This window comes from Boleophthalmus pectinirostris, unplaced genomic scaffold (assembly GCF_026225935.1).
Source record: "Boleophthalmus pectinirostris isolate CB_2022bp ecotype Guang Dong unplaced genomic scaffold, ASM2622593v1 HiC_scaffold_5, whole genome shotgun sequence".
In the NCBI taxonomy this organism is placed as follows: Eukaryota; Metazoa; Chordata; class Actinopteri; order Gobiiformes; family Gobiidae; genus Boleophthalmus; species Boleophthalmus pectinirostris.
In genome coordinates, this window is record NW_026571404.1 from 23,096,242 (window position 1) to 23,235,500 (window position 139,259).

Here is a 139,259-nt window from a genome sequence, read left to right on the forward strand (position 1 = left end):
CCAGGCACATTATAATGTCTTGGCAGTGACAGGTCTACAATCACCTTTAAAGAAATGCAGGAGCTGGAACAAAATGTCTGCAGGAGAATAGTATGTGGATGAGGGGTTTGACAGAGTAAGTATAGCTCTGTGGAGTGAGCCCAGTGCAGCCAGAGGTGTGTGAAATCATGGTATTTGATGGTAAGGGCTGTGAAGTGAGATTAGTCTGTTCTTATCACAATGTACAAGACAGACGAGGTTCTGAAGAGGCCATAAGCCATCTGTACACCAGATAACATACACAGCAAATTCGAGAGTGTTAATTCAACTCGTATATTGTTAATTTTTACTGTTACTTTTACCATGTCATTTGGGGTCCATAATAAAATGCGAAAAAGAAACTACACATTCTAGTGTAGAAGGCTCAACACTGGTAAAGTGATATAACCACACTTAATTTTTTTTACACTAGTGTATAGTGAAAAACTAATAACTCTATATTGCTGCTTTAACACTTTATGAAGTAGAAATAGTGTAGTGTGTTCTTCATGTTACACTATTCAATAATAACTCTTTCTTCACTAAATACAATGTAAATGCTGTGGTCTTTCTAGAAAAAATTAAAAACATACATGCACCTCACAACCTAATATGTGTAGCATTCTCAGTTGAGTTCTAAACATGATCACGCTGAGACGTCTCTCAGTGGGCACACTCACAAATATCAGGAGAATCCATCTTGCTTGCTGTGCAAGGTTACTCACAATTCCCCTACCGAGATAGTCTGTCCTTACTATTCGAATGCACAAGGATCTGGAGACAGACTATAGTGCACATCCATTTTTTATTTCAGTTTTTGGGCATTACCATCACAGTCGCTTATTTGTGGCAGACATGTGTCATATGCTGAGGAAATTTCTTTCTTGAATATCCTTGTAAAAGTTTCTTCACCTCTGACTGATTATTCATGCCCGTCAGAAATTTTGTAAACAGGATATGGCTTCATATGTCTTTTAAAGTGTACACACTGGTGTCCATAGATTTTAATTTGATAAAAATATTCCCTTGAATTCATATCTAATTTATCTTTTGAAATTTGAATGGCTATGTATCCGCAAAATGGGTCAAGATATTAACAGACAAATTTCCTCTGACTGAAAACCCATGTAAAACAACGTACAGATTTAATCAAATACACACCTTAAAATCAATCTTCGGTGCGTTCCTGCTTTGTCCACTGCACCATTTCACAGCTTGTTGTTATTTCTGCAGTAACAGATACAAATCAATACTTCTCAAATCCTTCGTTTTTCTGTGTGCTGAATTACTGCTACATTTTAAGCCTCGTCCATTGAGACCACACTGAAAAATTGCATTCTTGGGATTCTGCTTCTTTTTCGGGACAGTGTGCTTTGTGAACAATAAAAAATAGCTGTTTTGAAAGCAGATGTTGATAGCTATATGAAATATTCTCCACTGTAAAGCCCGGTGGCCATTTCCTGTTGGACTTAAGCCAGGCCTCACAGAGCAGTTCTTAAGGAGACTGCAGGATTGTGCTGCATGAGTCACTCTGGATGAAGAGGGGAAGAAAATATCAGCATCTAATATTGATTTGTTTCAGTCATGACCAGATCAAAAATATCACCCAAATACAGATTGTGTTATTGCAAAGTTTAATTCAGTCTTTGCATCTTTCTGTCAGTGAGTTTATGGATGTTTCTACCAAAGTATTAAAACATCAAACTTCAATCTAATGAGACATGTTTCAGATAGTCACAATAAAATGGAAACAACTTGTGAAGTAAATTCTCACATCTTTATAGGTCCTACGAATATTACTGGGTTGATATTACACAATTGTCTCTTCTAAACTTTAAGCCTTATTAGAATGTTGTTTCATTATCAAAAACATACCCGGAAATGCTCTGTTCCACCTTGTGATGTCAAATGGTTTTCAGGTTAACAGCTTCTTTTTACCTTTTGTTCAGTAGAGATTAGCAGTTCCAGGGTTGAAATGATCCAAATGATTCTAGTGAAGGAGTGTGGAGTTTAAAAACACAGCTGAGCACTTACAGTATTACCACATGACATCACAAGGTGGAACACAGTGTTTTCCCTTTGAGAGAAGAATTCAGCCTAAATATGCAGGATTTGTGTGCTAAACATGTGTGAATGAAACAAAACACAACTCCAGGTCTGTTTGTGATGAGGAAACAACATTATAGCAGATCAGAAAATAGTGTCATATGGACCCTTCAAACTTTTGTGTTTCTCGATTTCCTAGACTTGTCTTACAACATTAATATGGCTCCACATGCTCTTGTTCAACATATTCTTGACCTCTGCTAACAATTTTTACAGAACTAAATGTTTAATGTTTGTGCATAATTCAGTGAGTGTTTTAAGTGCAGTAAGTCATTTCAATTAATAATACTGAATCTAGTCTAGTCTGCTTCCCAAGACCTAGACTGGAGCATCATCATACAGTAGTTGTGAGTTGATTTGTGATACATATTAAAGGGCCCATATTATTGTTATTTTCTGATCATTTTATAATGTTGTTTCTTATAATTCTAATAATTTCTAATAATAATAAAGGGTTATAAAGGGTTACTCAAACATGTGTGAATGAAACAAAACACAACTCCAGGTATGTTTTTGATGTGATAACAATGGCATGGCTTAAAGAAAATAATATAGGACCTTTATTGAATCAGAATGATAATATACGGTCTTTTTTAAAATTAAGATCCATAGACAGAAAAATCAAAAAATCTATATTTTGCAAAATTTTTACATATTTACAGTTTTTTACTGTGACAAGGATTGAATTTTCATTGTTAGAAGTGATATTATTGACAACTATTTTGATTGTCTTAGACCTTTCTAACATTCATAGACAGCAAAACCCTGCATCTTTTATTCTTCAAAGATTTGTATCCATATTTATATGAATTTCCCAAAATATACCAAAGCCATGATGTTGCCATGTTCACACACAGCTTGTCAGTGTCTTAGATCAGAGCAGTCAGATCAGCAGGCTTCAAAAACACACCATAACAAGCCAGTGGGAAATGTTCCTTCAAAGTACATGATTGCTGAAAGAAAATTATAAGAGAGATGCAAGATGACAGCTCAGTGAATTGAACTAAATTAATATGTGTGTAATTTAGATCAATTGTAATCTTCTCTATGGACTTTAAACACACTTACTGCATGTGTTATGGCGTCATTATCTCTTCATGCATTTTGGTCATGTTTTTCAGTTCTATTCTTTCTTATTGTGGTTATTTCTGACTGGTGCTTTGCTCACAGTGGGGGCCTTATGTGTTTCTCTTCATGTCTCATTAGGCCCTCATCGTTTAGGCTGCCACACATTCACTTTTTCTGTATTGCCCTGGTTCTCCACCGCTTCGTTTGTCATCAATAGCATAGCAACTTGAGGGTCTGTCAAATTTTCTTCATGGAGATTTTTTTGCATTGTTTGGAACATTCACAGTATACATTTTTATCATGGAGACCAAATCAGTCAGAGGTCAGATATGTGGAGAGGCAATCCGCTTTTCTAGGTGTTTTTGAGCTATAAAACCAGCTGGAATTTAATACATTTAAGGTCAAGCTGCTAATGTCACAGTGTGGAACATTCTATGAAGAAGAGTTGCATATCCACAAAAACTAGCAGGGGGTGAACCACTGAGCATTTACCATTTTATTTATTTCAAAATTAGTTTTCAAACCTTTTTGCCTTTTGACTCCTCCTTTTAAAGCTAATTTTGCTTAAGCAGAATAACTAACAAGATGTGTGTTTTAGCTGTAGAACTGTGTGCTTCTGAAGGGCAAATCCCAAAAGTAAAAAACACAAAAGATGGTAGAATTAATTTCTCTAAGGCATTCACTGAAGTGCTGGCACAAGTTGGAACTGAGGCAGATAAAAAGTCACTTTGGTGGTTTCAAATTATGAAAATGGCTACATACAATTTTCTGTTCAGGCCGATATAATAACAGCAACAGAACCATTTCATTGTCAAAAAGATTGTATGTCTATATTTTTCTGCTAAGTCATGTGATGATGCTGTCCAGTGGTGTACAGGACCATTATTTAGGCCTGATTTTTTACAGGATTGTTATTTTTAATGGGTTTTAATGGGTCTTTAAATTGTAGATTATATTAAAAGTGCTATATTCCACAGATGACACGTATTGAATGAAATTGCAGATATTTTTTATTATAATAAATAAACCTTGATACACATTGTAAACCTGCATTGTATGAAATCTTTTGTCACTTTTTTCTACCCATCTCGTTACATGAATTAAGGCATAACTATCGTTGCATCTCTAACCTGTGTTTCTGTGTTAAACCCAACATTATGCAAAGCTGTACTCAAATACAACAGCTGAGCAGGAGGTCGGTGATGAAGACTGCCATTTCTCAATAAGCCAAACAAATGGTCCACTCCCTTAAGCAAACGTTCGGGATTCAGTTCAAATGACTGTCTTCTGCCACAGGAGCTCAATAACATGACTGACAGCTCACCAACGGCAGACAATTTCAGAACAGAAAAATTAGTGTAGAACATCAGTAAAAAAAAATTAATTTCAGAATACTCTATTTCTTTCCCTTTATTGTATATAAATATTATAACTTTTTAAAACTGCCTTGCACAACTTTCCTGGGGGAGCTTTCTCCATGGAAACAAGCAAAGTTACAGGTCAGACCCATGATCCTGGTGTTATTATTTCTCTATTTTGTCCCTAAATCCAGATTTGAACATTAATAACAGACAAACTGGGAGCCATTTTCCCAAAGATCACTCCCACAGCTTTAGCAGCAGGTTTGATTGCCAGCGTTTAGCCCCAAGCTAAACCAGTCGTTGGGGCAAGTTTTACAAGTACTAAGTTTCTTTTCCATACAAGATAGACAAGCTTAATGCCATAGTGTGGAACATTTCAGGTAAAGCAATAAACTCTTCATAGTGAATGACAAGCATTTGACAAACCTCTTTCAGAGAAGGTTACCTAGTACATCTTTAAATTTGAATGTCTTTTTCCCTTTAGGTGGTACTTTGCTGTCATCTCCATGTCTGGTGTATTCGCAGTCACTTTCTCTGTCATTTTCACCGATGTGGCCAACATCACACAGGCACATGAGCGAAGCACATCATATGGGCTGGTGAGTCAAACTTTTCAAATGTCATGATTTGTGAAATATCTACATTTGTTACTTAGGTTTTATTAATCTGTTCAGGATTCTCGGTTAGCAGTTTGTGTGCAGAATAAGACTTAGTTTAGTATTTAGTTGTTTATGGATTGTTCAGTTGTTTGTTTTATTTAATTTGAAGAGGCCATCATTGTATACTGCCCGTTGCTGTGGAGTTAGTTTAGGTGCACAGACGTTGTCCTGAGGAAAATAGTTGTCGATCCAAAACTCAGCATCTGTCATGAAGAAGAGTCTTCCCTGTCCTGCTAAAAATGTATTTCTAAATGTGACTAATAATGTCTTAACTTATTATCATGATGTCAAATATTACCTTAATGCTGGTCAGGTAGGGCTACCATACCAAAACTACTTATTTCATTGTATGTGACTGATGTGCCAGGCTGAACAGTGTAAAACAGAGGTCTCAAACTCAATTGAAGCAGGGGTCATCATCTTCTTATCTGCATTTTACTTCTGCTTTGCTTTTGGTAATATAACAAGTTATGTATGATCTGAGTCATTCTTCAACCAGGTTCATTTCAGGTTTACTGAAATGAAGCATCCTTGCATCAGCCTATTGCCTGAGAAAATCAGTTTAAGCAGCCCGGCGGTGAATACAACTGTATCTTCATTTTCTCAGCTCCACACTCTCTCCTGTAAACTGCAGCAGCTTGGACTTGAGTGACAGTGAACTCTGCTGCAGTATGTTTACCCCAAGTTACATTATCCTTCTCCTTCCTCCCACACGCAGACACACACACACATACTGAAAAACTCACTCTCTCCCGGAGCTGCCATTACGGTGCTATTATTGTAGACAAGTTATGAGAAATGCACTGATTCTGGCGTGTCTCCTGTCGCCGCACAGCTGGGCAGCCCTCCTTCAGCTCTGCTTTGATTACAGCTCTCAGTGAAGAGGAAAACACAGACACATACAGTAAGAAGGTGTTCTGGGAATGTCTCAAGTACATAATGAGAGCAAAGAGGGCCCTGGTAGAATATTTTATGCAAATAAGCATGACCTCAAATTTATAATCAAGAATCAGGAATTTTTTGCTTGATCAAAAAGCAAATAAATGAATAAACTAGTTCTCTAGGCTACACACTGTGCTTTTTGAAATGGGGTTTTGGAGAGGATTGCCATTGTGTTTGTTTACAGTAGCCAGAACCAATCAGAAGCTCCTGTTCTGAAGATTATACTTTTTAGCCCAAAAAGACAAAACTAAAAGCATGTTTGTTTGTTCTGTTTTGGTTACTTTGTTGCTTTGTGTTCACTGCAATTAATACACATTCATAAACACATATACATGCATACTAACTGCGAGCGGGCTTGCATCTCCACAAACATGTCTCATGGCCTGGAGAAGGGACTCTTCCTGCTTGTTTCTTATAATCTTACATGGTACCTAAGATACCTGCACGATGGTTACAAGTTTAAAAGTACAGCACAAATCTAATAAAATAGCAAAAAATACACCATACAATCTAATAAAATAACAAAAAATACACCATACAATACACCATACAATACACTGCTATCAAGTTGGATTAGATTTTTGTACAGGCACAGTTTGGCATCCTATGCGTGTGTGTGTTGGGGTCCTCATTTCAACACCAACATGTCGGCGTCCGTACGAGTGTGCTGTGCCCTCCGCATTACACTTGGAGGTGAGTTATTTTATCGTTTATTCCTGGCGTTTTCGATCGTGAGCAGATTTATTCCGTTTCTATCACTATACGACATCCCTCGTTTAAAATGATAATGAGTGAATGAGCGATATTTACTGCCGTAGCACTCCCTCTTACTCCTGCTTAGGACGCTAACACCGTCCACATTTGCAGACGTGCTGTGCCGTGTGATGTTTTGTGGTGATTATTCGCTTACCAGATGTTAATTTGTTTGTGTGATTGTTTCAGGAGCACTGCCCCTTCGTCCGCTCGCAGGGGCACTTATCCAGAGCGCCCCACGGTCCAGCCGAGCATCGGGGTTGTGTCTGCAGAGACTCCCTGCGCTGCTGAGCCCGGCCCCGACATGGCAACAGAGTCGACACGGCAGCTTTTTCAACAAGTGTACGTCTTATTCATTCTATTTTGTATTATATTTGTCAAACTGAACGCGTTATTCTGACCAACCACAACTAAGTTGAATTAAAGGGGTGGACAGTGTCTAATATGAAATATAGTGAAAATACTATGGCTGTCCTAACTAGAAAAGCTTTAAAGGACAGGATTAGCCCATTGTGGCACAGCAGCTGTAAATCTTTATTTATCCACATCTTATTTTCTAACATTTGTAATACCTTTTGCTATTTTGGTGTCTGTGGTCTGGGTCTTGGGTCTTGACGTGTTTATTTTGTGATGTTCTTGGGGGATTCATGTGATCTCTCATTTCTCCTCTACTCTCTACAAGTACAAGTACTTAAGTAATAGCTCACTTAATTTTTGCACAGCTTTTTTACAAGCATAAAACACCAACACCCTGAAATTGCCCATAATTCTGTTGCCTTGATAACAGAGAGTTTCACTATAAGCACTTTGGTCACCTTGAGTGTTGTAAAGGGCACTATAAATACAGACTGATTGATCGATTGATTGATAAGACTACTAACTGACACTATCTGCTTAATCCTGCAGTGACAGCAGACGAGTTGTGGAGAGGTGTGCTGGCCGAGACTGGGGCCGGAGCGAGGAAAGGCCGAGGGAAAAGGACCAAACGTAAACTGAAGAGGGACCTAAACCGAGGACAGAGCCTTGGAGAAGGTAACACCCTTGGCTTTTGCTGCTGTGTAAATTCCAAATCTGAAGGTGACAATAAATTCTCTCTTTTCATTCAGGTCGTGGGGGTTTCCTGTGGCCGGGCTTGAATGCTCCTATCCTAAAGGAAGGCTCCATTCAGCATATGGCCCGGAGAGGTGAAGCTGAGCAGCAGGTTGTTCAAGCAGAACTAGGTACATAGTTCATAATGAAGTGATTCTAATTAAACACATTACCATTCATTGCAAACTTCTGTGTTCAAAGTATTTGCGTCTTTTTCAAACAGTACGCCAGAGAGATGAATGGGAGAAGAAGAAGAGGTTAAAAGTGAAGAGAGAGCGAGGATGGACTGGTAACTCATGGGGAGGCATCAGTCTGGGACCTCCTGATCCTGGTCCAAATGGAGGTATAATACAATACAATCAGCATGTGGGGATTTTTAAAGGTGCACTATGTAACATTTCTGGTGAATGGTCAGACACCTGAATACACTAATACTGGAGATGTATGTTTGGTGTAATGCACAAGATGAGGTCTCAGTTATACATTTACTATATAGTTTTTCCCATTTTATGTATATTTAATATCTAATATGATATTGGGTATCTCCTAACTATGGTTTCATGTTTTTACTTCAGGCATTTTTGAATGTGTCATATGCTCATATATTGAGATAAATGACTAAGTGGGAGCTTCATTTGCCTTTAGGAATAACGATATTTCTCCTCTGTGCGCTCCATTTCCGTGGACTGGTGCCCTGGAACATCTAAAAAATTAAATGTCTTTGCCTTTATTAAAACTCTGACCTGAAAGTGACAAGTGAAAATTACACTGGGCCAAAAGCTGAACTATAATAAAACTGTCCAGCCAATTTGATCTCACCTTCATCTCACACCATTACTCTACAATTCACCGTATGCGTTTTTATCATCTACTGTTCTTGTGCCAGTTTTCATTCAATTGATGTATGGCATTTGGTCATTTGTTGTTTTTATTTAAATATTAATTAATCCCGATGGACAATTGGTATAATTTCTGCTTGGCTACAAAAACTGTATTTAAAAATCAGACAGTACATTTTATTGCATTTTTACCTTATTGCATAGCTTCTTTCATGATTTTGTCTGTAGCTTTAATTTTAAGAAAGATAGTCCAGAAGCTTGCTGTTTTATGGTCTGGTTTGCTACCTATCAATCTCTTAAAGTCCAATCTTCTTTTACTTTGTTCAGTACCATTTCTGTAAAATGATCAAATCTGATTTTCAACAAAAACTTAGATGCAGCTGCTTGCCCCACTTATTCAGTATTGAGTTTTATAGATTTATTCAGCATTTCTCTGCAGACAGACTGTATGGGCGCTGTGGACCTGTTAAAGTGTTCTCCTTCCTTCTTATTCCCTCCTTGTACAGTTCCTATATCCGACTGTCATATACAAGTTCAACACGCACACACGCACACAGAGCCAGGGGAGCAGAATGTGTGAACTCTGCTTTTGCTATGTTGCTTGTCTCTGATCAGATTTGCCCCTTTTACAGCTGCCTGGTGGGTTCTATTCTCCTCAGAGTATTGAAGACTGAGCTTGTTGTAGTTGATTGGTTAGATGTAAACAGAATTCTGTTGGTAGGGCAACATCTCTGAGAGGTCACCAACTATGAAAAGAGTTCACTTACTGTTTTGCAGCATGGCCATTGGGGTATATTTAGCCAGAATATGTTTTAATTGGTTTGTTTAGTTCCTAACTTTAAAGGCCCTATATTACACAAAATGGACTGTTGTGAATGTTGAGAAGAATGTTGTTTCCTCATGAAAAACATGCCTGAAGTTGTGTTTTGTTTCATCTACACGTTTGAATAATCCTTTATTATTAGGCAATTCCAGGGCTGAAATTATCCAAATGATTCTAGTGAAGGTGTTTAAAAACACATTGGAGCATTTTCTGTATTACTACATGACCTCACAATGTGGAACATAGTATTCCTGTTTGAGAGAAGATCTCAAAGCCTAAATATCCAAGGTTGGTGTATTAAACATATGTGAATGAAACCAAACGCATCTCCAGATATGTTTTTGTTGAAGAAAAACAAAACATAGTTCAGAACACATTGTAATAAGAGCCCTTTAATTTGATCAACTAAACTGATGTCTTTATTGTATGTTTTTTTTTTTTTTTTTCCAGAAACCTATGAAGACTTTGATTCACGTGTCATTGAGGTGAGCCTTTTATTATTTCATAAGAAAGTTTATATTGCCTAAGTTTGTTCAATCAAGTAGAAACACGTTATGAAGTCTGCCCCTGTAAAATCTAGACCTTTACTTTAAAATAACTGTTCAAATGTCAGCCTTGATTGGATTCAAGTAATGTTCTTGAAGATGTACACTGATTGTGCATAATATTCTGACTTGCATAAGAGGCAGTTCTGGCATAAAATCCAAAGTGTTCAGTATGTTTTGATACTATATACTTTATGATACTATATATTAGAACTTTGCATTTTGGAGCATTACTAGCTCATGTTATGAATACCTGTATCATCCCTTACCTGGCCACAACCAGAACCACACACTTTGACACAACTTTACAAAGATGAGTGGATCTGGAGCAGTATCCCGTCTCCCATATTTTAGAAAGTGTGAGTAACAGGCATGATTGGCTGGGAGATTAATGAAATAGAGAGCTGCATCAAAAACAGACATGGCTGCTCTGACATAAAAAAAAATGAGGAAAAAACCTACATAAAGGCCCCCAAAACAGCACTGATTTTTACAAACTCAATAACAGAAGCACCAAACTATCTCAGGTTAAAAAAAAAAATATATATATATAGTATATATATAGTATGTATATATATGTATATATATATGTATATATATGTATGTATGTATGTATATGTATATATATATATATATATATATATATATATATATATATATATATATATATATATATATATATATATATATATATACACTAGATAAATATTGGTCATGCACCTCGCATGAACTTCACTTATGGAAATGCTCCAACACAATACTCATTAATATTATGCTGATGTGTGTATTATTCAAACTCACTGGTGCCATTAGGAAAATATAATCCTGAGTTCTTTACTTGTCAACTGACATAATGTTATGCCTTATCAGTGGATTCCCCCTGCACTTAAGCAGATTTATTCCAATAATCACAGTTTATTAATAAAATCAAGAAATGGCGTGTAAAAGCATTTGCATTCATAAGTCATGTCATTAATACTTCAAAAGGTTTTCTTAGGTCATCCCATTTCACTTGCAATGCAATTTATTATCTCTAATTTAATGATGAACCATTGATGAAGCCAGTACAAAACTGCTGTGCATGTAAGATGGGATAGCTGTGGCTCATTTAGATTCCTAGCATGTCGCACAGTATTTTACCTTGATTAAATTACAGCTAATGGAGCCTTTAAACTAATGGTGAGAATGCTACAGGGGTCTGCCTATACATAACATGCCTCACACTGTACACTGACATGACATAGGACTTGCATATATTTACTGTATGTTCGGCTTTGTGTGTCACATTGATAGTCTTCCCCATCCCTTAAACTGCGGCGAATCCAGAGCTGTCCGCCAGACATTAGACTCCCCCTGGAAAACTGATGGCTGCTTTTATGGTGCAGTCCCACTCTATAAATATCCACTGTGTGCGCTGGAGTTTGTGTGTACCACTATAAATTCGGGCCTAATGAAATGAAAAGAGCTTACTGGAATAAAAAGCTTGTCTCTCAAGGACAATGATGTTGGCATGCCATTAGTGAACACATCCAACAAGCGGAAAGGGCGAGAGAGAGGCGGGGGAGGGGGTAGAGAAAGTTTGGGGAAACTTTAGTCTGTAACAGTGGAGAAGTAGTTCAGCCAATGAAGCACCAGACCAAAACTAATACAAGACTTCATGTGGCATCATTAGGACTGGGAGATCGTTCATTGTACTATGACACTATATTAATCATAGTTAATGATATTTAGAAAAAGACTATTAAATATGAGGCATAACAACATGAACCATTACTCACATGTAGAAGTGGAGATAAATTATGATTGAAGGTAATTTGGCTGTACAATGTGTCAAAATGTGCGTATGGGAAAATTAAGCAAAAATGTTAGCGAGAATGAGGAATAAATTTGAGAGATTTAAACACCTACTTCCTCCTTTAGCAGTTTGCAACATATTTCAACTTCACTACAAATTCCTATGCTATATCTACGAGCATTTATTTTCTATTGAAACATTCCCTGGGGGTGTAAAGCTAACTGAAAGCACTATTCTTTTAGAAGCTCTGTTAATAAAGTTAGACTTAATCTGAGCTTTATTTTAACACAATTTAACCAGAAAGAGCTGGCTTGGTTGGAGCTATAACAGGTGAGATGATTCTTACTGTTAAACAAGTCTCTCACACTTAAAATTACAGTTACATAGCTAGCAGTTTTTCAGTCAGACTCTCACCTTTTTTGTTAAATCAAACTCCTAAACAGAACCGCAAATGCTCATATTGATCACAGTTTTCTGAAAATGTGTTTAAATCCATTTTGTATTTTTTCTTGTTTTCAGACTATATTCAAAGTAACATTTTTGTCAGTTTTTGTGAATATGTGCATTGTGCCACCATGGAAACTGTTGAACATTCCACCAATAGAGATACATATAGAACACACCCAGCATGATGATGATGATGTCCCTGCAAAGTATCAATAGGGCTGAGCTGCAACTTGCATATGTTAATTAAATAAATGTCAAAATATGATGACTGAAAACTTCTAGAGAAACAGTATATACTGTATCATTGATTTGAAAATGTTTATTATTTTGGCAGTTTGATACAATAATACTGCTGTCTTTGTTATGAAAGGTCTTTTGGCATATGTTTGAGAGTCTGTATTGTAAAAATAAGTAACACATATTAAAACACAGTTACATTATCATTGGCCACTTTACTTCTCCCAGTTTGTTAGCAGGCCAACTAATGGACTCTTGTGCACTCACACTGTTGTCATCTATTGAAGCTTTGTGGACTGTAATCATCTAAATGAGAGGAGCTACATAAGCGCGCCTTGGTGCTTTCAGACTGACGCATAAAGGAGAGAAACAGTTAAGTGATGTCCATGGCCTTCCTCCAGGAACCACAGCACTTGGACACGACTCGGCTTTTCATTAATGGAGATGAAACCTCCTCAGTGTCACGGCTGCGTCGCTCGGTCTTTTACTTTCCAAAGAACTCTGTAACCTTGAAAGTTTTGTCAGAGGTAACCAAGGATGCAGTTAAAGATAGTTTCAGCATTCAAACTTGAGAAGTTAGGCATATACGTGCAAATAGTTGTGTTTTGTTGCATTCTAGAGCATTTTAGGACATTTCAGTATTAGACTTTGACACACTTTATTGATCCACAAGGGAAATTATTTGGCTGAGGTTTCATTCAGTAGCACTGTTGAGTGTGATGTCACCTCTGGGCCCAAGGTGCATTAGCTGATTTGAAATATTATAAAATATAATATAATAAAAGCATTGCAGTTGGCCTAGGCAAACAAGGTTTCAAATGTGACAGAAAGTGTATAAGATTGAGCTAGGCTCGGCTAAGATAGTGTTCGCAGTGGCTAGCTGTTAGTGAGATACACATTGATAATTCCATATTATGCTAGATTATTACTACATTATCTACATATTTGATGCAATTTGTGGCTAAACATATGCTTTTGAAAGGTAATTGTCTCTTGTTTGAATAAGGAGCAAAATCGTAGCTAGAAATGAATTGTGAAGTTGCTGGTTTGACCTGGAATTTAAAGGTGCATTGTGTAACTTGTCTGCTGGAGGGTCCATCACTTGTCTTTCTACTGTAGAATGTGGCCATAAATAGAGACTTGCAAGACAAATTACGGTTTAGATTTGCAGAGAAGCGACCACACTCACTGTAACAATTGATGTTTTTGAGCAATAAATGACACCTGTAGTTTAAACCAAAGCATTAACATCTCCATGGAGACAAACAGGTTGCAGACCCCCTCATAGTGCAGACCCCTTCTCTTTTTAAAATCCATATAATTTGCATATTGCCTAGACAAAATAATTAACCCACAAAGCCTATTATGAAGACTGTGTAAGCCTGAGTGATTATTATTGGATGTTGGAGGAGTCAATGATTGGCAGCCTTGTTTCTGTCAGTCCACTCAAGGGCAGTTGTGGCTACTGAAGCTTACTACCACCGAGCAAGGAGTGAATGAATAATGCAGTACACAGAGTCTCTTGTAGGTGCTATATAAATCCAAGACATTATTAATACTGGAAACACAAAGCGAAGGTGTCCAAGGTATTTTAAAATGCCTAAATAATGCACATAATATGACTTTTTTAAAAGACTAGTGACTTAAATACGATGTACAATGAGTCAGACATTTTGCATTGGCGTAGGATGGTGAGCTCTGACAGTTCCTTCTGCTCTCTTGTCTCAAAGCTCATCCCCTCAGCTACCTCCTGGGTACACATACACACATACACGCATGCACACACACAACCCAAGATGTACAGAAACAGACTGAGAATAAGACATGAACTGGAGGTGCGAAAAGCCTTGGCAGGCCCTCCTACTAGCCTGCTGTCTCTCATCCGCTACAGATCAATTCGGCCCATCTGCTCCCAGGGCAAAAGCAAAATACAAAACAGCTACTTTCCCCCAAAAATGTCAAAAGGGAATGCAAACTGTTATCTTGAAGCCATCCTACAGACTCCTATTTGTATTAATGGGTTTGTGATTGCACTGATCTAATCCATGTTGGTTTTATATCAGCAGAAATTGTCTCCCGAAGCCTTGTATTTTCCATGTTTTGGTGTTTGCTGCAGCGCTGACCCCAATCCAACCGCTTCAGCCCTGCAGTCAAATGATAAACCCTTAACTGGAATATAGTCCCTGTGCATTGGTGGATGTGTGTGCGTGTGTTACATAATAACTAGGGATGCTAATGGCAGATCTGCACTTTGAAGTTTTCTCTGCTTCAAATTGGTGTTTCATTCATCTTTTTCAGCCTGTTTACATTGCTGTATGCTTAAATTAATTAAAGGGCCTGTATTAGAAAAAAATGACTATTGTGAGCTTTAAGCGATGTTATAATGTTGTTACCTCCTCAAAAACATGCCTAAAGTTGTTTCGTTTCATTCACATGTTTGAGTAACCCTTTATTAGTCTATCTACATGTCCAAAGCTCAAAATGCTCTGTTTCACCTTGTGATGTCATGAAGCGGTAGTTTTCAAGTTAACTAACTTTTACCTTTAGTTTAGTAGAGATTGGCAAATCCAGGTGTATGGAGTTAAAAAACAAAGTGGAGGACTTTCTGTATTACCTCATGACATCACAAGGTGGAACCAAGTGTTTTCTGTTTCAAAGAAGAACGGGTTTGTGTGTTAAACATGTGTTAATGAGACAAAACACATGTATGTTTGTGATGTAGAAACAACATTATAATATAGATCAGAAAATATGAGCCCTTGAAACAAAAATGTCTGATAACCAACACTTTTAGCATGCATTACGATTTTTTTTTTTCCTTTGGAATTTATTACAACATTTTAGCACATTTTACTGCTTTATCAAACATATGCCCACAAATATGAGCTAATGAATAGGAACAGTACTCTATGGAGTCATCAACTTTTTTAAAGTAATCAAGAGAGTAATTGCAGAGCAGTCCGTAACAGAGGTTTGTGTACCATTATTTATGTGGAGTGCTTGGATGTAATTAGCACACAAATAGAAAACAATTTAGAACAACAAAGCTGCTTGCCACAAATGCACTCTGCAATGCATGTTCTTACTTCAAATTACAGCAATTGAATAATTAATAAACATATTAGGGATGCACTATCAAATGATTAAACTTCACAATTTAACATTTACTCAAGATAATTGACACCATATGCAGCACTAGAATCCTTAATTTTGTTTCATTAATGTCAAAACATTATCATTCTTTGAGTAGGTGACCAGCTTTATAACGTTAAACTTTCTGAATAATGAAAAGGGTGATAATATGCCTGTAAAGTAAATGTGAGAAAAACAATCAAAACTCATTACATTTAGCTTGTGACTTGGTTTGAATAGTTATGATCGATTTAAACCAAATAATCTTGACATCTGTGTATTCTGTAAAAAATTGTTGAAGGTTCAGTGTGTGTTTAGAGAGTCTTATCTATTTTAAATTTCATATGCACAACTAGTTTCTTTCCAAAGTATGTTGTAAGAGTCAGCAGTTTTGGTTAGCCACAGAAGTGCTCATATATATCTCCACTCTGGCATTCACTGTCATCACTTTTTATTTTATCACACACTTCCAGCAGCCTCACATATTCACACACAACATGCACATACACACAGAACACACACACAACACGCACAACATAAGTGCGCACACACATAACACACGTTCACAATATACTCACGTAGACACACACAACACAAAACAGACTCTCACATGCGGACACACACACAGACACTTTGATTGCATCACGTATTGGTGTGGATCAGACATGATTGAATTGACCTCTGACAGGACTCCTCTCTCCTCAGATACAAGCATAAATCTCTTTCCATCCATCAGTGCAGTGCAACGTCTGTACAGTCCTTTATTTATGACCTGTCAATTTTATTGTATTTACATTTTAGTATTTTTCTGTTTCTTTCTGTGTCATTCCTGAATCCTGACTCTCTTCTTCCCACATTTGTAAATAAACTTTTATCATCCCTTATCTTAGCTGTTCTTGTATACTGTTTCGTGTCTCCATACTGCCCCCTGGTGGCACATCTAACATTTTTACTGATGTGTGTATGTGACAGAAAAGGATGTGTGCTTAACAATGAATCAATAAGCTGCTCAAATCCAGATAGACTCTCTTGTGAATTGGCACACGCACCCCGACATTGAGTGGATTGTTGTCTTGCGATTGTCATAGAGTCTGCTGTTGAAAAAAAATCAACAAACATGGCATCGCATATTGATTTTCCCACATGAAGAGCATTTCTTGAAGGTCACTGTGATGTGATTAACCTGTGCTGTTTCTGTAGGTGAAAAGTGTCTTCAACATGACAGCCAAAGAGGGCAGGAAGAGGTCTATTAGCTGTTTGGTTGCTGTTGGAAATGGCAATGGAGCTGCAGGTAGTGCACTTTATGTGTTTATATTATTATACAGCACAATCATCAGTATAAGGTCTGTTTATAACTCTAATACTGCTTTATTAAGATTAACAACTACATAGACCATGATGCTTTGCGCTGTTTCAGTCCAATTTACATACTGAAATAACAGTTATTAAGCACTTATAAATCTTCGTTATTTGGAATACGATGAGAGAAAAAGTAGCATATTCACAGTTTTGTTAGCTTACATAAAATATCGTGATAAAAATCGTATCGTGAGATGCATATCGTGAAAATATAGTTTTGAGAGAATTGGATATTACAACCCTATTAACATAACATTACTAAAATGTTATGAATTAACATTGTGGTACCACTTGTGCTAAAGAGCCCATATTACTCTATTTTCTGATTTATGTTATAATGTTGTTTCCTCATCACAAACAGACCTGGAGTTGTGTCTTGTGTCCTTTACACGTTTAACGTACAAACTCTGCATATTTAGGTTGAATTTTATTCTCAAACTAAAAGCACTCTGTTCCACCTTATGATGTCATCTAGTAATACAGGAAGAGCTCAACTGTGTTTAAGCTTCACATACCTTCACTAATATCATTTGGAAGATTTCGGCCCTGGAATTGCTAATCTCTACTGAACTAAAGTTAAAAGGTAGGTGTTAACTTGAAAATTACAACTCCATGATATCACAAGATGGAACAGAGAATCTTGAGCTTTGGAAATGTGAACTGATTAATAAACCAGGATTACGCAGACATGTGTAAATGAAACAAAACACAACTCCAGGTATGTTTTTGATGAAGTAACATTATAACATGGCTTAAAGCTCACAAGAGTCAATTTTGTGTAATGTAGGACCTTTAATAATGTTGCATGATCATATGGCTGAATCTTAAAAGTGTTTTTCTATTTGTCTGTTTTTCAGGTTTTGCTGTGGGTAAAGCAGCAGATAGAAACACAGCTCTCAGAAAAGTATGGCATAAAAACTACAACACAGTCTGCAAATTTAAAGTTTGTTTAAATTAACAATGTTGTTTTGTTTTTGTCTTAATCAGGCTAAAAATCGAGCCATCCACTTCTTGTACTTTATTGAACGATTCAATAACCACACAAGTAAGTTTGCTCTGTAATGTGTTAAATAATGTGCTAAAAGTTACACAATGCACCTTTAAGTTTCTGTCGATACCTTGTATCATTCAATACCAGTGAAGAGACTGAAAACAGCGTTTATTTCCTTAAAACAATCATAAAATAAGACATAACTGATCCAAATGGGTCATGTAGCTGTTATTTTTTTCCTTAAGTATCTACAGACGAGTTTTGTATAAATACATTTTCAAACATTTTGACACTCTCTGATCTGACTATGAGCAGTAAATAGTACTATAACATTGATTTATGTGTTTAACCAAGATAGAGACAAACCAGTATTTGAAAGCCAATATCTGATCCCTGCATCCTTAGTTTTATGTTTGCTGACCTCACTGCTTCTCTCTGCACATCACCTCACCTGTCATAACCTGTCTTCACCTGTCAGCACCTGTCTTGGTTCACAAATCCTATTTCAAGAACATGCCAACAAAGCCAATAAGGTTTAGATGCATGGCCCCCACTTTGATACAGTAAAAGTTGACTTGGCTGAATATTGCAGCAGAGCAGACATAAAGATTAATGTGAGTGAGTCATCTACCACCACGGCGCCCCCCGGAGGAGGTTTTGACTTCACACCAGACCCAGCTTCTGACTTTCACTGGGTCTGATAACACGGCCATAGTGAATATTTCAGTATTTCAGTATCTCAGTGAAGAAAGACCAGAATAAACTGAGCTCATGCCAACGTCTGCTGTGGAGCCATCTGCTGCTTGTCTGGGATAGAAAATAGGTGACACAGAAATATTATATGTATATCCTGGTATATCATAAAATTTATTGAAAAGACTTTTACAATTTTAATAAAAATGACTTTGTTCATAGGCTCTATTCTTGCAAAAAATACAAATATTAAGTTAGACCATGCAAATGTCATGAGTTTTTTATTTTATTTTTTTTAAGCAGTGACTCACAGTCTGTCCCAAGCAAACCTGTACCTCCTACAGCGACAACAAATGTGCACTTCACCTTAAAAAAAATCTTTCAAGATGACATTTATAAAGGAAGTTTTGAATTTTAACTTTTTCTCCCCTTTGGGCTATTTCTTAGGTATTAGTACATATTATTTCTTTATTTTCACACATTACAACATCAGTTTTCTGTATGTTCTTTCATTTTCTAGTATATGTCTAAGCAAAGTAAAGACAGTCTGTTGCACCAAATGAAGATTATCAAACTGTCTGATTAGTGTGGACAGCATTATAAGCCACCTTCAGCATCCTCCCCTCACATACGATGACACACTCAATACTTCATTATTCACCTTTCTCTCTTGTCTCTTTGTTTCTCTCTCTTTCACTGTCTCTGTTTCTCTTTGTTTCTCTCTCACTCTGTCTCGCTCTCTCTGTCTCTCTCTCTCTCTGCTGTTACTCGACAGGCATTAACTGCTTGCTTTTATCTGTCTGACAGTTTATCACGATATTGATTCCAAGTTCAAAAGGACGAAGCTGCGCATGAAGAAGCAAAACAAAGGTATGCCCCCCTCCATCAGACTTGAGGTGCAGGTTTGGAGCGGTCCAAAAGCATGTCATTTTGAGACAATAAAAGCAGTATTTCAGCTCCCTCAGTATACATTTAGAAGGGAATAGAATAAATCACGTTCTGGAAAAATATGTTAGCTCAGTAAAAGTAAAAAGTAAAAGTTTGAACACTTAAGCTATTACCAGCTCAGTACCATGACTCAGTGTTTTAGAAAATTACATTTTATCAGCTTAAGTTGTTTCTGACTTAAACAGCTGTTTGATCCTTAAATCCTTGAAACTAGGAAATGTATTTTTATGGAGGCAGTTCACCACAAGTTTTTTTTTCTTTCATTCATGTAAAATCGCTTTTTTGCTTTATTCATAAAGTTTTGTCTGTATGGATGAAAGTATAGAATATATTTTCTTTTGTGTAGGCTACGGTTTGCACTGCCACCGGGCTGTCATCACACTCTGTAAACTCATTGGCATTGAGGACATGTACTGCAAAGTCGAAGGATCTGTCAATCTTCTCAACATCACTCGGGCACTTTTCAAGGGTTTAGCCGATCAGGTAAAGCACATTTTGTATCTGCAGTAAAACCATGCTGTTATATCACCCTGGACTGCATCCACAATGGATCTAGTTTGTTGCAATGAAGATGTTATTGCTATGCCTGGAATGTTCCACAGTAAGGCATTAAAAACATTTCTTGTATTTATTTTCATTGTGGGTGTTTTTATTGCTAAAGAAATATGTTGTACTGACGCCTAATGACGTACTATAGAACATTCTTGGTTAAGCAATAACATCTTCATGAAAACAAGCGGCTATAAATGTTCCGTAGTGTGCCTTTAGTATTTGTTAATTATTCTAAATTGCTTTTAGTTATTTTTTCTGCCTCTTTTATAGGAAACTCACCAGACTCTAGCAGATAAGAAACAGCTGCATGTGGTGGAGTTCAAGTCAGAGCGTGGAGCACTGCCCCTAGTGGTGGCCAGTCCCAGGACAGGGGTGAGACAGGAGCCCCAACCTGAGGACGAGATCCCCAACACCAAACTGCACTGGGATGATGTGAGGGCAGCACAGGGCATGAAGAGGTCCAACTGGGCCACGGTCAAACGCACCATCTGGTAGTGGGACTATAGGGACTCTCACATGCTTGTGATCAAGATGGAACATGAGGAAACTGGAACAGCTTAAATCTGTGCTTGGACTGCCTTAAAAAATCATTAATGTACAGTTGATAATTATGGTAACAGTGTATTGAGCTACTTTGCCAACTAGAGCCGCTGCTGTACAAAATATGTTCAAACATTATTACAAATCATAAAATAAATGTACTTTTGGTTAAAGACACTGTTTGGGAGGGTGATTTACTTTTAATCCATGTAGGTGCATACTGCTTTCAGATGTGGGATTAGTTTAGGCAAGTTTACTGTCAGTCAATATTTTAGATTTTAATTCTATTCTTGTACTATGTCAGTATAAATGTGTATCTGATTTTTACTTGTTTTTGCTGCACTTTTGCACATTTGCTTTTGGGCCACTCCTTCCCAATTAATCCCTGTGCCCTTATCCTGTTTGCTAAGGTTACATATAGGTGAAAGTAAACATTTGCTCAGGGTTGCATGAGATCTAGATCATAAACACACAAAAAGACAAAACTGGGTTAAAATAAACAGTATTTTATTAATAGAATACAAAATTCTGCCATGGGGCCCTTTTATCTATTAACACAGTCATTATAGGAGACTGGCTATACAAAATGGTATGTAATGGGGTACATTTAAATCATTTACTCTTCTACAGGCTAATGCATACATTTTCACTTATATAATATATTTATCTTTATATCAGATTCCAAATAAACTGATTACAGAGATCAGACGTAGTCAAATGTGGTAGAATGTGGTCTTGGTGCAAAGTGGAAAAATGATAAACTGTAACAATTATTATTGTTATTACTAACTGGTGACATTCACACATAATACAAGTGCTGCATACATTCTAGTTTAGGTGTTTGGGAAATTAGAAGTTCTTCCACCGGATTGCAGACAGAATGGCATGGATGAAGTACACAAGAGTGGATGCAAAGGCAAAGACCTGAGACATAGAGAGGAGATTTGTGACATGTTCAAAACTCAGAATACACTCATGAATGTTTTTGTGAGTTTTTTTTTTCTTGTTAAAATGTTAGACTTACCACAGCTGAAATTTCGATCTGGTAGATTCTAAATACTGGGTTGTCTTTACTTAGAATTGTCATGTAGGCCAGAGCCACTCCTGCACTGAGGTAGAAGATCACTGCCAGCAAGTGATAGATAAAGTCCTGCAAAAACAACCAGAATGTGTTGTTTTGTTTTGTTTTTTTATTTTACCTTCTTGTGTGTTGTACTACTTGATAATGATATTATTAAATGATGATTATGATTCAGTAAGTCTAATAAACATGCAATATCTTACAGCTGTCGCCCAACCATAGCTGTTCTTGTGTCCCCCACATGCGAAGATGACGAGCCAGAGGAACGTCATTACAAAACAGAAGATGGACACAAACATGACCCAGCCCAGAGGGTTCGCTGGGACCACACGAACGGAGGCCACCAGGATCCATGTCAGACCCCCAAAGACCTGCACAGCACAGACAAAACAGTCAAAACATCTGTGAGTCTTTTTAGATTTTAAAGTCCATACTAAAAATCTTGTTGCTTATGACTCTGCACATTATCAGCTTTATCATGGGTTTGGGTGGTTATGTAAGGTCTGTTTATTTTACTAATACAACCAATCATTAACAGTGATAATGGGGCATATCTGAGTAATAAATAAAAGTGATGCTTAACTTCAGTACCACAATAGTGTTATAATCTACCCAGAATGATCTATTGCAGACTGAATAAGTCATTGAATATACACCCTGAACTACTCCCTGAACTACTCCCTGTCAAACTTTACTGGACCTTCTGTTTACACAATAAAACGGACTCAACCTTGCATTCAGCCATGTAAAATGTGATCACATTTTTAGTCATTCATTTTTTTACAATGCTTTATTGAATACTGTTTATTGGTCAATTTACAGCTTGTTCGGGATTTAATATTTTACTTTATTTTATTTCCTGTACACATAATGAACATGAATCACAGTCTGTGATTTAGTTTTATAGCATAAGTACAAACATGCTTTATCATTCCATGAATCAAATAAAATTACATATTTAAATGTTCTGACTCAAGTTTAATCAAGGCATGACACTTGCTGTCTATGAAATGGTTTCTGTGGATACACATAACTTTTCTGCAGAATTACAGGTGCGGTGCAGTTATAGCTCTCAAATGATGAGTTATATGAAGCTAAAAGTTTTGTTTTTTCAGCATGTTATTTGTGCATTATTTTTCAGCATGTTATTTGAGCACTTTGTATGTTCTGTGAGTTCTATAGAAAAAAGCTCTGGCCGCATTTCTTGTTAGATTAGAAGCACAGATACAATATGAGTGAAATATGAGATGAAGACCCAGTTAGCTCCCACCTGAGACCAAGGCAACAAGATTTCATCATTTGCACCAAAAAAGTAAATTTATTGTTCAAGTTGACTTGTTATTCTCTTGGACTTAAATAATTTTATTGTAGAGTTGTGATAGTCATGGGGATGGTTAACTACACTTTATGTAGTTTCCTGTAGGGAAATTTGTCCTCTGCATTTGACCCATCCTTCAGTGCCACTGAGGAAACCTGTCTATGGGATCTATGGGTGCCTCAGTGCTGCTGTGAGGAACTCATCTCCAGATCTTGGGCTAGGCTTGCTCAGGACCACCTTACCTATGGGGCGTGTTTTGTTTTAGAATGAGCATCCTGCATGCACTACAATATACATCTTCTGCAGGTGTAGCTCTATATAATTTAGAAATGGTTTAGTCTTTCAGTTAATCGGTCCATATTAAGAGCTACTTAATTCTAGGTTTCATCCCATTTTAGTCCTGCACTAGCACTAGTTCAGACCTGGTATTTGGTCTATATTTGGTGGTACTTGTCACACACATCTTCTGTGGTACTTAATTTGAAGAGTCTGGTACTATTGAAAATAACATACTAATAGACTAATATACTATATACAATACTCATTTTAATTGTCAAATTTCTCACTTAAGGTGAGAAAAAATTTAAAAATAATGAACGCTTATTATGCGAAGAAAAAAAATCTAGAATTCTAGAATTTTTAAAAAATATATTTTAGAATTAAAAAAACAAAAAAGAATATTAGCAATTTACCCTCAAACTCAGATTTGTCAATGAAATAAAGGTCCCAAATCACAAAATCATTAATAATATGAATACTGTCTCCTCTCTGTGTTCAGGGCACTCACCAGTTCAGGTAGGTAGAAGATGTCTGGTGCAGTGGTGCAAATGCCCAATCCGCTGGGTAGGCTAGCCATGGGCTGAGCTGTGGTGGCAGCCATCTGCAGTACTGCTCCCTCTGCCCTCCTGCTTCACTCTGGACTCATGGAGCTGCCGCAGGTGAGGCTGACCCTTATAGGAGGGATAAGTTAGCAGACAAACCCGTTCTGCCTTTGTTCCCACAGCAGGAACTTGGTCCAAACCAGGCACACCCTTCAGATGTCTGTGTATGTGTCTGCGTGTTTGTGTGTGCACCTGTGCCAAGGCTAAACTGTGGAGAAACTATGAGAGAAATATGTGGCCAGAGGCTACAGTGCAGCCTGAGCAGATAAGGTGTCACTATTGTTGGGATACAGCTCACTGAGTTTTGGGCTCTGCAATATTCACAAGCTTCCCTGGCTTACTGCCTACTACACACTGTTTTTCATAGTAATTGAAGCAGAAATATATCAGCATCCAATACAAAAAGCATATAATGGGACTTGGGCCTTCATCTTGGTGTAGCAACAATGAACATCAATCCTGTCAGAATTTACAAAGCAGTTTGTTGATGAAAATTGAGGCAATTAGTGGTGGTGGTTTTTACTTACTCTGACGAAATGCATCCACGTTTCTACTTCCTCTAACCATTTTACCCATATTTACGAAATGGGAGCGGTGTTTTTCAGTAGTCATTCAAATCAAACCAGACATGATTTAGGTGTGTCATAATGACCTGTGATTTGACTATTACACCTCAAACTGGATTTGGCATTTTGAGTGTCACATATATAAATACCAGACATTGTATTTCGTGTATGAGTAATGTGCACTACTAGTACTCTGTTAAAACTATTTGCTACTGTCTACTATTGATATTATGCAATTGTCATCAACATCAACACCTGGAAGCACTACTCTAGGAACTACTAGCTCTGTTACTCAAGTTAGACTTTAATCTGATCTTTATTTGAACACAATCTGATCAGAAAGAGTATGAGGTGAGATGATTTGTGCTGTTTAAACAAGTCTCCCACACATAAAATTATATTACAAGCTAGCATTAGTTTTTAGTTAGTCACTCTCACCTTTTTGTTGAAAATCAAACACTTAAACAGGACCAGGAATGCTTGTGTTGATCACAAGCTCTTGAAAATGTGCTGTTTTTTCCTGAGTTTTCAGACAATCTTAAAACTTCTGTCTGTGTTTGCTAATGTGTCCATTGTGTCTCTATGGTAACAGATATATGTATCTCTAATAGTGGATTGTGTAGAACACTCCCAGCATGATGTCACTGTCTTATATTGAATAGTTTTAGCACAGGTGCTTACACTCCTCAATTTTACATCTCAAGAGCGATTAAACAGGGCGATCCAGTAGCTCTATTTGCAAACCATGGCAGTACATTTACAAAAGAACTCATTAAAGTACCGAAATCTCAGACTAAGAAATCAAATGTTGTCAGTAAGATGATGACACAGCTATCTGCTTAAAAGATGAAACTCTGCTTAAAAGATCATTAACTGTCTGAAGGCATTCTCTGAAGTCTCCTGTCTGTCTTTAAATATAAGAAAATGTTCCCTTCTTCAATTGAAACATTGTACATCAATAAAATTAGAAAGTCTTCAAGTAAAAACTGAAGTTACCTATGTGGGAATTAGTTTTTGCAAAATTCAGATGAATAGAACGCAATTTAATTTTCAGCCCCTTATACCAAAAAGAAATAGATATAATATTTTGCTCATGAGAGACTTATCCCTCAAAGGACGTGTTCTTTTATGAAAAACTGAAGGTCAATCACATCTAGCTGATCCTGCTAAAGTATTGGATGTTCCACAAGAAGTTATAAAAGTATTTGATTCTTCCCTATTTAGTTTTATATGGAAAGGAAAGCCACATTATTTAAAAAGAGACATTCTGTTAAAATTGAAAAAAGAGGCTTAAATGTTATTCATTTGCAATCATCAACTATAGTTTTTAAAGTAAATTGGATAAAACATTTCATTAAAAACAAAATATGGTATTTGATTCCAAAATTGATTTTTCAGAAGGTTTGGGGTACAGAATTTTTCCTCAAGTGTGATTTTAATGTAGACAAAATTCCTATTTATCTCTCAAATTGCCACAAACAAGCCCTTTCGTACTACCTCTAATGTGCAATTATAGCTTATGCAAATATATAAGAATAAAAATTTCAAAAATAATATTAATTTAAATAAAATAACCAAACCAAATAACCAGCTGGAGTCCAATTCAGTCATCTAATTAGGATGGAATTAATATCAAATGTAACAGCAAACTTCTAAGACAAATAGTAACACATTTTTGGTGTAAAACTGAAAACTTAAAATATATATATATATATATATATATATGTGGTGTGGGAATTAAGCTTTGGAAAAGGGATATTTAGTTTTATTATTTTTCTAACAATATATATTTTTTTAAGTAACATCTTCATGGAGACAATTAGGTGGCGGATCCTCTGAAAAGTTGTACATTGCAGCTTTAATGGAAAAAAAAAAAGCTTAGGCGCTTACATAGATCAAATGTGCTTAATTTCTAAAGTTACAAAAATATTACTCTAGTGCAAATAAAAGTAAGTGCAAATACTGTGCTTGAAAATACGGTTAGTGTTACGGGTGATATCCTGAGGCTGTGTGTAATACCAGCAGAGCGCTCATCAGATAAAGAGCCACAGATCAGCCTGTTCTCCTTCTTGTTCGTCACTAAAGCTCTGACTCACTTTTCGCAGCTGTATCACTGTTCAGTTTCACATCCAAATCTTCAATCTCAATTCCCCTTACATTGGTGCAGGTGTGGACTGTTATGATATTTTAAAGGTGCACTATGTAACATTTCTAGTAGAGGGTCCGCCACCTGCTTGTCTCTATGGAAATATTTTTGCTTTGTCTAGAATATTCCCCAGTATAGAGCACTACTCTACATTACATTTCAGATCTGTGGAGAGTCATCCCTATTCACAGAAGGATTTATTGTGTTTTTGAGCAACAGAAACACACATAATGAATAAATGCTAGATGTGTATGTTTAATGTCATCAAAACAAATAAAATATTCCAGGAAAGGCAATGACATCCTCATGGACACAAGCAGTTAGCCGAGCCTCCACCAGAAAAGTTGTACAGTGCACGGTTAAGTACAAAGCAGAGAGACAGACAGCTCAGTGACTTTGAAAAACAAATTGGTTTTATTTCCTTAAAGTGGTAAAATTTGTCAAACCATATTTACACAAGCGTAGTTTTACATAGAAATGAAATTGTAGAAGTGTCTGCAAAGTTGTGTTTATGTTCTACGTTTACAGTAAACAGTGAAAGTCACATGATCAATTCTCAGTATACTGAAGCTACTCTCTCACAGATTAACTCTTTGTAGTTTGAAAGTTTGATTCCAGGCTCTGTACAAAAGTCTTTAAAACACACGCATGAGTTCTGAAATGTTATTGACGTGCTTTATAAAATGAGTGCCTTTTATTAGTGAAAGTGTTTTATATAATATTCAAGATTTAAATCACTGTGTAACTTTTTGGTTAAAGGTCCGACACCTGTTTGTTCTTGTGGATATGTAACTGCTCTACCTGGAATGTTCCACAGCATGACATTAAACAGCTCTAGCTTACATTTATACAATTGAAAATGGTTTTATAGCTGAAAAAATCTAGAAAAAAAGGCATTCTCACTGTGAGCGGGGTTGCCTCTCCACAGATCTGACCTGTAACTTGGACTGGTTTGGTCTTTTTGAAGATGAACATCTCCATGAAGAAAAGCTTTTGACAGACCCTCCACCAGAAAAGGTACACAATGCACCTTTAACATTAAGAGGCTCATATGACTTTGAACGCTGAAGTTGCTATTACCTATCATATCATTGCACATATAAATCACACAATATAAACTCCATGTGAGCAGAAGCCCATCAGTGCCCTTTTACTAGTTGTACATCCTAATAATAGATTAATCAATTTATTTTTGGTGTAGAAATACAAATTTGATATTTTGTTTTATTTGATTAACACAGAAAAAAATATATTCCAGAGAAAAAAATTTTTACTGAATAATATTAATATTTAAACGAGAAATTCTATCATTTCTAACAAGAAGATTGCATTGTATTTCTAGGACCTCCTCCATCGCAGGGCAGAGAAAATTGCGTGGATGAAATAGAGGAGAGTGGCCACATAAGACATCACCTGCAAACGTAAACACACACACACTAAACAGTGATCCTAAAAATATAAAAATGAGAAAATTACCAGAAAGAAGTAGTTACCACAGCGGAGATGTCCAGTCTGTAGTTTTTGAGTAACAAGTCAGTGGGAAATCCGGCTGCACTAGCCAGTTTGTAGGCGTCTCCTGCAGCTAAAGTGATAAAGGCCAGGATCACAGACGCACTCAGATAGAACACTATCGCCACAAAATGATAGCCTGTATCCTAAGGGTAAAAACACTGGTATTATTACTTATTACTCAATTAAATTCTACTGTCTGTGTATGAACATGGTAAATGGTAAATGGTCACATTTTTCTATTTTTTTCCACCTTCAAGGCACTCAAAGCGCTTTACAACAAGGAACCACTCACCCATTCACACACCAGTGTACGCAGACACTGTGGGCAAGGTGGGTGAAGTGTCTTGCCCAAGGACACAACAGCAGCATTCATCTGTGGGAGCTGGAATCACACCAGCCAACCTGTGGGTCAGGGGATCTGACCACTCAACCTGTGATGTTTGTTTTGTTTTTTTATGTCAAGAGCTGGATTCGAACCTTCAGATCAGTGGGCGAATGCTCTACCAACTGAGCTACTGCCGCCCATCAACATATACTAACCAGACATTTTCACATCTGGGAAATAATTCTGATTAATTATAATTTAGTAATATGACTGTCCTATTTATCAGTGGTACAGTCTGGAAAATGATCCATGTACATATCCTGTCTGTGATCCAAAACTGCATGAATCACAGCATGAGCAATGTACAGTAGATCTCATTTGTGTTTTGGCATCTGAACATTTCTGAACTCTTCTACAAAGTTAACTGTTCTTTTATAGATTTAACTAGTTTTGATATTGAGAACGCTGTCATATTTCTCATGTATGGTCTCACCAGTCCTGGCCACACGCTGCTCTGATTGGCTCCACACAAAAAGATGAAGAACCAGAGAGTTGTGATGACAAAGCAGAAAACGGACACAAACATGACCCAGCCCAGAGGGTTTCGGGGGTCCACATGAGTGCAGGCCACCAGGATCCACACCAGACCCCCAAACACCTGCACAACACACACATTCACTGGGTTATCATAAAATAATACAAATCATAAAACTTATTAATGAATAAGCAATACTGACTAAGCACTGGATTAAAATGTTAGATATCTTACTGAATCATAATTAGTTGCATATGGAGTTAAAGCTCTAAAGCAGACTGGTATGTGGTTCTAAAAGTAATGTAACTGAATGAATAGATCAAAACGTAGAAACTAGGCACGGCCTTCAAACAAAGGTTTACGCCTTTGTTAAACAGTCTGCTTAAGTGGGTGCATGTTACACAGCATAAAGCTTTAGTATGAGATAGCCAATAGTACTTTGTATTAACTAAACTTTACAGGCAGGTCTGCGCTGTTTTATATGTGTGAGTGACAAAACAGATGGAATATTAAGTTGTAAATGAGTTAGTCTATCTGCCTCAATTAGTTGGAGTGAATTAGCTGAGGCTTTTTAGTTAAAAGATGCCTATCTTCAAAACAAAAAAGGGTAAAGGTTAAGCTACCTAATAGCTACCTAATACCAGACAGTTATGCACCATCACATTCCTTACGGTTCACTGCTGACAGACAATGCATTTGATTAAGTACAGAAAAAATGATGGTCACACCCTTTCACTTAATGTCTGAAATGCAGTGTGTGTCCTTATATGACCTTACTTAGAAAGCATTATTACGTATTCTGCAGTTTCAACAATGTGATTGAAAGTGACTCCCCTTTTTTATTATATTTTGAACAAGTCATGCCTTTCTGTTTGATAAGGGTAAAGACGGTGTTTTAAAGTATATTGGCCACTCCTCCCTTCCTCTTCACTTTTATGCTCACATGCAAGATGAGTGCGTGCACCTGCACAGTGTAAAAACTTCCATGTTTGACCAGTGCAGGAAGTGAACCAAGGCCCAGAGCTTCACCTCCAACCACAAAGGCCCACTTCCTCAAACATGTTCTGTTTGACTCTAATATTTAATTCTAATGTTAGGCCTGTGCGGGGAAGTGGGACACACAGGCCTAACATTAGAATTAAATATTAGAGTCAAACCGAACATGTTTGAAGTGGTTTCTTTAAAGGTGCACTGTGCACATTTCTGGTGGAGGGTCTGTCAAATGCCTTTCTCCATGGAGATGGCATTGCTCTGCCAGAAATGTTCCACACTGTGACATTAAACAGCTTTATCTTACATTTCTTAAATTATAGATGGTGTTATAGCTCAAAAACACCTAGAAAAACAGGCATTCTGAAAAAAAACATTCTGATTTCGAGCAGGGTTGCCTCTCCACAGATCTGACAGGCCACTTAGTCTCCATGAAGAAAGAAAGATTTAATACAAAACTGTGAAACATTTCAGCCAAAGCAATAAATCTCCATGAAGAAAAGCATTTGACGGACCCTCCACCAGAAAAGTTACACAATACACTTTTAAGGATTTGATTTAGCCTGTGGGGAGGGTTGAGATCTGAGTCTATGTGATCTCTGTCGTCAAGATAGGATCCATAGCCAAAGACAATAAAGAGTGCATACGTTTCGCAATCAAGGGCCTTCATCTGGTTTATACAGGTTACAAGTGGGACACTGCCTTGTATCTGTCTGTTTGTCTATTTTGTAGTGAATAAATTGTTAATAGAAAAATTTAACAGAAACTTTCTGTTATTAGGCATGTATGGTGAACATAAAACTTTTGGGTCAAGAATTGTAATGTGTAATATTACACATTACAATTTGATGGTTTTCACATTTTAGAATGTGATGATGTTACAGATGGCAAGAGCCAGTTTTCCCTGCTGATTACATTGCCATGAAATATCTGAAAGGCAAATTCCCAAATATAGAACATGATCATTTGTATTACTGACTAGACTCAAAGCCATGCTATATTACAACAAAAATCAGTATTTGAACTAGTATTTTACTTTTAGCTGCCCCCATCTGTATTAAAATAATATTGACGTAGATTGTTGTGATGTCATCTGAACTACCACAGTAACTATTTGTAATGGGAGACTCGGAAAGATTATAAGAAATGATAAAGCATTATGTCTTATCTAGTGCTTTTCAAGTGCCCTGTCACAGTGATAGGGGCAAAACCATTTCTATAACCACAGATGGGGCAGACTGTGTGGCTGCCAATCTTCTGATGGATCAAACCAAATCTGTGCAAATAAATTGGCTCAAAACAAAATGTGCAAATTAGTCATGGGATTAAAATAACTGCCTGACATTTGGGAGTGATGTGAATGAAGGGTGTGCTTTGTTTTCCTCTAGTAACTCATCACTCATCTCACATCAGATCACCGTGCCACACCTACAGTATGTTAATACACTGTTGCCCTATGAAACCTTGGGACTAAATCTGCAACATTTTATGTTATAAACTGAACAAGAATATTTCACTTGTGTGCTCTTTGTAGACATGCAGATCTGTCTTTCCTCATATAGCCTTTTATCACCATTGCTTTTCAAATGCAAATCATTTGTACTTTGGCTCTGCAGAGTGTATTTTTAAATATTTTCTTGAATACCTCCAATATTTGTTTCTTTATAAGCATGGAGCTACATTATACCATGAACCAGAGACCCATGTGTAAATTAATTAAGTTTAGTTACAGCAAGAAAATAAAGCTATTCAGCGTTTACTGCAATTATCAGAGGAGATTCATATCTAACATTTTAAATTATTCCTTCAAAGAAAGATGAGCAGTTTAAAATGTATAGTATTATTTATGGTAAATGTTAATGTCAATAGTACATTTAAATCTCATTTGCTCCTATGTTGCTCTTTAAGGTGGTCCTGTTTTGGGACCATTATTCAGCGATGCAGACATAAAGACTCACAAACTCTGGGAGGAAGAGGACATCTGGGAAGGTGGTGAAGATCCGTCCACCTGTGGGCATCACATCTCCGGACGTGCTGGAGGCCATAGTCCAAAAGGCTGAGTGTCTCTATGGAGTGAGTGTATGAGGTGTCTAACCTGTTTTAGTACCCTCCTGCCCCTCCCTGTGACTCTGTTCCTCCTCCTGTCTCCCACACAACAAGGCTTTTGGTTTGTTTGTGCAAGGACCTGTCCTGGATCCAGATCGTTTAAGGGGTTAAACGATCTGGATCCATCTTAAAACACCTCAACTCAAATACCCCGGGAGGTCTATGTACGAATCCAAAAAGTGCTGTTTGTGTGTTTGCCGTGTGGTCGAAGGGGGGTCTGTAACACTAAGAAAGAATGAACAGCGTGGAGATGGATTGGATAACTAAAAGAATATATTTAGTTTGTTTGAAAATGACTGATCCTTTTTATTTAAAATTCTACCTACAAAGGGAAAAAAGGTAAAGGTGAACCTACCTAATGTCACATGGTCATACACCATAACAGTCCTCATGCTACATTGCATACACACAATACACTTGACAATACAAGTATTTTTGAAATGATACTGGCAATGCTAGCTATTATAAAAGTTGCAGTAGTGTTTTAGATTAATGTAGGCAAAGTAATTTTGTCGTAGTGTAGAAAAAGTATGCTATTATTCAGATCATAAATGGAAAGATGGTGGTACTAAGTTACAACGCTGCATAAATACTCAAATACTCAATAGTAGATGTAGTTGCAAAAAGTAACATGTTGCAACTCGCCACACCTGCCATTGAGCACGTATTATTAATACTTTAATACTAACGATAATTTTGCATGGGTGTAGATTTAAAGTTTTCACTGCAGCACAAAAGAAGAAGGGATGGTGTGTTTTTCCAACTGAAGCTAATTCTTCTTAGTGTGAATCATGGAGGCCGTCACCTTTGTTAGTTTCTGTGTTTTGTCTCCCAGATAAGCAAAACAACAGTATCTACGCTGCAGGATTAAGAGTGAACAATGCCAACAGCTCATATATTTAATGCCACATTCACAGTTTAGTCAGAAGTATTCCATAAAATATACATCAAAATGTCTTCCTGTTGAAATATTTCCTTTGGTGTTTCTTTCAACAAATACTGGCGATAATAAAGCTGTTGCTAAATTTAAATATTCAAATGATGCTATTCTTAGACGTTAGGGAAAATAAGGGTTAAGTCCAAGACCTGGTGAACTTGAATACTCAACACTGCACGTTAGTATTTGTATATTCAAGCCTGACTATGCTTCCACGCAAGGAGATTTAAATAGGAACTAGGATGGACTGTTAGGAGACAAGATGACCAAGATAAAATGAGACGAGCAGAGTGTATGTCTTCTAAGTTAACCAAGGAAACTGATAATGCTAAAGGGCTCATATTACTCTATTTTCTGATCTGTCATAAAGTTGTTTGCTCATCACAAACATACCTGGAGTTGTGTTTTGTTTCATTCACACACACATGTTTAACACACAAACCCTACATAGATTCTTATCTGAAACAGAAAACACCTAGTTATTACCAGTTCCACCTTGTGATGTCATGCAGTAATACAGGAAGTGCTCCACTGTGTTTTTAAACTCCATACACCTTCACTAGAATCATTTGTATGATTTCAGCCCTGGAAATGCCAATCTCAACAGAATTAAAGGTAAAACGTAGCTGTTGTAAACTATCACTTCATGACATCACAAGGTCGAACAGAGCAATTGGAGCTTTGAAGATGTAGACAGACTAAATAAAGACAGAAAGAATAAAGGATTACTCAGACATGTGTGAATGAAACAAAACACAACTCCAGGTATGTTTTTGAGGAGGTGGCAAGATTATAACATAACAAAGTTTTGCATAATAAAGGATCATTAAAGAAGGACAATTCTGTAAGAGTTGGATGACAGAGAAATGTCAACAATGAAATGGAAGTGTCCTTGTTAATACTATGTTGAGGATGCTTTTATGGTCTTATTGTTGACTTGTTTTTTGTAGAGTTTACCAAAAAGTGTAATGTTAGTAAATGTTAGAAAATATTGTTCAGATGCTGATGATTCCACATCTATTATTGGAAAAAGAATTGGTGGCAAAGCACTGACACCAGGCCTTCATTTCTATGGTAGTATACTGTATACTATGTGTATGGTGGTTTACTGGGGACACGTTTGGACTGGTGTTATGAATGGGGGAACAGAACAAAACAGTTGCCTGAACACTCCCATAATGCCGTCTTTTCTGAATCCTTCTCTTATGTCTGCTAATTTGAGTGCAAATTTCTAATCTAAAGAGTACAGTTTGTTTATTATGTTACATGTGAGGCTGCCAAGCTGATTGAAGTGATCATTGTTTCAATAAATTTGCAGCAATGTTATCAGGTTTTTATGATCTGACTCTAAATTATGATGTTTCCTGTCTGACAGAAGTGGTCCTGATTATTTTTTCTGTAATCTTATTCACCAGTTGTTAATAGCTAACACTAAGTGATGATAATGATGATGCCATATTTGTTTGTTGCTCAGCCCTACCCTGAGTCAAACTGTCCTGTGAGCTTAGGCCAATGTCACCCAGGTGGCACCCATTCCTCTTCAGGTTAACCTTAATGCTAACTCTGCATACAATGTGGGCCATATTCAAATACAGGCATGTGGCGGAAAGATGGATTAGCACAGTAACTGGTGTAACAAATGCTTAAAAACAACGTTCTGCTAAATATAGACTACTGTAATCTAAGGGGAAGGACACGGGACTGTGTGGGTGTGGCCTACAGGTCATAAAATGTTGTAACACAATGATTTTACATGTATAGCAGGATATAATAAAAACATAGGGTTCATTGAATCTCAGAAAATGTCTCCACTGATTTCCTACTGTGAGCCAAGCCTCATCATTCAGTTGCTGCCATATAGTTAAAAAAAAATGCTGTAGTGTCAATAAAATGATCACACATCAGACAATCAGACATAAACACTAGCATTCTAATGCTCATATGGAGACGATTCAGTCATGGCTTATAAACTTGAGCTCTGGTTCTACTATAATGGTGTAATGCCAGATCAGTTTTATTTGGCCTTATTGCGTATATCAGTACTAACTCTGAGGTTGCATTCTGTGGGCAGCAAACAAATGTGTTTGACCTGTGTCAAGAGGGACACACCTTGGACAGCTTATCCATTATGGGTCTGGTTTCAGCACTACAGACACATACACACTTACACATATACACAAACTCACACATATATACACACACAAACACACACAAATACCATGCCATGGGAACTACTCTCAGCAGGGCGCCAAACAATACAGGATTGTGACGTGTTCAGATGAAGATGAAGGAGCATGTTGCTGGGCACTTGCAAATATTTTGGGTCCAAAGTCTGATTTTTCTAAAATGAAAATGGCACACGGTTGCCCTTGTTGATCTTTGAGTTAAAAAGAACAAAGAACTTGGTTCTCAATCTACCGATATATTTAAGTCCATGTTTAGATGTATGTTTTTGTATAACGTTGTATAAGTTGAATAAAACTCCATATACCTCCAGCTTGTTTTGCAGTAGAAAAACATCTTGTATTTCTGGGATCATCTTTCCCGACTCACTGCGTGACCCCCTCAGGAAACTTCCAACACAGACCCCCCTCATGCTTGGTTTCTCTTTGCCAGGGGCACCTTGATGTGTACTATATTCTTATTTTTACTACTGCATAGTATTATTGATTGTGATCTTAATGCCTTTCTTAATCTGTTAAGCTCTTTGAATTACTTTGTGTACGGATTGCGCTATAAAAATAAATTTGGCAAGCCTTGCTAAAGATTTCTTGTATCATGTTCTAAAGCTCATTTGCAATAAACAACTTGAACCACATAAAGTTGTTAATAATGACCATAATGCATTTGTCTTTGTGAACACTGTTGAAATACTATGTTTGTGAGGGGCTTAATGGTTAGAAATAAAGCATCCAGACCCTTGAAGGTAACCCAGTTAACTGAACACAAAACAATACTGACCAAACAAAAGCTGTGCTGGAATGAGGAAATACAGGTCCAGCATCAGCTCCATCAGAGCGTCAGGGAGAGACAAGGTTCAGGCAGTTTAGGAGGGATGTTAAAGAGCTTTCTGGACCACAACTCTGTGTGTTTTCTTCCGGACATCAAAGAAGGATGTAAAAACCTGTCTCCGGAACGACCTCTGTCTTGATTAAAAAGAAAACAAACCAAAAAACTCAAAAACTTAATTTTACACAAACTCAAACCAGTCTTTAGGTATAGTTAGTTAGTTCTATATATAATATATATTTTATAGTTATAATAATGCACTAGACTTTTCTCTCCAACATATTACCTGACATGGGACATTATGAGCTAAGTTTAAAATAGCACAACAGTTGGTTAGGCTACAGGTTTGTTCTTCACATAACCATTCATTATTAGATGTTAATAAGATGTAATTAAAATGATATGATTCCTTTTCCAGTTATACTTTTGTGTTACTTGAATGAATAAAGAAATCTGCCACCTTGTCACCAGAATAGACTGATATGGCCCAAGTCCTAATTAAGCATTTTGATATTTTAACTTATCTTTTTTGTACCTAACAAGTAACCAGTCTCCAATATTATTTTCGAAACAACAAGTGCTTACGGATTAGTAAAGCATATTTTCTTACAATGCTTTGTAGTACAACTTCCTTACATTACTTAATATCTCTTACAATTGTTTTATGTCATCTGAGTCATCTGAGTTAGGAACAAGAGGCCGTTCTCCTGGTAAATTGATGCCTTGTTGTAACTTGAAAACATGATTGTGCTGGTTGTCATAAGTGAAATAGTAACCGTCTGATGACCTGAGCTCCTCTGCTCTAGTCTGCCCACTCTCCACTACAGCTTCTTTTATAGCCATCTATAAAAAGGACAGGACACGCCCCTTCACCTGTAACACTACACTAACTCACTCTCGTGTTGACCTAAAGGGTGGGAGCCACTTGATGCTCATTCAATGTAAAAGACCAGCTCTGTGAGCAAGAATATTTATCACAAAATAAATTTACACAAGGGATAGGATCACAGTATAAAATCTCTCATGCCATTATTATAAACTGCATTCTTTGGATTCCTTAGCAATCAGAGTATTTGGCATCTAAACAAGTACCATGCACATATATGGCTTTCTGAGTTCTAAGCAAAGGTCTGAAGCACTGTGGGTGAAACATGTTTTTATAGATGTTATATGGCCCTTTAATCGTGCATTGTGTGACTTTTTTTCGTGGAGGGTCTGTAAAATGCTTTTCTCTGTGTAAAAGTTATTTCTTTGTCTGGAATGTTTTACAGTATGGTACTAAACCTTTCTATCTTCACAGGGACCAAACCCTGCCAAGTTACAGGTCAGATCTGTAAGAATGTCTGTTTTTCTAAGTATTTTGAGCTATAAATCCACCTGTAATTGAATAAATGCAATGTTGAGCTGATTAATGTCATACTGTGCAATGACTTATCCATAAAAACAAGCTGGTGACAGACCCCCAACCAAAAAGTTACATAGTGCGCTTTTAAATATGTTGTAATAGTTCACAAAGGTCAAACACAAACTAATTGCAGAAAGGTTTTGGATCTAGACCAGTAGTTGGTAATAGATCTAATTTAGTGCAGTCAGGTCTTCTTTTCTCTGATAGATCTGGAATCTATAAATTTTTCTTATTTTATTTTTTATTTATTATTGATAGTGGGCATACTTCTTAGTTCAGAACCTTTGTTGAAGCTTGATTAAAACTAGAACATTTGTGATAATGAGTTTCCTTTGATAATGTTACCTGGCCACACTGAGGAGGTCAAAGGTACACTCTGAGATATCAAAGGCCAGGTGCTCATGGTCTGAGGTGAGGTAGACTTCAGCGCCCCCTAGTGTCTCACTATTTAGTTGTTTGTGTTTGAGTGAGTCCAGTGTGGTGTAGATGATGCGCGCTCTCTGCTCCTCTGTGGAGGGGTCAGCCCAGTGATAGCTCGGTAACGCAGGGCTGTGAAGGAGGAAGTAGACAGAAGACATGTACACTCTGTAAAACTCCTGCTTCACGTGGGACAGGTTTCTCTACAAAAAAAAATCAAAAAAGAAATTACAAATGTGGTCATATTTAAGATGTAAACTCTTTTAAATAGCACACAAACCCTCTGTGATCTGCTCATGCTGGCGTCAACATCTGTCCAGGCACTCTAGAGAACAAAGAATAAAAATTAAAAAAATAAAAATTGATAGATTAAAAATCCACTGCTTTTTTTTTTGTCCATTCATTTTTGAATGTCTATAAAATATAATCAAATTGCTATTAGTTTTACTTTTAATTAAATCAAACTTTTCCAAAATGTAATTCTATCCGGGGTAATAAGCAGTAGTCAACTAGTTAGTGAATACTTCAGTTGATGATAGAAAATTATTTCTATTGTATATTGCTTATTTAAATAATCAAGTAAAGGTTGCAATATGCTGACTGAAGGCTTCTAGACAGAGAATATTTATTAAGAAAAAAAGTATATTAGTGATTACAATTTTTGACATGTTGATTTAATAATTTTGCTGTGTTGTCTTTGTTATAATAAACAATTTATGATTATGCCAATTAATCATTGCAGCTTTATAAATAATAATTGTTTTAATATTTCCGTTTTTTTTTTTGTTTGTTTGTTTTTTTTAAGTCAAGAACAAAATCAGTTGAATTTACTTACAGAACCTATAGAAATTTGTATTGCCATGAAATAATGAAATACTTCCTCTACCCTGAGAGCATCCAGCAGGTCCGGTTGATCCAAAAGCAGAGGAAATGTGGCAAGAACTGGACTGCAGATCAGATCTACAAAGTGACACAGGTTATTGTAGGTCCAGTGATGTGAAAGGGCTCATATTACTCTGATCTATGCTATAATGTTGTTTCCTTATGAAAAACAGACCTGGAGTTCTGTTCTGTTTCACTGACATATTTTTAACACACAAATCCTGCATATTTAGGCTGAGGTCTTCTTTCAAACAGAAAACACCACCTTGTGATATCATGTGGTAATATTAAACTCCACACACCTTCACTAGAATCATTTGAATAATTTCAGACCTGGAATTGTCAATTGCACAAAAAAATAGAAGGTAGCTGTTAACTTGAAAACTATCACAACCTGACATCACAAGGTGGACCAGAGCATTTTGAGCTATGGCGATGTGGACAGACTAATAATGCAGGATTACTCAAACGTGTGAATGAAGCAAAACGTAACTCCAGGTATTTTTTTTTTTTTTTGAATGTAACACCATTATAACATGGCTTAAAGCACGCAAGAGGCCATGTGGCATAATATAGAACCATTAAATGTACCATAGTGGCTGTGTGTAGCTCTGGCTGTACCTGCGCTCTGCATAGTGGGCCTGTCCATCAGCAGAGTGTCACACAGCAGCTGTCGGTGCAGAGTCAGGACACGGACACAGCTCAGACTGTGAAGCAGAGTGTCTGGGAGCAGGCTGACCGCAAACACAAAGGACAAAACTAAAATTATAACACAAATAATATAATCTAAATTGCAATTACCAAATTTCAAAGGCTGCAAATGTTATCTTGCTAACAACAGTAGTCAAGAATTCTACAAACAAGAAACTAAATATGTGGGATTCTTAACAGATTCATTTAACAGTTCATATTTCAAATCTAAAATTTCAATGTCAGTAACTTTTCTAGTGGAGAGTACTTGGTTTTCTCCATGGAAATGTTTGTGCTTTCCCTAGAATGTTCCAAGGTAAGGCATTAGATATTCTCTCTAACATTTTCTTGGTTGTTTATATGTAAATCCCTTAAAAAAAACTCGCATCTCCAGACTTGACTGTGTAACATGGCCTGATGGTGCCATCTGCGTGTCTCCATGGAGATAGGTACATTTAATGCCATACTGTGGAACATTTTAAGCAAAGCAATAACATCTGTATGGAGAGAGAAATGATACTCCTGATCTGAAAAATAAAATTGCAAATATAACCTAAAATTGCAATTAAAATCACAATCCAGATTTCCCTCAAATTGAGATGCCATTCGAACACTCCTATCGTCACCTCAGCAGTGCCCTGGTGCGGCTATCGGGAGATTTCAGTTTAATAATGAGTTTGGGCTGCCGTCTGGACTGGAGCATCTGCTGGAACACACTGGTTGGGGCTGAAAGGAGGAAATAAATCAAGTATTAAGCATTCCTTTGTGCTGTGTATGAGAAAAATATAAGACAATAAATAACTGATACAATTCACAGTCTTACATCCTCTGGTGGCTGAAGCTTCCACTGCCACATCTTTTTCATAAGGTGTTCCACCGTTAACTGGCAACTCATAGGTCCTACACGTGAAACATAACATTCAAAGAACTACTGTAACTTTTGGTGATTTCTAAAGAATCATAGGCTGTGTAAAAGAATATATACAACTATATATAATATATCATTATATAATAAGAAAAAAAAGACAGTCTAATATGTAATAATAATAATAATAATAATAATAATACCTATTGGGAAGCAGGTTTCCACTATCATCTGTCAGCTTGAGGAAGGCCCAGCCACAACTTAGGTCTCCTCTTTCACCAGTTGACTACAATTTAGATCAAATTATGTTTTTATAAATTACATAATTATTCAAATTAGTAAGCAAAGCAAAATCTTCTTAATGGTAATGATTCTGTAATAATTATCAGTATGAAATTTTTTTTTTGTGTTTTCTTACATTTCTAATGAAAGTGACTCCCAGTTCAAAGAGGATGCCCAAGTCTGGAGATGATGAGTTGCAACGTAGAAAACAATCTCCATCAAGCAGAGTGGGTAATATACCACTCATCTAACACAAACATACATCATTATTGTACAATTGAAACATTATTTTCATCATGATGAGTCTTACTTTGGTATGAATAAAATTTTACAGTCATACTATGTCTTTATTATACCCTTGGTGAGAAGGTCCAGGTCTTTGGGCTCTTGGGGTTGTACGTCACTCTGACTGTGTTGATGTTACTTAACACCTGAAATACTGATTCCGTTAATTTTTTCAAAACAAACATAGTTTAATATATTTTTCAATCATTTGACACAAAAACAAATAAACTGCCAAATTAACTACAAAGAAAAAATGTTTTATTCCTATTGGAAACATTTTGAGTCATTTAAATTTAGTTCTACTCTTTTTGTATCTCATTTAAATATTTTACTGTAGATGGTATTCTCTTGATATTCTTTGGCATATCATTAAAATATGTTGGTCTTTTTTTTCTTAATTTCATCATCAGAAATGAACTCTACATTTGCATCTGTTGAAGCTATATATGATAGACCATTTGAAATGACCAAAATACTACTAACTGATTTGGACATAGAACACAGATGTGACACAGGTAGAGGTAATTCTGTAATTGGAAACAAGGGCCAAAAACTAGTCTAAAATATTAAATAGAATTGAAATAAATGCATTGAATGATCCTAACCTGATTTCCGTCAAAGGCACAGAGGTGGATGTGTCTGCTGAGGACCTGGACTCCCACCCCAGGCGTAGGAATCTGCTTACAGCTCCACAGAGTGAAACAAACATTCACTTTAACTTGTCGAGGGCGGACCTATGCACCAAATCAGACCATCATTTGAATAAATACATTTTACAAATTACTTTCAGACATCAAATGTACTATGCATTTGTGCTGCTCTCACTCTGCCTGAGTCTGGGTCAAAGAAGAGGTCTTTAAAGGAGAGTTGTGATTGGCTAAGTTCAGGCTGGAGGTAATGACTTCCTTTGTATTTTATCCCTGTCAAATATTAACATAATTATAGATTTGATAACATCAAAGTCAAGCAACAAATTGTGTTCAAATCACCTTCCTCTGTGTGCAATTTGTTTAAAGTTGATGGTCTGAATCCTGAAGGTATTGCACCCATGGCAGAAAGGACATCTGTTGCATCAATCTGTAACACACTAAATATGTGAGTGTGTTCATTATTTCAGTACAAAATACCTGAATACACACCTCTGTAAGGGCTTTTCTCACTGTAGACCAGTTGGAATGAGGAGTGCTGTCAGGAAATGTAGAACAAGTGAAAGGGTGGTCAAATTGTTAGGTGATTTTTGTGTGATTTGGGTTTTAATCAGATGGAGTTGTAATTGATTAAATGAAACCTCTGTCTGTTCTCGGCATCTCCATATTTTTCTTCATCAGATTTTTCTGGGATATCCTCCATTTCATCACTGCCATCTTCATCATTGTCTTCATCACTCTCTTCCTCTTCACTCACACCAACACCAAACTGAAATATAATTTGGATTCAATAAGCATTCAGTTGCCCATTGATTACATTAAATTAATATCATATTTTAAATATGGAACTTACTTTTAAATAGTTTTTTGGGACTAATCCTCTATTTCCTCCAGCATTTTGGGCAAGCCACCATCCATCAGCTGTTTTTCTGATGATGGTCAAAACCTCTCCTTTCTGTAGCCAAGAAGGCAAGGCAAGGCAAGGCAAGTTTATTTGTATAGCACAATTCGTACACAAAGTAATTCAAAGTGCTTTACAGAATAAGAAATACATTAAAATCATAATAAAAACAAATCAAAACATAAATAATCATGAAGATTAAAATTAAAAAAGAGAGACATAAATTGGAGAGAAGAGTGCGGAATGAAAACCTTTCAGTTATATGCACAGTTAAACAGAAATGTTTTGAGTCTGGATTTAAACAGCGTCACAGAAGAGGCCTGTCTCACATGTTCAGGAAGACTGTTCCAGGTTTTAGCTGCATGAACCTGAAACGCTGACTCCCCTTGTTTAGTCCTGACTCTGGGCACCAGCAGGAGGCCGGTCCCTGAGGTCCTCAGAGTGCGAGATGGTTCATATGACACTAACATGTCACAGATGTACTTTGGTGCTCGGCCATGGAGAGACTTGTACACAAGCAGAGCTGCTTTAAAGAACAAGTGCTTATAGCCATTGAGTGTGATCATGTATAATGTGACTGACTTAAATTATCAGTATTATTAATTTACATCCTTTTGTCAAAAATAGATGTTTTTGTTTGTTTGTTTGGTTGGTTGTTTTGTTTTTTTATTGTAGTACTTCAAGATATTATCCTTTTCGCACATAGTTGAAATATATCTTATATAAGTATATAGGCAAATATATCAGTGATCTTAAATTCACGTATTAAAACATATCTAAGTACACAGAAATCCTACTACTGTAATAAATAAATAGAACTTTAAAAAAATATAGGCATTATAGGACAGCTGTAGAATGAGATGGACTGAGAGAGGGTAGAGGCATTCTGCAAATGGTCGAGGGCAGGACACAAACCCATGATGCCAAGGTGATAACCAACTGTGCAAGGCCACCAAAAACATAGTAAACTGAAAACCTTTACCTTTACAGTTAGATCTCCTTCTTGTTCTCCACTGAAGTCACAGAGGACAGTGTAACTCCCGAAGCCTGACTGAAGGGGGCTCACATGCTCGGTCTCTTCATCATCATCATCATCATCATCATCATTATTATCATCATCATCATCCTCATTACTGACACCATTACTGTCATCGGCCTCATCCTCCTCTTTCTCTCCATCCTCAGTTGTTATTTCACTAAACACAGATTTATATAGATTAGACAGGTATTACCACAGTCATTGAGCATATCAGATGTGCACTCAGGGCTGACTCTTTAGTAGAGCTGGGTCCTGGTGGTGACAGCTCCAAAAACAATGTCTCCAAATGCTTCAGTATGTTCTGCAGTTTTGTCACTTCCTCTTGTTTCCTCTGCTCATAGTTCCCAACAGGGGCTGGTTCATCAGCCTTTTCCAACACAAAAAGCAAATTCATCAAAATCTTATCTTGATTTTATAAAATGAAGCCACATTACACCAACCTTTGTCAGACCATTAAGTGCTTTTAAGGTCTTTTTTCCATCGATTTGCAGTTTTTGGCACCTGTTTCAATAATTGACTATGGTTAAGGTTAAGGTAAAACCACAATGTAAAGAATAATAATGATGGCAATTAATGCAATGAAAAAAATACCTCTGTATTAAATCTGATGTGGATTCACTCCTTTTGTGCACATCAGTCGCTAGAAAATCCACCTAACAGCATAAAAATCTATATCTTAATACCAGGTATAACAAACAATTGCTAATAAAATGCAACATTACTCATATACAATGGAGAAAGGAAAACACACATGTTCCCGTTTTTCTTGAAATTAAGTGTCAAACGAACCTTCTTTTTAAATGTCTCCGCATCTTTGTGAATACGCTGCAAATGTCCCCTTCTTTTTGGTGCCATTTGTTTGTCTCAAAAAGCCCAGTCCATCAATTAGCAGCTCGTTTAGCAGCTAGCTCCACCAGCTTCCACTGGTCGCTAAGCAACCGCGTTTAGCTTTCTCTTCTTCGGACAATGCTTTGTCTAGTTCGAAAAGTACACGGCTGCCATCTAGTGGACAGATATAAAATAATAGCAACCCAACCGCAAAAAACATACGCGAAATATTATGATGTTGAATTGACGTACATATTCAGGTAGTACAGCTGCAAAAGAAAATTAATAAAGTAACATATCAAATTGGAGACAACAAAGGTTCCTTAGTTGAAATTAACGCGGTTGTGTAAGTGTCCCCCATAAATGCCTACAGAGGGCGTCGTACCTTTGTTGTGCAATTTGCTGCTTTTCTGGGCGACTCGTAAAATATTATTTTCCGCACTGGGATTTAGTTAAAATAATATTTTAGAGTACTTTACTGATCTATAGTTGGTTATTTGTGCTAATACTACAACTTTATTGAATGTATGCACATGTATATGTATACAACAAAATGTATCTGTTTAGATTAGGTTGAATAGTTTACTGAATAGTAAATGCATTGGTCTTTGCAGCTGGAACATGAACGCAGCTTGAACTCACTCTTATGTATTTGGCGTCATGGCTGCCCCCGTAGCACTCATTCAAGGGGCCAGCAGAGGATTGGGGCTTGCTTTCTGCAAACACATTTTAAAAAATAAAAGTCCAGCTGTTGTCATTGCCACATGCCGGAATCCTGATGGAGCAGCCGAATTAAGGGAGCTGTCTACCCAGCACCCTGGGAGAGTTACGCTGCTCGGACTGGACGTGAACCGTGAGGAGGACATCCGAGGAGCCTCGGAGCTCCTGAAGCAGAACTTTGGGCGGCTGGACCTGCTCGTCAACTCCTCCGCCCTGCTGCACCCCTCAGGGAAAGGAGAAACCAGTCTGAGGGATGTGTCTGCACAGGTATGGCTGTAACATCCTTTATCAAAAGATAAAAACAGACAATGGTGGGAAAAGCTTGTTCCTTCGCATAGCTAAATCTATGTTTTATGTCATTTATGCCATGCAGGCTTACTAAAGCGGGAAATTTAGGGAGACGTTCATTTTCTTTTTCTTGTAACAGGGCATCATATCTACGTTGACCACAAACACAGTGGGTCCTCTGGTCATGGCCAAGTATTTTGCACCCCTTCTGCAGAAAGGTGGAGGAGGCTTTGGTCAACAGCCTGAAGATAATTCTAAACAGCACAGCGGAATCATTGTTAACATTACTGCAAAAGTTGGATCCATTGGTGACAATGGTGAGTACAAATATCAGCTACTATCTGGTACCTGGTCTTTCACAAAGGTCAGTGCTATTTGGTACAGTTCACTGAACTTCTTCTCTTAATATTGCTTTCTTTGCACTTTATAGGTCTTGGTGGATGGTACAGTTATCGGATGTCAAAAGCAGCACTAAATATGGCAACAAGAAATCTGTCCATAGAACTGGGCCGTGGCAGGCAGAAGGTAAGTGAATGTTGATCAATCCATTGGCCTTCACAAGTCTTCACAGAGATTAACTGTTTTCTTCAGGTGCTGTGTGTGTCTTTACACCCTGGAACAGTAAACACAGATCTGTCCAGGCCTTATCACAAGAATGTACCAAAAGACAAGTTGTTCAGCACTGAGCACTCCGTCAATTGCCTAATGAACATCATTGACACACTGAATATCAAGAGGACTGGTAAAGCCTATAGCTGGGATGGGTCAGAGTTGCCCTGGTAGCACACACCAACACAGGAAACGTGTGTTCACTTTTGCCTTCACTTAATATCATGTAAATGTGTCAGTTAAGTTAAGCTGTACTAAATCAATAAAGCACATTACGTTTTTAAACATATAGGCAAGCAGTCATCATGGATTTTTATGATGTATAAGTATGGAGACATAGCCCAGTACACATCACTTACAATGTAAGTGATGTGTACTGGGCTATGATCATGTAAGTCTTACATGATCATAAAATACCCAAAACCACATTACCAAACTGAACCTGGCCATGATTTCAGATATAAGTGATCAAAATAAAAATGAAATAAAAAATGTACACTTCAGTCTGTGTAACCTCTACCCTTAGATTCAGACCCATGGATTTGCCTCTCATCTAGGAGAATGAAACTGTCACATTTTAGACTAGACTAATTAACCCCCAGTGGGCAGCATAGATTGTTGTTTCAGAGTCATTTTGTGTTACGTTTAGGGGTAATGTTACCAGTGGCAGCACAATGTACATACGTTTTTAAGGATAGCATTGGAATGTGACTAACTGAAAGACTGCAGTTGTGACTTATTTTGAGCATATATTAAGCTAAAATCAAGTCCAAACTAACAAGTCAAGCCCTCCTGTGTTGCCATGGAAATTTGCCCACCAAGGAATGTTTTATGAAAATTAAACTTCAGCCAACCAACCACTCTATACATCAGCAACAGTATATATTGTACACAGTATTACATATTGCTATATGTAGAATATAGGCTATTGACAATGTTTGATCAGCACTAACAGACAGCTTCACCACACGATGGCAGTGAATCGTTGTCATTGATAGCCTAGCCGTGCTACAAAAATCTTTACTTTTTTGTTTGTTTGTTTGTTTTTACATTTAACATTGGTCCCGCACATAAAACATGTAGACTATAGGCTTGGACTGCATGATCGCATACACATTAATCTTGTGGGACTACACTTGACAGAGGCAGAGCTCTGCTGCGTGCACCAGAGCAGAGAGACGTGCGGGTGAACTGTCATCGATTAATTATCTTAATAATTATCAAATAGAAACCACCGGTTAGATAGTGTATGCCAATGTGTATGACCGTATGCCAAGAGTGAAAACAGTGTGCGGAGGTGACCGGGTTCACCGTCGCACAGTTGGAGCCATAGACTGTATGGTTGGGGCTGTGTGACGTAGGGGTGGTGCTACAGCAGCAGCAGCAGCGCCGGTGCAGCCGCCGCGCACAGCTCAATGTGGGGAAATGACCGAGAGTGACCTCGAAGACGACACGCTGGTGTAGCCGCTGTTTGTACACACGCTTGTTTCAGCATTATTGCAATGTGCGCTGAGGTTTAGTCCGATCGTTATTTTCTCTGTGAAGGAAAGGGCCAAAGGCCATCTGTGAGTGCGTTATTACGAGTGTGTTGCCGTGGTGCTAACATTAGCGGGCTAAGCTAAGGTACGGTAGCCTGGTTTCTCGTCGCAGGCGTCAAGCCTTTTTCCTTTTTTTTCCTGCAGATGCTAAGCTAAGGCTAGGCTAACAGCTGTCATGGATAAAGCCAAGTCAATGATGGACAAGAAGGGGGCGTCGGGGCCCTTTCATATGGCTAATGGACAGAGCCAGCGGGGCTTTCAGAGTCCCACAATTGTGACAGCAAATGGAGCCTGCAGTAGCGGACACAACAGCCACAGCAACGGAGACAGCATGCACCATCTGCACCGAGGGGACGAGCCGGACTGCACCGGCTCCCCGGCCAAGAGGTCCAGGCTCCGGAGGAGGACCGAGTCCATACGGCGGAACAGACCCCGTGAGTATAAGTGCGAGTTAGTCAATAGCAGTGTCATTGCCGTGTGTCTAAGTATTTTGTTATAATGTGTAACACTTTCATTCATAGTAATCATGGATGGATATCATTGCCCATTTTGCTTTTTTTCCTTACACAAAGATGTTCGGTTGAATAATTCATGTATTGCTTTAAGGGTGAAACTGCAGGCTGTGCCCATTGACTGTATGTCCTAATGTCCATCCCGTTTCTCTCCTTTAAGCCGTCGTCGTCAGGGAGACCCCCTTTTGTTTTGTGGACCCTGTGGCTGCTGTTGGTGTGCTCTGATTGGTGGAGAGGCGGTGGTGAAAGAGCTCCTGATAAGTGGGCTTGGCTTGACTTGACCAATCAGCGCACCCCCTCTGTCTCCATGAGGCAGAACCCCGCCCCCTTATTTACTGGCGTGGTGCGCTTCCGCCTGATGTGACAGGGAGTCTGTTGGAAACTAGCAAAGAATGAGTTAAATTGTGCATGTTTGGCTGTGTTAAGCCATAAAAGAGTAGACACACTATCAAGGCCGCACTTTCTGCAAGACTGAAGTAGTTTTGACTTCACTTGTTAGCCAATAGTGCCTTCGACAATGAAGTTTGTTGGCGATAAGAAACCAGGTAAGTGTTCTCTGGTTTCTGCTGTTGTTTAGATCTTGGTTAAAATCAATAAGAAGGTGTCTCTTAAGTCAGTTTTGCTATTATTTTGGTTATAGGGGCTGAAGTAATTATTCATTGTACTAGTAGTATTCTGAATAGACAGACGTGGTATGCAGTTGTAGTCATTTGACAAAGTTGTTGGGATTGTTAGTGAAAGTGACAGCCCCTCACTCTTCTATCCCATCTGTCATTGCTTTTCTACCAGTATATTTGCTTTGCTTTGACTACTCAAAAGTATGCTCTGCTTGAGTACCATACCAGTTCTTTGACACTTGAGACTAGTACTACAAGTATATTTATTAATTTTATTTGATCAGGAAGTCCTATATAAAGGATCTTAAAGGGACAGTCCAAAACAAATGCACCATTTGATGTTAATAGAATGCCCTGCCTCATATTTAGGGCTTGGTATCATTAAGAAGTTGCCAGTACGATACATGCCTCAATACATAGGCCACGTTACAACACATATCTCGATACAGTGAGCTTTCAAAATCTATACAATATATTTCATATAGATTTGATGCAGTTCAATAAAAATAATGGTTAAGTCATGGCTGTGATACTAAAAGTCTTTGTTAAACCACTTCTTATGCAAAGTTTATATGAAACACACCAATTTTAATAATGAAAACAGTGAAAATGTCACATGAGTTGCACAAATGAGTTTCCCTTCACTAAACAAACAACAAAACTGTAGCACTGTAACAAAATTATTTTGTAAAATATACCAAACTGTTATATATACTGTGTCATCACATTAAACTATACGATATTTCAATATTTTTGCATACCCTTACTCATATTGCACGTGCTTACTCACATATCACCAAGAGACACTGCAGGTACATTTTGAAATATCCACGGCATCATTTTGAATAGCATCCAGCTGCTCTGATAAACCTGAATAACCTTTTGAGCTTTACTTGCGAACCAGTCCTTTAATTATACCGCAGATTATTATTATTATGAGCCGCGTATGTTGGCCAAATCAATTTACTATTCTACAATACTGCAGTTGTTATCTTGTTATCTAATAATATAGTTTTAAAACAATTATACGAGGAAGTATAATAGCCATAAGAACAGACTTATAATTGAGTTAGGACATTTGTCCAGGTGTGTATAGAAGTCACTGGCATCAGGGCAACTTGTACTGTGCATATTCTTGAAAGAGGCTTGTTGTTTGTCTGGTATCACCAATAGTAGGTCTGAGTCTTACAGATTTTCTTTAGTATTTCAGCTTTATCGACTCATATATGTGCATTCTCATTTACCCTCTCAAAGTTGTATTTGGAGTCATTCATGCATGTTTGAGTGATCTTTAATTGATTTTAATATTTTCAGGACTCCTTTTCCCATTTTCACCATCACAGCATATAAACACTGCTCAGTATTTACCTTATTCTCAAATTTTATTTTCTTAATGATACACGTAGGATTCGACAGCATTGCATAGTTATTTTGGTATTAAAAAAAAAAAAATCAGCATTTCTCTAGCATGGTGTGCTGCTGGAGGTCGGAGGTCCTGAGAGCTGCACAGCTCTTTGTTGTGATGATGTTTATAACAACATCATCTCCAACTGGGCACCACAGTTTTCTAATGTGGAAGTTGGGAGATTTGTTTTGTTTATTAATTCATTTAACATGAACATTGCAATTTAAAATGTCCAAATTATACCATGATGATTCATGGATGTCATAGATTATAACTATATAGCAGACATAATATGTCTTCTTTAAATGTATACCATGATGGCCTAGTTTAAAGAGGAATTTATCTATTTTATGGCAAAACTGCTGTTTGCATTGTAGCCTACATACTTTTATTTACAGAGACACCATAATGTTTTTAAGTTTGTGTATAATTTAGCAGTGTGTCTGCTTCTATAGTTGATGCTAGTCTATATAGCTAATGCAATGAATGAATGAATGACTTGTTTCTGAGAACATGTAGTATTGGTTACCTTCACAGACAGAATCACCTCCAGTTTTGTCTTTACCGATAATGGTGTTTTAATTCAGAAAGTGCTCAAGGGGGACTGCTTACAGACTGGCCATTGTTAGCATGAGAACAACTGTAGCTGTATCTGGGTAGTTTGCATGAGAACATGACATCCTAATACTTGGTCAATACAGAAAGACCCGGAATTGCACAATAAATATCTCCTTGTAAAATGTACATCTAAGCTAGGTGAGAATGGAATTTGAAAGGTTAAAGAGTAAACCACATAGTTAATAAAGAGGTGATAGGTGACACACACAAAAGGTCTAATCATTGCAAAGCACAAGGGAGTGCAAAGTCAAATACCCCTGTATTGTTAAGATGCAATTCACAATACACATATCTTGTAAAAAAAACAAACAAAAAAAACATGACGTCTTTTAAATAGTTGGTATTCAACAACAAACATATAGTGTTTCTCAGCGACTCGACCTGAAAGCACAAGAAGTGATTGTAATCTGAGAGTGGACTTTGCCTCAATAAGCCCAGAGAATCACTGCACTGCAAACTCTCACTGGGGTTTAGACAACTTCTGAGTTTAGAATTAGATGCACTGCCTAGGCCTGTCACCATAATTATTATATTAACCTCTCATTCAATATATGAAAGCTGGGACAATATATTTTGAGGTTCAAAATTAATTGTGTGCACAGTTTCTGTGCAAACGTTGTGAGATTTGGGGTATTTTTATTGTAATACAATAATATTTAAGCTGCAGAGGGTTGAATATGTGACTTCTCTGGATAATTATTCTAGGGTTCATTCTGTTCTTTATTTGTTCCAGCTCAGGCCTTTTAATGATACAGTCTATTTAATAATGATTTACTGGGATTATCCTGTTTTTACTGAAATTGAGGCATAAAGTTTCTATGTTATCGTTTATCACAGTATGTTTCTGTAGCGGTATATCATGCATGACATATAAACTGAATACCACAAAGGGCACTGTGGGCAAGTGTTGAAATGTCCACAGAATTTGTCTTTGACTAAGAGATTGAACTTGATCTCTATGAGAAACAGGATTATTGCACAAAACAGTCCTGTGTCCTCTTCATATGACAAAATTAAATTGTAGCACAGCAGAGAAGCAGGCAGAGTTTGCAGCTGTGCATGAGAACTGTGGCATTAGCAGTTGAATGTTTTCTACAATTGCATTTGTCAAAACAACCACATGTTTTCAGCTGCACAAGGTCCTTATTGTGACCTATGGCATCTACATTTTCTACATTTAAATTGTCCCACATAACTTCTACATTAAGACTCATGGTCAAGACTCTTTTACATAAGACTCATCACTCAGACAAAACTAGCAAACAGATTAAGACAATAAAGATAAGGAAGGGACAGAGACAGGAAAACATAAAAACAGGGGCTGTAAAAAGCTTGATCTGGTTTATCAGACAAAATATTGGAACTAGATTAGACAGAAAAGATATGCAATAGAACAGGTTAGAAAGAAAAGCTATGCAGTAGAGCTGGTTAGAAAGAAAAGGTAATTAGTAGAACCGGTGGAAAGCTTTATAAATGCAATCAGTTACAGAATACCTACATTAAATATTTTGTAATGTACGCCTTGACTCCTTGATTACCTAACTAACGATTGCCATCACTGAAGAGAAAAGGAAAAATCACTTTGTGGTGATTACATGTGGGATTTTTCTCACTAATACATTGCAGTTTGAAGCTTCAGTTTTCATGATGAAGTACTTTTTTCTTTGATTTTAGAGAAGTAACTATATTCTGGATACCACCAAATGAACTGTACCTGAATTCAGTTACTCAAAATTCATATTCTTAATACATACTTACAGAATTAGTTACGTCCCAAAACTGAAGTGAGAGCTGAAGACAAAGAAAATTCAGTCATGGATGGGGGTTTGGTTACCATGGAAACTAGTATTTTTTTTCTGTTTTGTTGACGTGGCAAAATTCAATGTATTACATTTACTTGGGAGGCCCTTTCTGTGGAGCAAATTTTTTTTTACTTATTTGTAATGTACTTGTTTGCTTTCTATGCACAGCCTTCCCCTGGTTTGGAATGGACATCGGGGGCACCCTAGTGAAGCTGGTGTACTTTGAGCCTGTTGATATCACTGCAGAAGAAGAGCAGGAGGAAGTGGAAAACCTCAAGTCTATCCGCCGCTACCTCACCTCAAATGTGGCCTATGGTGTGTACCCAGTATCACGCATGTATTCATTCATTTAGCTTTAAACCTGTAAATATGACCTCCTTCTTGTTTGTGAAGGTAAAACAGGAGTCCGGGATGTGCACTTGGAGTTGAGAAACCTGACCATGTGTGGCCGAACAGGGAATCTTCACTTCATCCGTTTCCCGATACAGGCCATGCACCGCTTCATTCAGATGGGCCGTGACAAGAACTTCTCCAGCCTACACACAACACTCTGCGCTACAGGGGGCGGAGCCTACAAGTTTGAGAATGATTTCCGAACTGTGAGTCTGATGTTGGCCTAATATCAAGCTATCCTATACCCAAGTCATAAACCAAAATAACACATTTACTTAGGGGCTTACACTTTCTCTTCTTTTTTATCTGTTGCTACTAAATTATTTTTGCAATCATATAAATATCTGATCCTAGGGGTGGGCGATATATCGATATTTTAAATATATTGAGATAGTTTTTAAACTCGATATGAATTCTGACATATCATATATATCGATATAATGCTTATATTCAATTCTGATTTCACCGCTTCGCTTGTTTACCTTCTCTCGTCGCCTTCGCGCGCCCCCGCCTCCCTGATTTTGTTCGCTCGTGTCTCCTTCACTTCTCACTACCACCGTGAACGCCGAAAGTTGGTGCCAGTGAAAAGCTTCAAGCACCACGAACCTTTTCCACCATTTACAGACAAAACCATCAGCAGCACATCCTCATATTCCACTGAGTCGCGTCCTTTAGCCCGAAAGAAGCTAAACGACCTGAGCTGCATGAGAAGTGCGCTGTTTATGCAAATGAGCCATGCGCTTAAGTTTCGTTTCTGTAAAATGTAAACACACGTGCGCAAAACTGCATTAAACACATTATTATCGCAAACGGGCTGATGTGGCTCTAGAGTCGTTATGCTTTATATATTGTAAAGTTTAGCAATGTAAAGTTTATTTATGCAGAATATTTTAATTAATAATCTGCTGCAGTGTCACTTGTACAATAGTGTTTGGAAACGTTGGGTTTGATCTGCAGTGGATTGTGGGATTAAACCTCAGAGCTCCTTACTGCTGGATAGGAACATGGATCTATTAAAATAAGGAACATCCTGAGCTTCTTCTGCTAAATGAGCTCATGGTTCTGGTTCTGGTTTGGATAACAGAGTTAATGCAAAGATGAGCTTGTGTTGAGTTGTTTTATTTATGAATGAAAAGAAGGAAATATGTATTATTTCTTTTATTTTACAGTTAAATTATTATTTATGTAATTAGGGTTTTTTATAATCTTAAATGTTCCTATATGAACTGCCGACCTCTTACAATTCAATTAAAAAAAAAAGGACCTTGTGGAATTTGGCAGATTTGTTTTTGCAGTTTTCAGTTTTAGGGGGTTATTTTTTCTTCAACATATATCGAGATATATTTATCGTATATCGAGATATTGCAAAATATATTGAGATATATTTTTTGATCCATATCGCCCAGCCCTATCTGATCCTAATATATTTGTCAGTCAGTGTCTATATAATCTTTGCAAACTTCAGTGAGTTCAGAGTTCACTTTTCGCCATTGTTTCTAGTAGATTAAATTTTTTAAATTTTATTCATTTTAATAAAAAATATAAGTATGGAGTAACAGAAAGGAGTAGACATGGAGTGAGTTAGCAGGAGATTAGTAAATAAAATGAAACATGAGTTTATTTAGCCTTTTATACATAAGCACCAATATACCATCTATTCATGTATGATCTTCTTTACTTGATGCATGGTGAGATCTTCTAACCCTACCCCCCCTTTCTACCTCCCCACCTTACTCCCTCCTCTCTCTCTCTCTCTCTCACTCTCTCTCTCACTCTCTCTCTCACTCTCTCTCTCTCACTCTCTCTCACTCTCTCTCTCACTCTCTCACTCACACTCACACTCTCACTCTCTGCCTTTCTCTCTGCCTTTCTCTCTGCCTTTCTCTCTGCCTTTCTCTCTGCCCCCTCTCGTAGATGGCTGATCTGGAGTTGCTCAAGCTGGACGAGCTGGACTGCCTGATCCGTGGTCTGCTGTATGTTGACCACGTGGGCTTCAACGGTCACCCCGAGTGCTACTATTTCCAGAACCCATTAGACACACAGAACTGTGTGAAGAGACCCTGCACTTTGGACAACCTTTTCCCCATGCTGCTGGTCAACATCGGGTCAGGCGTGTCTATCCTGGCCGTGTACTCTCAGGACAACTATAAACGGATTACTGGTACAAGGTGTGCAGCCCCACCTCAAATACAACCCACAAATGACTGATTATTTACTAGGGTCTCAATAATATAACCATTAACTTGCCTCAATGTTGCTCAACTAAAAGCTACTGGCAATTATTTATGCCATGCTGGAAAGCCTGTTAATGCTAACCAATGTGATTGGCTCTAACACCCAATATTTTCACATTTTATTCAACATATTTTAACAAATAAATCAGTCCTTACTTTATTTTTATGTTTTTTGTTTGTATTAAAATATGCCACTTGTGTATGATGTAACAGGATGTTGGATGTGACTGCCTTGTTTCTAGAAGTTTGTGGGTGGTTCTTTCCATTATGACAGTGTGAATGACAATAATAAAGACAAGGATATTTTTAGCTGCCTTTTTGTTTTTCCCCTTTGGCATTATGGAAATGTGATTTCAAAGTCCAACTAAACTCTTTCTTCCTGTATTTCCGTGTGTGCATAGGAGTATTGCCAAATATTTTTAATTCGAATGTCTTAACCGGGGTGTGTGACACTTTCCCCTTTCTTGTGCAGTCTTGGAGGTGGCACCTTTCTGGGCCTCTGCTGCCTGCTCACTGGCTGTGAGACATTTGAAGAAGCACTGGAAATGGCCAGCAAGGGCGATTCCACTAATGTGGACAAATTGGTCAAAGATATTTATGGAGGAGACTACGAGCGCTTTGGTCTACAGGGCTCTGCAGTGGCATCCAGGTTAGCCTACTCATTACAGTCCTACAAGCCATCCGATTTAAAGCATACTGTTTTAAAAGATATCTAGTGAAAAAAAACAACATAATTTTATGCTCTCAAAACAAGTGTCTTTCTGATCAGAGTGGTTATGTCCGCAGTCCAGTGTGTTCAAAGGTTCATCTGGTTTAGTGACCTGCTTTTATTGGCATCATAAACTCATGATATAAACATTCACAGTATCATAACTTGTCTCTCCTGAAGGTTATCATGACATTTTTGACAGTAATTGTTTCTTTATTTACTTAACTGTAGTTGTTTTTTTATGCAAAACAAGTTTTAAACAACTTTGATCTGATTTCTTTGAACCCAGTTTTGGTCACATGATGTGCAAAGAGAAGCGTGACAGCATCAGTAAAGAGGATCTGGCCCGGGCCACTCTTGTCACCATCACTAATAACATAGGATCCATCGCTCGCCTGGTCGCCGTCAATGAGGTAAGCACATACCTCTGATGCAAACTGTATGCTTACCAGGCACATGTTTGTTTGAATGTTGCACAACAGGTAATTTCACTTTGTCTAAATGAACTGTGTAGACCTCTGTGTTCTGTGGGCTTCTTTACAGTGTTGCCTTGTGACATAGCAATCAAGCAGCATTGTACAGGGCTATCACAGCACATGGACACGCGTCCTGTGTGTGTTAGCTACTGCCTACAGTAATAGTACTCTAATGTATTTCATTGTTTGTTCCTCCAGTGTATTTTCTAAGAATAAAACCTGCAAAGTGTCCTGGAATTAAGACGTGTGTATGATGAGGACTTAAGTTTGACACAATGAAGTCTGTAACTAAACCTTTGGCACCATGTCAAATTGCACAATAGAATATAGTGTACAGCATGCAGATAACCTTTTATTTTCCTTTGACATTTTCCATGAATTTTTAACAACGCTGGGGTCAGAAGCACACTGACCTGGATGCAGTCTCTCCTTAGGTCAACAAACCTAATCAAAGGTGGCAGTCTAAAAAAAGAGATAGAAAAAGAAAACAAGTAAACATCACTAGTAATACAACAGCAATACTACTGCTGTGCCCATCAACTCTCTGGCCCCACCTTGTGGTTGGAAAGTCAATCAACACAAAAACAAAGAAATTGTTGGGCAATATCTATCTTTGTAGTAGATCATTCTTATATTTAGATTTGTGCTTTGTTGTGCTTATTTCTGCAGAAAATTGAACGTGTGGTATTTGCCGGGAACTTTCTTCGTATCAACACAGTATCCACCAAACTGCTAGCCTATGCCATGGACTTCTGGTCCAAAGGGCAGCTAAAGGCACTCTTTCTAGAACATGAGGTAAGCAAAACTTACAAAGCCCTGTCATTTAAAAATTCAAATATAATCTAATATCTCCCTTGTTTTCTTTCTCAGGGGTATTTTGGAGCAGTGGGGGCTCTGATGGAGCTGCTCAAAGCCTCCGATGACCTGTGACCAGCACCTGTTTCTCTCAACTGTGATGTCAACTACTGTCGAAGCTCCGACTGTGTTTCTCAATGCTGCTCAGCGGTCTCCTGGAGGCCACTAAAGGAACTCTCAATGGGAGGGGATATACTGTAGATACAGAAACTGGGAAAAGCCATTTTATTAATTTATATTCTGTAAATAAGGATAACTTCTAATATTCTTCTCCCAAGCAGAGGCTCCCTTATAATAGAGATTTTATCATTGTAAGATTAATTTATGCTCTAATGTAATTGACTCTAGTGTTTCCTGTAACCTGTGGGAGGCATGGAGAGGTTTTGTTTTGCGTGTTTGTGTGAATAGCTACTGTAGCATTAAGTCTTTAACGCTGTAGTGCCCCAGTGACTGGTTGTGCAACATTTATGCAGAAATCTTTTTTATGTTGTCTGCTATACGACACCGTTTACATACACTCGGGCTTACAGTGAAGTCAAATCAAGTGCCAGTAGCTGTAATTGCCACCATGCTACAAGCGCGCTAAAGCCAAATTTTAAATATTCGTCCAACCTGCAGACTTTAAGTTAAACAGACATTGATAGCATTAGAAGTGTCCTAGGCTAGCTTCTTTTCATCCATTGCAACTCTGAGTTCTACATTGGTGGGACCAAGGCATTGTCTTCCTCCTGGTAGCACTACAGCAGAACTGGTCTGCCTCAGCATCCTTCATTCGTTCCCCTCTGTTGCCCAGTGACACATTGTCTAAGTGACCTAAACTACAGCGCCATCTGCTGCCTTGAAGAGTGTTACATGTCTGTATGTTACGGGACAGGACCAAGAGGGAAACTATTCCTAAAGGCATATGCAAACTGTATTTCTGACCCAGTAAGTCATTACACTCAGATGAACATGTGGCTTACAGGAAAAGGTACTGAAAAGGCATTAGTTTAATTTGTGTTGGCTACTATTTATTTTTCATTATTTGCAGAAAAATTCATGCCACATCATTATCATTTGAAGAGTTCAGTTGCAAAAACAGATATCTCAGTGTTGAAAAATTGGCAAACAGTATTTTTTTGTTGTTGCCATTTTCTACAGATATTATCAAAGACAATAATGTGAATTTTATCAAGGATGGGTGTAATATTATTTAGATTGCATTAAAATACATTTAGCTTAAGCCTAAAATCACTTTTTAAAATTGAACTTATCTGTTTTTGCAAATGACTCTTCAGTTATTGGTGAGCCAAACAAGCATTACTGAAGGATGGTGAGATCTAAAATCCCTTGCTTAACGTGGTTGTATTGTGTGTAATATGAAAATAGAATGAAGCTTTAAATGTAGTCTCCTCTGCTACCTTCTGTTTTTGTGTTAATACTCTTTTCCATTCTGCACTGTACTTAAACAAATGCCTTTTATTTTTTGTGCATTATCTTTTTTAATCATATTTTAACTTTTTGCATCATTCTGACGCCTCACTGTCTCCAGACTGATCTTGATGTTGTGTTCCTTAACCTTGTAGGCACAGTATTTTACAGTGAAAACAAAATAACAAAATCGTTCATTTAGTAACTTATTCTGATAGACCCAGATTAAATGATGACATAATGCTTTTTTTTTTCCTTTTACAAACTTGAGTTGATCCTTGTATTCCACTTTGACCCTCACAAACAACTTGCTTTTGAAATATGTGTAATCTTGAATAGATTAGTAGATGATTGTTCTAACTTAAAAAGAGGGGCATAACACTACTAATTCTCTGGGAAAAATGCAATGTGGTTGAAATTAAGACTAGTTTGAGTACCATGTCTTGTGTCAATGATGCATGATATCTGTTTTTTGTTTTGTTTTTTTGTCCCATCCTGTTTTTGCCTTGTTTTTTGTTTCATGTTTGCATTTTTAACCATAGCCTTGAGCAGGTGTCACCTCTGCTTTAAAATCCCATAACCTCCCCCATATGCCTTCACTTGGACTTAACTCACGTGTGTCCTTCAGTTACTATTTTTGTTTGTGATTTTTGTACCATGTAGTACATTTAACTTAAGTTTAAAAATAACAGGACATTTTATTACATTTTTATCTGTATTTTTGGTTAAGGTCAGTTTAGGCATTGAATTCAAAAAACTGTTCCACCATCATTCATCATGTTGTCATTCATAACTTTTAACTGTTGAAACTGTATTTTTTGTTGCTTTTGAGAAATGGAATCACATAATTCTTGACCCATATCTTCAGTATTCATTAACTTCTGTTTTTGTTAGAAAACCATTGATCTACTTAACATCACAGTATATTTTGTATATGAAAATAGTCTAGAGTATTTTGCTCTTGTGGGACCATGACAAAGAGAGCAGTGCATGTTGCAGTACTATTAGGAATGTTTACTAAATGCATTTAAAGACCAGTGAACAGGCTCTTTGAAGTATCCATTTAAAGGCTATGCAGTAACTTCTTCATTGATAAAACATTGCGCCAAACTCAGCCTTTTATGTCTTTCTGGATTGTTGGCTGGTTTTGTGTTTTTTTTTTTTGTTTTTTTTTTTTTTTTTATCCTGGATTTGTCCTGTTTTAGTCTTGATTAAGAGAGTTGTCTCCTTTTTAAGTTTTTATCCTGACCAGAAAGTGAGACCTGTTTAAAACTGGAATACGTATTTGATCTATGCATCTGTCTGTTTTTAAACTATGTTCCAGTTTGCGTTCACACTGCTTTTCCTGTTAAGAACTACTACATTATGTTCTATGGTTGTTTCTCCCCACACTGCATCATGATATGTAATATGGTCGAACTTCCTGTTGTGCTAATGTGTCATTGAAACCCTGGCAGGACTAAACCTTGCTTCTATGTGTGTATTTGATTGTACAGAGATTTTGTAAATAATATTAATAGGTTATATCCAACACCAGCAATCTGTCTGAGGATAGAGTTTAGCTCAGTGTGAGGGCGGGGTTTCCTGAACACTTTGAAATTCCAAAGCAGTGGCCGCTTGAAGCATATGGATAAGGTAATGTTAGTGATTAGTGTGTAGTCCTGCTGCTGTAGGCCCCAGTGTAAATCTGCAGGGGTCCAGTTAGTGTTTCAGAGCACTGATGGTGATGAGCCCGGGGTTCAGAGCCACTTCTGCTGCTGCTGTTAATTCTGGTTTGGAAGAAGAGGGTTAAAATGACTAATGACAAGACTCTCTGCCTTGTGCAATGTATGTTCTGATGTGAAGGGTTTTGTTTTTTTCTAAAATGGAATAAACCCAAAACTGTACAAGACCTTTGTTTGCAACCTTAATTGGTATGAGTGGCTGTTTTATATACAAAACATCAATTAATTCCTATCATAACTGTGAATGCTTGTAAGATCAGTCTAATCATTAGAGGGGCATTGTGTAACTTTTCTGGTGGAGGGTCTGTCAAATGCTCTCTTCATACAGATGTTACGTTTTGTATAGAATGTTTCACAGTATGGTATGGTCAGATCTGGGAGAGTTTTTTAAGTTATAAAACCACTTGTAATTTCATAGTAGAGCTGTTTAATGTCATAGTGTGGAACAATCCAGGCAGAGCAATGACATTTCCATAGAAACAAGCCAGTGACAGACCCTCAACAAAAAGCTACATAGTGCACCATTAAACATTTTTTTTACAAAATAGTTTAAGGTTAAAAATGTGGAATGAAACATCTCAATAGCACCCCTCACGCTCTCCTCGGGGTCACATTGACCCAAAGATTTTTTTTTTCCTTCTTGCTCTTTTGACACGGGTCAGTCAGACCCAAAAATGTATTTTCTCACCTGGCGAGAATTTATTTGAAAATAAATTTTTGGGTCTGATTGACCCTCCCCAAGACAGCGGGAAGGGGAAAAAAAATTCTTCGGTTCAATGTGACCCCGAGGAGAGCGTGAGGCTTTTAAGAAAAATCATGCCACATAATTATAAGTTATTCAGAGGTAATCTACAGTGAGATCTAAAATCCCTTGTGTAATGTTAACAGTACTGTTTGAAGCTTTAAATGTAGTCTCCTCTGCAACCTTTTATTTTGTGATAATACTTCATACTGCACTGTACTGAAACAAGTGCCTTTTAAATTTTGTGCATTATCTTTTTTAATCATATTTCAACTTTTTTGGATCGTTCGAATGCCTCACCATCCCAATATTAAACCTGATGTTATGTTCCTTAGCCTTGTAGGCACAGCATTTTACAGTGAAAACAAAATATCACTCATTTAGTAACTTATTCAGTTTGACCCAGATAAAATGAAACATTTCAGCAGCACCCTACATCTTTATTTATTTATTTAGTTAGTTAGCTAGTTAAATAGTTAGTTAGTTTAGACACATTAGCCTTAACAGGAGAGATGCATTGTGCCAGATTGTAGCACTAGAGCTAATTTCCACCTGTGGGAACTGAGGAAATTAGTTACAAATTAATGAGTAAATGTTTCCAAGTCTCTAGTGTTCCAAGAATGTGATCCTGCTAAACCTATTGCAGTGTATACTAGTATATTCATCTGTTTCAGCTTTCTATCACTGTTGAGGACTTTTCACCATTAAAAAGCTAAAATAATTTGTTTTAATTGGTTAATGACTATGGCAGCCGTCCGAATTTTTCATCAATATGAAATCCATGGATGACATATTACAGTCACTAGTTGTGGGAGAAGGACAAAGGGTACCTTGACACTGCACTGTAATGTTGAAGTGTAAACTGCCTGAAACAAGTCAAACCAATACAAACAAATTAGGAAGGACTATCTGTGAAATGTAGCTGGGGTCAAAGGTGGATGTTCAGTTGGAGGAGGTGGTCAGGGATGATCATGAACAACACAATCATATACAGAGTCTAGTGTGCAGATTTTCTCTAAAATGTCCAATTACATCAGATCAAATAACCTGCTGTGTTTTTACTTCAGATTTATAGACACATATCCTGAATATTTTAGTCATCTTCACTGTAGGTGTAAGAATTGAAAATAATGCATTGATCGTAAAACATATTCAGTTTAGTGATACAACTACATCAGTCAGTGAAGATGACCAAGCTTCCAATGTAAAAACCCACAGTGTTAAAGTAAAAAGCAATTTTTAAAAAAAAGTCAGCGGCGCTCTGTTGGAATTAGAATAAAATGGTTACATGGGACAAGCAAAGGGGTTTCGACACATGTGGCGTCTTGGTCAGGGCATCAACAACTAGATCAGTGTTCTGTTGTAAATAAACATCAAATAAAGTTCATTCAAAGCATTTGTCACAGTAAGAGACAGGAGGATACTGAACAAACTGCTCTTCATCATGGACACTCCTGCTCACCCACTGCACCAGACTATAGAGGGACAGAGGAGCTCATTCTCCAACAGCTCCACTCAGATAGTGACAGATACAGGACTACATTCATATCATACTACTTACAGCTGTACAACAACTCACTCTTATGTAACAGATAACCTTTTGTCAGGTCAATCACTATTTCATATTTGCACTGTTTCTCCTTGCCCACCTCTTGTATATAGCCGAGATATATTTTGCATATTTACTATATTTTTATATATATTCATGTATTTTTACCTGTACATATACATTTGTCTATTTGCTTTATTTGACAATATTCTCTTGCTATTTTTGTTACTTATATTTAATGTATTATTATTATTATTACCATTTATATTTTTGCTTTTTGTTATTATATTTATTGTGATGTGTGAGCTACTATGTCCAAGTTATTCCCTTATGGTTCAATGAAATTTGTCCAAGTCTAAGTCTACATAGGGTTCAGAAAATATATTAATAGCAGGTCATTATAATTAGTACATGCTTATGATGTCTATTTAATCCATCTAAAATGATCCTAACCTACCATTAACCTTTGTAGTCTTGACATCTGCTTATATTCACTTGAACCCTTTATGCAAATGTTTTTTGGCTCCCTCCCCTGGACCCCCTCCCTCCTTTCTCTTCTCCTCACTGAGCTGCTGTGCTTCACTTCTACATAGTCTGCAGATGCTTCTTGGAGCGCACACAGGGCTGGTCTCTGCTTGCTCACTTTACAAGCATGAAACACTAAAGAGAGAGAGGCAGAATAAATGGCAGCTAAGGTATGTTAATTATTTTATTTTTTCAGAACCAAGATCTTTTTGTCCCATGTGAAACCATATTTGAGCTTTAACATTCACAGTTTTGGAACAGTTTTGTTGAAGAACATCCAAATTGTACAGTTTTTGCTCTAACTCTTTTGCTGATTTCTTAATTGATACCTTCTAAATTAGCCTTTTTGATGCTCGTGAAGTGATGTTGTGATGGCAGGTTGCCAGTTTACTTTGCAGCATGAGGGGAATTCTCAGTTGATAACTCCAGTAAATCAATATGCAGGTGCAGACTTGTTTGTCCAGTTGAACTTACAGCACCACAGTTGATGAAACCAGAGAGCCAATGCAGTGACCTTTGGCCAGGTGAATGAGGGCAGTTCATTAGAAATATGGACAAGGAAATGCACCATGACGGTAACAATATAATAAGAATTTATTTTTGGTATAGTTAATGCAGAGGAGTTTGTTTTGTTAGAACTTTTTACAGGGGGCAGCTATAGGTAAATATTAAAAAGGTACTAATGCTGCTAAAGGTTTAACAGTCTAGTACTTTCTAGTACTACTCACACCTGATTGGGTTTGAGTAATAACTTTAACAATTTTAACTAGGAGGAATGCAAACAAAACACAGCTGGGGAGAGGTGGTTTGTACAAAGAGCTCTCATAAATGGACTCTCACGTGGATCCTAACCCGTTTCAGTGGAGGGGCAGGAAGAGGGGGAGCTTATGGTCTAGAGGTTGACATACAAGTGCAGGAAGTGGTGCAAGAGTTTTAGGGGAGTCTCTAGACAGCTCTCGTTTTGCCCCTCGCCTCTTTGAAGAATCTCACCCCTTATCCAGGTGGCCACGTGGAGCGGACCCCTGACCTCTGACCCCGACATGATGTTTGTCCCTTCCTAGGCCACAGCTTTGACACAAGACATGTCACATGCCTGAAGCTTGAAGCCAGTTGGGAAAGTGTAAACAGTATATAGTTGTGAAAATTATGAAGGAAATAAAAATGTCCAGAAATGTAAACAACCATATATCTTCACCAAGCACTCAATTAACCTGTTATGGCAGACATATATGTGTCAAGGGAGACTAGTGCTGAGTCAAGTTGTTTAAAGAGGTTAGAGATCGGATTACATTTCACCAGGGAAAACAACATATGCATATCTAGTCCACAAACCTACAGCCCTGTACTGTGAACGCAATGTATAGAATAATCCAGAGACACTTTTAAGGAGTCACTTTGAAGGTTTGTGTTTTTATCAGAATTCATTTAAGAGGAAGCCTGTTTACTGTAGCGGGCTTTTGTTGCATGTTGTTATTTTAAGTGGGTCAAAAGTTTGTCTGAATATTTTGGTTTTCTGTTTGTCTACTTAAGGCTTAACCGTTAAATAAGATATTGTATGATGTCACTTTTCTGGTTATGGGTTAGCTATCTGCTTATCTCCAGTTACTGCTTTGTTTGGAATTTTACATAGTATATCATGTTTGTACTTTGGGCATGTCTTTTTAATTGTCATGTTTGCAGTCCATTTTATATCTGTTTTGGACTGTAACTTCTTTACAAAAGCTTTTCTTACTTTATCTAGTGCCAGAAATAGACAGAATAACAGATAGCACCGTTCATAAAGTCTATAGCCATCATTGTAGTCAAAAGGAGGCACTTTAACCATGGTGTTCCATTATGTTCCACTGTGGTCTGGATAGTTTTAATGTCTTACACATTTGTGGCAATATCCTTGAGGTCATGTTTTTCACTGGCATATTTTCACTTGTAACTTTTTGATGTTATCAGAATGTTTCAAACTCTGTTCAGGAAAGCTTGTCCTTTCAGCATGTTGAATATTATGTCAAATCTTCATCAGCATTTTATGTTTACTTTTTGTTTAGTCATGGTTTTTGGTTTTTGTTTAGGAGCCGAAGAGGAGGACTCTAGAGGAATATGGTAACATCAGAGGCTCTGGAACGGATCTAGTCACAACTGATGAACTGCGCTGCTGACAGTGAACAAGAGCAGCCCTGATACTCGAGAGAGGAGGTTAAACGGAGCCCACTGATTCAAGAGTGCACCCAGAGCCATGGCAAAGGAGGCTAGGGGGTCCAGGGCCAGAGAAGGGGGCTGGGGGTGGATGATTGTCGCTGGGTGTTTCTTAACCAACATCTGCACTCGCGCTGTTACCAGGTAGGGCTGCATTACTTTCACTTGACCACTCTGAAGCTTTTCTCTGACAGCTTGTCCTCTATCACTACATCCACACATCTTTTATATATAATTTTATATAATGTATTGATTATATATTATATAAAATTATTGGTACATATAATGCATATAATAATGTGTATATCTGCCAAAGTTCCACAAAAAATGTTGTTGATTGACATTACAGTAGACAGAATATTTATGTTTTGTTTCTACTTTTTATTCAGTTTTTACCCCACCCTTGTTCTAAAACAGGTTAATATTATATCACCAAATTAAAGAATACATAAAAAATATAATATATACTTAAAAATAATAATAATCATGATCATAAATGTATAAAAATATGTATGAAGAAAGGGAAAAAGGGAGGAGAAAAAAAGGATTATACTGACTACTCCAAAGGGATGCACTGATATGATTCAGAAAAAATGACTGGATAGCACAACGGTTTCAGGATAAAAGGTCAGGGTTGGGCTAATCAATTACTATTTAATGGTTATTGTTGGCCAACAATGTGCAATAATATTTGAACTCAATGCTGCTCCATAGTTCCCTGAAAAATAACTAACAGCTACACAGCACTACCAGTCACATGTTTGGACTCTTTGGACTGAGCATCCCCTGAAATGGTTTTCATTTCATTTAATGTGCCTTGTCAGGAGAGACACAGAGACAGAGAGATGGAGAGAGAGAGAGAGAGAGAGAGAGAGAGAGAGAGAGAGAGAGAGAGAGAGGGGGGGGGGGGGGGGGGGGGGGGGAGTATTGGATAATTGCTTTGTTCCCTCTTGGCAAAGTAGTGATCCAGCACTCCCTCTCTACGGGTTGCTGTTTTGTTGTTTTGCTGTTTTGAAGAACCTAAAATATAAAACAGGTTTATTTCACACTTTGTTTACTACATTCCATGTGTGTCCTTCAGTGAGAATCTGCAGTGTAAACACATATGAAAATAAAGAAAAAACATTGAATGAAAACGCATGTCCAATCGTGTATAATAATTTCTACAAAAGGTAAAAGTTAATTTGGGCAAATAAATTTATTTCAGTTGGGCCATGTTATGGATTTTTAAAAATGGATTAAAAAGCATTGGCAAATTTGGTTATTATTGGCCACAACAGCAAAACAAACATTGGATAATGGTATTGGCTAAAATATATCTATATCAGACCATTCCTAATTAGAAAGGCACCAGCATTTGTTTATTCATTATTTTATAACTTGACTGATATTTTCTTTTTTTCCTTTGCAGATGTGTGTCCATATTCTTTATAGAGTTCCAACAGCATTTTGGGCGGGATTATTCCTCTACAGCCTGGATCCACAGTACTATAGATGGGATCACAATGTTTTGTGGTAAGATCAAAACAGCTTCACTAGAAAAATACTATATATTTCTGTTTCTATGTTGTAACTGTCTTTTTGCCCCTCCAGCTCCTCTGGGGGGTTTTCTGGGCAACCACTTCTCATGCAGGTCTATAGTGATGGCAGGAGGTCTCCTGTCTTTCACTGGGATGGTGCTCAGCTCATTTGCCACTAGTTTGCCTTATCTGTACATTACCATGGGGTTTGTAACAGGTAAAGGATGAAAGTTCCCCAACAATTTACTTAATATGTATACTTAATAAGAAATATTGCAGTAAATAAATACATGCAATTCTTAGGGCTTGGTTTTGCTTTGAGCTACACTCCGTCAGTTGCGATGGTGGGAAATTACTTCCATGAGAGAAAAGCACTGGCCTATGGCATTGGCCTCTCAGGTAATTACAATATAATTGTATACCATGACATTGCTTTGCTTAAATATTTTTCTATCTGTCTATTATTACTATAGATTTTAAATATTTCAGCAACCTCATATCATATTTTTTATTTGATCTATTTGTTCATTTTGTGCCAAATTGCATCTTATTCTACTCTCAAGAGCCAGTTGTATTTGTAGGTGTCACTGGCTCTGTCCTTGTCCAATAAGAATTACTTTCACAGCCAAAAAAACAGAAACAGCCCTCATCATCTTATTAGAAGTTGTATTTTCTCCAAAACCTTGCTTTATAGTATATAATAATAGGTTTATTTTGACTGTGCTGTGTGTGATTGTAAATGCAGGCAGTGGCATTGGGACGTTTATCCTGGCCCCTGCCGTCCAGCTGCTCATAGAGCTGTACTCGTGGAGAGGGGCTCTGCTGGTCCTTGGGGGGTTTGTGGCCAATCTGTGTGTTTGTGGGGCCCTGTTGAGGCCCGTCAAACCCAAATCTAAAGCAGCAGACAGGCAAGTATTCAGTTTCTGGGTAGTCTTAAGATCAGAATATCTGAGGTTCTGAACTTGTGCTTAGTGATTATGTAAATTAAAATTGAGCTTTTAAATGTGTTATGTTATGTTTTAGTTACTTCATCTGTTTGTTTGTTTTTTCTCAAAGTTGTATTAGAGTTGATTCATGCACGTTTTAGTAACTCTGCACTGTCTTGCAAACACAGCTTGAGTGCTCAGTAAATGTCTGTATTCACCTGCCCCCGTCTCAGCCCATGTCTCTGTTATGCTTTAAAAAAAAAAAAAAATCTGATTCTGAGTCATAGATGTAAGGTTCAAAAATGTCTTTTTCAAAAATACAGAAAGGTACTGCTTGAAACTGTGAAAGGCCACTATGAAGAGGCTGGTCTTCTCAGTTCTGCAGTTGCAATAACAAAATATAAGATAATGATCTACACAATTTAGTTTAACACTAAATACCCCCCAAAAAACAACAAACCACATTTGACTGACAAACATGTTTTACAAACATTCAAATGTAAAATGTTTTTATTTTATTTCCAAAGGATATGGGATGACGAGATTGCTGCTCAGAAAGATTATGTGACATCAAAAATTGACTCAAAAAACACTGAACTGATTTCATCAGATCTCACTAAAGAGGAGCTGGCTCATCTTGAACAAAATAACTGCAACAACAACAAAACTATTGAGAACCAGATGCTGGAGAGCTTGAACCTGAAGAACAAGAGCATGGACAAAGCAGGGCAGAACTTTTTATCTGGTGATGCTAATCTCACCTGCAGCTGCATTGTGAGCCCAAAACTCTGCAGGCTCTGTCTGTGTCTGGAGTCAAAGGAGGAGTTCAGTTTCCTGTTGCACCCAGACTTCCTCATCCTGCTCGTGTCTGTGCTGTTCATGGCATTCGGCTGCAGTGCCCCTCTGGTCTACCTGGTTCCCTACGCCCTCAGTGTGGGTATTGAGCATCAGCACGCCGCCTTCCTCATGTCCATATTTGGAGTCAGCAGCATCGTGGGGAACGTCACCTTTGGTTGGATCACAGACAGGCCGTAAGTGTTTGGGAAACTGTGAATATAATGATTATTTGGTTCAATATGTGTTCATCTACATATATCATTGTCTTAGCTTTTTATATGAAAACATCAAATGAATGTCAAGTACATTTCATAGGATTTAACAAGTACTGTATTTTCTGATCTTAGAGCAATAGTAGTAACAGTAGTAAGAATGTGGACCCAATGACTGGACCCAACACGTGCATGTGTTCATCTTTGTCTGTGTCTGTGTACTCATATGTGTACATTGTTAGGTAATGTACTACTCTTCAAATAGTTTCTTGCATCATAGTACATGTATAATGGACCAGAGAGGAAGCCAAGGTACCTCAGTCATTATCCAAAGTGGGAGGAGGTAGATTACATAAGAGTCTTTTTGGCCTTTGTCAGTGTTTCATTGTTTTCAAATCTTCTCTATACATTCCACTGTTAAAAGATACAGTTATGCAGTAACAAGATACTTGAGCTTGCTGTTCTGACAAACCAGGTGCTTTGTAAACACAGCCGTCAGTATTGTTTTAAATTGTTTTTCCCTTGTGAAGCCATAGGAAATATACTTCAAAAGTGGCATATTCATTTGGCTCGAGATTCTCTTCCTCACAATCTCTTTTAGCCATGGGACTGGCATAAGTTGGACTCTTGCTTAATCAAACACAATTCATTTGTCTGATCCAAACATACTGTATTTTGCAGATTCATAAAGAAATACCGCCTGCTGAACTACATGTGTGCAGTGTTGATGGAGGGGCTGTGCTGCATGGTCCTGCCATTTCTCTTCTCTTTCCCAGCCCTCGCTGTGTGTGTGGTTCTCTATGGATACTTTGATGGGGCCTATGTGGCACTCATCCCAGTGGTAGTCTCAGACGTGGTTGGACCCTCATACTTGACCCCTGCTTTGGGTGTAGTCTACTTTCTCCATGCTATACCATATCTGGTCAGCCCACCCATTGGAGGTAACACTTCAGCTGTTACATTAGTGTCTCGAGTTTATCTGATGCTGATGTTGCATAACATTCTTGTCTTTGTGTAGGTCTGCTGGTGGATACTACAGGTGCGTACACCTCGACCTTTCACCTCTGTGGGGCCTCCTATGTCATCTCAGCTGGAATATTAACAGCTGCCATAGTAGCCAAGAGGTGGCGGAGTTCCAAGTCCACTTCTGTTGTATAATACACCTCCAACTGCAAAGCACCATATGGAACATTGCAGATCTTTTAAACACCAGGTGGAACAATTATGCAATTCCAGAAGCCACGACTATCCGGACATCCATGTGAGCAGAGGACACAAAAGCAGATTTATTTTTTTACTTTTCATGCAATATATAGTGTTCATATTGTCCATACCCTGCCATCTTTGGTGCTATTTCTTTTTTGTTTTTTTTTTTTTCAGTTTTTTTATCATGACACTGTTACAGTCAATATTTGATATAAATAATGACTGAACTTACAAATTATAATTTATAATGCTTTTAATCATGTAATGTGTACAAGTCCCAAGGTACAAAGACTTTTCAACTTTTCAATATAAGCTAATTTTGATATGATTTTTCTATAACAATGATGTAAGCCTTTTCTACTCTTCAATTTACCTCAGAATAATGGTGACGACTGATTTATGTGTAGGTGGTTTGACTTGTTAATGTTTCATTTGCCAAAGATTGTTTCACGTTTTATGTTTTTAGATTTTGATATGAATATACATGATTGTTTTTGTTTCCCTCGAAAGGGCAACATACAAAAAAATAAAAAACAAACTTTGAGAAAAGAAAAACTGTGATATCCTTCCACTGAAACAGACCTGTCAGGTGAGAAAGTTGTGACAGAACAATATAATGATGATATATAAATGTTTCTATAGCTGCATGAACGTTTACATGTGTAAATGTTGACTCAAATTCTATTAATGTCTGTATAATGTCACCACATAATGTGGGTTATAATATAGGATCTGTTCAATATCCAAAAAACTAACTAACTAAAAATGGCTTGAGGATCCCTGTTTATCCAGCAGGTACAACCACAATTGACATAATCTATTGTAATCCATGCCACTACATCAACTCTGTAGATTATTAGCATTATAATCATTTTACAGGCTGTTGGTGTTTCCGGATGAAGATATTTGTAACCAGTGGTGGAAAGTAGTGTACTTTAGTATAAATTTTAGGTATCTGTACTTTACATAACTATATTTTACGTAACTACATTTTGAAAGTGGTTACTTTTTATTTTTACTATATTTTGTAACTGAAGACTGAAAAGTAAAAGTATTTTTGTTATTGTGTGAGGCTTGTTGAACAGGCTGAGGAGTTTATTTATAACTCATTTGTAGATTGAGTAAACAAAAGTACACAAATAAAAACAGCTAGGAAAAATCTGAACAAATCTTTATCAAATTCAGTACATTTGAAGCTTTATTACATTTAAAAATATGTTTATTTTTTCTCTTTAAGAACATTTTTAGCATTTTTTTTTTTTTCCTTAAGTAAATTTTCCCATGTGCTACTTTTACTTTTACTTTGTCCCAGGTAAAGTAAATAAGTAAATAAGTAAGAAAATGGAGTACTTCTTCCACCACTGTTGATAACACAAATCACTTTGGTGAAAAAGCTTAAACCTCACTTAACACTGTGGCCATTTGAAAGTTTGCTTTGCTTGGACATGATTGTACACACAGGCCTACTGCCAACCGTCTGGCTCCCGGTATCGTATGACTGCACGTGTGTGAGCATGTGTGTACAGAGGAAAGTGTGTGAGCATGTGTGTACAGAGGAAAGTGTGTGAGCATGTGTGTACAGAGGAAAGTGTGTGAGCATGTGTGTACAGAGGAAAGTGTGTGAGCATGTGTGTACAGAGGAAAGTGTGTGAGCATGTGTGTACAGAGGAAAGTGTGTGAGCATGTGTGTACAGAGGAAAGTGTGTGAGCATGTGTGTACAGAGGAAAGTGTGTGAGCATGTGTGTACAGAGGAAAGTGTGTCAGCATGTGTGTACAGAGAAAAGTGTGTGAGCATCAGATTCAAATTCAGATTCAGAAAACTTTATTGATTCCATAAGGCAATTCATTAGCAGCATCTCAGAGCAGTTCTCACTTCTCACACACAAAAACACAAACACACACAGTGTGTCAGTCCATTACATTCCACCAGTGGAACTCACTAATAAACTACAAATTACAGTGCACAACATTCAGAAAACTGAACCCTTAGAATTTAACAATTTAATAGCAGAGGGCACAAAAGAATTAGAGAACCGGTTGGTCTTTCGTATCGGAGCATAAAACCGACGCCCTGAAGGTATCAGGATAAAATCGGGAGCCAGATGATGGAGCGGCTGAGTCAGGAGACACTTGGCTTTGCTCAGCACTTGCTCCTCCCACAAAGAGTGCAGCTCCCCCAGTTTGACCCCTGTGATTTTCGAGCAGGTTTTATTAATGTTCTGAAGTTTGTTTTTATCCTTCACAGACAAGGATTGAAACCAGCAAATAAAAGAAAAAGTAAGAAGACCTTTGATAAAAGAACAATAAAAATTGTTAAGAATCATTTAGTTCACATTAAAAGAGTTCAGTTTCCTCAAAAAAAAATATGTTCTTTGCTGCCCTCGTTTGACAACGCTTTCAGTGTTTAGGTCAAATTTCAGTTTATTGTCCATCACGGTGCCCAGATATTTGTAACTATCCACTATTTCAACATCATCACCATGTATGACACTGACACTGTGGGAAGGTACACGTCTAAATTCAATTACCATGTCCTTAGTTTTGGCAATGTTCAAATCCAGGTAGTTGTCCTCACACCACTGGACAAACTGCTCCAGCGCAGGACCATGATTTCCCTCAGATCCTGAAAGCAGTGACACCAGGACCATGTCATCCGAATATTTGATTAGGAGTCTGTTTTCCTCTGAGGATCTGCAGCTGTCCATGTACAGAATAAAAAGGAGAGGCGACAGTAAGTGACTGGGGAAGGGGGGGTGGGTTAGTGTGTGCGTATGTGTGTGCGTATGTGTGTGCGTGTGTGTGCGTGTGTGTGTGTACAGGGGGAAGTCCTCAAACCCTTTTTTTTCTCACTTGGGGATGCCGGCAATCTGAGAGGAAACCCCTCCTCCACCTGCCTCCCCCACATCCTCCCATGCACTGGAAACTTCAGTCTGCAACACTCAAGATTTTGATTATGCACCTATAACATTGTCATAATTGTAGTACTGATTTGGCCTATTGATACTTTTCAGCTGCTGTCATCAACATTCTCTGTGAGTGTGAAGCTAACTGAAAGTGCTACACTGTTAGAAGCTCTGTTACTCAAACCTGACTTAATCTGATCTTTATTTTAACACAATCTAACCAGAAAGGGCTGACTTAGTTGGAACTAAAACAGATGACAAGTTTCACACATACATTTACAGTCACAAGCCAGCTCCTGTAAATGTGCTGTTTAAATCCATTTTTGTTTTTTGTTTTTTTGTTTTGTTTTTTTGTTTGTTTGTTTGTTTGTTTGTTGATGTTTTTTTCTTAAGATTTCAGGCTATCCATAACTTTTTTTATCTGTGTTTACTGATGTTTGCATTGTGTCACCATAGTAACTTATGAACATTTCGTCCATAGAGATACACATAGAACACCCCCCAGTGTGATTTACTAGAACTATAAACTAATCTGAAAATGATAATGGAGGTACACATTGGCAGCAAATGTGTGATAATTGTAAACAACAAATAAGAAAAAACAACAACAACTATTTTGCCAAATACATCACATGACAGATATGAAATTATCTATGTAGTGCAATATTATTTTGGGTTTTGTGATAAAAACATACCATTGCACTGTGTGTTATAACCAACTGAGCCTCAAGGGGGAGATAAAGCTAATATGATGAAAACAGCCAGATCAGTGGATGTGACTTCCATAGACCCATAGACACAAACAGCAGAAGTAGAGACTTCATTTTGGGGTGTGTAATCTGTAATCTGTAGGGGAACACATTTTAAAAGTAACCTTCCCAACACTGATGGTAGCCAGGACAGCTGTGGCATACTGACAGAAGCACGGCTGATAATTGTCACCATCAGGCCCTCTAACCACCATCATCTCACACGCACACCACTTTCATACTAGGCAATGTGGGTGAATTGTCTTGCCTAAGGACACAATGACATCCAAGTACTAACCAGGGCCAGCCTTGCATAGCTTCTGAGATCTGTCGGGATCAGCCTTTGACAGTGTGGAAGTAGCTGTGCCCTGTCATCCCCACAACACTTATTCTCTAAACATCTATAAAGGATATGTTTATTTTATATTTTATTTATTTTTTTGGTAAACTCTCAACAAGAGTTTTCCAAATAGCATTATACAAACCCTCTCAACCAGGCTATATTCATGTCATTATAATGAAGGAGACTGCAATTCAGTAGAACCAATATAGGAGAACTTTATTTTACTTCACTTTACGATATGAATATGAGGAATTTATGGAGAGGACAAGAAGAAGTTTGAACAGCCCTATTTTAGTGTGCATATTTTTTACAACAACCTAAATTATGAAACTGCATGCTTAATCATCCAAAAACATAAATAGAGTTCCTAAGTATTAAGTGTTTTACCAGCAGCAGCAGGGAGGGTTATCGTTAATGAGGAAGATGCAGTGAGACAAAGTATGACTACATTTCTGTTGAAAATGTTTCTGATCTGTATGGCTATAGTTAATAGAACGTCATTAAAAATCTCAGTAAGTTAAGGCAAGTTTATTTGTATTTCCTTTTTATCACTTTAATTTTCTGACTGTCAGTAATGGTAGGTGAGGGCGAGTTTTTCTGTACTTGGAATTTTTAAAAAGCCGTTATAGTCCTCTGTAACTGTATTCACTGATCTTCTTGGACACTACTGGTTGACAGAGAAGCCCAATGCTTATGTAATGTCTGCAGCTGTGGGACACTAGCATGCAGCTCTTGAACTCTGACCCTGGCCTAATAAATCTGTTGTCTTATAACTTTAACTTCAGTATATGCAATGTATTCTATACTACAATACAATACAATTATGCAACTTCACCTATAACACAGCAGAACCTATTCAGTATTTTGTACCAACATGAGAACCATTTTACCCCAACAACCCCACCAAATTAAGTCAAAATTTTAAAATCATAAACTAAGGCTATTAAAGATTATTTAAGGATATTGTTGGGGAGAAAGTGGGTCAAATGTTAAAGAGGAGCTCTTTGCCTTGAAGAAAGGGAATTAAGGAGATGATAAATGGAAGTACCCAAGTCACTGTATATAATTTTACAATGGGAACAGTAGATGGTAGTACTGCACATTTCTGCGAACTACCACAAGACCTCACAAGAAGAAGAATAGTAAGTAAGTAAATAAGTATTTTATTTTTATAGCAATTTTCACAGACATTTCTCAGAAAGACACTCTACAGAGCATTATTCAGTCACTCAGTGGTGGTAAGCTACTATTGTAGCCACAGCTGCCATGGGACAGACTGACAGAAGTGCAGCTGCCAATCGGCGCCATCAATCCCTCTGACCACCACCATCTCTCACAAACACACCACTTTCATACACGGCAATGTGAGTGAAGTGCCTTGCCTAAGGACACAAGGACAGTTTTTGTGACTGGCGCCCCACTGTGACACCTGATATTCCCAGTTGTCTCCCATCCAAGTACTAACCAGGGCCGACCTAGCATAGCTTCTGAGATCTGACGGGATCCAGCTTTGGCAAGACGGTATGACCAAGAATATTTACTAACACTGCAGTAAGAGCTCCTAGTGCAGTTAAATGACTTAATAGTAACAAAATAATGTAGCCCACTCCATCAGTGTGAGTGTGTGTTTGAGTTTTATGGTTTATAAAATCATGAAGCAGAACCATGGCGGTGTTGCTTGTTTCACAGACAACACCTGCGATGTTGGTTAACAGTAGATGGAGCTGCTGATAGAGCACAGGTGCATGTGCCCCTCTGTATAGAGTAAGTACCACATCAGTCACACACTTCTGTGGTGGTAACAAAAGTACTCCACTAAACACTAGAAACTCCAGAGGAAGCACTGGTGAAAAGGGCACACTTACATATAAGTGGGTTTCAAAGTGTCATCAACTTCTGAAAGTGGGCTCCAGACAGCTGTGCACAAGACAAAAGGGGTCTATTAGTTGTGTGTTCTTTTTTAACTAAATGTCCGTAAATGTCAGACATGTAACACAATCAAATGCTCTGGGTGGATATGCACTAATTCTTTATAAGACTTACCCAGATTATTTCAAGAAAAAGGACCTATGTAGACATAACTTCTTGGTAGTGATATACTGTACTACAAAACAAGTTGATCAAAGAACAGTGCATTAAAGTTTAAAGATTCAGCATTAAACATTGTAAATGTGTAAAATACATGTGTAATTCTATAGTGAACTGCCTGCACAGACTGGTCAGGTCACATGAACACAACAATTTCAGATAGAGGAATATTAGATTATTAATAATATTAAAAATATATTTTATTTATATAGCACTTTTAAGTACATTCAAAGACACTTTACAGTACACATATTAAAACAGTCAAAAGAGCAATATTCAGATAATACAGTAAAGAAAAGTAAAGTTCTTCTCACAGTTATAATGTATGTGGGCTGCTTTTGTGTAAGTTAACTACATAAAACAATCAGTCAGGGGAGCAAAGCCTTTTATTGTGGAAACCACCAGTGTCAACTAAGACAAGATTTATTAAAACACAAAACACAAAGTTGTCACTTTAGGGGAAAAAAAAACTTTAAACAATTGAAATTGCTAAGATCAAGAATGAGAATGAGTTACAGGATTACTAATGTACAAGAAAAATAGAGCAACTCCTTTTGATGATGCTCTGTGTTAGAATATGTTCTTTCTGGATGTTTGCAATCAGTATACTACAGCCAAAATATTAGTGAGTACACATTTAAACAATAGCTATATGGAAAAGTGAGTAAAGAGGGATGAGGATAATCCTGGGTGCTACCCTCTGCTGGCAACAGTGGGGAATGGTGCTATAGTTGAAATGGTTCATCAGAAACACAGCTGGTGGAGACCATTGGACCACGAAACCACGGACAGCAATTTAAGCTCTGCAGTGATCCTAGTGCAGATCTGGTGATAATACAGGCTTTACAAATAATGTAAGACACCTTTAAATAAAGCAATATCGTCACTGTAAAACAAATCAATGGCATTCAGTGATCCATTGAGCCCTAACATGGTAAACACTGTGTTTTGTAAATTTTATCTTGCGTGGGTGAATGTTTTAAAACCACACCTTTTTCACAACTTCAGCAGCTTCGTTCCAATGATACTTATTCGCCCTCCCACACACAAATGCATCTGTGCTGCAAGCTTTGAAATAAGAATAATAACTGACTGCAGGAACAAAGTGAAAGTGTTTAGAGTGGAGAAAATATTGTTTTTTTGTTGTTGTTGTTGTTGTTTTTTTTAATCAAGAAAAAATGTGAACAAAACAACAAAAGATTACTCCGGCATGTGAAAGCAAAGGGTTTGGGGGCAGATTGTTCTTTGAAAGTGGCAAAAACAGGGTCTGTGTTTAAAAATTAAAGCTCTCTCACAGATTCAGCCTCAGCAGCAGCAGCAGCAGCATGAGAAACCTAAAAGAATGGGAGATTACAGGTCAGGCTTTTTTGTACTTATTTCTTCATCTTACACATTGCCCATTCTTCCTTACACTTTGGTTCTTTGTGATACAAAGAAAAAATATAGAGATAGCATATTTATATTACGTATTACTTGATTTTTTTAATATATATATAAAAAAAAAAAAAAAAAAAACAGTAGTCTTTTAATACACAATCCAATAAAAAATCCACAGAAAATTAGATATCTTACTGAAAAATAATTTTCATCATGAGTCCTTCTTGATGTAACTATTGATTTATCCAAGCTTGGGAGTGGCAGAAACATTGTTCTAACCATAGACAACAGAATATATTTGAATTATTAAATAAGTATTTTAATAATATTTTGTAAAGCATCTTTGAATGTCTAGAAAAGCGCTATATAAAACTGATGCAGTATTATTTTACAAGTGTGGTCTAGTATTGGCCTGTACAGATAGATTGTGGGAGGGATGGTTGCCGGTTGTAACATATATTGACCTTGCTATAAGCCCCATGTTTGCTCAGTCCCCTGCCTGTCACTGTTGCCCTGGAGCCGTTTGCTTTGGCTGTGCACTGTTAAAGAGGTCTACACCTGTGAACAAAAGGCATCATATAGGGCTGCTATATGTATCTCTATTTTAGTCCAAGCTGTGTAAAAGTGATGTGTTCAATACTTTGTTATGTTATGGTATGTATTGTGTCCATATGCATTCATGTGCAGTCACTTGAAAGCCATTTTCCACTCCTATGGGTCTAAGAGGAAACCCTACTTCTCATTTTGAGTCAGCCCACTCTCTATGGAAACTTTTTTCACAAACATGCTTTGAACATGACTGTGCCACACACTGTGTGTTTTTATGCAAAATATCCGAATCAAAATAGCATATGTCTAATATTGGTGTAACAGTTATTTTAAGTATGTCTATTTATTTTAAGTTTGGCTGTCAAAAGTTTTTCATCATACTGGGGTGAATTCATTTATTTATTATTTCATCCGTTTTAGATTTTTGTGATTGTTTTGTATCTTGTTTAATGACTATGTGAGAATATATTTTACTTTATATCAGCTACAGTGAAATTATAATATTGCACCCGTGTTTCGGGGGAAACACCGAGACCCCTTTATTCTAAATACCAGCATCCTGTGTGTTGGTGAAAATGCATGTTTTTTGGCTTTTTAGTGGTAACTTACTGTATACTTCATGTTACATGTGACATTTGAAAATGTCACGAGTTCACACAATTCTGGATAATCTGGATAATTTAGTTTTTGTTTTTTAATTCATTCACAGTTTTGCCTTCTCCTTTGCATGTGACAGTATACGCTTACAGAGGGAAGTATGTTTTCGTTTTGTTTATGTCATCATTTGGTTGATATTGTATCATAAGTAACTAAGATCAACTTCATTTTTCAGTCAAATATACCTATAAGACTATAAGATATTTGTACTATGGCTAAGGAGTTTGGTCACAGCAGTCTCAATGTCACAGGATCAGTGGTGGAACGTAAGTAAAAGTAGCAAATTACTGTACTTAAGTAAACATTTTAAGTAGCTATACTTTACTTAAGTACATTTTAAAGAGGATACTTTTTACTTTTACTTCACTACACTTGAGTGCATGTATCTGTACTTTCTACTCCACTACATGTTTGAACATTGAAAAGTAAAAGTATTTTTTTATTACAGTTTGAGACCTTCTGAAAAGGCAAAGGGGTATTTGTAACACATTTGTGAACAAAGGAAAACAAGTAGGAAAAAACATCATTTCAGTTGCTTCGGTTGAACAAAATTCAGCACAAATCTTTATCAAAATCATTACATGTGAAGCTTTATTAGATCAAAATCTGCATGAAATACTTTTACGTTTACTCTTGAAGTACATTTTTAAACAGATGCTTTAATACCCTTAGATTTTTTCATGTGATACTTTTACTTTTACTTGAGTATTTCTTTGCTTTGGTATTTCCACTTTTACTTTAGTAACAAAAGTAGTTCTTCCACCACTGCACAGGATTTATTATTAACTTAGATAACAGCTGAATGTCTCTTCCCACTATTCACCCCCTATTTTAAGATATTGCGCCCGGTTAATTACATCCTAAAAGTGAAATGTAAATAGTATGAGAATTTCCACTCTAAGAAGGCGGTTGATACTTTCACTCTACCAACTATTAGAGTAACCAAGTCTTATTTTCCATTTCCTTGCTAAAGAGTTGATGCGAACTTCTAACCACATACTTTTGTTTTCCAGTTTAACTCGAATGACCTGTTGTTTCTATATGGTATATGCAAAAGTATGTGTGTATTGTTGATCACATATATTTACATCCCTTTTTGAAGTTCACCAAAACATATAGTGTAACATTATTTCAATAGCAAATGAGTTTCAAAAGGTTCTACTGTTTCCCTACATGGACAAATACCCTGTCTGTCAATACAATATCTGTGAACTGGGTTTTGCATCGTTGTCTAACTACATTAAACAGATTTGACCGCATCTCCTACTCTCATTAAATTTGCCCTTTATGCTGCAGCTACACTGTTTATATATGTACTGTATATTTTACTGATTGTCATTACTGTGTTAATATTTAGACAGTGATTTTATGAGGTTTATGAGTTGTGATCCTGCTCCATTTTATTGCACTTTAATGTATTGCTAGTAAAATTTAGTTGTTTTATTTGACAACTAAAGTATTTGAAGGTCCATATTACGCTATTTTCTGATCAATGTTATAATGTTGTTTTTTCATCACAAACATGCCTTGAGTTGTGTTTTGTTTCATTCACACATTTTTAACACACAAGCCCTGCATATTTAGACTCTGAAACTGAAAACACTGTGTTCCACCCTATGATGTCATGTGGTAATACAGGAATTATTACAGGAAGTAAGTATACAAGTATATAGGAAGATCAGCTGTGTTTTTAATATACATTCACTAGAAAATAAAAATGCAAATGGTAACTGTAAACTTGAAAACTACACTTCATGACATCACAATATGGAGCACAACATTTCCAGCTTTGGAGATATAGACAGACTAATAATAAAGAGTTCCTCAAACATGTAGGAATGAATCAAAACACAACTATATGTATATTTTTTCAGCGAACTTTCACAAGAGTTAATTTTGTGTAATATAGGACCTTTAAAGGAGTCTTGTCTATACTCTTGTCCTTAAACCATGCCTCAGTGTTTACGTGTGCTGGCAGTGAGGCAGTGTTTAACCAGTGTGCAGCCAATGTGTGAACAGCAGTGCGTCTGTCACTACTGTTTGATAACACCAATGTGACAACAACTGCCCAGTCACACACACAAAAACACACAAAATACACACACACAACATGTTTTCAGTTGTGTGAGTCAATCAGGAGTTAGATCTCAAATGAAAATAAAGAAGTGACGTTCAAGCGGGGGATAAACAGAAAAAAAAATAATCTTGTGAAGTTAAAATGGCTTGAATTAAAGGTTGTATGGAGAATTTTTTTTGTTTCAAGTTGTCAATGATAGCATTATAGAGGTGCAGTAGCCTTGTAATTATGATGACCAAAAAAAAGAGAATAAAAATTCATCAACTCTGGACGTGGTGGGGCTAAACATTTGCCAATAGATAATGACACTGCCTCGTTATCTGTTAGCTGACAGGCTGTCAATCAATCTCCCTACGTTTCTAGCGTAACTGACTTGCCTGCGCGCCGCCGGTACGTGGTTTACGTACGCCTGTCACGCAGTCCACAGACGCAAGCCGCACAGACGCTGTTTACTCCACCAACGCAACAGTTCTTTTTTTGACCTATATCTTCCTCACAGTTAGCACAAAGTTTGTTGCAATGGCAGACAAGAATCCAGGAGCAGTTCGCTGCAAAAGAAAGTCCGTTTTTGAGGTCGCTGAAAGAAGAAGACAAGGGGAAAAGCAGCGAAGCCAAACTAAGGTGATTCTTGGAGATTCATTCCAGCGATGGCGCAACTGAAGCAGACGCAGGGTCTAAAGACTGACGCATTGGTCGCCAAATTACTCCTGGACATGTCACTTCTGCTTATTATGAAAACGTACTTTATTTCCAAGAGCGAGACAAACGTTTTTCAGGACACGAAAGCGATATCCTATGTCCGAAAACGTAATTTTCAAGGCAAAGAAAGAGTCCGCTTGCTGCTGCGTGTTGTAGCTAGTTCATTCGCACTGAATCTCCGCGCACTCTTCTCTGCACCCCTTTCCTGCTCCTGTCCCCGCTGCCCGTTCCGCTCTTCCCCCTGCTCCTCACTTCTCCGGGCACGGAATCTCCGCGCACCGCTCCTCTCTCCTCTCTCCTCTCCTCTCTCCTCTCCCTGCTCCGCTCTTCTCCCTGCTCCTCACTTCTCGTCCGCGAACGAAATGTCCGCACACCCGCTCCCCCCGCTCCTCACTTCTCCGTCTTGCCTAACCAACACTGTAGTTAGTTGTTTACAAGTCATGTGCAGCGCACCGGCTGTAAACAAACCTGTTTCTGGCGTAAAGAGGAGGCGGGAGGAGGCGTTTCTACGTAGGAGCTGTAGGGGAGGGGGGGTGGTTTCACGCATGCGCAACATTTGAAAAAGGACAAACAGTCGCTGGATTTCTCGTTCCTTGGAAAATCCTCTATACAACCTTTAAGAACATGTTATTTTGATTTGAGTAAATTTCATGATAAGTAAAATGATCTACCAATCGAAAAAGACTTTTTGTACTTGAAAAAGGAAATACATCTAGTTACGCTGACAAAAAGAAAAACAGCAACTCTTTGTACTTAATAAATTGATATATATATATTTTATGTCAAGTAAAATCTACTCAAATCAAGTTAAATATTCTTAATTTGAGTAATCTAAATTTACAGTACTTTTTGCAGTGTGTGAAAGAGATGATGATGTGAGATGATTACGGACCCTTACACCAAGTACCATTTCCACAAAGTGTAATATCACAAGTAAACAAGTTATCATTGCAGCATAGTTGTGGTTTTGGAAAAATGCATATACTGTTGAAGAGAATGTGGGTGTAGTGTCTTGCCAAAGGGCTCATCGACAGCATGTACTCAGGTGCAGTTTGAATTGCAGACTTTCGATAGGCAAATGGTCTAACCTCAGCAAAACTTTAAGCAAACTTTGTAAGATGCTTTGTAAGTGCTGGGGTATATGGTTGAATTCTTGTAATGTTGATTCTAAATGCCTTTGCATTTGTCTTATACAGTTCTTTTCCAGACAATGAAAGTTCCTTTATAATTTTGTGCTCTATAATATACTGTATTTCATTCACTTCATTCCTGATGGTGGATGAATACTATTGCCACACCTGCTCTGAGGTAGAAAGTCCAACCCATACCCCTCAAATGAGTCTATAACCCTTCTCAATAAGATCCATCCTGGCATTGCCCATATATGGCTTTCCTCTTTTCTTTATATTTCATAGCTTTTGAAGTTCATTCTACATAAGAAAACATTGTCTACTCAAGCGTCAAGAGCCTGTCACTGGCTAGACCCCGTCTGGATTTATCTCTTCATTCTGACGTTTACCCTCTCTACACTCGGCTGGTTCTCTCACTCTATGTAAAGCGCTGTCATATTGATCTACATTAGCGGTTACCAGTCTTTTTTTCTTGTAAATATAAAACATTTTTCAGGGATCTGTGTAGGGGGTGGAACCATACAGGTTCATTTGCACAATATTTTCAGAGTAAGACACATAAATATGATGGAAGACTATAAAAAAGAAGTGAGGCCTGATGGCTGGGGACCCCTGATCTACATAACTCTACCTTCACTGGAATCATTTGGCTAATTTCAGCCCTGGAATTTCCAATCTCTCCAGAATAAAACATAAATGGTATAGCTGTAAACTTGAAAACTATATATAAGAATAAAGAATTACTCAAACATGCTGACTGAAACAAAACACAACTCTGGGTATGTTTTTGAGGAGGTAACAACATTCTGACATGGCATAAGGCCCACAGAGTCAAGAGTCAATTTTTTTGCTTAATTTTGGACCTTTAATATTGAATCTTGAATTTTTTACTCATTCTAGAGACCCTTGCTTCCATCAAGAGCAGACAACAACCCAATATTATTATATCTTTTAATTTCATAATCTGATTATACTAAATGTGGATCATCACACATGGTTCATATAAAGTGAACTGTGAACATTATTTATTATAGAAAATGGTGTGGGGGGTGGAGCCAGTAATACTAAGTAACAGTCAGTAATAACAGCCCAAATTAGCTGTTTACTAGCTTAATCTGTGCTATATTTTCTGAGTAAAACACATAAATATGGTGGTAGACTATAAAAAAGAAGTAAACAGTTGGGGGCCCCTGATCTACATAGTTCTGTAATGAACTTCTCTTGTACTCAGTTATCAGGCTCATACTTCAGTACTTGTGCAGTACACGTACCTGTGAGGTATTACTATACAGAAGTACCACCTTTGGCCCTGGCCTAGTACTCCCTATTGCATTTCTATATTATTTAGAAATATTTATATTATTTATTTTTACTTACATACACATTTATATAATTACACCTTATTTGACACCAGTCTCTTGCTATTTTATAACTTATTTGAATTTATTACTACCATATATTTTTGCTATTTATTATCATAATATGTGAACTGTGAGCTATTATGCACAAATAATTTACCTTGTGGATAAATAAAGTTAATCTAAATCTGTGATTACTTTTGATGGGCTAATAGTTGTTAATCCCTACACATAAGTATCAAAGATGCACCCATTTTGTCCCAAAAGATAAGGTGGGTGAGATCTCTTGCTCAAGAACACAATGATAGTTTGCGCTAAATAGAACCACTGTTGCCCCATATTCCAGACCAGGCAATATCAAACAGTCTCAAGGAGGGATTGCCCCAATATCAATATCCAGTATTAATATCTGGAGGCAAAGCCCACACACAGACCATATACCACTCATGTCCAGTGGTGGAAAAAGTACTTAATTATGTTATTATGTCACTTAAGTAAAGGTACAGATACTGGAGCCAAAAATATTCAAGTGAAAGTAAAGGTATCACATAAAAAAATCTGTCAACTCAAGTAAAATTATTACTCGTTTAAAACTTAACTTAAAGAGTAAAACGTAAAAGTGTATATATATATATATATATATACACACACATATATATATATATATATATATATATATATATATATATATATATATATATATATATATATATATATATATTATATATATATATATATATATATATATATATATATATATAAACATACTTTTTACTCCAATGGACACTTCCTTACCTGGACAACTGATGGATTTTACACATTCCTGAATGTGTCATTCATTTGTTCCCTATAAAGTAAGTGTATGAAAACTTCTTATGCAGTCTAAATGCATCATTTGCAAAACAGGACATATACACCACTGACTACTAGAGTCAGACTAAGGAACTACTAACTCCTAACTCCTCATCCAAACCTCTTAATTAATTAGCTAAATAGTTAATCTTAATAAATTTGTACTAATTGTCTGTGCAATCCTTCCATTGTCCAGGTTCTATCTCAAAAGAAAATTGACTTTGGTCAGACGGACAAAAGTTGTTTTGTTGTTGTTTTTGAGTATGTTTAAAGTAATTTATTTATATAGTTAACAATTATACTATAATGTACGACTGTGTATTTAGTTTAATTATGAATAAAATTTTGCCATGCTTTATTAAGGCTAATTTATTGTGTGTTTATTATTAAAAAGGTACCCAATAAATAATGAGGCACACTCCACCTACATGCTTCATTTGGGTGAATTACACAGTTTTAGCATTTGGTCTTAATTGTCCTTTAGGAGCCCCCAGCATCTCTCAGTGTGTGTGTTAGCAAGAGTGTGCGACCTCTGTCAGTGTGCTGTGAGCTCTGCTATTGTGTCCTGACCTCTCCCATTACAACAGTCAATATTATGATGGCCACACTCACACACTATTGGACCAGGTGGGGACTATTGTCTACGGCCAAGAGGAGGGGGGGTCAGAGAGTTACAGTCCGCTGCATGGGAACGGTTGCGCCCCTTTCCTTCTCCCCATTAGAGCTGAATAGATCCTCGTCAATATCTGCTGGACAAATGCCGATGCGTTTGCTCACACACTTATTACACATGCCTGTTTAAGGGTATGACAATCAATGAGGCTCTTATAAGTGAGGATGCCTTTGAACTGCTATTTAGGTTAAAATGAGTTAATAAATGAGTTAAAAAAAAAACATAAAAGAACAAAAGAAAGGTGAAATACATTGAAAACAAATCTATTAACTATTTGGAAGATTTTAATTACATCCATCTCATTCTGATAGTTATTCAGAATATAAATTCTTGAAATAGGTTAGGACAAAATGCCGGTGTTAAGTTATTTTAGTGCAATGAATATTAAATAAATATATACATTGTACATGGGGGGCTGTATGTAATTAAAATGTATGTTGAGTCTCCTGTTTGTTCATGGCTTTCAGAATGATAAAAAAATAAAATAAAATTGGATAGTTGCCATAGTAATAACCTTTTTTTTTTTTTTTATTCACCTAATATTATAACAAGAAGCTGAAATCCGTAAGTGACATTTGAAGACTTTTGATCATTAAAAAAATAGTGGTTTGAATAGTTAAAGCTGTGTTATAATGTCGTTTCCTCCTCAAAAAATATACCTGGAGTTGTGCTTTGTTTGATTCACACATGTTTAACACACAAATTCTGCATATTTAGGCTCTCAAACCTGAAAACACTCATGTCATGTGGTAATACAGGAAGTGCTCCACTGTGTTTTTAAAGTTCATACAAATTCACGAGAAAAAAAATGAATGATTTCAGCACTGGAATTGGCAATCTCTATTGAATTAAAGGTAAAAAGTTGCAGTTTAACTTGAAAATTACCGCTTCATGACATCACAAGGTGGAACAGAGCATTTTGAGCTTTGGAGATTTAGACTGATGAATAATAAAGGATTACTCAAACAAGTGTAAATGAAACAAAACACATCTTCAGGTAGGTTTTTGATGAGGTAACAGCAATATAACTTGGCTTAAAGCTCACAGGAGGAAATTTTGTGTAATATAAAACTTTTAATAACTATTGCAACATTTATCTGAAACCTATGGATACATGGTGAATTATGAGTAAGTATCTAGTGCAGGCTACAGTGCACCATGCTACTGTCTGTAAACCCCGTCAGTTTCTCACCTTTGTCTGGTATTTCTACAACATCATTACACTCAGTGTTTGTTCACTGTTACATAATTATTGGCTGGCACACATGTTTAATTGAGAGCCTCTTCTGCTCTATTGAACTTAATAGAGTGAAGTGAAGTGACTAATGTGTGTTATTACCCTCATATTCCCCCAGGCCATAAAACTGTTTCGAAGAGCGCCCAGTCACCAGTATCTCCCAGACTACAGCAGCGCTTTCAGTTTGGTGTTCGTGATACCTGGGGAAGACAGACAAACAAAGTGGGATGACTTATATTTTTGCTTCCTGGAACATATTGACTGATCTGCTAGTTAATGATAATAGAATGTAGAGCTATAAACTAAAAAGTCCGTTTTTACCTGTGTCGATTTTTAAAAACTCCATCCAGAGTATTTTACAGGATAATTGCACATGTTTGTAACACTTTTAAATCTTTAATCTGCAAATGTTTCACTGTCTTATATCTCTATTCATTGTTTCATGTTTTAGTTGATGTGTGAGTGTTTTCTGTTTGTGCTTTTGTTTTATACTGCCTCTTGGTCAGGTCGTCACTGTAAATGAGAAGGTGTTCTCAACTGACTTACCTAGTAAAATACTGAATAAATAAAATAAAAATTATATAAAGGGCTTACAACTGAGGTATATGCAGTGTAAAAGTATTACCTACCTCTTATCAAGTTTAAGGAATTGATTTAAAAACTATTTTAGCTCCATGAGATAAATGCATATATCATAATAAATCTAGCCAAATGACCCTATGACCCTCTAGGTTAAAGGGCATAAAAGGTTTTTTATTATTCTTTAATTTTGACTTAATTTTGTGGGATAATACCTGTTGTAAATATAGATTATAATTTTATAATAATCAAGAAGCAATTTATCAAGAAAAATATACTGAAATTTCTAGGAAGTAAAGAGTTTTATGTTGGAGGGTGATGAAATCGCAGTAGGGGGGATTCTATCCAAAACTACACACAAAAAAACACATGTTTTCTGAAAACAGCATTTTGACAAAATAAATGTGTTTTCTTATATTTGTATTTGTCAAATAATAATTTCTGTGTATATTAGAGGAGTTTTGACTTAGTGTACCACATGGATGCAAGGTAAGAGTTATGGAATTCCCTAGTCTGATGTCAAGATTTCCAACTAAAAAGTAAAATTTAAAACTTAAAATAATACCAAATTGAAAACCTAAAAAAACAAAGCAAAACCAATAACAAAATAGTAAAATCTGAACTGTATTTTAGTAAAATTTGTAGTTTAACCTGCCAAAACTTCTTATTTCTATATGCTTCAGAAGTTTACAGAGTGACTCATTGTATGGATAAAGATTAGATTAGATTAGATTAGAAATTCATAAAGGGTAAACACAGTATCACATTACAAAGACAAAACTTGATAAACTACCAAAAGTTCAATTACACAAATAAAAGCCAAAGTGTACTCTCGTGTACACAGGCACCCTGCTTTTCCCACACTCCAGTATTGACCAGTATTGATGACATGCAAACAGAATTGATTTTGCCTCTCAGTATCTCACTGTGGTACAAATAATCTATATTAGGCTAATTTATGCCTTTTCATTCATTGTGGTACTGAGGATAGAGCGATGATAAAACATTGAACCATATAAAAGAGTATATGGCTGCATCGCTTTACACTGCCTTATTAAAACCACTGTTTCCGGGCATAAGCAGTCTGTGCATATGCAATGAGCTCTATCAGCCATTAGGGGGCTCCCAAACTGCTTATACTACTTAAAGCAGACCTATTATGCAAAATTCACTTTTTAGAGCTTAGTTGTTTCCCTTCACCAATCTTTTGCTTATTTTCAAGACTCCATTTTGCCAATCATTCTCCATTTTCACTGCCACTGGCATGTGGCCACTCCTCTCTACTTACTACTTTCTGTAATTTGATTTTGTTAATCATTTCTATGCAAGGGATTCGGCAGGGTTGCATAGTCATTTTTGTGCAAATGAAAAAAATGAAAGTGCTACTCATTAGTGTGATGTGCCGCTATCCATCGGCAGTGCTGACAACTTCGCAGCTCTTTGTTGTGATGACGATTATGGCTACGTCAGCTCCTACTGGACATCATAGTCTTCTAGCGTGGAAGTCTAAAGGGTGCATTATGCGACTTTTCTGATGGAGGGTCTGCCACTTGCTTGTTCCCATGGGGTTCCCATTGCTTTGCCTGGAATCTACTTATCTGGCAATTATTCAACTAGAAATGTTTTTATTGGTCATCCTTGGTAGCACCCAATGGAGTTAGGTAATAAACGCACACAACATTGATATAAACAAGATAATTATGTCATTTATTATTATTTCATTTATATAGCTAAGATAATAAGATACCATGCAGAGCTACCTTCAGTCAGTTCAGTAATGAACAGAGTCTTATAACGATTTTTTTTTTTTTTTTTTTTTTTTTTTTTTTCTTTCTTTTCTTTTCAAACGATTATGGTAAGTTGTTGAAGCGGGTAGTTTCTTGTTGAGATTGTATAAAACGCTTCATGTGAAGATTATTTCGAAATTGTGTGTTAATTCGTTGTTGTTTGTGGAAAAGGTGATATACTAAACCAGACAGTAAGGTGGAGCGTTAGGTTCAGTTTGTCACACGTTAGCATAAGTCGTTCTACAAAAATTAAAAACTCCTAAAATATGTCCACCAGCAATAATGTTTCAGTTTGGATCAAGTTAACAGCGTCCTAACAACTTGCCTGGTTTGAAAATCATCGTAACAGTCTATTAACTCTTAGGTGATAAGATTCAGATCTTCGGTCGCTCAAAGGTGTCGTCTAATAAATATGCGCAACAATTATACCAAAAGAAAAGCGTTTTTGACTACCATAGTTGACGCTGCGCCTCTGTTCCCACAGACCCACGCGGCCACCTGTCCTGCCTCCAGGGGAGTGTGAAGAAGGGTCCGCCGTCAGCCCGCCGAACCCGAGCGCTCTAGACGCGTATGGGAACAGAGGCGCGCGACACTCCTCGGTAGCAGACAGTCCGGGTGGGCTTCATATGAGGTCCTCTCACTCCCCTCGCCGCTCCTCCAGCGGATATTTCTCCAACGAAAGCAATTCTGTGCCACCCTCACCAGTATTCCCGCGGCCACAGACGGCTGACGAGGCCACGCAGACTGTCAGCCTCAGCGCACAAGCGATCGAGCACGCAGTGTCCAGCCTCTCTACAGCGCCGGTGCGCCAAGAACACACGCAAGTTCTGGAGTATGGTGAGCAATGCACAAAGGATGATAAACTGACTGCTTAGACCATAGTGTAAGATGAAAGTGCGTTTTTAATTCATTTCAACATGATTCATGGCCACACTTTTTACTCACGCACCAAACCCCAGCTTCTGTCCTAGAGTAGCAGGCGTGCGTTTATATTTCATGTTTCTGACAAAGTGAAATAACTACTTCCTCATGATCTGTCCTGGTGCTTAAAGTAAATGTGTTCTTGAGTGACTCTAAACTTGATTTCTATTTTGATAAGTTTCGCAGAGCTGTGGGAGATGCAATAGTCACTACATTGTTCTGGGGGATTATTTTACATATTAACAAAATCCCCTTTACTGTCTGGTCATTGATTTTATACTGAACCCAGTGCCCCAGTTACTTTAGTTATTTTTAGCTAATGCACACAACTAAGCTATATATCACCTCCAGCAGTAATACATCTGAGCTGCAGCTTGTTTACATCGTTTATGTTAAAATAGATAACATTTTTTTCTTCAGTATATATGCTACTGACTATTTATAACATCTTACAGACTAAACTGAGGCTATTTAAGGCTGTCAACAAGATACACGACGGAAACAAACAACAAAGTCCTCACAGCAAATGTTATTGTCTTATTTAAGCAACAAGTTATTTCTGTTTCACTCGATGATAGATCAGCATATAACATCTTTATTCTTAGGAAGTGCTTTCATGAATAATGTAAGTGAGCTTTTTTAAAACTCTGAAGATTTCTCTGTATTTCTTCATTATCCACTATAGCTGAATCAACTGATTGCTAGTACACTTGTGTTTGTGTACAAGAATCATATGCTCAAATTAAGTACAACCAGTCGTGGAAGAAGTATTCAATTTTGATACTTAAGTAAAAGTACAGATACTGGAGCAAAAAAAAAACAATACTCAAGTAAAAGTATCACATCAAAATATCTACATAAGTAAAAGTATTAAAGTACCTGTACTATACTTAAAGTATTTCATGCAGATTTTGAGATCCAGTAAAACTTCAAATGTAGAGATGTTGATTAAGATTTGTGCTGAAATGTATTCATTAGAAACAATTGAATCATTTACATTTTTGTGGCTGCTTTTATTTGTATATATTTGTTCAAATTGTGAACATAGGCTTTTCAGCAGGTCTCACACAATAATAAAAAAATATGTTTACTTTTTAATCCAGTTCAAAAATGTAGTAGAGTAGAAAGTACAGATGCCTGGTGTCAAAAGTACAGTACTTTACTACTTTTACTTCGTTAAATTCCACCACTGAGTACAACCAATCAGGGACCAGTCATAATAGTCTTTTGTGGAGCCCAGACAGAAACCCTTTAACTTACATTTACCTCCACTTATCTGATAGCACGCCTGAATAACAGATCTGCTTATCTCCTGCTGTGTGCCTCTTGTGTATATTCTGTAGTAAAATATTGTTTGAGTGTTTAGGTCAAAGCTTATCCCTTTATCGACTCATTCTTACTCTTTGTCATTTGGAGTTTAGCTTTGGCAACACATCCTCCTGTTCATGTAACAAAATAACATCTGGTTGGGTTCCAAGTTGCATAATGCAGGATGCAAGCTCTTGATGCATTATAAAGTTTTAGTTAGTAATAGTTAGTTAGTTCAGCTCTGTGTTAAAGTGAATCTTTGTGTCTGATACAAACTAACTAAAACAGTGACAAAGTTACATTGAAAACATTACAATTATTTTTCACTTCTTAAAAGTCCTATATTACCTGAAATTGATTTTTGTGAGCTTTAAGTCATGCTATAATGCTGTTACCTCATCAAAAACATAACTGGATTTGTGTTTTGTTTCATTCACACGTTTAAATAAACCTTTATTATTGGTCTGTCTTCATCTCCAAAGCTCAAAATACTCTGTTCCACCTCGTGATGTCATGTAGTGGTAGTTTTCAAGTTAACAGCTCTCTTTTACCTTTAGTTCAAGAGAGATCGGCAATTCCAGGGCAGAAATGATCCAAATGATTTTAATGAAGGAGTTTAAAAACATGGTGGAGCACTTCCTCTATTATCACATGACATCCCAAAGTGGAACAGTGTGTTTTCAGTTTGACAGAAGAACTCCGGGTATGTGTTGATGAGGATCAGAGTGGCATAATATGGGTCCTTAAATCTTAACATATTTGCTGATATTAGTCGTGGCCCTTCCAAATGTAACTCTTTTCATTTTGGTATGTGACACAGTATAGGCCTACATTTGTCCATCAGTGACACCTACTTTACAACAGTTAGGTCAGAACTAAACCACTTTGACTTCTGTATTGTCAGGAAAAATGCTCTCTCGCAAAAAGTTGACTGCACCGAGGAACATGCTGGCAGCTGTGGAGCCAGTGAGGGACATGCAGGCGGTACTGATCGGACAGGAGCTCAGACAACATGGAGACGAATTCAACAGAATCCTCGAACAGAGGGTAAGACATGCCCCCACTGCCTCTGTCACCACATGTATTTACTTTTGGGTTTTTAGATTCTCACCTCTCCTCTCTACACAACCAAATCAACCCAAGTCTGGTCTGTTCATAACTTGCATGTCACAGACTTAAAGGTGTGTAACTTTCTGGTGAATGCTTGTCTTCATGGAAATGTTGTTGCTTTGTCTAGAATGTCCCAAAGTGTGGCATTAAACTTATCTATTTCCATGGAGACAAGTCCACAATGGCTCCAGGCCAAGTTACAGGTCAGATTTGTGGCGAGGTGAGCTCACTGAAAGCATGCTTTTCTTAGTATTTTTTTAACACCTGTAACCGAATAAATGCAACACAAATGAGTTTAATACCATATTGTGATACCTTTCAGGCAAAGCAATAATATCTCCATGGAAACAAGTTTGTGGTGGACCCCCTACCAGAAAAGTTACCCAGTGAACTAGCACACGAGAGCTGAATGATTTTGGGAAAATAGATTGATAAATAATTTGTCTGACAAGCATTGCAATTACATTAGATTAGATTACATTACATTACATATTTTATGGTTCTCATTTCCAGGGGAATTGACAAAAAGACTAAAATATGAACTGACAAATTAATACCAGAATAGCATATATTTCAGAGCAATGTTTGTACTGATCTAAACTACACAGTTAGCAGTTTTGTGGGGAACAGGGTCTGATGTTTTTCTGTTAATGGAGGATATTATGGCTCTTCAAAAATGTGCTAATTGCGTCCTCTCAATAGCAGTTTTGATTCAGTATTGATTAGCATTGCAGCCTTCATGTATGTATGCATTATGTAGACTTGACCTTTCCAAGAAGTAGTTGGACAGAAATAAACAAATAGGACAGCTGCTTTATTTAGAAAGAGTGAACTTTAGATCTCAGACTGGATGGTGTTTTCCTTTGTGCTCAAGGGAGTGAACTGTTACAATGACCAGCCCCAAGCTGCATGATACTGCAAAACAAGATCACAGGCGCATGATTCACCCTCCATCATTCAAGTTGAAGAATATATAAATGTCTGATTTCAAAACATGGTAACTATAAAATAAACAAATGCACAACTTGGTGATGTGACAGTGTGTTTAAAGCGTCCATTTTACTTTATTTTCTGATCTGTGTCATAATGTTGTAATGTTATCACAAACTCTAAATACATGGAGTTGTGTTTAGTTTAATTCACACATGTTTAACATACAAACTCTGCATATTTGGACTGAATTCTTCTACTCAAAGTGAAAACATCTTTCCCCATTGTGATGTCATGTGATAATACAGGAAGTGCTCCACTGTGTTTTTAAACTCCATACATCATCACTAGAATCATTTGGCTAATTTCTGCCCTGGAATTGCCAATCTCTATTGAATAAATGTAAAAGGTCGCTCTTTACTTGAAAACTACCCCTTCATGACATCACAAGGTGGAACAGAGCATTTTGAGCTTTGGAGATGTTTGTAGCCTAATAATGCAGCATGACTCACACATGTGTGAATGAAATAAAACAAAACTCCAGGTATGTTTTGATGAGGTAACAACATTATTACATGGCTTAAAGCTCACAAGAGTCAATTTTGCGTCATATAGGACCTTTAAAATGTGGTGAAGTCACAGCTGTTGTTTCAGTGTAGCTCATTTGTAAGACTGTGTAGCTGCTGTTCACCCAATTGCCTCTTAGACAAATGTTAGCAGCTCTCTACAGACAGAGACGATTAAGGGATCAACTAGCTCAAAGAGATATATTTACAAAGCCAAATACAGAAAAAAAATGTTATGCTTGTAAATGAAATGAAAGATACAAGAAATGAATAATGCTAACATGTTTTTTTAGATATGCAAAGTTAGAATTTTAATTATATGTGTATAATTGTATATAATTAAAACTATTGAAATTACCTCAAAAAGAGACAGATACGCCCAGTGTAATCTCACAAACAATGGTATTATTTATTGATGTTTCTGTAATTTTGTGCTTCATTTTGTGGTCCTTACCACATTTACACATTTATTGTGGCCAGATTAATCCAAACTTGGAATTATTACCCAAACTGACTAACAAAAGACACACAAAACTAGTCAAATTTATAGAGCAGTAAAAATGAAGTGAATGTTATTTTTATTTGATTCATTTTCCCTTAAGCCCAACTCTTATGTGATTACCCATAATAATTTCTTTTATTAGCTGAAACAATAGTGTAAAGTCTGCACTTCCCCAGCGGCGATGACAGGGCCTGCCCATAGTAGTAACACTCAGTTTCCTGTGGGCTTGTGCTTCTTGGATCCCATTTCTCTACATTGCATCACCACAGACCTGCCTCTCTATCAAAGAGCAGCCTTGAACATTCGGAGCGATGAGGCATCGAGTGCGCCTTAATGACATCAGAGGAGTGGATTAGAAAATGAAAGTCAAAAAGTGTGAAAGGCATTTTCTGTGATGTGATAGTTAGACTCCGGAGAGTGCTGGTTAATGCTCCCACTGTGTCAAAAGCTTAAGGGCAATGAAAAAATTCCCAATTTGAATGGAGGACTCCCTACTGTGCCTCAGGCTATTCCCAAAGTCTTTAAAGTATTTAAAGCCATATTCATTTTAATAGGGTCGAAATCAAGGTCTTAAAAGTGTTCATGTTTTTGTGAAGATTTGTTCTTTTTTATCTTTACATCTGAAATTCTGTAGTTATTCGCGCAGATTTGGAATTAATGAGTTGCATCTGAATGTTGAGTGGTTTCTGGAGCTGCTCACACTCTTAGATTACTTTACTTTACTTGTTAAAACTACTTTAAAATAATTTCAACCTGGAGAGACTCTGACAGACACAAAGAGAAAGCATTAGTAGTTTTACTGAATGAGTTATCTTTAGTGCTCAGACCCCGACAGAAGACATTGCGATGAAGGGCGTCGCCGATTAGATGGCTAGTGTGATGATTAGATTAGATAATTAGTTTAGGAGAGGTCTTTTTTTGCCTGGACACGGGAGGTGGTGGAGGTGAGGTCGAGGAGAGTGAAGGGGACAAGAAGACGATGAGGCAATGGGGGTTTAAATTGGCCAACGGGGAGCTGATTCGACAAAGGAAGGCAAGCAGCGGGGAGGAGCAATGGGAGTGAAGTGATGAAGCCTAAGGAGCAGGTAAACTCTGGAGGGGTGGTGAGGTAGGTCTTCCAGGTTGAATTTACGCCAGTTCCCATTTTGTGACATAAAAAAAGACTCAGAAAGAAAACCTCCATAAAGTAACTCCCTGGTTCCTTTGTCCTTCTGCTCACATACCCCCAAAACATAGTCCCTCCCAGGCTACCCCCATATACTTTCCTTTCTGTCTTTCCTTTTACCAGAGGTACACTTTAATTTCCTGACTGTGAATAATGGCTGGTGAGGGGGTGTTTCTCTCTACTTGGAATTTTAAAAAGCTGTCATAGACCTCTGTAACTGTTTTCACTGATCTTCTCAGACACTACAGGTTGACCAATAGCTCATTATTTGCATTATGTCTGCAGATGTGGGGCACCAGCAGGTGCTAAACTCTGACCCTGCTATGTTTTATAATAACTTTAACATTAGGATAATGTAAGAGGTTAAAGGTGCATTGTGTAACTTTTCTGGTGAAGGGCCCGCTATATGCTTGTCTTCATGGAGATGGTATCTCTTTGCCTGGAATGATCTACAATAAGGCATTAAAATTCGCTAATGCCATAGAAACAAGTTGATGTCACCAGGTCAAGTTCAGAGGTTCAAGGTTCAAGGTCAGATCTGTGGAGTGGCAACTATTTAGCAATTTAAACACATCACATTGAATAAATGCGTGTTGCACTGTGTAGCATTCCACAACAAAGCAATTACATCTCCATGGAGACAAGCAGTGTGAGGAACCCACACCCCAAAGTTACATAGTGCACCTTTAAACATTTATGCAACTTAACTTATAACACAGAATAACCCATTCAGTGTTGGTTGGTACCTACATGAGAACTTAATTTTTTCCCAACACGGACACCACCAACCTGCTCTCTTTATGCAAACATGTAGAGGAGCAGCGACTCTACCCTGAGCTTCTTTCCTTTTATCCTGACTTGAGACTGCCTTAAAAGTATGCCTGTAATATTTCAGCATATTTCTATTGATATGAAAGGTCAACATCCAGGGATAATAATTCACTTTTTTATTTATTTATTCAGTATTTTACCAGGTAGGTCCATTGGAAACACCTTGTTATTTACAATGACCACTTGGTCAAGATGCAACAAAAAGCTAAAGTTGCACTCAGTAACCTTTTTAGTGTGGTGTCTGCCATCATGTAGATAGTTTTGCTTTGCCTGTAATTTTCTACAGTGGCATTAATTTCAATTTCAGTTTTCAATTTTGCATTTATTCAATTACATACGTTTTTACTGCTCAAAAACATGCATTCTTATGTGAGCAGAGACGCCTCTCCAAAGATCTAACCTGTAACTTGGTCTGGTGGCACCGAGTGTGTGTCTCCATGAGGATAGATAAGTTTAACATCTCCATGGAAACAAGCAGGTGACGGACCCTCTATCAAAAAGTGACATAGTGCACCTTTAAATACATTTATACGAGTAGAAGGCAGGTAAGGAGGTGAGTGAGTGCTTCACTGTGTACAAAACTGTACAAATGTCAACATATACTGAGAAAGGACTTTTATATCATTGGTCAGTCTGCCTTGGATCCTTCTACCCATCAATACAACTTTTTAAAGAGATGATTTGGCTCTCTGTTAGGGTTTTACAAGTATTTAGTATCTAGTATTTAGGTAAAATCACTACTTTAGTAAACAAGCCAGAAGATTGTTAGCCAAGTTCTGATTACGCAAAACGCCTGTAGCTATGTTCTTGGTTCTTGTGGTTGTAGTTAGTCATCACTGTGTTTAGAAGAGCTGCCTTACTCATGCATCTTTCACTTTGGACAATTATCGCAAATAAATCACTGTTATCCACAGTGGAGTTTATATCAGAATCAGGTTTTCCCAGCACAGTTCCCTGGTGTACTGACAAACCACACCAGGCCTGCGAATTAAAGTTTAATAATGGCTTCTCACTGCTCTGACTACTTCAATTGAGTCTGAGTAGCACAGTCAAGAGGAGGCAAGAACGTTAGTCTAGCCATAAAGATTGCATCAGGAAGGGCATCTGAGGTAGGACCTGACAAATCATTATGTAAATCAATACAGGCTCAAGGTTACACCAAACTTAACCGTGCAAAAGTTTCAGTCTGCTATGATAAAATTATAGATCCACCATGCAACCTCTCTGTCTCCATGGAGATTTTATTGCTTTGCCGGTAATGTTCCACAGTATGTCATTTAACATATCTATTTAGATTTTTTTCATTCAATTAAAGTTTTCAATGAATGTTTTTATGCATTTAAGCACTATAATATCTTAAAGGTCCTATATTACACAAATCTGACTGCCATATTAGAATGTTATTACCTCATCAAAAACATGCCTGGAGTTGTGTTTTGTTTCATTCACACATGTTTGAGTGACCCTGGATTATTAGTCTGTCTACATCTCCAAAACGCAAATTGCTCTGTTCCACCTTGTGATGTCATGAAGCGGTAGTTTTCAACAGCTTCCTTTTACATTTAGTTCACTAGAGATTGACGCTTCCTTGTCTGAAATGATTCAAATGATTCTGGTCAGGGTGTATGGAGTTTAAAAACACAGTGGAGCACTTCTTTTATTACCACATGGCATCACAAGTTGGAACAGAGTGTTTTCAGTTTGAGAGAAGAACTCATCTTATATACAGTGTGTTAAACATGTGTGAATGAAACAAAACACAACTCCAGGTATGTTTGTGACGAGGAAACAACATTATAACACAGATGAATACAAATTGTCAACTGTGAAACACTAAAACGTGGTGGTTTAAGATGTGTTTATGCTCTTGGCTCTTTGTTCAGTGCGTTGTGGTGATCCGCTGCAGTAGTAAAGACATGATTGTGTGTTTGTTAAATATTCTAACCAAACTGTGAATCACCAAATCTGCCTCCTCATCTGTGGTCAGAGCAGTGCAGGTGTCTGGGAAAAAGGCACAACATCTGGTGGGAGGATGATTGCCAAACATGTGCAGTGGCTAAAATCCAAATGTACAGTACTAACAAAAGGATATAATGTTTGTAATGTTTCTGTTACATTACATCTTTCACGATAACAAATTTTGAAGTGTGATATATTGCTGAAGAAAATATAAATGATAATAGATGATAATATTGAAACTAATCTATGTCACTGATGCAATAAGCCAAGAACAGATTTAAAAGTGCATTGTATAACTTTTCTGCTGGAGGGTCCATCAAATGCTTTTCTCCATGGACATGTCATTGCTTTGTCTGGAATGTTTCACAGTATGGTATTAAATCTTTCTATCTTCACAGAGACTAAACCAGACTGAGTTACTGGTCATATCGGTGGAGAGGCAACCCCGCTCCCAGTCACAATGCATGATTTGCTTTGTATTTTTGAGCTAAAAAAAAAAAAACTATACACCTATAATTGAATAAATGTAAGGACAAGCTGTTTAATATTATACTGTGGAACCTTTCAGGCAGAGCAGTGACATTTCCATAGAAACAAGCATGTGACGGACCTCCAAAATTATTAAAAAATAAAAAAAACATGAGCTATTATAAATAAACAGCCGAATGAAACACTTAGTTTGCATTTGTAATGAGTCATAGAAGTCATTAGTTCTACCTTTTACGCCACAAATCTTCATAAATCAACTTTTGCGGTGGAGGGTCCGCTACCTACTTGTGTCCATGGAGATGTTATTGCTTTGCCTCGAAAGTTCCATGGTATGACTTTAAACATATCCATCTAGCATTTATTCATTACCGGTGTTTCTATTGTTCAAAATAACAATACTTCCTTCTGTGAATAGCAGCGACTTTCCACAGATCTGAGTTGTAATATAGCGTAGTGCTGTAATCTGCCTGTCTCCCTTGGAATAGACAGGTTTAATCTATACTGTGGAACATTCTAGATAAAGCAATAACATTTCCATGGAGACAAGCAGATGGCAGACCTTCCAACTAGAAATGTTACGCGGTGCATCTTTAGTTTAGTGTTTATTGTCTGATAAGCTGGCCCGCAATAAAAGTTGTGGTGTTTGAGTTTGGAAACTTAAAACTTGTAGCGGTCCAGATTTCAGAGAGCTTCTAGTTAGATATTTCCTAAAAGTCCATTATATTTTAGGCTACATTATAAACTGCTTTTATTTGAATATATCTGTGATTATTCAAGTTGACTCTGGCCTAATAGAGAGAGCTTTTACCCCTGGCTGTATTCCTCTAGTTAATGTGTGATATGTTTGATTTATGTAGCTGTTATTAAAATAAACCGGTCATTATGTTGTCAGTTTGCTCGAGCAGGGGTCTTGAATCACCCTAGTATTATCCCTGAGTCAGTTGCCACATAAAACTTGCCGTATACCACTATCTTTTTTCTGCTAATCCACTCTGTCTCTGTCTCTTGTGTCCGAGTTTGTTTTGAAACCTCTGTGATGTGATGGTACGTGTGTGTGTGTGTGTGTGTGTATTATGGTGTGCGAGCAGTGTCCGTGACAGTGTAGCTTCATTATGGTTGGGCCCTGTGGTTAAAGTACTCGCAGGGAGCACAGCACAAGGGCTAATTATCCTGCCAGTGCAGACACACACACACACACATAGAAAAACACACTAGAATCTGTCATCTTTCAGTCAGAGGTAAGTTTTGTGCTGAAAACAGAAATAACTTGCCAGAGCATTGTGGTGGATACTATTGTTTGTTTGTGAGAGACAAAAATAGTTACTGCTTTGTTGCTGAAAGCTGAATGAGTTTTGATTTCTTTTAAGCATTTTATAATACTTTGTTAAGAGCTCCAGGGATCGAAAGCGTGTGTTGTCTGCTCTAACTGAAGAAGCCTGTCTGATGTCACTACAGCTATTGTCTGGCCCAGTACCCTGTAGGGATTTTGATTTTGATTTATCTTTGTGCATGTCAGTCTTTGAAAGGTGCATTATGTAACTTTTATGACAGAGGACCAGCCACCTGCTTTTCTCCATTGAGTTTGTGTTGTTTTGACTCAAATGTTCCACTTTATGGCTTTAAAGGGTGAAAACCATACCTGGATTTGTGTTTTGTTTAATTCGTACATGCTTAAACGCACAAACTCTGCATATTTAGGTTGAGTTCTTGCAAACAGAAAACGCTCTGTTCCACCTGATGTCATGTGGTAATACATGAAATGCTCCACTGTGTTTTTAAACTCCATACAACTTCACTAGAATCATTTGGATCATTTCACACCCTGGAATTGTCAATCTCTACTGAACTAAAGATAAAAGGAGCTGTTAACTTGAAAACTAACACAGCAGCACATCACAAGGTGGAACAGAGCATTTTGAACTTTGGAGATGTAGACAGAGGATTACTCAGACATATATGAATGAAACAAAACACAACTCCATGTATGTTTTAAAGGAGGTAACTGCATTATGACATGGCTTAAAGCTCACAAGAGTAAATTTTGTAATATAGTATCTTTAAAAACATATGTGCTCATGGAGACCAGTAAGTCAAGTTCGGGACGGCTAGTCAAGGTAAAGAAATCGCTATGAAAAAGTTGCATAGTGCAGCTTTAAATGGTGTGATAATGTTAAATTTCAGTGAGATAATTAAAACAATAGATGTCAAATACAAAAGGCGTCAAATAAGTTGTTCATTGCCATTTCATATATATTGCTGAATCCCTTTATTGTAATCAACACAGCTGGATAAGATAAAATATTTCTACCAGTAATTCACATTTAAAAAGGCAGCCTTTGAATGATAGTAAAAAAAAAAAAAAAAAAAAGTAGGTCACACAGAAAATGAGAAAAATGAAAAAATTGAAAAATGAGAATTTATTCAGGCAATGTGTAATTTCTGCATACCAAAATATTATTGTAACAGTAAGTCTAACAGTTTGTAAAATGGACACTTACATTCAAATAAAGAATGCTTCAATTCAATCACACTTAACTCTTCAAAGCCCTGGCTGTTTTACATATTAGTCACTGCAAACCTCTGTTTTTGTATAATAGACAGCAATATGAAACTACTTTAGATTTTCAGTTTCAGCCAATCTAAACAATATTATATTTCAATATTGTTAAACTAAGCATAACAGTGTGTGTAATGTGCGTTTGCTGTCTTGGCAGTTAACCATTTTATAAATCCCACATAAATGCATTGTGTGGCTTTCTTTGTGCTGAATGTAAGCCTGTCATGATAATTACAATATTGACTTATGGTTCAATATATGAAAGCTGAAACATTATATTTTGGGGCTCAGTATTTATCATGGGTACTTTTTCTTTTCAATAGTGGAGTGAGTTTGACCATTTTTATATAATACGATGAGATTTATGCTGTAGATGATAGAATAAATAACCTGCTATGGCTAATTCTAAGTTTATTCTCCCATTTATTTGTTTTTAATGTTACTGTCTTTTTAAAAATATGTTTATTAAAATTGTACTTTACTGCTTTGTGTCAGTGGTATAAAGTAGTTTCAATATTATCGTTTATGACATATCTGTAGTGATATATAATGCTTCAAAATATTTTATCGTGACAGGCCTAGTTGAGAGTTGAGTCTTTGTGGATAATGTCTGGCTGGTGCGCCCTGTGTAGTCTATTTTAGTCTCCAGCGTAGTAAGCTGTGGTGACCCAAACAAAATCACATGACTCTGACTGGATATGTCTGACTAAATGTTTCCACTGTGAGAACAACAGAATGAGCAGCTTTGTTTTATTTAGATAATTACTTTAACACTATTGTTTGTTAAATACAGGTGTGGAAAACAATCAAGGTTGAGACTTATTACGTGAGGTCAGAGGTCAGAGGTTAAATGAGGTCAAGTCAGAGTAGTTTTTCCACTGTAATGTTGTGTCTGCTGCGTCTGTGACTTCAGTGACTCAGAATCAGCAATTAAAAGGTGTCAACTGCAGTGGTGGAACGTAATGAAATAACAGTAGTATACATTTTAGGTATCTGTACTTATGTTACAGGAAATACCTTTTACGTTTACTACATTTGAGAGCAGGTATCTGTACTTTTTACTCCATTACAGTTTTGAACTGGACTGAAAAGCAAAAGTATTTTTTAAGATAGTTTGAGACCTGCTAAAGGCTGGTTTATTTATAACACGTTCATAGTCTGAGCAAACAAAAATATAACAACAAATTAACAAATAAAAATAGCTAGAATAAAAAAAGATGATTCAGTTGTTTCTGTTGAACAAAATTCAGCACAACTCTTTATCAAAATCACTACATTTGAAGCCTTATAAGACCTAAAACTTTGTGCAAAATGCTTTTACTTTTTACTCTTTAGTATATTTTTAAACAGATACTTTCACTTGAGTATTTATTTTGCTCCAGTATCTGTACGTTTACTTAAGTAAATTGAGGACTTTTTCCAGCACTGAACAGAAGTCAAAACTAAAAATGTTTGACATGGCATTTTGTCAGTAACTGGTATCACCACTTATTCTTAAGAGCGATGTTTACTCAGGGTTTTTTCATAATGTTTCAAAGACCTGGAATGAACTGTTTGGTCATGTGACGTTTACTGTCCTCATTCTTGATGTTTCACAGCAGAAGTGAGCAGGCAGTTTGGATATAATTATTTTATTGACTAGGAAGTGGGGCAATTTTGGGGTATTTTAGTTTTAATAGAATAACATTTGAGCTGTAAAAAGTTAAAGAAGTGACTACTATGGTGAATTATTGGTATTTTGTTACGCAAAACTGAGTCATGTTATAATGTTGTTACATGTTGTCAAAAACACGCCTGGAGTTGTGTTTTGTTTCATTCACACATGTTTGACTAATCTTTTATTATTAGATAAGAAAATAGCGTAATACAGCCCCTTTAATTGTTTCAACTTGGGCCATAAAGTAGTTTCAATATTATTGTTTATCTCAGTATTTCTCTGTAGCAATATATCATACTGCTAAATTTGTTAATGTGACAGACCTAATACCATCTATCATGGAAATAAAAATAAGTATGAATTTTTATTAAAATGTGGTCACCTCTGTTCACCAGCACTTGCAAACAGTCCAGTGTAAAGGAAATATTGACATAAAACTCTAGTTATTTATAGTTTGGTGGTTTTCTTTGTTTTCATGTGCGTAAGTCTACAAAGACAGACACAGAGATAAAATCAGCTTAAAAAGAAACTGATACCGAGTGTTTCATCTAAAATTGATCTACAAAGATAAAAACACTATCTATAAAAACACAGCTCAGAACCAAAGCATGTCCAAAGTGCCCTTCACCACAAACGTTATCTTTCCCTTCATGTTAATTTGCTTGAAGTCTGTTCTGCCCAATGTTTACCCAAGATCCAAAGTGTTTTTGCAAAGTGTACAACCACCTCCACCGCAGACATGATATTTTGTTGTTTCATGCTCAATTTTCAGCCAGTGTGAAGTCTTTTATGATTTGACCTAAGATGACTCTGTATGACTGGTCACACTGATGCATCCTAACATAAACTTTTTTCTTACTTACTGCCAACACATTTTAAACTCACCATAAGCTCAGTAAATACACAAACGTATGTGTCTTGATGAGAAGCAGAAGTTGTGTTCATGACGAAAAGTTAACTGTTCTTCCTAACACCTGTTTCCTCCTCTGGCATTAGCGTCTCTGTGGTTTGGGCCCAGTTACTGAGTTCAACCACACTGCTTTGATTTTCCTTCTATAAAGATCCTGTTTTTCACATTGTGGTCTTGGTTTGGGTAAGGGGTTTAAACACTGCCAGTCCATGTGTTTGTGGTATTAGGTCTATCCGGACTAAACTAAAGTATTCTTCATACTGGAGTTACTGCAAACATCCTCAAATTTATTTTCTATGGGAAGGCATGTTTTGGGATTGGGGAAGTGCAAATGCGATCCTGAATGTGTAATAGACATGCACTCAAACTCTATCCAAATATGCACGTAATAATAGGGGTGTAACAATATCCAAGCCTCATGATACGATATTGTCATGGTATGAACCTCACGGTACGATATTTATTGCAATATCATGGGAAAGCTCACGATATGGTGGGGAGGCTCACGATTAGGGATGTAGCAATATCCAAATCTCTCTGTACAATATTTTCACGATATACATCTCACGGTACGATATTTATTGTGATATTTTGTAGAGGCTAACAAAACTATTAATATGCTACTTTTTCCTCTTAAAATGCCTTGACAAGACTTAGAACTGTTATTTCTTCTTGTAGTCTACACTGAAATGGAGCAAAGTATCATGGTTTTTGTAGTCTTTTTTTTAGCTATTGCTGCACCATAACTCTTTAATTTAAGCAAAGAGACTTGTAAATCGATATATTGAGATGGCCCACGATATTATTGTGAGAACTTCGACGATACGATATTACGATATTTTGGTTATTGTTTCATCCCTACTTAATGTTGAAAACAGGGATGTCAAGCTGGTGCAGAAATAGAAAATCATAATTATATACAAAACTACAAAATACTAAGCACAGGGATTTAAGAAGCAAAGGCAATTTCAGTTTAATCTATTTCGATATATCCATCCATCCATCCATTTTCTTCTGCTTATCCGGGGCCCGGTCGCGGATACACCTATATACTATACAATATTCCTTTATCAGCATGTCACAGTTGGCCAGTAATATTTTATTTATGTTGCTATACAGTGAGTTTTTGGGTCCAGTTACTGATAAAAAATGATCAGGTTCAAAAAATTGTTATTTACCTTTTGGATATTTCATGGCAAAGTGCAATGTTATTATTAGGAAAATCTGACTCTTGCCTCCACCTCGACATTGTAGAATCTGAAAACCACCAATAACTTTATTTTTCATATGCTGTTAATGTCTTGTTGATGGGACTTGACTGACAGCTGATGATTTGTTTACCCAGTGGTGTTGGAGATTGTGTAGTAGAGTGTGGAGAGAGGGATGGTGTGTGGGAGGGTTTTGTTTTTTGTTTATTTGTTTTTCTATTTTAGTTTGTGATATTTTCTTTAAAAAAAAAAAATCATAATGAAAATCTAAAAACATATTATTATTATTATTATTAGTATTATTAGTAGCAGTAGTAGTAGTAGTCGTAGTAATGGTAGTAGTAGTAGTAATAGTAGTAGTAGTAGTAGTAGTAGTAGTAGTAGTAGTAGTAGTAGTAGTAGTAGTAGTAGTAGTAGTAGTAGTAGTAGTAGTAGTAGTAGTAGTAGTAGTAGTAGTAAGTAGTAGTAGTAGTAGTAGTAGTAGTAGTAGTAGTTAGTAGTAGTAGTAGTAGTAGTAGTAGTAGTAGTAGTAGTAGTAGTAGTAGTAGTAGTAGTAGTAGTAGTAGTAGTAGTAGTAGTAGTAGTAGTAGTATAGTAGTAGTACGTAGTAGTAGTAGTAGTAGTAGTAGTATAGTAGTAGTAGTAGTAGTAGTAGTAGTAGTAGTAGTAGTAGTAGTAAGTAGTAGTAGTAGTAGTAGTAAGTAGTAGTAATAGTAGTAGTAGTAGTAGTAGTAGTAGTAGTAGTAGTAGTAGTAGTAGTAGTAGTAGTAGTAGTAGTAGTAGTAGTAGTAGTAGTAGTAGTAGTAGTAGTAGTAAGTAGTAGTAGTAGTAGTAGTAGTAGTAGTAGTAGTAGTAGTAGTAGTAGTAGTAGTAGTAGTAGTAGTAGTAGTAGTAGTAGTAGTAGTAGTAGTAGTAGTAGTAGTAGTAGTAGTAGTAGTAGTAGTAGTAGTAGTAGTAGTAGTAGTAGTAGTAGTAGTAGTAGTAGTAGTAGTAGTAGTAGTAGTAGTAGTAGTAGTAGTAGTAGTAGTAGTAGTAGTAGTAGTAGTAGTAGTAGTAGTAGTAGTAGTAGTAGTAGTAGTAGTAGTAGTAGTAGTAGTAGTAGTAGTAGTAGTAGTAGTAGTAGTAGTAGTAGTAGTAGTAGTAGTAGTAGTAGTAGTAGTAGTAGTAGTAGTAGTAGTAGTAGTAGTAGTAGTAGTAGTAGTAGTAGTAGTAGTAGTAGTAGTAGTAGTAGTCAGTAGTAGTAGTAGTAGTAGTAGTAGTAGTAGTAGTAGTAGTAGTAGTAGTAGTAGTAGTAGTAGTAGTAGTAGTAGTAGTAGTAGTAGTAGTAGTAGTAGTAGTAGTAGTAGTAGTAGTAGTAGTAGTAGTAGTAGTAGTAGTAGTAGTAGTAGTAGTAGTAGTAGTAGTAGTAGTAGTAGTAGTATAGTAGTAGTAGTAGTAGTAGTAGTAGTAGTAGTAGTAGTAGTAGTAGTAGTAGTAGTAGTAGTAGTAGTAGTAGTAGTAGTAGTAGTAGTAGTAGTAGTAGTAGTAGTAGTAGTAGTAGTAGTAGTAGTAGTAGTAGTAGTAGTAGTAGTAGTAGTAGTAGTAGTAGTAGTAGTAGTAGTAGTAGTAGTAGTAGTAGTAGTAGTAGTAGTAGTAGTAGTAGTAGTAGTAGTAGTAGTAGTAGTAGTAGTAGTAGTAGTAGTAGTAGTAGTAGTAGTAGTAGTAGTAGTAGTAGTAGTAGTAGTAGTAGTAGTAGTAGTAGTAGTAGTAAGTAGTAGTAGTAGTAGTAGTAGTAGTAGTAGTAGTAGTAGTAGTAGTAGTAGTAGTAGTAGTAGTAGTAGTAGTAGTCAGTAGTAGTAGTAGTAGTAGTAGTAGTAGTAGTAGTAGTAGTAGTAGTAGTAGTAGTAGTAGTAGTAGTAGTAGTAGTAGTAGTAGTAGTAGTAGTAGTAGTAGTATTAACAATGTATCTTATGTTGACAAGTGAAGTTCTCCAGCGTAAAATCAAAATACATAAAACAAACCGTCCCTATGGTGGGTCACTATGGTAATGTCGTATGTCGTCTACCAAGAAGACACCAAGAGTCCAGTATTATTCTACAGTCTCATCTTGTTTGGTCTCTTACATAACTCAAAAACCACTGCCCAGTTCCATAAAGAACAGCTACTCTTTCTCATGACACACACCTTTAACTGTTGTCACGTTTTAAGTGTCAATGCTGTATCATGCACTTCACATGAACTCATATGACCTAACCAAAGCCAGTTCTAAATGTATATGATCAACACCTACAGTATTTGTTTGTCTCTATGGCGATGTTATGCTGCACAATATAATAGCATTAAAAATAACTCCACTATAATGCATCAAACATAACAAGTGTTTTCAGTCACATGCATTCTTACTCTCAGCAGGGTTACTATAAATATGTTTAACAGGCCCATATTACGCTTTATCCTATTTTCTGATCTGTATTATAATGTTGTTTCTTCATCAAACAGTAAACACTCTCCACCTTATGATGTCATGTGATAATACAAGTGCTCCACTGTGTTTTTAAAGTCCACATACCTTCACTAGAATCATTTGGATAATTCCAGCCCTTGAATGGCCAGAATCTACTATACAAAAGGTAAAATGTAGTTGTTCACTTGAAAACAAGGTGAAAGAGAGCATTTTGAGCTTTGGAGATGTAGCCAAACTAATAAACCAGGATTACTGAAATTTGTGTGAATGAAACAAAACACAACTCCAGATATGTTTTTGATAAAGTAATAGCCTTCTAACATGATTAAAAGCTGACATTTTGTGTAATATAGGACATTTAATGCAGAATTTAGTGTGGAACATTCCAGACAAAGCAATAATATCTCCATGGACACAAGAAGGTGAGGGACTCTCCACTAGACTGATCCACAATGGAAATTAGTTAGACACAGACACAGTTAGACAATCAGTTAGACATGATAACACTTATAAATAAGTAGCAAGAGAGTGGTGCCAAATAATACATAGTGTACTTTTAAGTGAATAGAGAGGAAGTATCGTATTTCAAGATATTTATGTTCTTTTGAGTTGTCATAATGTATTCTTTGACTTATGTTGAGCAGTATATTACACCTGGAACTGAGATGTAAAAGCAGGATGTGGAGAGCTATACTTACCTACCTCCTGTTCATTAAATATACACTTTACCTTCCACTTTGATTTGGCTTTTTGGACACTTACCATTTTATGACCCTTGAAGATACAGGTTCTACAGTATATATGTATTAGTGATGTCTTTTTAAAATGTGTGCTTGTGTGCTTGGATGCAAATTGACATGTGATTCAGTCAGGAGGTGGATACTATTTTTACTTTGTGACATTTAACAATGTTTTGTTTAGTTTTTTTTTATGCAAATGAAACCGCAAATAAAGTGGCCCAAATCTGTTTGAACCTTTTGTTTGTATTTGCAAAATAGTTATATTTGTTTACACTTTTTCCAAGTCATACTTTGCAGCTGACATGATCAACATTCCCTGGGGGTGTGATGCTAACTGTAGGCTCTGCTCTGTATGTGCTACTCAAGTTACACTTTAATCTGAGCTTTATTTAAAAATACCTGAAAATGTGTTGTGTAAATCCATTTTATATTTTTCCTTGAGTTTAGACGACCTCACCTGGTGGTTATTGCTAATGTGTGCATTGTGTCACCATGGTAACTGCTGAACATTCCACCAACAGAAATACATAGAAAAACACCCCCGACACAATGTATCAAAGTGTAATTTAATCCATTCAATAAACTATTTATCTCTTTACGGTTGTCACAATGCTAAAAGTTCCAATTGGATTTTGGTATCAGGAAAAGGCTTGATACTAATGATATATTTCAACATAACATAATATAATAATACTTTTTGATGACCTTACTGGATCTTTCCTCTTTGGTTATTTTATGTGTTTCTACAGATATAGATGTGAGAATGTGAGAATATTTATTCACTTTTTATTGCTGCTGTTTTGCTCTATCAAAGTTTCATTGTATTTTGCACAATGACAATAAATCTGATCTAATCTCTCATCTTAACCCTAAATAAAAATGATTTCCTACAGCATTATAACCCAGACTCTCCTCTCTTCTCTCTGCACAGGCTGCAGAGGTGCGTGCAGACTGGCGGCCGGCGGTCCCCCGGGAGCCCGCTGTCATCGTCTGCATGGGGCTCTTGATATTCCTCTTTGGACGACTACTATACTCCCACAGCGCCACCTACAGCCAATCTCAGGTCTAGCCCTTGAAAAACCCAGCAGACGTAGCCTTTATTTTTTTCCTCTAAACATCGGACTTGATTGTGGACTTGTGGATATTTCTGAAATGAGAAGAACTCTTTAAAATTTTTGTAAAACTCTAAAAGGACTGTGCATCTGTTGTTCTGTGGTCTACTCGGAGCCTTCAGGTGCGACCAAAGAGTTGAAATTTTGCACTCTATTCTGGTGTGAGATGGTTTACTCTGAGACAACGTGCCTTGTACAGAATGTCTGATGTATTATTCTGTTGTTCATTTGTATGATTGAGTCTATGTGAATGTGAATATGAGCGATGAACTCTGCAGAGCCAGGGTTGTTAAACTGGTTTTAATAAGACTGAGAAAGAACACCAGAACATTTAGGGGAAATCCACAAAAAATATATACCACTATGAACAGGCCAAAGATGTAGGTCTATACAATGTTCACTTTTTTGTTAAAGGTCCTAAATTACATGAAATGGGCGCTTTAAGCCATGTTAATATGTTGTTGTCTTCTCAAAAAACATACCTGGAGTTGTGTTTTGTTTCATTCATTCATTGAGTAATATCTACTTTCTTCTTTCTTTCTACATCTCCAAAACTCAAAATGCTCTGTTCCACCTTGTGATGTCATGAAGTGGTTTTCAAGTTAACAGCTGCCCTTTACCATTTGTTTATTAGAGATTTGCAATTTCAGGTCTGAAACTATCCACATGATTTGTGAAGGTGTATGGATTGTAAAAACACAGTGGAGCACTTCCTGTATTACCACTTAATGACATCAGAAAGTGGAACAGAGTGTTGTGTTCTGTTTGAGAGAAGAATTCAGTTTATATATGCAGGATTTGGGTGAATGAAACAAAACACAATGCCAGGTATGTTTTTGATGAGGAAACAACATTATAACATAGATTAGAAAATAGCGTAATATGGGCCCTTTAAACTGTATCGACCAAAGATTTTACAAGCATTAACAGAAAATAGCATTAAAAGTTTTATGGTTCAAGCTACCTGGGCACTGCCTCTTAACAGTTATCATTCAGTCAGACAAACTGTCATCACCTATGTGTCATTATTTTTAATACGTTATATAGTTGTGTACAATTGTAGCTGTTAATGTAGAGAAATTAAAGCTCAAACATGTATGAAATAGGTATAAAATCAGAGCAAATGATCAAGTGTCATTCCTAAATGCACAAAAGCCTATAGAAATTACAAATATCATTGTTATTATACATTCCCATTGTTAAAAGCATTAGATAACCTCCCCACACCTGCATTATTAAGCATACAGAGAAGTCTGTGTGTGACTCATAGTGTCATTGCAAACACAAGAGATTACTGTGTTCAAACTCCTCTTTGTGAGGCTCTCGCCTCACTTACAACAACAAACACCTGCACAGGTTTCATCTCAAGAGAAAGCCCACAGTGCACGGCTGTGTGTTTGAAAAAACATGTGTCAATACAATTCTATACCAAAATCCCATCTGCCCAGTGTGCGTTCTGTTAAGAAAACATATCAATATTGAGTGTTTCATGGATATTGTGAACAAAGTTGACCGAAGGGAGTTCAACTAAAAATGTCTTCCTTGATTTTATACTATTTGTTTTGTCACTGAATTAATTTCTGTCCATCAGGGCAACTACTGTACAGTAGTTGAAAAATCATTTCTGGGTAAAGAACTTTCAATTTGAAGTTTCAGTTTCAAATCAGTGTCCCTTTCAGTAACGCTTCCCAGAGCAGTTATTGCTTTATGTGGTGCAGGAGTCTACAGTAATCATGTTAGATTACACAACATGGGTCTGAATCAGTGCTCCTCCAGTGTGTGCTAAGGACTGATCTGTTTGCACAGTTGTGTCAACACAAACACATCACACATTAAGTTACACTCACCAAGGACTGCCCTAGATAAAGTGCCACTGTGTCATGCACAAACCTATTCATTTTAAAACACCCTTATTTGTGATCAAATGAATTGTTTATTACCACAATGTTTGGATAAATGTAAAAACTATTGTGTGATCTATTTGTTTGTCAGATTGAACCAAAAGACTTGAATGAAAACATCATGCACATTTCCATTACACCTGTGGTCATTTCATGTGTGCCATAAACATTGAACCACTCCATATGTTACGGTATAAAAACTGTGTGGAAGAGATTAACTCAGGCAGAAAACTGAAAATTGAATCGCACTCTCCAAACCTGACAACTGAGTGCTGTATTGCTTTGTCTTTGTATGTGAACATTGCTGAAATCTACTGGTATTTTATTTAGGTCTGTTGCCCTGCTTTTGTCAATGTCAAACTGCTTTCTCAAGTGGAGTGTGATTTCTGGAACATGTGACAAAGTAACACATAAAACTGAATCATCTTTGGGACTGAAAGGTTTATGAGTGAGTGAGGGTGAAAAGGCTTTGGCTGTTCATTTGCTTTGCTGGAAATTGCTGTACAAAAATGCAACCACGAGTCTGTGTGCACCAAGTGTACGGCAGTCTCTCCACTGACCCAGACAAACTGTAGCAACAATGTACACTGAACATAATGTATAGTCACGCTCTTGCTTTGTGGAGGGCAAATGTAATTGTAAATAAAGACTTTTTCATCTTTTTAAGAAGAATGGATTGATTGGACGAGTTTACCCCTAACCACAGACACAATAGGTACACTTGTTGCTATGTAAATAACAGCTTTGTTCTTCACTAGTGCATGAATGTGATAATCTCATAAGAATAGATCATTTTGAATCAAAAAATTTAAATTGTGATAAAATCCAAATTGGGATCTTGACTAGGGATTTCCAAAGTGGTCTAATCACTGACCTGTGGGGATTCACGATGATTTCAGTATAATTTTTTAATGATTGCAAGTAAAGTTATTTAAGGTCATACTGTGGAACATTCCAGGCAGAGCAATGACATCTCCATAGAAACAAGCAGGTGATAAACTAAATCAGTTTTACACAAATGGCCTCTTGAAATAATTACCTGTAGTCATTTCATTACTTGAGTCAGTTTCATGGACATTTTGGGGGTTTCTGAAAAGTGTTAAACTCTGATTTGGTTATAAGAAAATCAAGATATGATTTTTTTTTTTTTTCACATCACTTAATAGTTTTTTGCCTACAAGCTGGAACAGAGCATTTTTGAGCTTGTGTGTATAGACTTATAAACCAGGATTACTCAAATAAATGTGAATGAAACAAAACAACTCCAGGTATGTTTTTGAGGAGATAACATTATAACAAGGGTACAAGCTCACAAGAGTCAATTTATATGCATAATATAGGCCTCAAATATAACCTCAAATATTCTCCAGCCTCATGTATGTCTTTATGCCCACCCTCATACCAATATAAATAGCCTATAAGATATTGCATGTTGCTAGAATTATGCAACAATTTCTACCTTTAGTTCCTTCCCTGTGTGTTAGTTTCCCGTTTTGGAAGTTCAGGGACTTTCTGATTGAAATGAGGGCAACAGTCATATAAGTTTTGATTCTCTCCCTCTGAAAATAAGGGTGTACTACCAGTGTACTGTCTGCTAAAGCACAGCTCATATACAGTGAATGACTTGGCCAAAAGAGACACATTCAGGATGTTGTGGTTCAAGACCCCGGAATACTGCCTTCCTCTAGTGGGTCTTTATACAGTGGTGGGTAAGAGACTGACTGGCTTATGAAATAAAACCACCAGAAAAGTGAACTCCAAGTACATAAAACAAAGGTAAAGTACAGGTAGACTCTGAAATCTCTGCTGTTACAGAAAATACTTGAATAATAACACTGCATACTTGTGTTAAAGGTGCACTGCCCAGCTGTTTGGGTGGCGGGTCCGCTACTACTTGTCTTCATGGAGATGTTATTGCTTTGCCTGAAATAGTCCATAGTATGACACTAAACTTATCATTACGGGTGTTTCTGCTGCTCAAAAATCAGTAAATCCTTCTTTGAATAGGGGTGACTCTACATAGATCCGAACTGTAATGTAGCATTGTGCTGTAACCTGCTTGTCGCCCTTGTGATAGGTAGGTTTAATTCTAGATAAAGCAAAAACATTTCCATGGGGACAAACAGGCAGACTCTTCACTAGAAATGTTCCGCAATACACCTTTATTGTTGGTATGTCCCTGCAATTGTCAGAATTCCTAAAATCTGACCAAGTACATTGAAACCTTTCCTTATTTAAACGAATTCAGGTGCTGTACAGAGCGACCCCTCCCATACCTGTAACACAAGACGTACATTTTCCATAAAAGAAGCCCACAACACTGAGCCACAGTCACTCCAAATAAGGAAATACACTGGTCCAACCCCTGTTTTCTGTTTGTAAATGAACATACAAGGACAAGGCTTTGTGTCATGAGTCATGCTGCCATCTCCTCCTAAGTGGCTTGGAATATGTCAATACCTTTGCTGTACTGAAAGCTTAAGTGTGTAACATTTTCTCAGGTTTACTTTATTATATTGAGAGTAACTTGAGGGCTTGTTGTCAGCTCAAACATGACTCAGACTGGAAGGGTGTGGACAGGTGTTGCTTATTTCTTGAATTTAAAAGTGCATTATGTAACTTTTCTGGTGGAGGATCCGTCAAATGCTTTTCTCCATGGAGATGTTATTGCTTTGTCTGGAATGTTTCACAATATGGTATCAAATGTTTCTTTATTCATGAAGTTACAGTTCAGATCTGTGGAGAGGCAAACCCGCGAACATTCAAAATACCTGTTTTTGTAGGTATTTTTGAGCTATAAAACCAACTGTAATTGAATAAATGTATTGCAGAGCTGTTTAATGTCATACTGTGAAACACACCAAGCAGACCAATGACATATCCAGGGAAACGCTACATAGTGCATCATCAAGAACAGTATGTAAACTTTTTGGTGGAAGATCCACCTCCTGCTTGTCTCTATGGAGATGTAAGAGGACCCCAAGAAGACTAGCAGCCCTTATATGGGGAACTAATGGGCATCCTAATAAAACAATAAAAACAATAAAGCAACGGAATGCCATTAAACTTATCTATCACCATGGAGACAACAGATGATGCCACCAGGGCAAGAGAGAAGAAGATATATATTTTAACAATAACCACACCTGAATGCCAGTTTATTGCCATACTGTGCAATATTGTAGGCAAAGGAATATCATATCTGTATAGACAAGCATGTGGCTTGCGATGTCATGAAGCAGTAATATTCAAGTTAACTGCTACATTTTACCTTTTGTTCAGCAGAAACTGGAAATCCAGGGCTGAAATTATCCAAATGATTCTATTGAAGGTGTATGGATCTTAAAAACACAATGGAGCACTTCCTGAATTACCACATGACATCACAAGGTGGAACAAGGTGGATTGTTTTTGTGTTCCTCCTAAATATATGCAGGATTTGTGAGTTAAACATGTGTGAATGGAACAAAACACAACTCCAGGTATGCTTGTGTTGAGCAAACAACATTATAACATAGATCAGACAATAGCATAATATGGGCACTTAAAAAAGAAAGAACAAGCCGAGTGATGCGTGAATATATTATGCCCTCTAAATAATGCAGGTACTTTTTGATATGTAAATCCAATTTCACATGAAATGAACATGCCTTCTTCCTTGTCAAGTGTCAATACTTCCCTCATAAACAAGCATTGTACTTTTAAATAAATCTCTCTATAGCCCCTTTTAAGATCTGCCCTATACTTCATATGGTCCTTTAGATGAAAAGTGCACATAGACAGGCAGTTCCTCTTTTCTTTCTGCTCTGCACTTCAGCTTTCCAAGACACTCCAGGCATGTGCGTGTGTGTGTGTGTGTGTGTGTATGTGTGCAAAGTCAGGCGTGCTTAGTGTTGCAGTAGTTTGGCTCAGCGTTACATCAGCCCTCGTAAAATAAGCCGATACTCTGCTGCTGCCTCTGTAGTGTGGAGCGCGTCAGGTCAATGTACACAGAGCACACCAATGCAGAAAGAACCACCTCACTAACCCAGAATCACAGCAAAGGAAATCAAACCACCTTTAACAAAACACAACTAAGACACACTCCACACTGAATCAATTAAACTGGGCTGGAGTGTGGACTGAAAGGACCACAGGAGGTTAATATGCATAACAGCGAGGGCATTTGAGGAGGTGTAAAGGAATCCGAGAGAAGTCCATTTGTCTACTTCAGTAATTGCACGATTGCTGGTAAAATAAGCTTTAAAATGTAAAGTTTATTTTGTGATCTCTGTTATAATGTTGTTTCTTCATCAAAAAACATATCTGGAGTTGTGTTTTGTCTCCTTCACACATGTTTAACACACAAACCCTGCATATTAAAGCTGAGTTCTTCTCTCAAACAAAAAATGCCTTGTGATGTCATGTGGAAATACAGGAAGTGGTCCACTGTGTTTTCACACACCTTTGACTAGAATCATTTGCCTAATTTCAGCCCTGGAATTGCTCAACTCCACTGTACTAAAGGTAAAAGGAGCTGTTAACTTTAAAACTACCACTACATGACATCACAAGGTGGAGCAGAGCATTTTGACCTTTGGAGATGTGGACAGACTAATAATCCAGGATTACTCAAACATGTGTGAATGAAACCAAACACAACTCCAGATATGTTTTCATGAGATAACAGTATTATAGTAGGTCATTAAATTTTGCATAATATAGGACCTTTAATGGTGCACTGCATAACTTTCTGGTGAAGGGTTTGCTAGCAGCTTGTCTGGACATATTATTGCTTGTCCTGAATCTTCCATAACCTGATTCATCAGCCGGTTTAACTTCGTGGAAACCATCTGACCTCACAGTATTAGGATTAGTTCGCTTGATGGTAGGCGGGTACTTTTTTTATTTAACCAATCGCTGCTATTTGGTCATGACATATGTAACGCGCCGGAACACTCAGTGGTGCCCAGGTAATTGCCGGCACAATAGCAAAAAAAGCAGACAGTGAACATGTCTGTCAACAATCACTGTCGTTTCTACCATTGAATGTATGGGTTCGTCTGCATCCATCTCGACCGCTTTGTTTACTGTTGTGCTATACCATAAAAGGGACACAGACAGGTGCTTGAGTTTGACGTCATGGCTTCACAGCTCTTTGCTGGTTGGCCAGTGCGCGGTCTACAACTTCCGGGGTTCTTGCAAACCATCTAGTGTATTCCGATTCTTGACCTCGTCACTTGACAGAAATTAAATTGAGTGGAGGCACTAGGTAGGTTTAATCTATACTGTGGAACATTGTGGACAAATCAATTATATTTCGAAGGAGACTGCAGGTGGCCGAACCTCAAGTAGAAATGTTGCGCAGTGCACCTTTAAAGAGTCAATAAAAAATACAGATCAAAGTAAATGCATGCTAATTGCAATTGCCTATTTGTATTAACTAAACTGAATTACAATATGACCACTGATAGAATTTGAATTATTAGTGCCGCATATGTTAACAGAGACCATTTAGTATTTCATCCTACCAGCACACTTGCTTAAATCCATTTATACTTCAACATTTAGTAAAAGTATTTCAACCTGGGGAGACACAGACACAATGAGAAAGTATTAATAGTTGTATAAGTAGTTTTACTGAATGAGTTCTCTTTGGATTGTGTGGATCTTGTCCTTTTGGTCATTACCCAAAGCTCATGACCATAGATGAGGGTAAAAACGTAGATTGACCGGTAAATAAAGAGCTTTGCCTTTCGATGGTCTGAGACAGCGACTGCTTCACTGCAGATGCTGTCACACAATGGAGGGACTATGTCTGTCAGCTGGCCTGGGAATGCCTTGGGTTCTCCTCGGAGGAGCTGTAGAAAGTGTCCGGAGTAAAGGAAGTCTGGGAGTTCCTGCTTAGACTGCTGCCCCCTTGACATGGTTCTGTATAGGCGGAAGAAAATGGATGGAATGGATGGAGTTATCTTTGGCACTTAGATCCAGACAGAAGACATTGCAATGAAGGGTGTGGGCGATTAGATGATGTTCAGGAGAGGTCTTCCCCCCAGGGCCTTGACACTGGAGGTGATAGAGGTGAGGCCAAGGGAAGTGAAGGGGACGACAAGAAGCTGAGTGGGTGTTGAGGAGGAGATGAGGCGTGGCACAAACTGCCTAAATAATAAAATTTACAATAAAAAAGGGTGACAACTGATGAAAGTCTAAGATTTTTTTTCTTGGCACCAGAATGTCACAGTACACCACAAACAAAAGCATAAAGTCACAACACACCTAACCTGCAACACATGACGCAAAGAGGAAAATGTAAATTCAGTAAAATAAATAAAATGTCTTTCAAGTTTCAGCCACATTTTTCCAATATAGAGGAAAATATTGGACATGCAGGGCTGATAAGTACTGGACCTGTGACATGCACCCAGCTGAATTTGAAAATGTAGAAGGAACAAAAATACTCCTACAACACTCCTACGCTGTAAATGTGGAAGGAAAGACAGATGGACAACATTGCATGTGCGAAAATACTGAGGGAGGGTGTCACTGTAAATGAAGCAGTGACTGAGCAGTGAGACAGGTTATGCTGCAATGTCTAAATGTGTCAGTGTGTGCACGCTTTTATGTTGGTCAGGCCTCACTGTTTTTGTTTCTTCTAACAAGTAAGCCTTAACAAACAAGGAGCAGTAGAAGAAGCTCCCAGTGATTTCTTATACTATGGCTACAAACTGAAATGTCTCACTTTTAAAGGTGAAAAGCCTGTTCACAGCCTATAATTGTCTCAAATATAAGTTATTACATTGTTTTAAATGAAGCTAGTCCCTATATTCTACTCACAGCAGTTGAGCATTTATTTATTTGTTGCTATGGTGTTGTCATGGTGACGGCAGCAGAGCAGTGATATAGAATGCGATTTGCCAGACTGTTGCCGGACTACTTGTGCATTATGCAGTATTAACGCACTGCAGTGGTATGAAAAACTATGCATATTTGGATTATTTACAGTTTGAACAACATTGTATTGGTTGAATATTGTGATTGCTTGTTACAGCCTCACTGAATATTGTCATCTTGCACTAAAGAAAGCAGTTGTGTGCACTTCAGACTGGTCCCTATCTTTACCACTCTGCTCTGTCCCAGGGCAAGTGGAATTTCCCTTTATTTCCTCCCCTCTGCAGGCATGTGATGTGCCTGTAATGTCTCTGTATGCTACATTACATAACACAACATCAGACCTGAGGTGAAACAAGGGCAGGTGACTTATTTAAAGGTCGAATATTATGACATTTTTTTATCTATATTATAATGTTGTTTATTTATCGCAAATATACCTGGAGTTGTGCTTTGTTTCATTCACATGTTTAACATACACGCCCTGCATATTTACAGTGAATTTTTTTTCTCAAATGGAAAACACTTACACATGTGGAAATACAATAAGTGATCTACCGTGTTTTTAAATGCCGCACACCTTCACCTTTGGATCATTTAGCGCTAGAATTGCCAATCTTTATGAACTAAAGGTAAAAGGAGCTGTTAACTTGAAAACTACTGCCTCATGACATCACAAGGTGGTTACAGAGCATTTTAAGTTTTCGAGACGTAATCATACAGGATTTCTCAAACATGTGTGAATGAAACAAGACACAAAACACAACTCCAGGTATGTTTTGGGATAGGTAACAGCATTATAACATGCTTTACAGTTCACTAGAGTTCATTTAACATCACAGCATGCAAATATTTAAATTAACATTTGTTATTTGGTATTACAAGTGAAAACACTGAAAATTACTGTAACAATGTCAAGGTGAGTTATTGGAAATGATCACATATGCTTAGCTCATTGACTTCCTGTCTCAGCCGGCTTTAACTTCCTGTTTACAACTCCAGTGTCCCAATAAGTCCTATTATAATGGGAAATGCACTGTGCTGACTATGTTCATTAGCAATGGTAAGTATCTTTGTGTGGTTGGTTGCAAAAGAATTAGAAGAAGTATGTGCAGTTTAGGGGCAGTATTTAAATGTTAATGTGTCAACATGCACTTTGGCCCACTCTGACCTGTTGACAAGCTTTCATACAACCTACTGTAAATTACTCTTGAAAGACCTACCATAATGCAACTATTCATAAGGGATGGACAACATGAAGATAAAAATCCTATCAAAATTTGAAAATTAAAAGATGGTGAAAGTAATGTAACTGTTAACGGATCCATATTACGCTATTTTCTGATCTTTATTACAATGTTCTCATCAGAAACATACCTGGAGTTGTGCTTTGTTTCATTTACACATGCATATTTAGGCTGAGTTCTTCTCTCAAATGGAAAACACTGTCCACCTTGTGATGTCATACAGTAATACAGGAGGTGCTCCATGGATTTCAACCCTGTAATTGCCCATCTCTACTAGCCAAAGGTAAAAGGTAGCTGTTAACTTGAAAATTACTATTAACAAAAAAAAAAAAAAAAAACACTTCATAACTTCACAAGGTGAAACAGAGCATTTTGAGTTTTGGATATATAGACAGACTAATACAAAGGGCTACTCAAACATGTATGAAAGAAACTAAACACAACACTGGGTATGTGTAACATTTTAACATGGCTTAAAATTCACAAGAATCAATTTTGTGAAATAGAGGACCTTTAAAGTTTTTTGTTGGATTTTAGTCAAATAACAATGCAAAATTTCTCAAACCTATATATTTTTTTTTTGTTTAGACACTCTAAAATCCATGAATCATTATGTAACTACTGCACCAGCCCAAGTTTTGATAAATAAATAGGGTTAATAAGCAAATGCCAAATTAGATATCAGAAAATGACTGATGCTTTTAGGAGATGTTTGAGCACAACTCTTTTTGTAGATCTCCTGTTGTGGTCTAAAAACATATTGTTAGCAAAAAGGCCTGTAGTATAACATCGAAAGATAAACAGGAAGTGCTCACCAGATATACAGTATAGCCTAAGTTCGCATGCTTGTAGCGTTTAGACTGTTAGAAGTGTTTTATTTGAAGTCCGTATAGAAAAGTGGACAGAGAAGTGCACAGTGCGTTTGGCTCTGGTTCCAGCGGGTGCAGCCTCCGGGTTAATGACAACTTAGTGTTACCCAACGTATAATTGTTGTCAGTTAGAAGACAAAACACGTCATATGCTCACACAACACTGCACGGGGTAAGGCTTCAGCCAAGTCTAAGTGGGCCAAAGAGGGTGGACTCATTCTAAAACTGTGGTACAAGTACAGCAGGTAGTATTATCTTATGATACTTCTCAGAGTCAGGTTTTGCTTTATCACTGCTCAGGTATAAAGTTTTAAAAATAGCACCTTTTCAGTACCAGGATTTAACAGTACCTGTTTTGTTGCCTATGCTGCATCATAATCTTGAACTACAAAATAAAACATAAACAAGTCCATACATTTGTGAAAACATCTTAGAGCAAAGATTTCTTTTGTTATAATTTTCATAACTTTAGCACCATCTCAGGAAGGATTGATTTTGGTTTTGACTTGATTTTGTATTGCTTTCATTGTAATTTTTCCTGTTTCTGCCTTGGCTATACATGTTTTAAATATATATATATATATATATATATATATATATATATATATATATATATATATATATATATATATATATATATATATATATATATATATATATATATATATATATATATATATATATATGATTTGGGTCTCATTATGTCTTTTTGGAATACTTGTATTTTTTTATACTGCCCTTGCTATGACCTGTACAGTGTCAAAAGCTTACAGTTTTGTAACATGACCATAAGAGCATGGGTTTACTCAACATCTCACAGGGTCAGTTCCCATGATGCACCTCTGCCTCCTATGCAAAACATGTGTGCAGCCTCAGAACTGTTTGTCTGCTCCGCTGTGCGGTCACCTGCTCTCTCATTTACATGGCAGTTGCTATAAGGCCTAAAACTGATTGGACCTATACTGGGTAAAGCATAGATTTGCATTAAGTCCTATATAAATCTAAAAAGACATTTATTTCACTTGATACATTACATCTGCCCTGTATGTCTGTGCTTTCAGTGTTCTGGATCTTTTTTTGTCAAAAGTTAACATAATTGAATGGAGTCATATATCAGTTATACATAATAATAAACATGTTTTCACATGTAGAGACTACAGTTGTACTCTACACGAGAGAGATCCAATGCATATAGTAATATACTTGTATACTTTGGACTCTGAGGCCCATGTGGTGCAGGTCCTGTCCTCCTCTTGGTGTGTACAGTATTTCATCAGCCTCACTGACTGTAAACCTGCGCACACAAACAGACTAATCTCCAGCTCCACAGACACCTCTTTAAACCTCACTTAGATTTAAAAAAATGGCCGTTGTTGCAAAATCCCACCACAGGTTTCAGAATCAAAGCTTTTGCATCTTCAAAAACAAATGTATCAAAGTGTCTCCATCACCCTGGGCAAGTAAACAGGCCTGGCTCCAGTAATGGATTTTTACTCACAACTCGGGGGGAATTCAGGAGGAGTGTGCTGCAACTTCTATACTTTTTACATCTAATGCTTCGATTTGTTTAGTTTTGATGGTTGCATGGTGTTGCATAGCTTGCCATTGTTATTTATTACTTTCAGTTCAATTTTTAAAGCCTCTTCATGTGCACATGAAGTAGAGTGTAAGATATTAGAATTCATACATGTTAAATTTACACACACATTTTAAATCAATTTGATTCATTTTCTGCTTTCATAATTGTTGCCTTTTGTTACTTTTTTATTATGACTCATTGCAGTCTACCTACACATTAATATAGAATGACCATAAAACATGCATATATACATACAAATATACAGTGCTAACTGCACTTTAAGACTTGGCAGAGTGCAATAGGAATTGTACCTTAAGGCCATGAAGGGATTGTGTAATAGTTTGTGTGAATTTGGATATGAATATGTTTAATGGCTTTTCATTGTGCACCTGATGTCCAAATAAAGACACATTTCTCAAGAAAGGCTTATCTTATTTTATCTAGCTACAATTTACCAGGCATCATATTGTTCCTCTTGTGAGGGACATTACATGTCCTGATGACAGGAAGTCAGTGTCTGTGGGTGTGGAGATATATGAGATATATCTGTCATTCAAGATGGAGAAGGAGGAAGACGGGGAAGCTTTACCTCGTCAGGTGCTATGATTTTTCAGAAAAGAAAACCAAAGAATAAAAAAGCAGAAATAGGAAGTGGTGACTGATTGTACAAGGGTTTGTCATCATGTCAGTGGGTATGATTCTGGGAAATCACTAAATCACCACAAAACCACAATTTACTGGGCGAGGAGAAAAAAAGTTTGCAAAGTGTCCAAAAAGTGCTGTATATGGTAATGCATTATTATTAACATTAAAAATAAATCACATTAACAGTGGCTACAGAAAACACATAGATGAGTTAATCACAGTGATTCATTAGCTTTGATTTCTTGAGATGTTTTTTTTTAAATCAAGATAATTAGATATAAGCATAAAATCATTTTTCAGTGCATTAGTTCTTGGTTTAAGCATAGGAAGCTGGTCTTGTGTTGTACCCATATCTGTCCCAGATGGGCTGTATCAGTGAGAACAGGCTAAAAGGTGAGTGCAGTTATTGTCCCGCAACAACATTGCAGAATTTTTACTTTTACTTAGCCGTCAGCTCTTCTCTTTTTATGTGAAGACACTACTATGCACAGCTGCATGGGGATTCGGTTGCTTGGAAATCCAGTTCCTCCTACTTTCTGTTTGAATGGGACTAGGCTCACAACCAAATTTAGAACGGTTCAATCACAACAGCTTATTTGCAGAACTGTTTCTGGACAAAGTGTAAGTCACGGTTGTTTATAGACTTAGACTTAGACAAACTTTATTGATCCAAAAGAGAAATTATTCAGACAAAGTAGCTCTTACATCACAATATATTTTAATAACAATGAGCAAAAATATAAATTGTAATAATAAATTCTAAATAAGTAGCAAAAATAGCAAGAGACTAGTGTCAAATGAGGCATAATTATATAAATGTATTGATATTTTGATTCAAATTCAGAGCTTCTGTAGTTTTAGGTCGGACACGTGCGCGCCACCATGAGGAAAACATGCGTCATCAGTAACAGTGGACACAAACTTGACGGGGCAATAAAATTCTTCATAAAATCTACTAATTGTGTAAGAATGCTTCAGTTGAGTGTCTGTGGTGGTATGTGCACCATGAAGAAGGGCAAATGAAGTTTACACAAGGGCAAATAAACAACTCTGACTTTAGGATCAGCCTTGTCCTGCCTGTGGCTTTCAGGTACTTTCCATCTGGATTTCTCATGATCATTTAAAGAGCCACACCCACCCCCTACAATCAGCCCAGTATCAGACACTCAGACTCAGCATACAGGACAAAATATATTTCCACATTTGCTCGTGTTCGTGCTGTAAATGACTAGTCAAAAAAGAGGAAGATTTACAGTGAGAACTTTCAGTTTCTTTTCTTATTTTCTTTTTTAATAAATACCAGTAACAGTGCACAAGAAAATCAGTATAGTTCTGTAGACAGATGTGTGGAGACAAAAAAAGAAGAAAAAAAACAAAAAAAAAAACGCCCCTGCAACCCTCAACCACAAAATCAGTACCAAACTTGGTACCTGCATAGAATGAAAAGGAAAAGCCATATATGGGCATATCCTGGGAGGGACTTGAAGTATAAGAGCAGAGGGTCTTGACTGAGTCTTCATTTCTCTTTCTCTTCTTTGTTTTTTAGTCTGTGTGCTTCATTGTTCATCCAATTTGGACCTTCAGTTCATGCATTTTATGTTTTGTCTTATTTAGTTGATCTTCTGAAAAGTAGTTGAACCAAGATTTAGAGTATTACAGCTGCAGAAAATCAACACATATCACATTATCACATCTACTTATAATGAAGCAGGGCCAAAACCAGACATTTTCTTTATTGTAACAAAAAAGCCAACGCTACCACAAGTAGATGAAAGGCCACAAAACTTCAAACCCCATAATATGTAATAATATATATTAAAATTACACAAGAGGGATGTCCAGCTGGAGTAGTGATTCACACTTAGTTTGTGACCTGGAAGTCCAAGTGGACGTCATGAGTTAATTTTAACAAGATAAGCAAAGTCAGTTCACATAAATGTAAAAAAACAAGAACTGACTGGTCAATTCTACAGAAAAACTAAAAGAGGGAACTGGATTTCAACTATTCAACTATGACAATGCATATGTTTTCAAGTTTTAGCTGCAAATCTCTGGTCATTTTTCCCTCCCTGATGATGCCAACAGTTTGACCAATCAGACGCTGTTGCTTAGTGACGCAGACATTTTTCCCACCAATCAGCAGGCAGCTCACGTGTTTTCTTTGACTCACCTTCTCACTCCTACAGGTAGCTGTGGATTGGTTATGAGTCATCTCATGCTCACCTCTGATTGGCTGAGATATTTTAGACTGGCTTTAAAAACATCAGGTCATTGTTGTATTCTGCCAGAGGGAAGCCTTCACACATGGTACTTAGTCATAGACAGTGAGACAGTTTTACAGTTTAATAATTGAACATACATTACCAGTACACAGAAACTTAAATGTCCTTTAAATGAGAATTAGTACATGGCTAACAAACAAAACTTAGGATTATAACTACACAATATAAATGTAAAACATGGGGATTGATCACCTGCTCGTCAAACATTGTGAAATATGTTTTTTTCTTTGTTTGTTTGTTGTTGTTTTGTTTTATATTTCATTTTGGTAGTTTACTGCACTGAAAAAACAAGTAAAACATGCATATTTACTGTGTGCGTGTTTGCATCTCCACAAACTTGACTCTTATTTTGACTTAGAGGGGTGCCTCCTGCTTGTTTCCATGGAAATGTTGGCTATAATCTTTCATAGTATGGCACAAAATGCATATCTGTCTCCATGGGGAATGTACTGAAGTATGGTTTTAATTTTGAATTTCCACAGAATCATGCAGGGTACGTGCCACTTTAAGAAAGTTACGCACTGTACCTTTAACGGTTTGCTACAATTATAACACTTGTTTCAGGGTGGTCAGCATGTATAACACCAACCACAACAGGGTACCAGTTTATACTTCCCCAATTCTGTCTAAAGAGGCTGGGTTCATCTGTGGGCCAATGCTGAACTCTGTGGCAAGACCGTCAGGTGCCAAACTACTCGTGAGTGTCCTGATCTGAGAGTCTAACCCACAACTTCCCCATGGTGATGCAGGAGAAAGGGCTAACCACTCTGCCACCAATCTGTTCCAGCCTTAACTTGCCAAGCGACTGGTAATGGTAATGAGTCACTTCAGAGCTGTCTCTGATTGGCTGAGCTATTTTAGAGAGACTATAAAGACAGTGTGCAAAGTTTCATCTATGTTATAATGCTGTTTCCATATATATATATATATATATATATATATATGTGTGTGTGTGTGTGTGTGTGTGTGTGTGTTGTGTGTGTTTTCTCACCTTCCACGGTAGGTAGGTCTCTCTCTCCCTCATTCAGCTCGGGTCCTCTACCAGAGGCCTGGGAGCTTGAGAGTTCTGCGCAGTATCTTTGCTGTTCCCAGTACTGCACTTTTCTGGACTTGAGATGTCCGTTGTTTTTCCCGGTATCTGTTGAAGCCACTCTCCCAGTTTGGGGGTTACAGCCCCGAGTGCTCCGATCACCACAGGCACCACTGATGCCTTTACTTTCCAGGCTCTCTCCAGCTCCTCCTTGAGCCCCTGGTATTTCTCTAGTTTCTCATGTTCCTTTTTCCTGATATTAACATCGATTGGTATTGTGATGTCCACTACCACGGCTCTGCACTGTTTCTTATTCACCACCACTATGTCTGGTTGGTTCGCCATCACCATTCTGTCAGTCTGTATCTGAAAGTCCCACAGGATCTTGGCTCGGTCATTCTCCACAACCTTTGGAGGAGTTTCCCACCTTGATCCTGGGGTCTCCAGCCCGTACTCTGCACAGATGTTTCTGTACACTATGCCCGCCACTTGGTTATGTTGCTCCATGTATGCTTTCCCTGCCAGCATCTTACACCCTGCAGTTATGTGCTGGACTGTCTCAGGAGCCTCTTTGCACAGTCTACACCGTGGGTCTTGTCTGGTGTGGTAGATCTGGGAATCTATTGCGCGAGTGCCCAGGGCCTGCTCCTGAGCAGCCAGGATCAGTGCCTCTGTGCTGTCCTTCAGACCAGCCCTCTCAAGCCATTGGTAGGATTTCTTGATATATATATATATATATATATATATATATATATATATATATATATATATATATATATATATATATATATATATATATATATATATATATATATATATATATATATATATATATATATACTGAGTTATGTTTTATTTCATTCACACATGTTTAACATACACATCCTGCATATTTAGGCTGAGTTCTTGTCTAAACTGAAAAACTGATGTGGTAATACAGGCAGTGCTCCGTTGTGTTTTTAAACTCCATACACATTCATTAGGATAATTTGGATGGATTTGCTAATCTCTACTGAACTAAACATAAAAGATAAAACATGAAAACTACCTCTTCATGACATCACAAGGTGGAACAAAGCGTTTTGAGCTTCGGAAATGTGGACTAATAATAAAGGATTACTCAAACACGTGTGAATGAAACAAAACCCAAATGAGCAAGCTGGACATTTGCAGTACATTGTTGCTACTAATGCATCATCAAATTACCCTCACTGTGTTCTCAGCTCCAGCAAGTCTGAACACAGCAGAGGGTAAGAAAGTAGATGGTCTAAAGGTGCATTGTGTATCTTTTCTGGTGAAGGGCTCGCCACTTACTTGCTTCCATGGAATGTTATTAATTGTCTGGAATGTTCCATGGTAAAGCATTAAGTGTATCTATCTACATGAAGACAAACATGTGACGCAAGCAAGCCAAGTTTTAAATAAAATCTGAGGTTTTTCAAGTTTTTCAAATGTGTCTTAATAAAATAACCTGTTATTGAGTAAATGCAAGATGGACAAGTTTAATGCCATACTGTGGAACATTCCAAAGCAAAACTATACAATTTCTATGGAGGCAATCAGGTAACGAACCCCCCACCTGAAAGTTACATGGTGTGGGATTGCATAGAATGAATTGAATTACAACTAGTACATCAAATTGCAAAGGCTGTAATTATTATTATACTACTACTACTACTACTAGTAGTATTTCCCCTCCAGTATTTTTTATAGAAAAACTTGTTGTACCTGTAGTTTAGATCTACAGACACATTCTGAAATGTACTGGATTCTTGTATTAGTTTATCTATTCATATTTGAGGAATCTCTCATATGTACATCCTCCTAGAGTTGTTTACAATAGGAACAAAATCACACTTTTCAAACATATCACAAACTGAATCTGTTTGTCATAAAAGTTGCAATTTTATTTTTTTCCCCCCAAATCATACAAAAAAAATGTTCCTCGATATCAAGCCATTCTCCAAGCTATTTTATGTGTGAAATAGTGAGTTATCTCTAAAAAAAATGCAATCCCAAATTATACAAGACCCACTGTTGAAGTCTGCAGATACCAAGATACTACACCTTTAGTCCTGTTTCATTCCAGTGTCAGGGTGTGGCAGGAACACAACTTCCTCTCACGCAGATTTGCAGATGGTTTGGTGTATGAGACACTCGAGAACGCAGAATGAGTCTTGATGGATGAACCTCTGACAAATATTGTTCTTTCCTATTTGTGTAAAACTCCACCAGTCCACAAGGAAAATAGGAATGCATGAACCATCTTAATTTGCCCCAGCTGAGGTAAAATAAGTGCACAAGTAGGTAGAGATATCACAATGTCACACTTTAGTATTAAGATTAATGTGAGAAGAAACACACGATTCAATGGTTATTCAACATTATTGACACAATGAAAAATCCTTAATGAAATCCTTTTATTTATTTTTTTATGAGAATGCCTCTTGTATGTGACCAGATGTACAAAAATGTTCTGATGTAACTTGAGATGCACTGTGTAACTTTCTGGTGAAGGGTTCGCCACTTGCTTGTCTTCATGGAGATGTTATTGTTTTGGCAAGAGTGTCCCACAGTATGGCATTAAATCAAGTTACAGATCAGATCTGTGAAGAGGTGGGCTCACTCAGAGTAGTAAAGCAAGTTTTTTGTAGTACTTTTATAAAATGACAAATGACAAATGATAAATGCAACATATGTGAGTTTAATGCCATACTGTGAAACCTTTCAGGCAAGGCAAAAATATCTCCATGGAAACAAGCTCGTAGCAGACCCCCTACCAGCTCCCTTTAGCTTTTAAAATTTTGTTATAATCATTAGTTTTATATCTCACGATTATTGAATAATTTAATCAAATAATCTTGACATCCCTATATGTAGATCGACTCGTGCAAAACTAGTTAACTGCACTTACTTTGTACACAGTTTATGTTATATAATACTATTACTCATTCATAATTTACTACTATAAGTCAAACACTATTTAATAAAACACAACTAAATAAATATTACAATGTACTGTAGTTTAGGAGCTCATGTGACTCAGCAGTAGTTTTAAAGCCCTGTCCTGTGACTGAACCCCAGACCTCAAGTGGAAGCACAAATAGAAACCCCAGTACTGCCAGCAGCATCCCACACTGTCTGGAAACACATAAATCATATATTGTGAATGGGCAAAGACAGATGATTTTACTATGATTACTTATGCTTTTAGTTAGTATGAATATACCCGCCTAAAAACATGAAATAAGTTATAGTATATGCTATAGCAAGGAGGGACCTAACTATGTGGTATAAAAGCAGAGGACAAAGAAAAACACAATTGTGATTAATTTTTTGTTGGGTTTCATGGCTGAAAATTGCTTTACTGATTTGTTATACTTGACTTTTTATTAACCAAAGTCCAATTAGCTCAGCCTGTCTGGAGTGGTATCTTTTTTGGTTAAAATTTAAAGGTTCTATATATGGCAAAATGGATTCTTGTGAGTTTTTAGCCGAGTTATAATGCTGTTACCTCATCAAAAACATACCTTGAGTTTTGTTTCATTCACACATGTTTGAGAAATTCTGCATTATTAGTCTGCCTACATCTGCAAAGCTCAAAATGCTCTGTTCCACCTTGTGATGTCAAGAAGCGGTAGTTATCAAGTTAACAGCTACTATTTACCTTGGTTCAGTACAGATTGGCAATTTCAGGGCTGAAATCATCTAAACGATTCTAGTGAAGGTGTTTGGAGTTGAAAAACACAGTGGAGCACTTCCTGTATTACCACATGACATCACGCATCACACAGAACAGAGTGTTGTCAATTTGAGCAAAGAATTCAGCCAAAATGCAACAACTGTAACATCCAGTATACGGTGCTTGTTACTTAAAATGTAATAACACATATGAAGAGAGTTTTAAAGTTGTGGTGAAGTTTAGCCAGATTTTACTGCATTGTGGTAGAGGGTCCGTTACCTTCTCGTCTCCATGGAGTTGTCCAGAATGCTCCCCATTATTGAATTACATGTATCTATCTCCATGGAGACAAAAAACGTTACACCACCAAGTCAAGGTACACATCAGAACTGTGGAGAGCCAACCTTGCTCATGTTATTTTAATCAATAAAAACACTAACTCAACACTACTAACCTGTAATTGAATGCATGCAAGACAGATCAATTTAATTGCCGTTGTGGAACATTTCAGGCAAAGCAATTAAATCTCTATGAAAAAAAAATCTGGTGATAGACCCCAAGTTACACAATGCAAGGTACACTATGTAGCTTTTTAGTCGGGACTCTGTCACCTGCTTGTTTCTATGGAGATGTCATTGCTCTGCCTGAAATTTTCCACAATATAATATTACGCAGCTGAACCTTACATTTAAAAAAAAAAAAAAAACAGGCATTCTGACTGTGAGCTGCGAGCTCCACAGATCTGACCTGTTATTTGGTCTGGTTTGGTCTCCATGAAGACAGAAAGGTTTAATGTCATACTGTGAAACATTCCAGACAAAGTAAGAAGATCTCCATGTAAAAAAGAATTTGACGGGCCCTCCACCAGAAAAGTTACACAGACATTAGACATTAAAACAGGTGTAAGTAGTGTTCTATTCCCTTGCATTTGCACCTCTACATGAAGTTTGGAGTGTGTTTTCTGTTTCATTTGCTTCAGCTATTTTACCATGCTATAAAATGTTTAATAACTCTGACGATCTGTTGTTTTTCTTTTTCTTCAGCATCAGATTAATTTGGATTACATGGTTCAGTGGACACACAAACTCTACCGGCCTGTCTTTGTATGAGCGTGGAGTTTTTGCCGTCAGTCAGTGCAGTAGCAGAATACGCCCAGACATGTCTACAGCAAAGTTAACACACACACAAATACACACTAGTGCTACACACACACACACAAATACGCACTAGTGCTACACACACACACAAATACGCACTAGTACTACACACACACACAAATACACACTAGTACTACACACACACACACAAATACACACTAGTACTACACACACACACACAAATACACACTAGTACTACACGTGCACACTGAGATGAAAAGTAACCACTGACATTGAACTCTTACGATAAGTCTTTCACAATAGACTGGCCCGTGCTGAAGAGGAAAAGAAAAAAAAAAGTGAAATAAGATGTACACTAAAGATACATTTCAAAATAGTCTTAAAAGTGCATTGTGTAACTTTTATCACACAGGGTCTGTCATCTGATTTTTTTCCATGGATGGAGATTTTATTGTTTTGCTTGAAATGTTCCACAGTAGCATTAAACACATCTATCTTGCATTTATTAAATTACAGGTGTTTTGTTGCTTAAAAATTGCTTGAAAGTGATAGATATGGTTAATGCAACATTGTGGACAAAGAATCAACATTTCCATGGAGACGAGGAGGTAATGAACCATCCACCAGGAAAGATACACAGTGCACCTTTAAGGCAAAACTACTACTGAGCGTGCCACCTGTGCCTTGTAAATACTTTGTGTAATTAACTACAAACATAAGTGTAGCTAACATTGTTGGCTAGAATACTTTAGTATGTGTATGCCAGTGGAACATGTGTAAAAAGGAGGAAGTGCTGAAGGGAAATTGATTTTCACATATCAGGCTACAATGCAATAGAAAGCCTTTTAAAGCAGCATCTAATCAATAATTTATTGATAAAGTCTCTGTGTGTAATACTATACAATGGTGATTTTCAGTTTTGCTCACTTTGTCATATAGATCCAAGTTGCTGCAACAAATTATAAACATACATTGTACTGTGATTTTAATGTCTTTCTTATTCTGTAAGGCACTTTGAATTACTGGTGCACTACTGGTCTGTGCACATTTTGACTGATATAAATACATATATATACATTCAAACAGTGGGGCTCATAAACCATTAACGATGGATATTGTGCAGAACAGTGTACATCAGAGTCTCTAACCACCAGCTCAAATTACCAAGTACATTTCATTCAAACCTGATTATTTTATAGATAACTCGTATTCCTTGGAAAGTAAAATTGCTCCAGACTGAATGCTAATGCCTCACTGTCTGTCTGTGTGTTTGATGAGAAGAGATAAAACCATCTTTTGAGGATGTTTTTCAGTGAAAATAAGAGTTCACATGAGGACACACAAACACACTGGTAGAGGGATGAGCTGTATCTGCAGGCAAAAAAGGACAACAAATACAACAGAAAAAAGTATCAGACCAGATCGGCTTTATTTAGGCACAGTGTGGTTGAGTGACTGACAACGGCCCCAGGCTCAGGATTTCTCACAAAAATCACACGTACTATACAGGGTTATGCAACACTAGTGCAGGTGCACTGAGGACTCACTATAAAGACAACATCCATCATGTGTATGTACTCTGGGATTAAAGTTTGAGAGGGGACTAGAAAGGTGATAAATTATTGGGTAAGTACGTGTGCCAGTATATAGGACAATGGCCACGAAGATTTTACTACTGTGATTTTATAGTAAACTATTCTAAGATAAAAAAGCCTATGTATTTGTGCTGTGTCAACACACCATTGTCATTGTATTTATATTTTGTATTAGAAATCATTTGAGAAACACAGAGAGATCACGTAGTAATATATTATCTGTGCTAGCTAGATTAAATAAAAAAGTCTAGGAGCATCTGACATAAAACATATATTAAATCAATGAGAAATCTTTGGAAATTTGCTTTTTTTTTTTTATCAACTGATATAATGGTGTAATTCCAAATAAACCTTTTCTATTTGAAAGATTTAAAATGTACCATCCAAGTAGAATCTTTTCTATTTTGTCTATATCTATTTTAGTTGATATTGTCATATGATGTTTGACAATATCAAGGCCAATTTTGTACTTACTGGCAGCACAACACACAATCCCCCTAAATTTCCAGTGGATTTATCCAGAGGAGACTCACTGAAGAAGCAGCTGCAGACTGGTCCCGGGGCTGCGGTCACCGCTCTGGTCTCATGATGATGATGTCATTCAGCCCTGACTCAGCACCAACTGAAACAACAGCACAAACACAAAGCACAAGGTAACATGAGACTTCATACAGAACATATGGAAGTGCATTCCTCTGACATGGGATGAAGAGCTATTTTGGGACTACTCTCTGAGTAGTATTTACTCTGCTGAGCTATTCTGTGACTAAAGCTTTCATACTGACTTTATGTCATGGGCTCATTCTTAAATCTTAATTTCTATTCTCCACACATGTACAGTGATGGGGAGAATACTTTGAAAATGTATTTTGTTACAGAATATTGAATACCTGCATTAGAATATATTTTGTAGCATGGGCCAATCATAGTATTGTATTCTGAATACTTAACATGCTTTTACATCAAGTTGCATTTAAATTATAGTGTAAACACACAACACTGGATTAAAAATAGCTTTCTATTTGTTTATCTGTTTGTTCTGCATTTATTTATCATTGATCAGAGAAGGAAAAAAATCACACTTGCCTCACCACAAGAGCATGTTTTATATTTGTGTCACTAATTTTGTGCAGTTTGAAGCCTAAATTGAGTGATTAAGTACTGCCATGTATTCATTTGAGTTTAGAAAAGTAACTGCATTTTCAATATCACCAAATGCAAGAGTAATTGTACGAGAATACAGGTACTCAGAATTCAGCTACTTCCCATCACTGCACATGTTACACAACTATTACAGTGACAGTGTTCAGGCTGTCTGAGCCACTCAAAACAACATGAAGGTTTAAACAAGTTAACACTGACTCTGGCTCTATAAAATATTCATTGCACACACACAAGCTACAACATAAATCAATTATAAAACATAATAGATACACTCTACAGTGAAATATTAATGAGCTGGTGGGGAAACTGTCTATGTGATCACAGCCAACCACACGCCTATGCAGATTTTAAAAACAACTTGGTGCACAAAGTAAAACTCTTCAAGAAAATCGCATTGTTGTTTCACATTCACATCATGTATTTCACAGTGCATTGTAAACTCTAAGGATATTTCAGAATTTCCACACTGACAACTATGACATTTAAAACAACATCAAACTATGTCCTGGGGGAGAATATACACCGTGTTCTTTGGCCATTTTCTGTTCCATAGAACATGAGAACAGGAGAGCGGCTGATCACAGCTTGTGTTTATTGGATTTCTGTCAGATATATCAAAAAGTGTATATTTCTATGGTTGTTTTTAGAGTAAATATATAATAAAACAGATCAAATGTGGCCAAAATAGAAATAAAACAGACCAAACATTGTATTAAGGGAATAAAGAGACAGTCCATTCATATATTAATTATGTGACATCTGAACCTCAACCACAATGTTTAAAGGCAAGAAAATAATATAAATACTATATTGACTTATTGTTCAGTATGTGAAAGATGAAAGAATAATTTTTAGGGGTCAATATTTATCATGGGCAATTTTGAGTTATAAAGAGTTGAATAAATAATGTCTACCTCTGTCAATGTAGATAACTATTAAAGTGTCTCATTCTGCTATTTATTTATTGCACATCGTGTTTTTTTGTTTTTTGTACATTTAGAATAGTGTTTTGGAGATAATTCTGCTTTAGCTGCAATATTATCATCTATATTTTCTTCACTAAATTGTTATCGTGACAGGTCTAGAAAATAAAATGTAAAAAATATTACTCACACCTATCACTGATTATAATTATTCATCTTATTCATCTGACTGCATAAAACACAACACATTAAATAATAAAATAACTATAGTTGACAAAATGGTACTAAAAATAGACTGGCATTTCCATTAGTGTTTGTCCAGTGGAATTTTAAAGCGTGCACGGCTCTAGAGCTGTGTGTTTCTGTGGTCTGCTTATAAAACGAGACGCTCTGTTGAGAAAAACATGTGGCAAACATGACAAAATGCTTCAGAGCCGCTCATCAAAGCTCCACACATTCACATATTATTGGCATGTAGCAGTGGTGGAACTTAACAAAGTAACCTAGTAAAGCGCTGTAGTGAAAATTTTAGGTATCTGTACTTCACTTAAGTACATTTTAAAGTGGATACTTATTACTACATGTGTGAGAAGGTATCTGTACTTTTTACTCCACAATTTTTTCAACAGAATTGAAAAGCAAAAGTATTTTATTACTGTGTGAGATCTGCTGAAAAGTCTGAGGGGTTTATTTTTTATCAATAACATAGTCTGAGCAAACAAAAATATGCCAAAAGCAAAAACAAGTAGAAAAAAATTACTACATTAAAAATCTTTATTAAATCTCAAAGTCTGTGCACAGTACTTTTACTCTTTACTTCTTAAGTACATTACGGGTACTTTAAGACTTTCACTAAAGTAGATTTTTTCATGTGATAGTTTTACTTTTGCTTTGGTATCTGTACTTTTACTTAAGTAAGAAAAGGTAGTATTCCTTCCAGCACTGTTATGTAGTAGGCACAGCTAACCAGTGTGCAGATAGAGGTCTGGGTCATTCATTCAGGTCGCTGGGGGACAGTGAGTTAGAGCCTGAAGATAAATGATAAGGGTCCATTTATAACCTGGACTTACTTTGCAGTTGTTAAAGGCACAAGAACGAGACTCTAACCAATTTATCTACCCACAATGCACTTCATCAAGCTGTTACCATTGCAAAGATGAATGAGATCATTGCCCTTTATGCAAATCAAATGTTAAAATCTACTTAAAATGTTAAAAACTTCTTAAATTTAATTTCAGTGTTCAGTCTTGTTTTCTGGAAAAAAAAAAAATGCTTATGGTTTTAGGGTTGGACTGATTCAGCTTTTTCAGTTCTAATACTGATTCCAATACAACAGCTTTAAGTAGCTGATACTCGATATTGACCAATACTAGTGCAGAGACAAATATTTTATTAAAGACAGAACTGATTTAAAAGTGTCACGTAGCTGTCATTTATCTCTCTCAAGTAATGCCAGAACAAATGAGTATAAATAAAATTTCAAACATTATGGGACATTCTGGGCCAACTATGACCAATAAACAGTCTTCAGTTTATATGCCCAACCAGGATATCTCCTGAACCGATATTTTGGAAGCAGAAATCCAACCCTGTTTCAGTATCACCGCCGATATCTGATATCGGTATCAAAGTGCATTCCTGTGGTGTACACTGCAAAAACTAAAATCTAACAAGACTTTTTGTACTTAAAATATGAAAACACATCTTGCTACACTTGAAATAAAAACACATTACAAACACATTACAAAATCTAATGTTGCTTGAATTAAGAGAAACATAATTATTCCTTCCAGCTGAATCTACTCAAATAAATTAAAATGTTCTTAATTTAAGTCATTTTAATTTAGCAAGATATTGTTTTTTGCAGTGTACATATGCATAATACTGTACTTTCCAGAGTTATACAATGGGCTGTTGGTGTATTTGGGGAAAGAGAACCAGAGTGAGGCAGGGCTGCTTTAAAGATGACGTCACTCCATTTCCTTCTCTGACAAATTGTACATGAATTTAGGATTGAGCCATTTTAACCCCCTCCTCTATCCATCTCTCCCACACGGACAGCTAGGAGACGCTCTGCTCTGTGGGGGCTGTCACAGTAAGTGAGGAAATACAAAGAGCATTTTGGTTAAAGATCAGTGGTCTACGTGATAAAGCACCATATCCTTCACACCAGGAATACGTGATGGAAGACTGGTACCTGCTACTACAATACACATGCACATTATCATTATTACCCATGAGTATTCAAAGTACTGAATATTGCAGTCATTAGATATACTACATTTCAAAAAACAAATAAAAATGCTTATTCTATATGTTGTATATGCCTATTGTTTCATAATGATGATTAATTTTATATTCATAGTAGTGCTGAGAAAATAAATACTCACACACTAATCAGATATAGCAGGTATAGTGAAAAAAAATGTTTGAAAATTATCCCGATCTTTACCAGGACTAGTATGTGCTCAGACTGGACCACATAATGGAATACATTGCCAAATACATTTAAATTCTAATAATAATGGGTCAGATTTATATAGCGCTTGTTTGGACACTCAAAAACTAATTATGTGAGATAAAGCAATGCAATGTGCAACATTGTAGACACAGCTTAAAGGTCTTATGTTACGCAAAATTGATTCTTGTGAGTTTTTAGCCATGTTATAATGTTGTTACCTCATCAAAACATGCATGTAGTTTGTTTAGTTTCATTCACACATGTTTGAGTAAGCCTGCATTATTAGACTGTCTACATACTTATCATGTCATTAACAGCTACCTTTTTACCTTTTAGTTCAGTAGTGTTTGGCAAATCCTTAGTTGAAATTATCCAAATGATTCTAGTGAAGATGTGTGGAGTTTAAAAACACAGTGAAGCAGCAGAACAATAGTTTCTGTTTGAGAGAAGCACTCAGTCTAAATACACAGGGTTTATGCGTTAAACACATGTGAATGAAACGAAACACAAGTCCAGGTCTGTTTGTGATGAGGAAACAAGATTATAACATAGATCAGTATATAGCGTAGTATGGACTCTTTAACACTGTCACAAGTTTCTTCTCACAAATTACATTTTCTTCCAATACAAATTACCTTGAAAATAATGTACGCATTGTCCATTTTTCTTCAAAGTAGAAACTCCCCTCATAAACAATGTGGATGCTTCTGTAGTTGCTGAGTGTGACTCGATGTGTGCGCAGATAAAATGTCTGCAGTGAAGACAGACCCAGCTGTATAAACAAGAGGCTCCACACTCACGGTTCGGGGCTAATGGGGCAAAATGGCCGACTACTGCGTATGTCCATAGACGTAAATCAACAGGAAAACAGACAATTTGAGATATTTATGACAACAATAACAATGTAAGGCCCAAATCCCTGTCTATTGATATACAATGCTCCATCTTATTGTAGTGATGATGTTAAGGTCAAATAATCCTAACAGCTTTTACCACAATATAGTATTTTACATCGTTTGTGAATATTGTGTTGAAAAAATCCAAGGTTGTAGGTGCTTGTAACTAAAACAGTAAACAGCAAAAGTAAAAAACATGTTATTTATTGCTGAAAAAATATGTTAAAAAACACAAAGTCTTACTGTGAGTGGGATCGTTTCTCTGCAAAACTAACCAGTAATTTAGCTTGCAAGTCTCCATGGAGAGTCTTAAGTTTGGCCATACTGTGGAACATTCTAGGTACATCTCCATGGAGACAAGCAGGTGACAGACCCTCCACCAGACAAGTTACACAGTTCACCATTAAGATAGCACTTAGATTTAAGCAATTAAAATATATCTAATGTAATAGTGATTGTTGTGTTAATTGAGTAACAATAATGTGTAAAGAAAAAGAATTAAGAATATAAAATAAAGTCAAAGGTTAAAGCGTGTAGACAGAGGCAAAACAGCAACAGCCCACACATAAATTGAAGCCAAATTTCTGTAGCCACAAAGCCAAGAGTTATTCTAGAGAAATTGAAATATAATACTAGACAGTTACTACTACAATTGGTACAACAAAATAAATACAAAATTTAACTTTATGCTCACAAATTGAAATATGAATTGTTTTAGAGCTGTCCATAAAAAAATAAAAAATGTATCCCTAATAAACTTTTTAAAATGATACAATGAACAATATTGCAAAAAGTGAATCACAATTTTTTCTTCCTCTTGAAATACTTAATTGCAAGATTAATGAGCATAGACAAGACTGAGTTTTCAAAATAAACTTAATCAACAAATAAATGTTTACAGTACCGTGCCATTTCACACAAAGAGCTCAAACTCTACTCCAAACAACATGTGTTTACTGTGACAGGATTGGCTGATAGACCTGTTGAAAGCCTCATCACAATTTAAAACTATTTCATCTTGATTCAATTCAAATTCAAGTAACTGCACAGCCCTACAATTTTTGATTTATTTTTTATTTTACCTTTATTTAAAGAGGAGGTCTCATTGAGATTCATAAGTAATCATTTTTCAAGAGAACCTGGCCAAGTTAGCAGCCTACACAATCAGTACAAAACAGTCTCATCACAAAATATCACATAATAAATCAATTGCATCTCTCAAGAAAAACATACACAGTTCGTCGAGGCACTATTTAAAATTTTCTTGAACTGAAACTGAATTGAAGCGACAATATCTATTCCAATTGAAGATCTGTCTCTATCTACTGATTATGCAAAATCTTTTGTACAAAACAGTCACTCTCCCCTTATA

The 139,259-nt window shown here is 37.0% G+C and overlaps 7 protein-coding genes across 9 annotated transcripts; 4 read left to right on the top strand and 3 right to left on the bottom strand.

Moving 5' to 3' along the window:
- The first annotated feature begins 6,748 nt into the window (after positions 1 to 6,748).
- On the top strand, positions 6,749 to 22,270 carry mrps5 (mitochondrial ribosomal protein S5). Its single transcript, XM_055162610.1, has 12 exons — positions 6,749 to 6,847; positions 7,097 to 7,249; positions 7,814 to 7,939; positions 8,014 to 8,127; positions 8,220 to 8,339; positions 10,109 to 10,143; positions 17,015 to 17,105; positions 18,031 to 18,077; positions 18,161 to 18,218; positions 19,665 to 19,727; positions 20,152 to 20,288; positions 20,628 to 22,270. The coding sequence occupies exons 1-12, from the start codon at positions 6,799 to 6,801 to the stop codon at positions 20,850 to 20,852; spliced, it is 1,218 nt and encodes a 405-aa protein (XP_055018585.1). The 5' UTR covers positions 6,749 to 6,798; the 3' UTR covers positions 20,853 to 22,270.
- LOC110157056 (myelin and lymphocyte protein-like) lies at positions 21,686 to 24,196 on the bottom strand. Its single transcript, XM_020921306.2, has 4 exons — positions 24,084 to 24,196; positions 22,182 to 22,349; positions 21,922 to 22,047; positions 21,686 to 21,821 (listed from the first exon to the last, which is right to left on the bottom strand). The coding sequence occupies exons 1-4, from the start codon at positions 24,174 to 24,176 to the stop codon at positions 21,747 to 21,749; spliced, it is 462 nt and encodes a 153-aa protein (XP_020776965.1). The 5' UTR covers positions 24,177 to 24,196; the 3' UTR covers positions 21,686 to 21,746.
- A 3,368-nt stretch (positions 24,197 to 27,564) lies between these two features.
- LOC110157055 (myelin and lymphocyte protein-like) lies at positions 27,565 to 32,336 on the bottom strand. Its single transcript, XM_020921304.2, has 4 exons — positions 32,210 to 32,336; positions 29,220 to 29,384; positions 28,383 to 28,544; positions 27,565 to 28,302 (listed from the first exon to the last, which is right to left on the bottom strand). The coding sequence occupies exons 1-4, from the start codon at positions 32,294 to 32,296 to the stop codon at positions 28,228 to 28,230; spliced, it is 489 nt and encodes a 162-aa protein (XP_020776963.1). The 5' UTR covers positions 32,297 to 32,336; the 3' UTR covers positions 27,565 to 28,227.
- A 3,997-nt stretch (positions 32,337 to 36,333) lies between these two features.
- nphp1 (nephronophthisis 1) lies at positions 36,334 to 44,641 on the bottom strand. Its single transcript, XM_020921151.2, has 21 exons — positions 44,506 to 44,641; positions 44,308 to 44,369; positions 44,157 to 44,217; positions 43,950 to 44,083; positions 43,660 to 43,873; positions 42,630 to 42,731; positions 42,418 to 42,545; positions 42,269 to 42,314; positions 42,119 to 42,206; positions 41,955 to 42,049; positions 41,735 to 41,863; positions 41,201 to 41,275; positions 40,981 to 41,091; positions 40,766 to 40,848; positions 40,521 to 40,597; positions 40,324 to 40,423; positions 39,629 to 39,741; positions 39,012 to 39,085; positions 38,406 to 38,450; positions 38,054 to 38,328; positions 36,334 to 36,440 (listed from the first exon to the last, which is right to left on the bottom strand). The coding sequence occupies exons 1-21, from the start codon at positions 44,569 to 44,571 to the stop codon at positions 36,353 to 36,355; spliced, it is 2,166 nt and encodes a 721-aa protein (XP_020776810.2). The 5' UTR covers positions 44,572 to 44,641; the 3' UTR covers positions 36,334 to 36,352.
- Positions 44,642 to 45,187: 546 nt separating this feature from the next.
- Positions 45,188 to 46,450, top strand: zgc:65997 (uncharacterized protein LOC794398 homolog). The gene is made up of 4 exons (XM_020921545.2): positions 45,188 to 45,531; positions 45,692 to 45,869; positions 45,983 to 46,077; positions 46,144 to 46,450. Exons 1-4 carry the CDS (start codon positions 45,205 to 45,207, stop codon positions 46,333 to 46,335), a joined length of 792 nt encoding a protein of 263 aa, XP_020777204.1. The 5' UTR covers positions 45,188 to 45,204; the 3' UTR covers positions 46,336 to 46,450.
- A 1,095-nt stretch (positions 46,451 to 47,545) lies between these two features.
- pank1a (pantothenate kinase 1a) lies at positions 47,546 to 60,621 on the top strand. Of its 2 annotated transcripts, none has more exons than XM_020921298.2 (8): positions 47,546 to 48,133; positions 52,822 to 52,968; positions 53,047 to 53,252; positions 54,961 to 55,214; positions 55,753 to 55,929; positions 56,279 to 56,402; positions 57,135 to 57,260; positions 57,336 to 60,621. In XM_020921298.2, the coding sequence occupies exons 1-8, from the start codon at positions 47,875 to 47,877 to the stop codon at positions 57,393 to 57,395; spliced, it is 1,353 nt and encodes a 450-aa protein (XP_020776957.1). In that variant the 5' UTR covers positions 47,546 to 47,874; the 3' UTR covers positions 57,396 to 60,621. The 2 variants fall into 2 exon arrangements, with proteins under 2 accessions (XP_020776957.1, XP_020776958.1); XM_020921299.2 differs by lacking the exon at positions 47,546 to 48,133 and adding an exon at positions 48,571 to 48,756.
- Positions 60,622 to 63,344: 2,723 nt separating this feature from the next.
- On the top strand, positions 63,345 to 70,289 carry LOC110157165 (monocarboxylate transporter 12-B-like). 2 transcript variants are annotated; one of them, XM_055162730.1, is made up of 9 exons: positions 63,345 to 63,440; positions 65,337 to 65,604; positions 66,872 to 66,975; positions 67,054 to 67,197; positions 67,284 to 67,379; positions 67,726 to 67,888; positions 68,434 to 68,937; positions 69,637 to 69,896; positions 69,974 to 70,289. In XM_055162730.1, the coding sequence occupies exons 2-9, from the start codon at positions 65,501 to 65,503 to the stop codon at positions 70,111 to 70,113; spliced, it is 1,515 nt and encodes a 504-aa protein (XP_055018705.1). In that variant the 5' UTR covers positions 63,345 to 63,440; positions 65,337 to 65,500; the 3' UTR covers positions 70,114 to 70,289. The 2 variants fall into 2 exon arrangements, with proteins under 2 accessions (XP_055018705.1, XP_055018704.1); XM_055162729.1 differs by lacking the exon at positions 63,345 to 63,440 and adding an exon at positions 64,634 to 64,671.
- The last annotated feature ends 68,970 nt before the right edge of the window (positions 70,290 to 139,259 follow it).

Coding starts and splice junctions, on each gene's coding strand:
- mrps5 (XM_055162610.1), top strand. CDS start 6,799: ATGTCGGCGTCCGTACGAGTGTGCTGTGCCCTCCGCATTACACTTGGA. Junction 8,128..8,219: donor GGTTGTTCAAGCAGAACTAG/GTACATAGTTCA, acceptor TTTTTCAAACAG/TACGCCAGAGAGATGAATGG. Junction 20,289..20,627: donor TCAAGGGTTTAGCCGATCAG/GTAAAGCACATT, acceptor CCTCTTTTATAG/GAAACTCACCAGACTCTAGC.
- LOC110157056 (XM_020921306.2), bottom strand. CDS start 24,176: ATGGCTGCCACCACAGCTCAGCCCATGGCTAGCCTACCCAGCGGATTG. Junction 22,350..24,083: donor TCTTCTACCTACCTGAACTG/GTGAGTGCCCTG, acceptor TGTGCTGTGCAG/GTCTTTGGGGGTCTGACATG. Junction 22,048..22,181: donor GCTATGGTTGGGCGACAGCT/GTAAGATATTGC, acceptor TTGTTTTTGCAG/GACTTTATCTATCACTTGCT.
- LOC110157055 (XM_020921304.2), bottom strand. CDS start 32,296: ATGGCCTCCAGCACGTCCGGAGATGTGATGCCCACAGGTGGACGGATC. Junction 28,545..29,219: donor GCAGCGTGTGGCCAGGACTG/GTGAGACCATAC, acceptor TTTTACCCTTAG/GATACAGGCTATCATTTTGT. Junction 28,303..28,382: donor GACTGGACATCTCCGCTGTG/GTAACTACTTCT, acceptor TTACGTTTGCAG/GTGATGTCTTATGTGGCCAC.
- nphp1 (XM_020921151.2), bottom strand. CDS start 44,571: ATGGCACCAAAAAGAAGGGGACATTTGCAGCGTATTCACAAAGATGCG. Junction 40,849..40,980: donor GAGTCACTTTCATTAGAAAT/GTAAGAAAACAC, acceptor TCTAAATTGTAG/TCAACTGGTGAAAGAGGAGA. Junction 36,441..38,053: donor GACCTCCTCAGTGTGGCCAG/GTAACATTATCA, acceptor TTTTTAATCAAG/ACAGAGGTCGTTCCGGAGAC.
- zgc:65997 (XM_020921545.2), top strand. CDS start 45,205: ATGGCTGCCCCCGTAGCACTCATTCAAGGGGCCAGCAGAGGATTGGGG. Junction 45,870..45,982: donor TGGATCCATTGGTGACAATG/GTGAGTACAAAT, acceptor TGCACTTTATAG/GTCTTGGTGGATGGTACAGT. Junction 46,078..46,143: donor TGGGCCGTGGCAGGCAGAAG/GTAAGTGAATGT, acceptor TGTTTTCTTCAG/GTGCTGTGTGTGTCTTTACA.
- pank1a (XM_020921298.2), top strand. CDS start 47,875: ATGGATAAAGCCAAGTCAATGATGGACAAGAAGGGGGCGTCGGGGCCC. Junction 52,969..53,046: donor CACCTCAAATGTGGCCTATG/GTGTGTACCCAG, acceptor TTGTTTGTGAAG/GTAAAACAGGAGTCCGGGAT. Junction 57,261..57,335: donor CACTCTTTCTAGAACATGAG/GTAAGCAAAACT, acceptor TTTCTTTCTCAG/GGGTATTTTGGAGCAGTGGG.
- LOC110157165 (XM_055162730.1), top strand. CDS start 65,501: ATGGCAAAGGAGGCTAGGGGGTCCAGGGCCAGAGAAGGGGGCTGGGGG. Junction 67,889..68,433: donor AAATCTAAAGCAGCAGACAG/GCAAGTATTCAG, acceptor TTATTTCCAAAG/GATATGGGATGACGAGATTG. Junction 69,897..69,973: donor GGTCAGCCCACCCATTGGAG/GTAACACTTCAG, acceptor GTCTTTGTGTAG/GTCTGCTGGTGGATACTACA.